This window comes from Microcebus murinus, unplaced genomic scaffold, assembly GCF_040939455.1.
Source record: "Microcebus murinus isolate Inina unplaced genomic scaffold, M.murinus_Inina_mat1.0 scaf032_hap2_Mmur4.0, whole genome shotgun sequence".
NCBI classification, from domain to species: Eukaryota; Metazoa; Chordata; class Mammalia; order Primates; family Cheirogaleidae; genus Microcebus; species Microcebus murinus.
Window position 1 is genome coordinate 1 of NW_027438978.1, and position 135,802 is coordinate 135,802.

Genomic DNA, 135,802 nt, shown 5'->3' on the forward strand with positions numbered 1-135,802 from the left:
GAGTCTGAGAGGGGAGGGAGTTCCAGAAGAAGGCCAGGATGTCATTTTGAGGGAGTATGTGACCAGAACTCCTCCCGTTGCTTTTGGGGTTCTATGGGCTACACGTAGGAATCTTTGGTGGTGGCACCTGATGTTCGGGGATCCGGAGTCACACCCAGACCTGCTCCACAGGCCTCCTTTTACTTTTCTCTTCGGATTCATTTTTTTTTTTTTTTTTGAGACAGAGTCTCGGTTTGTTGCCCAGGCTAGAGTGAGTGCCGTGGCGTCAGCCTAGCTCACAGCAACTTCAAACTCCTGGGCTCGAGTGATCCTTCTGCCTCAGCCTCCCGGGTAGCTGGGACTGCAGGCATGCGCCACCATGCCCCGCTAATTTTTTATATATATATCAGTTGGCCAATTAATTTCTTTCTATTTATAGTAGAGACGGGGTCTCGCTCTTGCTCAGGCTGGTTTTGAACTCCTGACCTTGAGCAATCCGCCCGCCTCGGCCTCCCAAGAGCTAGGATTACAGGCGTGAGCCACAGCGCCCGGCCGGATTCATTATTTTTAAAAAGTGTCTCTTATCTCTATTATTGCATTTTCTTTTCTCTCTCTTTTCAAGCAGATGATGGGAGTCCAAGTGTTAAGGTGACATGTGTTGCCCGTGCCCCCCTCCCCCCCCCCGTGTTCTTATTCATTTACCTCTCATGTTGTTCCAGCATATTGTGGGGGCACCAATGTTAAGGTCGGGTGCGTTGCCCTCTCCCAGCCTCCCCCCTCGGGTCAGAGCTTCAAGTGCGCCCATCCCCCAGTCGGTGCGTACCCACCCCATTCCTAATGGATGTGTATGCCCATCCCCTCCCCCCACCCGCCCGACACCCACCCGAAGAAGGTGATTCCTCTGTGTCCACTTAGGTGTCCATCGGTTCGTACCCATTTGCTGGTGAGCGCGAGCACGTGGTGCTCGTGTGTCCATTCTTGGGATACTTGGCTTACTGGAACGGGTTCCAGCTCTGGCCAGGAGAACCACGAGAGGTGCCCCCTCACCGCTGCTCCTCATAGCCGAATAGCACTCCGTGGTGTCCACGGGCCACATTTTACTTACCCACTCGTGGGTCGATGGGCACTCGGGTGGCTTCCAGGTCTTTGCGATTGTGACTTGTGCCCTGACACTAACCCTAACCCTTACCCAGCCCGTCTCCTCCACGGCCCCTGCCTGACTGACTCCTTCCCGCCCGGCCTGTCACCTGTCACCGTCCTCTGCCCCTGCCTGACACGCTCCTCCCCGCCCGGGCCGTCACCGTCCTCGGCCCCTGCCTGACGGGGCTCCTCCGTCGCCTGGGCCTTCCAAGGGCTTGGTGTGGACGCTGGTTCCAGGACGCCCTCCCAGGAACCCGGTAGCAGGGCGGCCGCAGCGTCTCGCGCAACCCAACCATCCGCCGGCTGGCCGCCGTCGCTAAGTGGCCTGCGGGGGACGTGCTCCCGCTGTGCCGTGGGGGCCCAGCCTGGTGTCTTCTCTGAGGCCCCGCGGCTGCCGCTCCCCGCAAGGGGATAGCCGCGGAGGTGGGGACCGCCTCCTCATGGGGACGTACACCCAGCTCTCCACGTCGGATTCCGGGGCTCTCTGTCCTGCCAGAAGGCCCAGCTGGCCTGCGGGTCCTTAGAGTGGCAAAAACATCCGAAAACTGAGATTGAGGGTCCGGTGGGTGTCTGCACTTTTGTGCTGGGCTCCCCAGGGAGGCCCGGGGGCTGGCTGGACAACGCGGTCTGCTGGGCTGGGGGGGGGGTTTGGAGGAGCAACTGATGCCCTTTGCACTTTGGGTAGCAAGTGTCTGAGGTGTCTCTGGGCCCTGTGCCATGTGGGGGCGGGGGCGGGGGCGGGGTGGGAGGAGGAGGAGGAGGAGGAGGAGGAGGAGGAGGAGGAGGTGGGAAGGGCCGTGGCCTGCAGTCGTGTTCCCCGGGGTGGCACAGCATGTGGCTTCTTCCACAGGCTGCTTGTCCTGGGCTCCCTGCACCTGGGCCTTTGGAGGACTGGCCCTGTGCTTGCCAACACTTCCTGCAGGGACCCAGAGCTGGGAGGTTGCATCTCTCAGCCCTGGGTCGGGCAGAGCCCCAGCGGGCCAGGCCCACAACCTCTCTCAGCAGGGGTCCCCCAGAAGGCTCCTTTGGGACCAGGATTCTCTTGCGGGTGACTCTTTAAGGTCTGGCCCCTGGATGGAGGGGCACCAGGAGTAGAGGAGCAGGAAGGGGAAGGGGGTGGCCATGCGAGGGGACACTTTCAGGCCAAGTCCCAGCTTCAGTCTGATCCTCCTGGGAACGCCGGGGTGGACATCACACCTCCTGGTTGCCCCGCTCTGAGACCAGGAGCCGGGCTTCGCATTCCCACAGCAGCCAGTCGTGGGCTGAGGACACCTGGGGCGTTGGGAACTCCCTGGCTTCTCCTTGGTTTAACATCTGGAGCTGCTTGTGAATTGTGCCGCCACACACACCCGAGTGCAGGTGTCTTCTGCACAGACTGCGGGCCTCGCTCTTCTGAATGCCGCTAGCTCGCGACCCACCCACGGGTGAACCTGGTCAGGGTACTTTCTCTCAGGGGCAGACTCTGATCCGGGCGGGCTACCGGTGTCTCTGTTTGCTCCTTTCTTTCTTCCACTTCGGGAAAGGCTTCCTTACTGGGTGTGGAAATCTCCTATGCCTTTCCTCGCCTATTCTGTCAGCTCTAAAATTCTCTTTCGGTTGCCACCCTCACAGATGGATTAGGAAACTCTTTGCGGTGCACTCATTAGTGAAATGACCTCAATGACGCTGGAATCCAATATCTAATCGCCGATTTTTGGCGAGTCCACACGCCAGGGTGGTTGGGGTCCAATGCAGCCCCGGCCAGGCCCAGGCCCCTTGGACTGGGCCACAGGAGGACACAGAGGAGGGTCCCGGCCCCCACGGTAGGTAGAGGTGCGGGCAGTTCTCCAAGGGCTTGGGTGTTTTCCAGAGGGAGGAGATGGAGGGGACTGATTTCTTCAGCGCCCCACAAACCACGCCACCCCACCCCACCCATGGGACACATCCCGAGAGAGAGAGACGCCCCATACACTGGCTCCCCTCCCCCGTGCGCTGTGCCCCAGCCCTGGCCCGGGGGAATAGGCGGCCGCCAGGCCACAGGGTGGGGGGCGCAGCTGAAAGGGGTTGTGGGGGAGGGCCGCCCCTGGCTGGGGTCAAAGGGCGAGCGCCCCGCCCCTCCCGCCCGTGCGCAGTCAGCGGCCCCGGCGCGCTGGGGGTGGGGGGCGGGGAGGTGAAGGAGGCCAGGCAAGGAGAGGAGGGGGGCTTGAAGGTCTCCACCTTGGCGGGTCCAGCCGTGGAGGCGCATCTTGTGTGAGTGTGAGTGAGTGAGTGAGTGCGTGTGAGTGTGTGTGTATACAGAGACAGCCCCCAACCCCGGCCCGCCGCTCCCTGCCCGCCCCGCCTGTCACCCCCGTCCCTCGGAGCCCGCGGGACCCGGCCGGCGAACTCAACAGGCCCGACCCGGCGCGGGGCCTGGGGCGGGAGGAGGCGGCGGGGAAGCGCAGAGAGGCTCGGCTTCTTGAGCGGGGCAGGGGCGCCCTCCGCCGTCCACGGCCACACCACCCCGAACGCGCCCGATCCCGTCTGGTCTCGGAAGCTAAGCAGGGTCGGGCCTGGTTAGAACTTGGATGGGAGACCGCCCGGGAATACCGGGTGCCGTAGGCTTCTTCTTTTTTTTTTTGCCTCTGGTTCTGTCGCGTTTCTGGGAGTGCGGGGGCGGCCCGGGGTGGGGGGACCCCCACCCTCGGCGCCCGCCGCGGTGCCTGGCGCCCCAGCCCGCACCGTGGGGCCTCCTCTTGTCCCGAGCCGTGACACCGCCGCCACGCGGCAGCATGCCTGGCTTCTGGACAGTCAGGTCTCAGACCAAAGGTCTGCTCTGTGGGAGCCGACACGCTGGAGGAAACCTTGAGAGTCTGAGAGGGGAGGGAGTTCCAGAAGAAGGCCAGGATGTCATTTTGAGGGAGTATGTGACCAGAACTCCTCCCGTTGCTTTTGGGGTTCTATGGGCTACACGTAGGAATCTTTGGTGGTGGCACCTGATGTTCGGGGATCCGGAGTCACACCCAGACCTGCTCCACAGGCCTCCTTTTACTTTTCTCTTCGGATTCATTTTTTTTTTTTTTTTTGAGACAGAGTCTCGGTTTGTTGCCCAGGCTAGAGTGAGTGCCGTGGCGTCAGCCTAGCTCACAGCAACTTCAAACTCCTGGGCTCGAGTGATCCTTCTGCCTCAGCCTCCCGGGTAGCTGGGACTGCAGGCATGCGCCACCATGCCCCGCTAATTTTTTATATATATATCAGTTGGCCAATTAATTTCTTTCTATTTATAGTAGAGACGGGGTCTCGCTCTTGCTCAGGCTGGTTTTGAACTCCTGACCTTGAGCAATCCGCCCGCCTCGGCCTCCCAAGAGCTAGGATTACAGGCGTGAGCCACAGCGCCCGGCCGGATTCATTATTTTTAAAAAGTGTCTCTTATCTCTATTATTGCATTTTCTTTTCTCTCTCTTTTCAAGCAGATGATGGGAGTCCAAGTGTTAAGGTGACATGTGTTGCCCGTGCCCCCCTCCCCCCCCCCGTGTTCTTATTCATTTACCTCTCATGTTGTTCCAGCATATTGTGGGGGCACCAATGTTAAGGTCGGGTGCGTTGCCCTCTCCCAGCCTCCCCCCTCGGGTCAGAGCTTCAAGTGCGCCCATCCCCCAGTCGGTGCGTACCCACCCCATTCCTAATGGATGTGTATGCCCATCCCCTCCCCCCACCCGCCCGACACCCACCCGAAGAAGGTGATTCCTCTGTGTCCACTTAGGTGTCCATCGGTTCGTACCCATTTGCTGGTGAGCGCGAGCACGTGGTGCTCGTGTGTCCATTCTTGGGATACTTGGCTTACTGGAACGGGTTCCAGCTCTGGCCAGGAGAACCACGAGAGGTGCCCCCTCACCGCTGCTCCTCATAGCCGAATAGCACTCCGTGGTGTCCACGGGCCACATTTTACTTACCCACTCGTGGGTCGATGGGCACTCGGGTGGCTTCCAGGTCTTTGCGATTGTGACTTGTGCCCTGACACTAACCCTAACCCTTACCCAGCCCGTCTCCTCCACGGCCCCTGCCTGACTGACTCCTTCCCGCCCGGCCTGTCACCTGTCACCGTCCTCTGCCCCTGCCTGACACGCTCCTCCCCGCCCGGGCCGTCACCGTCCTCGGCCCCTGCCTGACGGGGCTCCTCCGTCGCCTGGGCCTTCCAAGGGCTTGGTGTGGACGCTGGTTCCAGGACGCCCTCCCAGGAACCCGGTAGCAGGGCGGCCGCAGCGTCTCGCGCAACCCAACCATCCGCCGGCTGGCCGCCGTCGCTAAGTGGCCTGCGGGGGACGTGCTCCCGCTGTGCCGTGGGGGCCCAGCCTGGTGTCTTCTCTGAGGCCCCGCGGCTGCCGCTCCCCGCAAGGGGATAGCCGCGGAGGTGGGGACCGCCTCCTCATGGGGACGTACACCCAGCTCTCCACGTCGGATTCCGGGGCTCTCTGTCCTGCCAGAAGGCCCAGCTGGCCTGCGGGTCCTTAGAGTGGCAAAAACATCCGAAAACTGAGATTGAGGGTCCGGTGGGTGTCTGCACTTTTGTGCTGGGCTCCCCAGGGAGGCCCGGGGGCTGGCTGGACAACGCGGTCTGCTGGGCTGGGGGGGGGTTTGGAGGAGCAACTGATGCCCTTTGCACTTTGGGTAGCAAGTGTCTGAGGTGTCTCTGGGCCCTGTGCCATGTGGGGGCGGGGGCGGGGGCGGGGTGGGAGGAGGAGGAGGAGGAGGAGGAGGTGGGAAGGGCCGTGGCCTGCAGTCGTGTTCCCCGGGGTGGCACAGCATGTGGCTTCTTCCACAGGCTGCTTGGCCTGGGCTCCCTGCACCTGGGCCTTTGGAGGACTGGCCCTGTGCTTGCCAACACTTCCTGCAGGGACCCAGAGCTGGGAGGTTGCATCTCTCAGCCCTGGGTCGGGCAGAGCCCCAGCGGGCCAGGCCCACAACCTCTCTCAGCAGGGGTCCCCCAGAAGGCTCCTTTGGGACCAGGATTCTCTTGCGGGTGACTCTTTAAGGTCTGGCCCCTGGATGGAGGGGCACCAGGAGTAGAGGAGCAGGAAGGGGAAGGGGGTGGCCATGCGAGGGGACACTTTCAGGCCAAGTCCCAGCTTCAGTCTGATCCTCCTGGGAACGCCGGGGTGGACATCACACCTCCTGGTTGCCCCGCTCTGAGACCAGGAGCCGGGCTTCGCATTCCCACAGCAGCCAGTCGTGGGCTGAGGACACCTGGGGCGTTGGGAACTCCCTGGCTTCTCCTTGGTTTAACATCTGGAGCTGCTTGTGAATTGTGCCGCCACACACACCCGAGTGCAGGTGTCTTCTGCACAGACTGCGGGCCTCGCTCTTCTGAATGCCGCTAGCTCGCGACCCACCCACGGGTGAACCTGGTCAGGGTACTTTCTCTCAGGGGCAGACTCTGATCCGGGCGGGCTACCGGTGTCTCTGTTTGCTCCTTTCTTTCTTCCACTTCGGGAAAGGCTTCCTTACTGGGTGTGGAAATCTCCTATGCCTTTCCTCGCCTATTCTGTCAGCTCTAAAATTCTCTTTCGGTTGCCACCCTCACAGATGGATTAGGAAACTCTTTGCGGTGCACTCATTAGTGAAATGACCTCAATGACGCTGGAATCCAATATCTAATCGCCGATTTTTGGCGAGTCCACACGCCAGGGTGGTTGGGGTCCAATGCAGCCCCGGCCAGGCCCAGGCCCCTTGGACTGGGCCACAGGAGGACACAGAGGAGGGTCCCGGCCCCCACGGTAGGTAGAGGTGCGGGCAGTTCTCCAAGGGCTTGGGTGTTTTCCAGAGGGAGGAGATGGAGGGGACTGATTTCTTCAGCGCCCCACAAACCACGCCACCCCACCCCACCCATGGGACACATCCCGAGAGAGAGAGACGCCCCATACACTGGCTCCCCTCCCCCGTGCGCTGTGCCCCAGCCCTGGCCCGGGGGAATAGGCGGCCGCCAGGCCACAGGGTGGGGGGCGCAGCTGAAAGGGGTTGTGGGGGAGGGCCGCCCCTGGCTGGGGTCAAAGGGCGAGCGCCCCGCCCCTCCCGCCCGTGCGCAGTCAGCGGCCCCGGCGCGCTGGGGGTGGGGGGCGGGGAGGTGAAGGAGGCCAGGCAAGGAGAGGAGGGGGGCTTGAAGGTCTCCACCTTGGCGGGTCCAGCCGTGGAGGCGCATCTTGTGTGAGTGTGAGTGAGTGAGTGAGTGCGTGTGAGTGTGTGTGTATACAGAGACAGCCCCCAACCCCGGCCCGCCGCTCCCTGCCCGCCCCGCCTGTCACCTTCGTCCCTCGGAGCCCGCGGGACCCGGCCGGCGAACTCAACAGGCCCGACCCGGCGCGGGGCCTGGGGCGGGAGGAGGCGGCGGGGAAGCGCAGAGAGGCTCGGCTTCTTGAGCGGGGCAGGGGCGCCCTCCGCCGTCCACGGCCACACCACCCCGAACGCGCCCGATCCCGTCTGGTCTCGGAAGCTAAGCAGGCTCGGGCCTGGTTAGAACTTGGATGGGAGACCGCCCGGGAATACCGGGTGCCGTAGGCTTCTTCTTTTTTTTTTTGCCTCTGGTTCTGTCGCGTTTCTGGGAGTGCGGGGGCGGCCCGGGGTGGGGGGGACCCCCACCCTCGGCGCCCGCCGCGGTGCCTGGCGCCCCAGCCCGCACCGTGGGGCCTCCTCTTGTCCCGAGCCGTGACACCGCCGCCACGCGGCAGCATGCCTGGCTTCTGGACAGTCAGGTCTCAGACCAAAGGTCTGCTCTGTGGGAGCCGACACGCTGGAGGAAACCTTGAGAGTCTGAGAGGGGAGGGAGTTCCAGAAGAAGGCCAGGATGTCATTTTGAGGGAGTATGTGACCAGAACTCCTCCCGTTGCTTTTGGGGTTCTATGGGCTACACGTAGGAATCTTTGGTGGTGGCACCTGATGTTCGGGGATCCGGAGTCACACCCAGACCTGCTCCACAGGCCTCCTTTTACTTTTCTCTTCGGATTCATTTTTTTTTTTTTTTTTGAGACAGAGTCTCGGTTTGTTGCCCAGGCTAGAGTGAGTGCCGTGGCGTCAGCCTAGCTCACAGCAACTTCAAACTCCTGGGCTCGAGTGATCCTTCTGCCTCAGCCTCCCGGGTAGCTGGGACTGCAGGCATGCGCCACCATGCCCCGCTAATTTTTTATATATATATCAGTTGGCCAATTAATTTCTTTCTATTTATAGTAGAGACGGGGTCTCGCTCTTGCTCAGGCTGGTTTTGAACTCCTGACCTTGAGCAATCCGCCCGCCTCGGCCTCCCAAGAGCTAGGATTACAGGCGTGAGCCACAGCGCCCGGCCGGATTCATTATTTTTAAAAAGTGTCTCTTATCTCTATTATTGCATTTTCTTTTCTCTCTCTTTTCAAGCAGATGATGGGAGTCCAAGTGTTAAGGTGACATGTGTTGCCCGTGCCCCCCTCCCCCCCCCGTGTTCTTATTCATTTACCTCTCATGTTGTTCCAGCATATTGTGGGGGCACCAATGTTAAGGTCGGGTGCGTTGCCCTCTCCCAGCCTCCCCCCTCGGGTCAGAGCTTCAAGTGCGCCCATCCCCCAGTCGGTGCGTACCCACCCCATTCCTAATGGATGTGTATGCCCATCCCCTCCCCCCACCCGCCCGACACCCACCCGAAGAAGGTGATTCCTCTGTGTCCACTTAGGTGTCCATCGGTTCGTACCCATTTGCTGGTGAGCGCGAGCACGTGGTGCTCGTGTGTCCATTCTTGGGATACTTGGCTTACTGGAACGGGTTCCAGCTCTGGCCAGGAGAACCACGAGAGGTGCCCCCTCACCGCTGCTCCTCATAGCCGAATAGCACTCCGTGGTGTCCACGGGCCACATTTTACTTACCCACTCGTGGGTCGATGGGCACTCGGGTGGCTTCCAGGTCTTTGCGATTGTGACTTGTGCCCTGACACTAACCCTAACCCTTACCCAGCCCGTCTCCTCCACGGCCCCTGCCTGACTGACTCCTTCCCGCCCGGCCTGTCACCTGTCACCGTCCTCTGCCCCTGCCTGACACGCTCCTCCCCGCCCGGGCCGTCACCGTCCTCGGCCCCTGCCTGACGGGGCTCCTCCGTCGCCTGGGCCTTCCAAGGGCTTGGTGTGGACGCTGGTTCCAGGACGCCCTCCCAGGAACCCGGTAGCAGGGCGGCCGCAGCGTCTCGCGCAACCCAACCATCCGCCGGCTGGCCGCCGTCGCTAAGTGGCCTGCGGGGGACGTGCTCCCGCTGTGCCGTGGGGGCCCAGCCTGGTGTCTTCTCTGAGGCCCCGCGGCTGCCGCTCCCCGCAAGGGGATAGCCGCGGAGGTGGGGACCGCCTCCTCATGGGGACGTACACCCAGCTCTCCACGTCGGATTCCGGGGCTCTCTGTCCTGCCAGAAGGCCCAGCTGGCCTGCGGGTCCTTAGAGTGGCAAAAACATCCGAAAACTGAGATTGAGGGTCCGGTGGGTGTCTGCACTTTTGTGCTGGGCTCCCCAGGGAGGCCCGGGGGCTGGCTGGACAACGCGGTCTGCTGGGCTGGGGGGGGGTTTGGAGGAGCAACTGATGCCCTTTGCACTTTGGGTAGCAAGTGTCTGAGGTGTCTCTGGGCCCTGTGCCATGTGGGGGCGGGGGCGGGGGCGGGGTGGGAGGAGGAGGAGGAGGAGGAGGAGGTGGGAAGGGCCGTGGCCTGCAGTCGTGTTCCCCGGGGTGGCACAGCATGTGGCTTCTTCCACAGGCTGCTTGGCCTGGGCTCCCTGCACCTGGGCCTTTGGAGGACTGGCCCTGTGCTTGCCAACACTTCCTGCAGGGACCCAGAGCTGGGAGGTTGCATCTCTCAGCCCTGGGTCGGGCAGAGCCCCAGCGGGCCAGGCCCACAACCTCTCTCAGCAGGGGTCCCCCAGAAGGCTCCTTTGGGACCAGGATTCTCTTGCGGGTGACTCTTTAAGGTCTGGCCCCTGGATGGAGGGGCACCAGGAGTAGAGGAGCAGGAAGGGGAAGGGGGTGGCCATGCGAGGGGACACTTTCAGGCCAAGTCCCAGCTTCAGTCTGATCCTCCTGGGAACGCCGGGGTGGACATCACACCTCCTGGTTGCCCCGCTCTGAGACCAGGAGCCGGGCTTCGCATTCCCACAGCAGCCAGTCGTGGGCTGAGGACACCTGGGGCGTTGGGAACTCCCTGGCTTCTCCTTGGTTTAACATCTGGAGCTGCTTGTGAATTGTGCCGCCACACACACCCGAGTGCAGGTGTCTTCTGCACAGACTGCGGGCCTCGCTCTTCTGAATGCCGCTAGCTCGCGACCCACCCACGGGTGAACCTGGTCAGGGTACTTTCTCTCAGGGGCAGACTCTGATCCGGGCGGGCTACCGGTGTCTCTGTTTGCTCCTTTCTTTCTTCCACTTCGGGAAAGGCTTCCTTACTGGGTGTGGAAATCTCCTATGCCTTTCCTCGCCTATTCTGTCAGCTCTAAAATTCTCTTTCGGTTGCCACCCTCACAGATGGATTAGGAAACTCTTTGCGGTGCACTCATTAGTGAAATGACCTCAATGACGCTGGAATCCAATATCTAATCGCCGATTTTTGGCGAGTCCACACGCCAGGGTGGTTGGGGTCCAATGCAGCCCCGGCCAGGCCCAGGCCCCTTGGACTGGGCCACAGGAGGACACAGAGGAGGGTCCCGGCCCCCACGGTAGGTAGAGGTGCGGGCAGTTCTCCAAGGGCTTGGGTGTTTTCCAGAGGGAGGAGATGGAGGGGACTGATTTCTTCAGCGCCCCACAAACCACGCCACCCCACCCCACCCATGGGACACATCCCGAGAGAGAGAGACGCCCCATACACTGGCTCCCCTCCCCCGTGCGCTGTGCCCCAGCCCTGGCCCGGGGGAATAGGCGGCCGCCAGGCCACAGGGTGGGGGGCGCAGCTGAAAGGGGTTGTGGGGGAGGGCCGCCCCTGGCTGGGGTCAAAGGGCGAGCGCCCCGCCCCTCCCGCCCGTGCGCAGTCAGCGGCCCCGGCGCGCTGGGGGTGGGGGGCGGGGAGGTGAAGGAGGCCAGGCAAGGAGAGGAGGGGGGCTTGAAGGTCTCCACCTTGGCGGGTCCAGCCGTGGAGGCGCATCTTGTGTGAGTGTGAGTGAGTGAGTGAGTGCGTGTGAGTGTGTGTGTATACAGAGACAGCCCCCAACCCCGGCCCGCCGCTCCCTGCCCGCCCCGCCTGTCACCTTCGTCCCTCGGAGCCCGCGGGACCCGGCCGGCGAACTCAACAGGCCCGACCCGGCGCGGGGCCTGGGGCGGGAGGAGGCGGCGGGGAAGCGCAGAGAGGCTCGGCTTCTTGAGCGGGGCAGGGGCGCCCTCCGCCGTCCACGGCCACACCACCCCGAACGCGCCCGATCCCGTCTGGTCTCGGAAGCTAAGCAGGCTCGGGCCTGGTTAGAACTTGGATGGGAGACCGCCCGGGAATACCGGGTGCCGTAGGCTTCTTCTTTTTTTTTTTGCCTCTGGTTCTGTCGCGTTTCTGGGAGTGCGGGGGCGGCCCGGGGTGGGGGGGACCCCCACCCTCGGCGCCCGCCGCGGTGCCTGGCGCCCCAGCCCGCACCGTGGGGCCTCCTCTTGTCCCGAGCCGTGACACCGCCGCCACGCGGCAGCATGCCTGGCTTCTGGACAGTCAGGTCTCAGACCAAAGGTCTGCTCTGTGGGAGCCGACACGCTGGAGGAAACCTTGAGAGTCTGAGAGGGGAGGGAGTTCCAGAAGAAGGCCAGGATGTCATTTTGAGGGAGTATGTGACCAGAACTCCTCCCGTTGCTTTTGGGGTTCTATGGGCTACACGTAGGAATCTTTGGTGGTGGCACCTGATGTTCGGGGATCCGGAGTCACACCCAGACCTGCTCCACAGGCCTCCTTTTACTTTTCTCTTCGGATTCATTTTTTTTTTTTTTTTTGAGACAGAGTCTCGGTTTGTTGCCCAGGCTAGAGTGAGTGCCGTGGCGTCAGCCTAGCTCACAGCAACTTCAAACTCCTGGGCTCGAGTGATCCTTCTGCCTCAGCCTCCCGGGTAGCTGGGACTGCAGGCATGCGCCACCATGCCCCGCTAATTTTTTATATATATATCAGTTGGCCAATTAATTTCTTTCTATTTATAGTAGAGACGGGGTCTCGCTCTTGCTCAGGCTGGTTTTGAACTCCTGACCTTGAGCAATCCGCCCGCCTCGGCCTCCCAAGAGCTAGGATTACAGGCGTGAGCCACAGCGCCCGGCCGGATTCATTATTTTTAAAAAGTGTCTCTTATCTCTATTATTGCATTTTCTTTTCTCTCTCTTTTCAAGCAGATGATGGGAGTCCAAGTGTTAAGGTGACATGTGTTGCCCGTGCCCCCCTCCCCCCCCCGTGTTCTTATTCATTTACCTCTCATGTTGTTCCAGCATATTGTGGGGGCACCAATGTTAAGGTCGGGTGCGTTGCCCTCTCCCAGCCTCCCCCCTCGGGTCAGAGCTTCAAGTGCGCCCATCCCCCAGTCGGTGCGTACCCACCCCATTCCTAATGGATGTGTATGCCCATCCCCTCCCCCCACCCGCCCGACACCCACCCGAAGAAGGTGATTCCTCTGTGTCCACTTAGGTGTCCATCGGTTCGTACCCATTTGCTGGTGAGCGCGAGCACGTGGTGCTCGTGTGTCCATTCTTGGGATACTTGGCTTACTGGAACGGGTTCCAGCTCTGGCCAGGAGAACCACGAGAGGTGCCCCCTCACCGCTGCTCCTCATAGCCGAATAGCACTCCGTGGTGTCCACGGGCCACATTTTACTTACCCACTCGTGGGTCGATGGGCACTCGGGTGGCTTCCAGGTCTTTGCGATTGTGACTTGTGCCCTGACACTAACCCTAACCCTTACCCAGCCCGTCTCCTCCACGGCCCCTGCCTGACTGACTCCTTCCCGCCCGGCCTGTCACCTGTCACCGTCCTCTGCCCCTGCCTGACACGCTCCTCCCCGCCCGGGCCGTCACCGTCCTCGGCCCCTGCCTGACGGGGCTCCTCCGTCGCCTGGGCCTTCCAAGGGCTTGGTGTGGACGCTGGTTCCAGGACGCCCTCCCAGGAACCCGGTAGCAGGGCGGCCGCAGCGTCTCGCGCAACCCAACCATCCGCCGGCTGGCCGCCGTCGCTAAGTGGCCTGCGGGGGACGTGCTCCCGCTGTGCCGTGGGGGCCCAGCCTGGTGTCTTCTCTGAGGCCCCGCGGCTGCCGCTCCCCGCAAGGGGATAGCCGCGGAGGTGGGGACCGCCTCCTCATGGGGACGTACACCCAGCTCTCCACGTCGGATTCCGGGGCTCTCTGTCCTGCCAGAAGGCCCAGCTGGCCTGCGGGTCCTTAGAGTGGCAAAAACATCCGAAAACTGAGATTGAGGGTCCGGTGGGTGTCTGCACTTTTGTGCTGGGCTCCCCAGGGAGGCCCGGGGGCTGGCTGGACAACGCGGTCTGCTGGGCTGGGGGGGGGTTTGGAGGAGCAACTGATGCCCTTTGCACTTTGGGTAGCAAGTGTCTGAGGTGTCTCTGGGCCCTGTGCCATGTGGGGGCGGGGGCGGGGGCGGGGTGGGAGGAGGAGGAGGAGGAGGAGGAGGTGGGAAGGGCCGTGGCCTGCAGTCGTGTTCCCCGGGGTGGCACAGCATGTGGCTTCTTCCACAGGCTGCTTGGCCTGGGCTCCCTGCACCTGGGCCTTTGGAGGACTGGCCCTGTGCTTGCCAACACTTCCTGCAGGGACCCAGAGCTGGGAGGTTGCATCTCTCAGCCCTGGGTCGGGCAGAGCCCCAGCGGGCCAGGCCCACAACCTCTCTCAGCAGGGGTCCCCCAGAAGGCTCCTTTGGGACCAGGATTCTCTTGCGGGTGACTCTTTAAGGTCTGGCCCCTGGATGGAGGGGCACCAGGAGTAGAGGAGCAGGAAGGGGAAGGGGGTGGCCATGCGAGGGGACACTTTCAGGCCAAGTCCCAGCTTCAGTCTGATCCTCCTGGGAACGCCGGGGTGGACATCACACCTCCTGGTTGCCCCGCTCTGAGACCAGGAGCCGGGCTTCGCATTCCCACAGCAGCCAGTCGTGGGCTGAGGACACCTGGGGCGTTGGGAACTCCCTGGCTTCTCCTTGGTTTAACATCTGGAGCTGCTTGTGAATTGTGCCGCCACACACACCCGAGTGCAGGTGTCTTCTGCACAGACTGCGGGCCTCGCTCTTCTGAATGCCGCTAGCTCGCGACCCACCCACGGGTGAACCTGGTCAGGGTACTTTCTCTCAGGGGCAGACTCTGATCCGGGCGGGCTACCGGTGTCTCTGTTTGCTCCTTTCTTTCTTCCACTTCGGGAAAGGCTTCCTTACTGGGTGTGGAAATCTCCTATGCCTTTCCTCGCCTATTCTGTCAGCTCTAAAATTCTCTTTCGGTTGCCACCCTCACAGATGGATTAGGAAACTCTTTGCGGTGCACTCATTAGTGAAATGACCTCAATGACGCTGGAATCCAATATCTAATCACCGATTTTTGGCGAGTCCACACGCCAGGGTGGTTGGGGTCCAATGCAGCCCCGGCCAGGCCCAGGCCCCTTGGACTGGGCCACAGGAGGACACAGAGGAGGGTCCCGGCCCCCACGGTAGGTAGAGGTGCGGGCAGTTCTCCAAGGGCTTGGGTGTTTTCCAGAGGGAGGAGATGGAGGGGACTGATTTCTTCAGCGCCCCACAAACCACGCCACCCCACCCCACCCATGGGACACATCCCGAGAGAGAGAGACGCCCCATACACTGGCTCCCCTCCCCCGTGCGCTGTGCCCCAGCCCTGGCCCGGGGGAATAGGCGGCCGCCAGGCCACAGGGTGGGGGGCGCAGCTGAAAGGGGTTGTGGGGGAGGGCCGCCCCTGGCTGGGGTCAAAGGGCGAGCGCCCCGCCCCTCCCGCCCGTGCGCAGTCAGCGGCCCCGGCGCGCTGGGGGTGGGGGGCGGGGAGGTGAAGGAGGCCAGGCAAGGAGAGGAGGGGGGCTTGAAGGTCTCCACCTTGGCGGGTCCAGCCGTGGAGGCGCATCTTGTGTGAGTGTGAGTGAGTGAGTGAGTGCGTGTGAGTGTGTGTGTATACAGAGACAGCCCCCAACCCCGGCCCGCCGCTCCCTGCCCGCCCCGCCTGTCACCTTCGTCCCTCGGAGCCCGCGGGACCCGGCCGGCGAACTCAACAGGCCCGACCCGGCGCGGGGCCTGGGGCGGGAGGAGGCGGCGGGGAAGCGCAGAGAGGCTCGGCTTCTTGAGCGGGGCAGGGGCGCCCTCCGCCGTCCACGGCCACACCACCCCGAACGCGCCCGATCCCGTCTGGTCTCGGAAGCTAAGCAGGCTCGGGCCTGGTTAGAACTTGGATGGGAGACCGCCCGGGAATACCGGGTGCCGTAGGCTTCTTCTTTTTTTTTTTGCCTCTGGTTCTGTCGCGTTTCTGGGAGTGCGGGGGCGGCCCGGGGTGGGGGGGACCCCCACCCTCGGCGCCCGCCGCGGTGCCTGGCGCCCCAGCCCGCACCGTGGGGCCTCCTCTTGTCCCGAGCCGTGACACCGCCGCCACGCGGCAGCATGCCTGGCTTCTGGACAGTCAGGTCTCAGACCAAAGGTCTGCTCTGTGGGAGCCGACACGCTGGAGGAAACCTTGAGAGTCTGAGAGGGGAGGGAGTTCCAGAAGAAGGCCAGGATGTCATTTTGAGGGAGTATGTGACCAGAACTCCTCCCGTTGCTTTTGGGGTTCTATGGGCTACACGTAGGAATCTTTGGTGGTGGCACCTGATGTTCGGGGATCCGGAGTCACACCCAGACCTGCTCCACAGGCCTCCTTTTACTTTTCTCTTCGGATTCATTTTTTTTTTTTTTTTTGAGACAGAGTCTCGGTTTGTTGCCCAGGCTAGAGTGAGTGCCGTGGCGTCAGCCTAGCTCACAGCAACTTCAAACTCCTGGGCTCGAGTGATCCTTCTGCCTCAGCCTCCCGGGTAGCTGGGACTGCAGGCATGCGCCACCATGCCCCGCTAATTTTTTATATATATATCAGTTGGCCAATTAATTTCTTTCTATTTATAGTAGAGACGGGGTCTCGCTCTTGCTCAGGCTGGTTTTGAACTCCTGACCTTGAGCAATCCGCCCGCCTCGGCCTCCCAAGAGCTAGGATTACAGGCGTGAGCCACAGCGCCCGGCCGGATTCATTATTTTTAAAAAGTGTCTCTTATCTCTATTATTGCATTTTCTTTTCTCTCTCTTTTCAAGCAGATGATGGGAGTCCAAGTGTTAAGGTGACATGTGTTGCCCGTGCCCCCCTCCCCCCCCCCGTGTTCTTATTCATTTACCTCTCATGTTGTTCCAGCATATTGTGGGGGCACCAATGTTAAGGTCGGGTGCGTTGCCCTCTCCCAGCCTCCCCCCTCGGGTCAGAGCTTCAAGTGCGCCCATCCCCCAGTCGGTGCGTACCCACCCCATTCCTAATGGATGTGTATGCCCATCCCCTCCCCCCACCCGCCCGACACCCACCCGAAGAAGGTGATTCCTCTGTGTCCACTTAGGTGTCCATCGGTTCGTACCCATTTGCTGGTGAGCGCGAGCACGTGGTGCTCGTGTGTCCATTCTTGGGATACTTGGCTTACTGGAACGGGTTCCAGCTCTGGCCAGGAGAACCACGAGAGGTGCCCCCTCACCGCTGCTCCTCATAGCCGAATAGCACTCCGTGGTGTCCACGGGCCACATTTTACTTACCCACTCGTGGGTCGATGGGCACTCGGGTGGCTTCCAGGTCTTTGCGATTGTGACTTGTGCCCTGACACTAACCCTAACCCTTACCCAGCCCGTCTCCTCCACGGCCCCTGCCTGACTGACTCCTTCCCGCCCGGCCTGTCACCTGTCACCGTCCTCTGCCCCTGCCTGACACGCTCCTCCCCGCCCGGGCCGTCACCGTCCTCGGCCCCTGCCTGACGGGGCTCCTCCGTCGCCTGGGCCTTCCAAGGGCTTGGTGTGGACGCTGGTTCCAGGACGCCCTCCCAGGAACCCGGTAGCAGGGCGGCCGCAGCGTCTCGCGCAACCCAACCGTCCGCCGGCTGGCCGCCGTCGCTAAGTGGCCTGCGGGGGACGTGCTCCCGCTGTGCCGTGGGGGCCCAGCCTGGTGTCTTCTCTGAGGCCCCGCGGCTGCCGCTCCCCGCAAGGGGATAGCCGCGGAGGTGGGGACCGCCTCCTCATGGGGACGTACACCCAGCTCTCCACGTCGGATTCCGGGGCTCTCTGTCCTGCCAGAAGGCCCAGCTGGCCTGCGGGTCCTTAGAGTGGCAAAAACATCCGAAAACTGAGATTGAGGGTCCGGTGGGTGTCTGCACTTTTGTGCTGGGCTCCCCAGGGAGGCCCGGGGGCTGGCTGGACAACGCGGTCTGCTGGGCTGGGGGGGGGGTTTGGAGGAGCAACTGATGCCCTTTGCACTTTGGGTAGCAAGTGTCTGAGGTGTCTCTGGGCCCTGTGCCATGTGGGGGCGGGGGCGGGGGCGGGGTGGGAGGAGGAGGAGGAGGAGGAGGAGGAGGAGGAGGAGGAGGAGGAGGAGGAGGAGGTGGGAAGGGCCGTGGCCTGCAGTCGTGTTCCCCGGGGTGGCACAGCATGTGGCTTCTTCCACAGGCTGCTTGGCCTGGGCTCCCTGCACCTGGGCCTTTGGAGGACTGGCCCTGTGCTTGCCAACACTTCCTGCAGGGACCCAGAGCTGGGAGGTTGCATCTCTCAGCCCTGGGTCGGGCAGAGCCCCAGCGGGCCAGGCCCACAACCTCTCTCAGCAGGGGTCCCCCAGAAGGCTCCTTTGGGACCAGGATTCTCTTGCGGGTGACTCTTTAAGGTCTGGCCCCTGGATGGAGGGGCACCAGGAGTAGAGGAGCAGGAAGGGGAAGGGGGTGGCCATGCGAGGGGACACTTTCAGGCCAAGTCCCAGCTTCAGTCTGATCCTCCTGGGAACGCCGGGGTGGACATCACACCTCCTGGTTGCCCCGCTCTGAGACCAGGAGCCGGGCTTCGCATTCCCACAGCAGCCAGTCGTGGGCTGAGGACACCTGGGGCGTTGGGAACTCCCTGGCTTCTCCTTGGTTTAACATCTGGAGCTGCTTGTGAATTGTGCCGCCACACACACCCGAGTGCAGGTGTCTTCTGCACAGACTGCGGGCCTCGCTCTTCTGAATGCCGCTAGCTCGCGACCCACCCACGGGTGAACCTGGTCAGGGTACTTTCTCTCAGGGGCAGACTCTGATCCGGGCGGGCTACCGGTGTCTCTGTTTGCTCCTTTCTTTCTTCCACTTCGGGAAAGGCTTCCTTACTGGGTGTGGAAATCTCCTATGCCTTTCCTCGCCTATTCTGTCAGCTCTAAAATTCTCTTTCAGTTGCCACCCTCACAGATGGATTAGGAAACTCTTTGCGGTGCACTCATTAGTGAAATGACCTCAATGACGCTGGAATCCAATATCTAATCGCCGATTTTTGGCGAGTCCACACGCCAGGGTGGTTGGGGTCCAATGCAGCCCCGGCCAGGCCCAGGCCCCTTGGACTGGGCCACAGGAGGACACAGAGGAGGGTCCCGGCCCCCACGGTAGGTAGAGGTGCGGGCAGTTCTCCAAGGGCTTGGGTGTTTTCCAGAGGGAGGAGATGGAGGGGACTGATTTCTTCAGCGCCCCACAAACCACGCCACCCCACCCCACCCATGGGACACATCCCGAGAGAGAGAGACGCCCCATACACTGGCTCCCCTCCCCCGTGCGCTGTGCCCCAGCCCTGGCCCGGGGGAATAGGCGGCCGCCAGGCCACAGGGTGGGGGGCGCAGCTGAAAGGGGTTGTGGGGGAGGGCCGCCCCTGGCTGGGGTCAAAGGGCGAGTGGCCCGCCCCTCCCGCCCGTGCGCAGTCAGCAGCCCCGGCACGCTGGGGGTGGGGGGCGGGGAGGTGAAGGAGGCCAGGCAAGGAGAGGAGGGGGGCTTGAAGGTCTCCACCTTGGCGGGTCCAGCCGTGGAGGCGCATCTTGTGTGAGTGTGAGTGTGAGTGAGTGAGTGAGTGTGAGTGTGAGTGTGTGTGTATACAGAGACAGCCCCCAACCCCGGCCCGCCGCTCCCTGCCCGCCCCGCCTGTCACCCCCGTCCCTCGGAGCCCGCGGGACCCGGCCGGCGAACTCAACAGGCCCGACCCGGCGCGGGGCCTGGGGCGGGAGGAGGCGGCGGGGAAGCGCGGAGAGGCTCGGCTTCTTGAGCGGGGCAGGGGCGCCCTCCGCCGTCCACGGCCACGCCGTCCACGGCCACACCACCCCGAACGCGCCCGATCCCGTCTGGTCTCGGAAGCTAAGCAGGGTCGGGCCTGGTTAGAACTTGGATGGGAGACCGCCCGGGAATACCGGGTGCCGTAGGCTTCTTCTTTTTTTTTTTGCCTCTGGTTCTGTCACGTTTCTGGGAGTGCGGGGGCGGCCCGGGGTGGGGGGGACCCCCACCCTCGGCGCCCGCCGCGGTGCCTGGCGCCCCAGCCCGCACCGTGGGGCCTCCTCTTGTCCCGAGCCGTGACACCGCCGCCACGCGGCAGCATGCCTGGCTTCTGGACAGTCAGGTCTCAGACCAAAGGTCTGCTCTGTGGGAGCCGACACGCTGGAGGAAACCTTGAGAGTCTGAGAGGGGAGGGAGTTCCAGAAGAAGGCCAGGATGTCATTTTGAGGGAGTATGTGACCAGAACTCCTCCCGTTGCTTTTGGGGTTCTATGGGCTACACGTAGGAATCTTTGGTGGTGGCACCTGATGTTCGGGGATCCGGAGTCACACCCAGACCTGCTCCACAGGCCTCCTTTTACTTTTCTCTTCGGATTCATTTTTTTTTTTTTTTTTGAGACAGAGTCTCGGTTTGTTGCCCAGGCTAGAGTGAGTGCCGTGGCGTCAGCCTAGCTCACAGCAACTTCAAACTCCTGGGCTCGAGTGATCCTTCTGCCTCAGCCTCCCGGGTAGCTGGGACTGCAGGCATGCGCCACCATGCCCCGCTAATTTTTTATATATATATCAGTTGGCCAATTAATTTCTTTCTATTTATAGTAGAGACGGGGTCTCGCTCTTGCTCAGGCTGGTTTTGAACTCCTGACCTTGAGCAATCCGCCCGCCTCGGCCTCCCAAGAGCTAGGATTACAGGCGTGAGCCACAGCGCCCGGCCGGATTCATTATTTTTAAAAAGTGTCTCTTATCTCTATTATTGCATTTTCTTTTCTCTCTCTTTTCAAGCAGATGATGGGAGTCCAAGTGTTAAGGTGACATGTGTTGCCCGTGCCCCCCTCCCCCCCCCCGTGTTCTTATTCATTTACCTCTCATGTTGTTCCAGCATATTGTGGGGGCACCAATGTTAAGGTCGGGTGCGTTGCCCTCTCCCAGCCTCCCCCCTCGGGTCAGAGCTTCAAGTGCGCCCATCCCCCAGTCGGTGCGTACCCACCCCATTCCTAATGGATGTGTATGCCCATCCCCTCCCCCCACCCGCCCGACACCCACCCGAAGAAGGTGATTCCTCTGTGTCCACTTAGGTGTCCATTGGTTCGTACCCATTTGCTGGTGAGCGCGAGCACGTGGTGCTCGTGTGTCCATTCTTGGGATACTTGGCTTACTGGAACGGGTTCCAGCTCTGGCCAGGAGAACCACGAGAGGTGCCCCCTCACCGCTGCTCCTCATAGCCGAATAGCACTCCGTGGTGTCCACGGGCCACATTTTACTTACCCACTCGTGGGTCGATGGGCACTCGGGTGGCTTCCAGGTCTTTGCGATTGTGACTTGTGCCCTGACACTAACCCTAACCCTTACCCAGCCCGTCTCCTCCACGGCCCCTGCCTGACTGACTCCTTCCCGCCCGGCCTGTCACCTGTCACCGTCCTCTGCCCCTGCCTGACACGCTCCTCCCCGCCCGGGCCGTCACCGTCCTCGGCCCCTGCCTGACGGGGCTCCTCCGTCGCCTGGGCCTTCCAAGGGCTTGGTGTGGACGCTGGTTCCAGGACGCCCTCCCAGGAACCCGGTAGCAGGGCGGCCGCAGCGTCTCGCGCAACCCAACCGTCCGCCGGCTGGCCGCCGTCGCTAAGTGGCCTGCGGGGGACGTGCTCCCGCTGTGCCGTGGGGGCCCAGCCTGGTGTCTTCTCTGAGGCCCCGCGGCTGCCGCTCCCCGCAAGGGGATAGCCGCGGAGGTGGGGACCGCCTCCTCATGGGGACGTACACCCAGCTCTCCACGTCGGATTCCGGGGCTCTCTGTCCTGCCAGAAGGCCCAGCTGGCCTGCGGGTCCTTAGAGTGGCAAAAACATCCGAAAACTGAGATTGAGGGTCCGGTGGGTGTCTGCACTTTTGTGCTGGGCTCCCCAGGGAGGCCCGGGGGCTGGCTGGACAACGCGGTCTGCTGGGCTGGGGGGGGGGGGTTTGGAGGAGCAACTGATGCCCTTTGCACTTTGGGTAGCAAGTGTCTGAGGTGTCTCTGGGCCCTGTGCCATGTGGGGGCGGGGGCGGGGGCGGGGTGGGAGGAGGAGGAGGAGGAGGAGGAGGAGGAGGAGGAGGTGGGAAGGGCCGTGGCCTGCAGTCGTGTTCCCCGGGGTGGCACAGCATGTGGCTTCTTCCACAGGCTGCTTGTCCTGGGCTCCCTGCACCTGGGCCTTTGGAGGACTGGCCCTGTGCTTGCCAACACTTCCTGCAGGGACCCAGAGCTGGGAGGTTGCATCTCTCAGCCCTGGGTCGGGCAGAGCCCCAGCGGGCCAGGCCCACAACCTCTCTCAGCAGGGGTCCCCCAGAAGGCTCCTTTGGGACCAGGATTCTCTTGCGGGTGACTCTTTAAGGTCTGGCCCCTGGATGGAGGGGCACCAGGAGTAGAGGAGCAGGAAGGGGAAGGGGGTGGCCATGCGAGGGGACACTTTCAGGCCAAGTCCCAGCTTCAGTCTGATCCTCCTGGGAACGCCGGGGTGGACATCACACCTCCTGGTTGCCCCGCTCTGAGACCAGGAGCCGGGCTTCGCATTCCCACAGCAGCCAGTCGTGGGCTGAGGACACCTGGGGCGTTGGGAACTCCCTGGCTTCTCCTTGGTTTAACATCTGGAGCTGCTTGTGAATTGTGCCGCCACACACACCCGAGTGCAGGTGTCTTCTGCACAGACTGCGGGCCTCGCTCTTCTGAATGCCGCTAGCTCGCGACCCACCCACGGGTGAACCTGGTCAGGGTACTTTCTCTCAGGGGCAGACTCTGATCCGGGCGGGCTACCGGTGTCTCTGTTTGCTCCTTTCTTTCTTCCACTTCGGGAAAGGCTTCCTTACTGGGTGTGGAAATCTCCTATGCCTTTCCTCGCCTATTCTGTCAGCTCTAAAATTCTCTTTCGGTTGCCACCCTCACAGATGGATTAGGAAACTCTTTGCGGTGCACTCATTAGTGAAATGACCTCAATGACGCTGGAATCCAATATCTAATCGCCGATTTTTGGCGAGTCCACACGCCAGGGTGGTTGGGGTCCAATGCAGCCCCGGCCAGGCCCAGGCCCCTTGGACTGGGCCACAGGAGGACACAGAGGAGGGTCCCGGCCCCCACGGTAGGTAGAGGTGCGGGCAGTTCTCCAAGGGCTTGGGTGTTTTCCAGAGGGAGGAGATGGAGGGGACTGATTTCTTCAGCGCCCCACAAACCACGCCACCCCACCCCACCCATGGGACACATCCCGAGAGAGAGAGACGCCCCATACACTGGCTCCCCTCCCCCGTGCGCTGTGCCCCAGCCCTGGCCCGGGGGAATAGGCGGCCGCCAGGCCACAGGGTGGGGGGCGCAGCTGAAAGGGGTTGTGGGGGAGGGCCGCCCCTGGCTGGGGTCAAAGGGCGAGCGCCCCGCCCCTCCCGCCCGTGCGCAGTCAGCGGCCCCGGCGCGCTGGGGGTGGGGGGCGGGGAGGTGAAGGAGGCCAGGCAAGGAGAGGAGGGGGGCTTGAAGGTCTCCACCTTGGCGGGTCCAGCCGTGGAGGCGCATCTTGTGTGAGTGTGAGTGAGTGAGTGAGTGCGTGTGAGTGTGTGTGTATACAGAGACAGCCCCCAACCCCGGCCCGCCGCTCCCTGCCCGCCCCGCCTGTCACCCCCGTCCCTTGGAGCCCGCGGGACCCGGCCGGCGAACTCAACAGGCCCGACCCGGCGCGGGGCCTGGGGCGGGAGGAGGCGGCGGGGAAGCGCAGAGAGGCTCGGCTTCTTGAGCGGGGCAGGGGCGCCCTCCGCCGTCCACGGCCACACCACCCCGAACGCGCCCGATCCCGTCTGGTCTCGGAAGCTAAGCAGGGTCGGGCCTGGTTAGAACTTGGATGGGAGACCGCCCGGGAATACCGGGTGCCGTAGGCTTCTTCTTTTTTTTTTTGCCTCTGGTTCTGTCGCGTTTCTGGGAGTGCGGGGGCGGCCCGGGGTGGGGGGACCCCCACCCTCGGCGCCCGCCGCGGTGCCTGGCGCCCCAGCCCGCACCGTGGGGCCTCCTCTTGTCCCGAGCCGTGACACCGCCGCCACGCGGCAGCATGCCTGGCTTCTGGACAGTCAGGTCTCAGACCAAAGGTCTGCTCTGTGGGAGCCGACACGCTGGAGGAAACCTTGAGAGTCTGAGAGGGGAGGGAGTTCCAGAAGAAGGCCAGGATGTCATTTTGAGGGAGTATGTGACCAGAACTCCTCCCGTTGCTTTTGGGGTTCTATGGGCTACACGTAGGAATCTTTGGTGGTGGCACCTGATGTTCGGGGATCCGGAGTCACACCCAGACCTGCTCCACAGGCCTCCTTTTACTTTTCTCTTCGGATTCATTTTTTTTTTTTTTTTTGAGACAGAGTCTCGGTTTGTTGCCCAGGCTAGAGTGAGTGCCGTGGCGTCAGCCTAGCTCACAGCAACTTCAAACTCCTGGGCTCGAGTGATCCTTCTGCCTCAGCCTCCCGGGTAGCTGGGACTGCAGGCATGCGCCACCATGCCCCGCTAATTTTTTATATATATATCAGTTGGCCAATTAATTTCTTTCTATTTATAGTAGAGACGGGGTCTCGCTCTTGCTCAGGCTGGTTTTGAACTCCTGACCTTGAGCAATCCGCCCGCCTCGGCCTCCCAAGAGCTAGGATTACAGGCGTGAGCCACAGCGCCCGGCCGGATTCATTATTTTTAAAAAGTGTCTCTTATCTCTATTATTGCATTTTCTTTTCTCTCTCTTTTCAAGCAGATGATGGGAGTCCAAGTGTTAAGGTGACATGTGTTGCCCGTGCCCCCCTCCCCCCCCCGTGTTCTTATTCATTTACCTCTCATGTTGTTCCAGCATATTGTGGGGGCACCAATGTTAAGGTCGGGTGCGTTGCCCTCTCCCAGCCTCCCCCCTCGGGTCAGAGCTTCAAGTGCGCCCATCCCCCAGTCGGTGCGTACCCACCCCATTCCTAATGGATGTGTATGCCCATCCCCTCCCCCCACCCGCCCGACACCCACCCGAAGAAGGTGATTCCTCTGTGTCCACTTAGGTGTCCATCGGTTCGTACCCATTTGCTGGTGAGCGCGAGCACGTGGTGCTCGTGTGTCCATTCTTGGGATACTTGGCTTACTGGAACGGGTTCCAGCTCTGGCCAGGAGAACCACGAGAGGTGCCCCCTCACCGCTGCTCCTCATAGCCGAATAGCACTCCGTGGTGTCCACGGGCCACATTTTACTTACCCACTCGTGGGTCGATGGGCACTCGGGTGGCTTCCAGGTCTTTGCGATTGTGACTTGTGCCCTGACACTAACCCTAACCCTTACCCAGCCCGTCTCCTCCACGGCCCCTGCCTGACTGACTCCTTCCCGCCCGGCCTGTCACCTGTCACCGTCCTCTGCCCCTGCCTGACACGCTCCTCCCCGCCCGGGCCGTCACCGTCCTCGGCCCCTGCCTGACGGGGCTCCTCCGTCGCCTGGGCCTTCCAAGGGCTTGGTGTGGACGCTGGTTCCAGGACGCCCTCCCAGGAACCCGGTAGCAGGGCGGCCGCAGCGTCTCGCGCAACCCAACCGTCCGCCGGCTGGCCGCCGTCGCTAAGTGGCCTGCGGGGGACGTGCTCCCGCTGTGCCGTGGGGGCCCAGCCTGGTGTCTTCTCTGAGGCCCCGCGGCTGCCGCTCCCCGCAAGGGGATAGCCGCGGAGGTGGGGACCGCCTCCTCATGGGGACGTACACCCAGCTCTCCACGTCGGATTCCGGGGCTCTCTGTCCTGCCAGAAGGCCCAGCTGGCCTGCGGGTCCTTAGAGTGGCAAAAACATCCGAAAACTGAGATTGAGGGTCCGGTGGGTGTCTGCACTTTTGTGCTGGGCTCCCCAGGGAGGCCCGGGGGCTGGCTGGACAACGCGGTCTGCTGGGCTGGGGGGGGGGTTTGGAGGAGCAACTGATGCCCTTTGCACTTTGGGTAGCAAGTGTCTGAGGTGTCTCTGGGCCCTGTGCCATGTGGGGGCGGGGGCGGGGGCGGGGTGGGAGGAGGAGGAGGAGGAGGAGGAGGAGGAGGAGGAGGAGGTGGGAAGGGCCGTGGCCTGCAGTCGTGTTCCCCGGGGTGGCACAGCATGTGGCTTCTTCCACAGGCTGCTTGGCCTGGGCTCCCTGCACCTGGGCCTTTGGAGGACTGGCCCTGTGCTTGCCAACACTTCCTGCAGGGACCCAGAGCTGGGAGGTTGCATCTCTCAGCCCTGGGTCGGGCAGAGCCCCAGCGGGCCAGGCCCACAACCTCTCTCAGCAGGGGTCCCCCAGAAGGCTCCTTTGGGACCAGGATTCTCTTGCGGGTGACTCTTTAAGGTCTGGCCCCTGGATGGAGGGGCACCAGGAGTAGAGGAGCAGGAAGGGGAAGGGGGTGGCCATGCGAGGGGACACTTTCAGGCCAAGTCCCAGCTTCAGTCTGATCCTCCTGGGAACGCCGGGGTGGACATCACACCTCCTGGTTGCCCCGCTCTGAGACCAGGAGCCGGGCTTCGCATTCCCACAGCAGCCAGTCGTGGGCTGAGGACACCTGGGGCGTTGGGAACTCCCTGGCTTCTCCTTGGTTTAACATCTGGAGCTGCTTGTGAATTGTGCCGCCACACACACCCGAGTGCAGGTGTCTTCCGCACAGACTGCGGGCCTCGCTCTTCTGAATGCCGCTAGCTCGCGACCCACCCACGGGTGAACCTGGTCAGGGTACTTTCTCTCAGGGGCAGACTCTGATCCGGGCGGGCTACCGGTGTCTCTGTTTGCTCCTTTCTTTCTTCCACTTCGGGAAAGGCTTCCTTACTGGGTGTGGAAATCTCCTATGCCTTTCCTCGCCTATTCTGTCAGCTCTAAAATTCTCTTTCGGTTGCCACCCTCACAGATGGATTAGGAAACTCTTTGCGGTGCACTCATTAGTGAAATGACCTCAATGACGCTGGAATCCAATATCTAATCGCCGATTTTTGGCGAGTCCACACGCCAGGGTGGTTGGGGTCCAATGCAGCCCCGGCCAGGCCCAGGCCCCTTGGACTGGGCCACAGGAGGACACAGAGGAGGGTCCCGGCCCCCACGGTAGGTAGAGGTGCGGGCAGTTCTCCAAGGGCTTGGGTGTTTTCCAGAGGGAGGAGATGGAGGGGACTGATTTCTTCAGCGCCCCACAAACCACGCCACCCCACCCCACCCATGGGACACATCCCGAGAGAGAGAGACGCCCCATACACTGGCTCCCCTCCCCCGTGCGCTGTGCCCCAGCCCTGGCCCGGGGGAATAGGCGGCCGCCAGGCCACAGGGTGGGGGGCGCAGCTGAAAGGGGTTGTGGGGGAGGGCCGCCCCTGGCTGGGGTCAAAGGGCGAGCGCCCCGCCCCTCCCGCCCGTGCGCAGTCAGCGGCCCCGGCGCGCTGGGGGTGGGGGGCGGGGAGGTGAAGGAGGCCAGGCGAGGAGAGGAGGGGGGCTTGAAGGTCTCCACCTTGGCGGGTCCAGCCGTGGAGGCGCATCTTGTGTGAGTGTGAGTGTGAGTGAGTGAGTGAGTGTGAGTGTGAGTGTGTGTGTATACAGAGACAGCCCCCAACCCCGGCCCGCCGCTCCCTGCCCGCCCCGCCTGTCACCCCCGTCCCTCGGAGCCCGCGGGACCCGGCCGGCGAACTCAACAGGCCCGACCCGGCGCGGGGCCTGGGGCGGGAGGAGGCGGCGGGGAAGCGCGGAGAGGCTCGGCTTCTTGAGCGGGGCAGGGGCGCCCTCCGCCGTCCACGGCCACACCACCCCGAACGCGCCCGATCCCGTCTGGTCTCGGAAGCTAAGCAGGGTCGGGCCTGGTTAGAACTTGGATGGGAGACCGCCCGGGAATACCGGGTGCCGTAGGCTTCTTCTTTTTTTTTTTGCCTCTGGTTCTGTCGCGTTTCTGGGAGTGCGGGGGCGGCCCGGGGTGGGGGTGACCCCCACCCTCGGCGCCCGCCGCGGTGCCTGGCGCCCCAGCCCGCACCGTGGGGCCTCCTCTTGTCCCGAGCCGTGACACCGCCGCCACGCGGCAGCATGCCTGGCTTCTGGACAGTCAGGTCTCAGACCAAAGGTCTGCTCTGTGGGAGCCGACACGCTGGAGGAAACCTTGAGAGTCTGAGAGGGGAGGGAGTTCCAGAAGAAGGCCAGGATGTCATTTTGAGGGAGTATGTGACCAGAACTCCTCCCGTTGCTTTTGGGGTTCTATGGGCTACACGTAGGAATCTTTGGTGGTGGCACCTGATGTTCGGGGATCCGGAGTCACACCCAGACCTGCTCCACAGGCCTCCTTTTACTTTTCTCTTCGGATTCATTTTTTTTTTTTTTTTTGAGACAGAGTCTCGGTTTGTTGCCCAGGCTAGAGTGAGTGCCGTGGCGTCAGCCTAGCTCACAGCAACTTCAAACTCCTGGGCTCGAGTGATCCTTCTGCCTCAGCCTCCCGGGTAGCTGGGACTGCAGGCATGCGCCACCATGCCCCGCTAATTTTTTATATATATATCAGTTGGCCAATTAATTTCTTTCTATTTATAGTAGAGACGGGGTCTCGCTCTTGCTCAGGCTGGTTTTGAACTCCTGACCTTGAGCAATCCGCCCGCCTCGGCCTCCCAAGAGCTAGGATTACAGGCGTGAGCCACAGCGCCCGGCCGGATTCATTATTTTTAAAAAGTGTCTCTTATCTCTATTATTGCATTTTCTTTTCTCTCTCTTTTCAAGCAGATGATGGGAGTCCAAGTGTTAAGGTGACATGTGTTGCCCGTGCCCCCCTCCCCCCCCCCGTGTTCTTATTCATTTACCTCTCATGTTGTTCCAGCATATTGTGGGGGCACCAATGTTAAGGTCGGGTGCGTTGCCCTCTCCCAGCCTCCCCCCTCGGGTCAGAGCTTCAAGTGCGCCCATCCCCCAGTCGGTGCGTACCCACCCCATTCCTAATGGATGTGTATGCCCATCCCCTCCCCCCACCCGCCCGACACCCACCCGAAGAAGGTGATTCCTCTGTGTCCACTTAGGTGTCCATCGGTTCGTACCCATTTGCTGGTGAGCGCGAGCACGTGGTGCTCGTGTGTCCATTCTTGGGATACTTGGCTTACTGGAACGGGTTCCAGCTCTGGCCAGGAGAACCACGAGAGGTGCCCCCTCACCGCTGCTCCTCATAGCCGAATAGCACTCCGTGGTGTCCACGGGCCACATTTTACTTACCCACTCGTGGGTCGATGGGCACTCGGGTGGCTTCCAGGTCTTTGCGATTGTGACTTGTGCCCTGACACTAACCCTAACCCTTACCCAGCCCGTCTCCTCCACGGCCCCTGCCTGACTGACTCCTTCCCGCCCGGCCTGTCACCTGTCACCGTCCTCTGCCCCTGCCTGACACGCTCCTCCCCGCCCGGGCCGTCACCGTCCTCGGCCCCTGCCTGACGGGGCTCCTCCGTCGCCTGGGCCTTCCAAGGGCTTGGTGTGGACGCTGGTTCCAGGACGCCCTCCCAGGAACCCGGTAGCAGGGCGGCCGCAGCGTCTCGCGCAACCCAACCATCCGCCGGCTGGCCGCCGTCGCTAAGTGGCCTGCGGGGGACGTGCTCCCGCTGTGCCGTGGGGGCCCAGCCTGGTGTCTTCTCTGAGGCCCCGCGGCTGCCGCTCCCCGCAAGGGGATAGCCGCGGAGGTGGGGACCGCCTCCTCATGGGGACGTACACCCAGCTCTCCACGTCGGATTCCGGGGCTCTCTGTCCTGCCAGAAGGCCCAGCTGGCCTGCGGGTCCTTAGAGTGGCAAAAACATCCGAAAACTGAGATTGAGGGTCCGGTGGGTGTCTGCACTTTTGTGCTGGGCTCCCCAGGGAGGCCCGGGGGCTGGCTGGACAACGCGGTCTGCTGGGCTGGGGGGGGGTTTGGAGGAGCAACTGATGCCCTTTGCACTTTGGGTAGCAAGTGTCTGAGGTGTCTCTGGGCCCTGTGCCATGTGGGGGCGGGGGCGGGGGCGGGGTGGGAGGAGGAGGAGGAGGAGGAGGAGGTGGGAAGGGCCGTGGCCTGCAGTCGTGTTCCCCGGGGTGGCACAGCATGTGGCTTCTTCCACAGGCTGCTTGGCCTGGGCTCCCTGCACCTGGGCCTTTGGAGGACTGGCCCTGTGCTTGCCAACACTTCCTGCAGGGACCCAGAGCTGGGAGGTTGCATCTCTCAGCCCTGGGTCGGGCAGAGCCCCAGCGGGCCAGGCCCACAACCTCTCTCAGCAGGGGTCCCCCAGAAGGCTCCTTTGGGACCAGGATTCTCTTGCGGGTGACTCTTTAAGGTCTGGCCCCTGGATGGAGGGGCACCAGGAGTAGAGGAGCAGGAAGGGGAAGGGGGTGGCCATGCGAGGGGACACTTTCAGGCCAAGTCCCAGCTTCAGTCTGATCCTCCTGGGAACGCCGGGGTGGACATCACACCTCCTGGTTGCCCCGCTCTGAGACCAGGAGCCGGGCTTCGCATTCCCACAGCAGCCAGTCGTGGGCTGAGGACACCTGGGGCGTTGGGAACTCCCTGGCTTCTCCTTGGTTTAACATCTGGAGCTGCTTGTGAATTGTGCCGCCACACACACCCGAGTGCAGGTGTCTTCTGCACAGACTGCGGGCCTCGCTCTTCTGAATGCCGCTAGCTCGCGACCCACCCACGGGTGAACCTGGTCAGGGTACTTTCTCTCAGGGGCAGACTCTGATCCGGGCGGGCTACCGGTGTCTCTGTTTGCTCCTTTCTTTCTTCCACTTCGGGAAAGGCTTCCTTACTGGGTGTGGAAATCTCCTATGCCTTTCCTCGCCTATTCTGTCAGCTCTAAAATTCTCTTTCGGTTGCCACCCTCACAGATGGATTAGGAAACTCTTTGCGGTGCACTCATTAGTGAAATGACCTCAATGACGCTGGAATCCAATATCTAATCGCCGATTTTTGGCGAGTCCACACGCCAGGGTGGTTGGGGTCCAATGCAGCCCCGGCCAGGCCCAGGCCCCTTGGACTGGGCCACAGGAGGACACAGAGGAGGGTCCCGGCCCCCACGGTAGGTAGAGGTGCGGGCAGTTCTCCAAGGGCTTGGGTGTTTTCCAGAGGGAGGAGATGGAGGGGACTGATTTCTTCAGCGCCCCACAAACCACGCCACCCCACCCCACCCATGGGACACATCCCGAGAGAGAGAGACGCCCCATACACTGGCTCCCCTCCCCCGTGCGCTGTGCCCCAGCCCTGGCCCGGGGGAATAGGCGGCCGCCAGGCCACAGGGTGGGGGGCGCAGCTGAAAGGGGTTGTGGGGGAGGGCCGCCCCTGGCTGGGGTCAAAGGGCGAGCGCCCCGCCCCTCCCGCCCGTGCGCAGTCAGCGGCCCCGGCGCGCTGGGGGTGGGGGGCGGGGAGGTGAAGGAGGCCAGGCAAGGAGAGGAGGGGGGCTTGAAGGTCTCCACCTTGGCGGGTCCAGCCGTGGAGGCGCATCTTGTGTGAGTGTGAGTGAGTGAGTGAGTGCGTGTGAGTGTGTGTGTATACAGAGACAGCCCCCAACCCCGGCCCGCCGCTCCCTGCCCGCCCCGCCTGTCACCCCCGTCCCTCGGAGCCCGCGGGACCCGGCCGGCGAACTCAACAGGCCCGACCCGGCGCGGGGCCTGGGGCGGGAGGAGGCGGCGGGGAAGCGCAGAGAGGCTCGGCTTCTTGAGCGGGGCAGGGGCGCCCTCCGCCGTCCACGGCCACACCACCCCGAACGCGCCCGATCCCGTCTGGTCTCGGAAGCTAAGCAGGGTCGGGCCTGGTTAGAACTTGGATGGGAGACCGCCCGGGAATACCGGGTGCCGTAGGCTTCTTCTTTTTTTTTTTGCCTCTGGTTCTGTCGCGTTTCTGGGAGTGCGGGGGCGGCCCGGGGTGGGGGGGACCCCCACCCTCGGCGCCCGCCGCGGTGCCTGGCGCCCCAGCCCGCACCGTGGGGCCTCCTCTTGTCCCGAGCCGTGACACCGCCGCCACGCGGCAGCATGCCTGGCTTCTGGACAGTCAGGTCTCAGACCAAAGGTCTGCTCTGTGGGAGCCGACACGCTGGAGGAAACCTTGAGAGTCTGAGAGGGGAGGGAGTTCCAGAAGAAGGCCAGGATGTCATTTTGAGGGAGTATGTGACCAGAACTCCTCCCGTTGCTTTTGGGGTTCTATGGGCTACACGTAGGAATCTTTGGTGGTGGCACCTGATGTTCGGGGATCCGGAGTCACACCCAGACCTGCTCCACAGGCCTCCTTTTACTTTTCTCTTCGGATTCATTTTTTTTTTTTTTTTTGAGACAGAGTCTCGGTTTGTTGCCCAGGCTAGAGTGAGTGCCGTGGCGTCAGCCTAGCTCACAGCAACTTCAAACTCCTGGGCTCGAGTGATCCTTCTGCCTCAGCCTCCCGGGTAGCTGGGACTGCAGGCATGCGCCACCATGCCCCGCTAATTTTTTATATATATATCAGTTGGCCAATTAATTTCTTTCTATTTATAGTAGAGACGGGGTCTCGCTCTTGCTCAGGCTGGTTTTGAACTCCTGACCTTGAGCAATCCGCCCGCCTCGGCCTCCCAAGAGCTAGGATTACAGGCGTGAGCCACAGCGCCCGGCCGGATTCATTATTTTTAAAAAGTGTCTCTTATCTCTATTATTGCATTTTCTTTTCTCTCTCTTTTCAAGCAGATGATGGGAGTCCAAGTGTTAAGGTGACATGTGTTGCCCGTGCCCCCCTCCCCCCCCCCGTGTTCTTATTCATTTACCTCTCATGTTGTTCCAGCATATTGTGGGGGCACCAATGTTAAGGTCGGGTGCGTTGCCCTCTCCCAGCCTCCCCCCTCGGGTCAGAGCTTCAAGTGCGCCCATCCCCCAGTCGGTGCGTACCCACCCCATTCCTAATGGATGTGTATGCCCATCCCCTCCCCCCACCCGCCCGACACCCACCCGAAGAAGGTGATTCCTCTGTGTCCACTTAGGTGTCCATCGGTTCGTACCCATTTGCTGGTGAGCGCGAGCACGTGGTGCTCGTGTGTCCATTCTTGGGATACTTGGCTTACTGGAACGGGTTCCAGCTCTGGCCAGGAGAACCACGAGAGGTGCCCCCTCACCGCTGCTCCTCATAGCCGAATAGCACTCCGTGGTGTCCACGGGCCACATTTTACTTACCCACTCGTGGGTCGATGGGCACTCGGGTGGCTTCCAGGTCTTTGCGATTGTGACTTGTGCCCTGACACTAACCCTAACCCTTACCCAGCCCGTCTCCTCCACGGCCCCTGCCTGACTGACTCCTTCCCGCCCGGCCTGTCACCTGTCACCGTCCTCTGCCCCTGCCTGACACGCTCCTCCCCGCCCGGGCCGTCACCGTCCTCGGCCCCTGCCTGACGGGGCTCCTCCGTCGCCTGGGCCTTCCAAGGGCTTGGTGTGGACGCTGGTTCCAGGACGCCCTCCCAGGAACCCGGTAGCAGGGCGGCCGCAGCGTCTCGCGCAACCCAACCATCCGCCGGCTGGCCGCCGTCGCTAAGTGGCCTGCGGGGGACGTGCTCCCGCTGTGCCGTGGGGGCCCAGCCTGGTGTCTTCTCTGAGGCCCCGCGGCTGCCGCTCCCCGCAAGGGGATAGCCGCGGAGGTGGGGACCGCCTCCTCATGGGGACGTACACCCAGCTCTCCACGTCGGATTCCGGGGCTCTCTGTCCTGCCAGAAGGCCCAGCTGGCCTGCGGGTCCTTAGAGTGGCAAAAACATCCGAAAACTGAGATTGAGGGTCCGGTGGGTGTCTGCACTTTTGTGCTGGGCTCCCCAGGGAGGCCCGGGGGCTGGCTGGACAACGCGGTCTGCTGGGCTGGGGGGGGGGTTTGGAGGAGCAACTGATGCCCTTTGCACTTTGGGTAGCAAGTGTCTGAGGTGTCTCTGGGCCCTGTGCCATGTGGGGGCGGGGGCGGGGGCGGGGTGGGAGGAGGAGGAGGAGGAGGAGGAGGAGGAGGAGGAGGTGGGAAGGGCCGTGGCCTGCAGTCGTGTTCCCCGGGGTGGCACAGCATGTGGCTTCTTCCACAGGCTGCTTGTCCTGGGCTCCCTGCACCTGGGCCTTTGGAGGACTGGCCCTGTGCTTGCCAACACTTCCTGCAGGGACCCAGAGCTGGGAGGTTGCATCTCTCAGCCCTGGGTCGGGCAGAGCCCCAGCGGGCCAGGCCCACAACCTCTCTCAGCAGGGGTCCCCCAGAAGGCTCCTTTGGGACCAGGATTCTCTTGCGGGTGACTCTTTAAGGTCTGGCCCCTGGATGGAGGGGCACCAGGAGTAGAGGAGCAGGAAGGGGAAGGGGGTGGCCATGCGAGGGGACACTTTCAGGCCAAGTCCCAGCTTCAGTCTGATCCTCCTGGGAACGCCGGGGTGGACATCACACCTCCTGGTTGCCCCGCTCTGAGACCAGGAGCCGGGCTTCGCATTCCCACAGCAGCCAGTCGTGGGCTGAGGACACCTGGGGCGTTGGGAACTCCCTGGCTTCTCCTTGGTTTAACATCTGGAGCTGCTTGTGAATTGTGCCGCCACACACACCCGAGTGCAGGTGTCTTCTGCACAGACTGCGGGCCTCGCTCTTCTGAATGCCGCTAGCTCGCGACCCACCCACGGGTGAACCTGGTCAGGGTACTTTCTCTCAGGGGCAGACTCTGATCCGGGCGGGCTACCGGTGTCTCTGTTTGCTCCTTTCTTTCTTCCACTTCGGGAAAGGCTTCCTTACTGGGTGTGGAAATCTCCTATGCCTTTCCTCGCCTATTCTGTCAGCTCTAAAATTCTCTTTCGGTTGCCACCCTCACAGATGGATTAGGAAACTCTTTGCGGTGCACTCATTAGTGAAATGACCTCAATGACGCTGGAATCCAATATCTAATCGCCGATTTTTGGCGAGTCCACACGCCAGGGTGGTTGGGGTCCAATGCAGCCCCGGCCAGGCCCAGGCCCCTTGGACTGGGCCACAGGAGGACACAGAGGAGGGTCCCGGCCCCCACGGTAGGTAGAGGTGCGGGCAGTTCTCCAAGGGCTTGGGTGTTTTCCAGAGGGAGGAGATGGAGGGGACTGATTTCTTCAGCGCCCCACAAACCACGCCACCCCACCCCACCCATGGGACACATCCCGAGAGAGAGAGACGCCCCATACACTGGCTCCCCTCCCCCGTGCGCTGTGCCCCAGCCCTGGCCCGGGGGAATAGGCGGCCGCCAGGCCACAGGGTGGGGGGCGCAGCTGAAAGGGGTTGTGGGGGAGGGCCGCCCCTGGCTGGGGTCAAAGGGCGAGCGCCCCGCCCCTCCCGCCCGTGCGCAGTCAGCGGCCCCGGCGCGCTGGGGGTGGGGGGCGGGGAGGTGAAGGAGGCCAGGCAAGGAGAGGAGGGGGGCTTGAAGGTCTCCACCTTGGCGGGTCCAGCCGTGGAGGCGCATCTTGTGTGAGTGTGAGTGAGTGAGTGAGTGCGTGTGAGTGTGTGTGTATACAGAGACAGCCCCCAACCCCGGCCCGCCGCTCCCTGCCCGCCCCGCCTGTCACCCCCGTCCCTTGGAGCCCGCGGGACCCGGCCGGCGAACTCAACAGGCCCGACCCGGCGCGGGGCCTGGGGCGGGAGGAGGCGGCGGGGAAGCGCAGAGAGGCTCGGCTTCTTGAGCGGGGCAGGGGCGCCCTCCGCCGTCCACGGCCACACCACCCCGAACGCGCCCGATCCCGTCTGGTCTCGGAAGCTAAGCAGGGTCGGGCCTGGTTAGAACTTGGATGGGAGACCGCCCGGGAATACCGGGTGCCGTAGGCTTCTTCTTTTTTTTTTTGCCTCTGGTTCTGTCGCGTTTCTGGGAGTGCGGGGGCGGCCCGGGGTGGGGGGACCCCCACCCTCGGCGCCCGCCGCGGTGCCTGGCGCCCCAGCCCGCACCGTGGGGCCTCCTCTTGTCCCGAGCCGTGACACCGCCGCCACGCGGCAGCATGCCTGGCTTCTGGACAGTCAGGTCTCAGACCAAAGGTCTGCTCTGTGGGAGCCGACACGCTGGAGGAAACCTTGAGAGTCTGAGAGGGGAGGGAGTTCCAGAAGAAGGCCAGGATGTCATTTTGAGGGAGTATGTGACCAGAACTCCTCCCGTTGCTTTTGGGGTTCTATGGGCTACACGTAGGAATCTTTGGTGGTGGCACCTGATGTTCGGGGATCCGGAGTCACACCCAGACCTGCTCCACAGGCCTCCTTTTACTTTTCTCTTCGGATTCATTTTTTTTTTTTTTTTTGAGACAGAGTCTCGGTTTGTTGCCCAGGCTAGAGTGAGTGCCGTGGCGTCAGCCTAGCTCACAGCAACTTCAAACTCCTGGGCTCGAGTGATCCTTCTGCCTCAGCCTCCCGGGTAGCTGGGACTGCAGGCATGCGCCACCATGCCCCGCTAATTTTTTATATATATATCAGTTGGCCAATTAATTTCTTTCTATTTATAGTAGAGACGGGGTCTCGCTCTTGCTCAGGCTGGTTTTGAACTCCTGACCTTGAGCAATCCGCCCGCCTCGGCCTCCCAAGAGCTAGGATTACAGGCGTGAGCCACAGCGCCCGGCCGGATTCATTATTTTTAAAAAGTGTCTCTTATCTCTATTATTGCATTTTCTTTTCTCTCTCTTTTCAAGCAGATGATGGGAGTCCAAGTGTTAAGGTGACATGTGTTGCCCGTGCCCCCCTCCCCCCCCCCGTGTTCTTATTCATTTACCTCTCATGTTGTTCCAGCATATTGTGGGGGCACCAATGTTAAGGTCGGGTGCGTTGCCCTCTCCCAGCCTCCCCCCTCGGGTCAGAGCTTCAAGTGCGCCCATCCCCCAGTCGGTGCGTACCCACCCCATTCCTAATGGATGTGTATGCCCATCCCCTCCCCCCACCCGCCCGACACCCACCCGAAGAAGGTGATTCCTCTGTGTCCACTTAGGTGTCCATCGGTTCGTACCCATTTGCTGGTGAGCGCGAGCACGTGGTGCTCGTGTGTCCATTCTTGGGATACTTGGCTTACTGGAACGGGTTCCAGCTCTGGCCAGGAGAACCACGAGAGGTGCCCCCTCACCGCTGCTCCTCATAGCCGAATAGCACTCCGTGGTGTCCACGGGCCACATTTTACTTACCCACTCGTGGGTCGATGGGCACTCGGGTGGCTTCCAGGTCTTTGCGATTGTGACTTGTGCCCTGACACTAACCCTAACCCTTACCCAGCCCGTCTCCTCCACGGCCCCTGCCTGACTGACTCCTTCCCGCCCGGCCTGTCACCTGTCACCGTCCTCTGCCCCTGCCTGACACGCTCCTCCCCGCCCGGGCCGTCACCGTCCTCGGCCCCTGCCTGACGGGGCTCCTCCGTCGCCTGGGCCTTCCAAGGGCTTGGTGTGGACGCTGGTTCCAGGACGCCCTCCCAGGAACCCGGTAGCAGGGCGGCCGCAGCGTCTCGCGCAACCCAACCATCCGCCGGCTGGCCGCCGTCGCTAAGTGGCCTGCGGGGGACGTGCTCCCGCTGTGCCGTGGGGGCCCAGCCTGGTGTCTTCTCTGAGGCCCCGCGGCTGCCGCTCCCCGCAAGGGGATAGCCGCGGAGGTGGGGACCGCCTCCTCATGGGGACGTACACCCAGCTCTCCACGTCGGATTCCGGGGCTCTCTGTCCTGCCAGAAGGCCCAGCTGGCCTGCGGGTCCTTAGAGTGGCAAAAACATCCGAAAACTGAGATTGAGGGTCCGGTGGGTGTCTGCACTTTTGTGCTGGGCTCCCCAGGGAGGCCCGGGGGCTGGCTGGACAACGCGGTCTGCTGGGCTGGGGGGGGGTTTGGAGGAGCAACTGATGCCCTTTGCACTTTGGGTAGCAAGTGTCTGAGGTGTCTCTGGGCCCTGTGCCATGTGGGGGCGGGGGCGGGGGCGGGGTGGGAGGAGGAGGAGGAGGAGGAGGAGGTGGGAAGGGCCGTGGCCTGCAGTCGTGTTCCCCGGGGTGGCACAGCATGTGGCTTCTTCCACAGGCTGCTTGGCCTGGGCTCCCTGCACCTGGGCCTTTGGAGGACTGGCCCTGTGCTTGCCAACACTTCCTGCAGGGACCCAGAGCTGGGAGGTTGCATCTCTCAGCCCTGGGTCGGGCAGAGCCCCAGCGGGCCAGGCCCACAACCTCTCTCAGCAGGGGTCCCCCAGAAGGCTCCTTTGGGACCAGGATTCTCTTGCGGGTGACTCTTTAAGGTCTGGCCCCTGGATGGAGGGGCACCAGGAGTAGAGGAGCAGGAAGGGGAAGGGGGTGGCCATGCGAGGGGACACTTTCAGGCCAAGTCCCAGCTTCAGTCTGATCCTCCTGGGAACGCCGGGGTGGACATCACACCTCCTGGTTGCCCCGCTCTGAGACCAGGAGCCGGGCTTCGCATTCCCACAGCAGCCAGTCGTGGGCTGAGGACACCTGGGGCGTTGGGAACTCCCTGGCTTCTCCTTGGTTTAACATCTGGAGCTGCTTGTGAATTGTGCCGCCACACACACCCGAGTGCAGGTGTCTTCTGCACAGACTGCGGGCCTCGCTCTTCTGAATGCCGCTAGCTCGCGACCCACCCACGGGTGAACCTGGTCAGGGTACTTTCTCTCAGGGGCAGACTCTGATCCGGGCGGGCTACCGGTGTCTCTGTTTGCTCCTTTCTTTCTTCCACTTCGGGAAAGGCTTCCTTACTGGGTGTGGAAATCTCCTATGCCTTTCCTCGCCTATTCTGTCAGCTCTAAAATTCTCTTTCGGTTGCCACCCTCACAGATGGATTAGGAAACTCTTTGCGGTGCACTCATTAGTGAAATGACCTCAATGACGCTGGAATCCAATATCTAATCGCCGATTTTTGGCGAGTCCACACGCCAGGGTGGTTGGGGTCCAATGCAGCCCCGGCCAGGCCCAGGCCCCTTGGACTGGGCCACAGGAGGACACAGAGGAGGGTCCCGGCCCCCACGGTAGGTAGAGGTGCGGGCAGTTCTCCAAGGGCTTGGGTGTTTTCCAGAGGGAGGAGATGGAGGGGACTGATTTCTTCAGCGCCCCACAAACCACGCCACCCCACCCCACCCATGGGACACATCCCGAGAGAGAGAGACGCCCCATACACTGGCTCCCCTCCCCCGTGCGCTGTGCCCCAGCCCTGGCCCGGGGGAATAGGCGGCCGCCAGGCCACAGGGTGGGGGGCGCAGCTGAAAGGGGTTGTGGGGGAGGGCCGCCCCTGGCTGGGGTCAAAGGGCGAGCGCCCCGCCCCTCCCGCCCGTGCGCAGTCAGCGGCCCCGGCGCGCTGGGGGTGGGGGGCGGGGAGGTGAAGGAGGCCAGGCAAGGAGAGGAGGGGGGCTTGAAGGTCTCCACCTTGGCGGGTCCAGCCGTGGAGGCGCATCTTGTGTGAGTGTGAGTGAGTGAGTGAGTGCGTGTGAGTGTGTGTGTATACAGAGACAGCCCCCAACCCCGGCCCGCCGCTCCCTGCCCGCCCCGCCTGTCACCCCCGTCCCTCGGAGCCCGCGGGACCCGGCCGGCGAACTCAACAGGCCCGACCCGGCGCGGGGCCTGGGGCGGGAGGAGGCGGCGGGGAAGCGCAGAGAGGCTCGGCTTCTTGAGCGGGGCAGGGGCGCCCTCCGCCGTCCACGGCCACACCACCCCGAACGCGCCCGATCCCGTCTGGTCTCGGAAGCTAAGCAGGGTCGGGCCTGGTTAGAACTTGGATGGGAGACCGCCCGGGAATACCGGGTGCCGTAGGCTTCTTCTTTTTTTTTTTGCCTCTGGTTCTGTCGCGTTTCTGGGAGTGCGGGGGCGGCCCGGGGTGGGGGGACCCCCACCCTCGGCGCCCGCCGCGGTGCCTGGCGCCCCAGCCCGCACCGTGGGGCCTCCTCTTGTCCCGAGCCGTGACACCGCCGCCACGCGGCAGCATGCCTGGCTTCTGGACAGTCAGGTCTCAGACCAAAGGTCTGCTCTGTGGGAGCCGACACGCTGGAGGAAACCTTGAGAGTCTGAGAGGGGAGGGAGTTCCAGAAGAAGGCCAGGATGTCATTTTGAGGGAGTATGTGACCAGAACTCCTCCCGTTGCTTTTGGGGTTCTATGGGCTACACGTAGGAATCTTTGGTGGTGGCACCTGATGTTCGGGGATCCGGAGTCACACCCAGACCTGCTCCACAGGCCTCCTTTTACTTTTCTCTTCGGATTCATTTTTTTTTTTTTTTTTGAGACAGAGTCTCGGTTTGTTGCCCAGGCTAGAGTGAGTGCCGTGGCGTCAGCCTAGCTCACAGCAACTTCAAACTCCTGGGCTCGAGTGATCCTTCTGCCTCAGCCTCCCGGGTAGCTGGGACTGCAGGCATGCGCCACCATGCCCCGCTAATTTTTTATATATATATCAGTTGGCCAATTAATTTCTTTCTATTTATAGTAGAGACGGGGTCTCGCTCTTGCTCAGGCTGGTTTTGAACTCCTGACCTTGAGCAATCCGCCCGCCTCGGCCTCCCAAGAGCTAGGATTACAGGCGTGAGCCACAGCGCCCGGCCGGATTCATTATTTTTAAAAAGTGTCTCTTATCTCTATTATTGCATTTTCTTTTCTCTCTCTTTTCAAGCAGATGATGGGAGTCCAAGTGTTAAGGTGACATGTGTTGCCCGTGCCCCCCTCCCCCCCCCCCGTGTTCTTATTCATTTACCTCTCATGTTGTTCCAGCATATTGTGGGGGCACCAATGTTAAGGTCGGGTGCGTTGCCCTCTCCCAGCCTCCCCCCTCGGGTCAGAGCTTCAAGTGCGCCCATCCCCCAGTCGGTGCGTACCCACCCCATTCCTAATGGATGTGTATGCCCATCCCCTCCCCCCACCCGCCCGACACCCACCCGAAGAAGGTGATTCCTCTGTGTCCACTTAGGTGTCCATCGGTTCGTACCCATTTGCTGGTGAGCGCGAGCACGTGGTGCTCGTGTGTCCATTCTTGGGATACTTGGCTTACTGGAACGGGTTCCAGCTCTGGCCAGGAGAACCACGAGAGGTGCCCCCTCACCGCTGCTCCTCATAGCCGAATAGCACTCCGTGGTGTCCACGGGCCACATTTTACTTACCCACTCGTGGGTCGATGGGCACTCGGGTGGCTTCCAGGTCTTTGCGATTGTGACTTGTGCCCTGACACTAACCCTAACCCTTACCCAGCCCGTCTCCTCCACGGCCCCTGCCTGACTGACTCCTTCCCGCCCGGCCTGTCACCTGTCACCGTCCTCTGCCCCTGCCTGACACGCTCCTCCCCGCCCGGGCCGTCACCGTCCTCGGCCCCTGCCTGACGGGGCTCCTCCGTCGCCTGGGCCTTCCAAGGGCTTGGTGTGGACGCTGGTTCCAGGACGCCCTCCCAGGAACCCGGTAGCAGGGCGGCCGCAGCGTCTCGCGCAACCCAACCGTCCGCCGGCTGGCCGCCGTCGCTAAGTGGCCTGCGGGGGACGTGCTCCCGCTGTGCCGTGGGGGCCCAGCCTGGTGTCTTCTCTGAGGCCCCGCGGCTGCCGCTCCCCGCAAGGGGATAGCCGCGGAGGTGGGGACCGCCTCCTCATGGGGACGTACACCCAGCTCTCCACGTCGGATTCCGGGGCTCTCTGTCCTGCCAGAAGGCCCAGCTGGCCTGCGGGTCCTTAGAGTGGCAAAAACATCCGAAAACTGAGATTGAGGGTCCGGTGGGTGTCTGCACTTTTGTGCTGGGCTCCCCAGGGAGGCCCGGGGGCTGGCTGGACAACGCGGTCTGCTGGGCTGGGGGGGGGGTTTGGAGGAGCAACTGATGCCCTTTGCACTTTGGGTAGCAAGTGTCTGAGGTGTCTCTGGGCCCTGTGCCATGTGGGGGCGGGGGCGGGGGCGGGGTGGGAGGAGGAGGAGGAGGAGGAGGAGGAGGAGGAGGAGGAGGAGGAGGAGGTGGGAAGGGCCCTGGCCTGCAGTCGTGTTCCCCGGGGTGGCACAGCATGTGGCTTCTTCCACAGGCTGCTTGGGCTGGGCTCCCTGCACCTGGGCCTTTGGAGGACTGGCCCTGTGCTTGCCAACACTTCCTGCAGGGACCCAGAGCTGGGAGGTTGCATCTCTCAGCCCTGGGTCGGGCAGAGCCCCAGCGGGCCAGGCCCACAACCTCTCTCAGCAGGGGTCCCCCAGAAGGCTCCTTTGGGACCAGGATTCTCTTGCGGGTGACTCTTTAAGGTCTGGCCCCTGGATGGAGGGGCACCAGGAGTAGAGGAGCAGGAAGGGGAAGGGGGTGGCCATGCGAGGGGACACTTTCAGGCCAAGTCCCAGCTTCAGTCTGATCCTCCTGGGAACGCCGGGGTGGACATCACACCTCCTGGTTGCCCCGCTCTGAGACCAGGAGCCGGGCTTCGCATTCCCACAGCAGCCAGTCGTGGGCTGAGGACACCTGGGGCGTTGGGAACTCCCTGGCTTCTCCTTGGTTTAACATCTGGAGCTGCTTGTGAATTGTGCCGCCACACACACCCGAGTGCAGGTGTCTTCTGCACAGACTGCGGGCCTCGCTCTTCTGAATGCCGCTAGCTCGCGACCCACCCACGGGTGAACCTGGTCAGGGTACTTTCTCTCAGGGGCAGACTCTGATCCGGGCGGGCTACCGGTGTCTCTGTTTGCTCCTTTCTTTCTTCCACTTCGGGAAAGGCTTCCTTACTGGGTGTGGAAATCTCCTATGCCTTTCCTCGCCTATTCTGTCAGCTCTAAAATTCTCTTTCAGTTGCCACCCTCACAGATGGATTAGGAAACTCTTTGCGGTGCACTCATTAGTGAAATGACCTCAATGACGCTGGAATCCAATATCTAATCGCCGATTTTTGGCGAGTCCACACGCCAGGGTGGTTGGGGTCCAATGCAGCCCCGGCCAGGCCCAGGCCCCTTGGACTGGGCCACAGGAGGACACAGAGGAGGGTCCCGGCCCCCACGGTAGGTAGAGGTGCGGGCAGTTCTCCAAGGGCTTGGGTGTTTTCCAGAGGGAGGAGATGGAGGGGACTGATTTCTTCAGCGCCCCACAAACCACGCCACCCCACCCCACCCATGGGACACATCCCGAGAGAGAGAGACGCCCCATACACTGGCTCCCCTCCCCCGTGCGCTGTGCCCCAGCCCTGGCCCGGGGGAATAGGCGGCCGCCAGGCCACAGGGTGGGGGGCGCAGCTGAAAGGGGTTGTGGGGGAGGGCCGCCCCTGGCTGGGGTCAAAGGGCGAGTGGCCCGCCCCTCCCGCCCGTGCGCAGTCAGCAGCCCCGGCACGCTGGGGGTGGGGGGCGGGGAGGTGAAGGAGGCCAGGCAAGGAGAGGAGGGGGGCTTGAAGGTCTCCACCTTGGCGGGTCCAGCCGTGGAGGCGCATCTTGTGTGAGTGTGAGTGTGAGTGAGTGAGTGAGTGTGAGTGTGAGTGTGTGTGTATACAGAGACAGCCCCCAACCCCGGCCCGCCGCTCCCTGCCCGCCCCGCCTGTCACCCCCGTCCCTCGGAGCCCGCGGGACCCGGCCGGCGAACTCAACAGGCCCGACCCGGCGCGGGGCCTGGGGCGGGAGGAGGCGGCGGGGAAGCGCGGAGAGGCTCGGCTTCTTGAGCGGGGCAGGGGCGCCCTCCGCCGTCCACGGCCACGCCGTCCACGGCCACACCACCCCGAACGCGCCCGATCCCGTCTGGTCTCGGAAGCTAAGCAGGGTCGGGCCTGGTTAGAACTTGGATGGGAGACCGCCCGGGAATACCGGGTGCCGTAGGCTTCTTCTTTTTTTTTTTGCCTCTGGTTCTGTCGCGTTTCTGGGAGTGCGGGGGCGGCCCGGGGTGGGGGGACCCCCACCCTCGGCGCCCGCCGCGGTGCCTGGCGCCCCAGCCCGCACCGTGGGGCCTCCTCTTGTCCCGAGCCGTGACACCGCCGCCACGCGGCAGCATGCCTGGCTTCTGGACAGTCAGGTCTCAGACCAAAGGTCTGCTCTGTGGGAGCCGACACGCTGGAGGAAACCTTGAGAGTCTGAGAGGGGAGGGAGTTCCAGAAGAAGGCCAGGATGTCATTTTGAGGGAGTATGTGACCAGAACTCCTCCCGTTGCTTTTGGGGTTCTATGGGCTACACGTAGGAATCTTTGGTGGTGGCACCTGATGTTCGGGGATCCGGAGTCACACCCAGACCTGCTCCACAGGCCTCCTTTTACTTTTCTCTTCGGATTCATTTTTTTTTTTTTTTTTGAGACAGAGTCTCGGTTTGTTGCCCAGGCTAGAGTGAGTGCCGTGGCGTCAGCCTAGCTCACAGCAACTTCAAACTCCTGGGCTCGAGTGATCCTTCTGCCTCAGCCTCCCGGGTAGCTGGGACTGCAGGCATGCGCCACCATGCCCCGCTAATTTTTTATATATATATCAGTTGGCCAATTAATTTCTTTCTATTTATAGTAGAGACGGGGTCTCGCTCTTGCTCAGGCTGGTTTTGAACTCCTGACCTTGAGCAATCCGCCCGCCTCGGCCTCCCAAGAGCTAGGATTACAGGCGTGAGCCACAGCGCCCGGCCGGATTCATTATTTTTAAAAAGTGTCTCTTATCTCTATTATTGCATTTTCTTTTCTCTCTCTTTTCAAGCAGATGATGGGAGTCCAAGTGTTAAGGTGACATGTGTTGCCCGTGCCCCCCTCCCCCCCCCCGTGTTCTTATTCATTTACCTCTCATGTTGTTCCAGCATATTGTGGGGGCACCAATGTTAAGGTCGGGTGCGTTGCCCTCTCCCAGCCTCCCCCCTCGGGTCAGAGCTTCAAGTGCGCCCATCCCCCAGTCGGTGCGTACCCACCCCATTCCTAATGGATGTGTATGCCCATCCCCTCCCCCCACCCGCCCGACACCCACCCGAAGAAGGTGATTCCTCTGTGTCCACTTAGGTGTCCATCGGTTCGTACCCATTTGCTGGTGAGCGCGAGCACGTGGTGCTCGTGTGTCCATTCTTGGGATACTTGGCTTACTGGAACGGGTTCCAGCTCTGGCCAGGAGAACCACGAGAGGTGCCCCCTCACCGCTGCTCCTCATAGCCGAATAGCACTCCGTGGTGTCCACGGGCCACATTTTACTTACCCACTCGTGGGTCGATGGGCACTCGGGTGGCTTCCAGGTCTTTGCGATTGTGACTTGTGCCCTGACACTAACCCTAACCCTTACCCAGCCCGTCTCCTCCACGGCCCCTGCCTGACTGACTCCTTCCCGCCCGGCCTGTCACCTGTCACCGTCCTCTGCCCCTGCCTGACACGCTCCTCCCCGCCCGGGCCGTCACCGTCCTCGGCCCCTGCCTGACGGGGCTCCTCCGTCGCCTGGGCCTTCCAAGGGCTTGGTGTGGACGCTGGTTCCAGGACGCCCTCCCAGGAACCCGGTAGCAGGGCGGCCGCAGCGTCTCGCGCAACCCAACCATCCGCCGGCTGGCCGCCGTCGCTAAGTGGCCTGCGGGGGACGTGCTCCCGCTGTGCCGTGGGGGCCCAGCCTGGTGTCTTCTCTGAGGCCCCGCGGCTGCCGCTCCCCGCAAGGGGATAGCCGCGGAGGTGGGGACCGCCTCCTCATGGGGACGTACACCCAGCTCTCCACGTCGGATTCCGGGGCTCTCTGTCCTGCCAGAAGGCCCAGCTGGCCTGCGGGTCCTTAGAGTGGCAAAAACATCCGAAAACTGAGATTGAGGGTCCGGTGGGTGTCTGCACTTTTGTGCTGGGCTCCCCAGGGAGGCCCGGGGGCTGGCTGGACAACGCGGTCTGCTGGGCTGGGGGGGGGTTTGGAGGAGCAACTGATGCCCTTTGCACTTTGGGTAGCAAGTGTCTGAGGTGTCTCTGGGCCCTGTGCCATGTGGGGGCGGGGGCGGGGGCGGGGTGGGAGGAGGAGGAGGAGGAGGAGGAGGTGGGAAGGGCCGTGGCCTGCAGTCGTGTTCCCCGGGGTGGCACAGCATGTGGCTTCTTCCACAGGCTGCTTGGCCTGGGCTCCCTGCACCTGGGCCTTTGGAGGACTGGCCCTGTGCTTGCCAACACTTCCTGCAGGGACCCAGAGCTGGGAGGTTGCATCTCTCAGCCCTGGGTCGGGCAGAGCCCCAGCGGGCCAGGCCCACAACCTCTCTCAGCAGGGGTCCCCCAGAAGGCTCCTTTGGGACCAGGATTCTCTTGCGGGTGACTCTTTAAGGTCTGGCCCCTGGATGGAGGGGCACCAGGAGTAGAGGAGCAGGAAGGGGAAGGGGGTGGCCATGCGAGGGGACACTTTCAGGCCAAGTCCCAGCTTCAGTCTGATCCTCCTGGGAACGCCGGGGTGGACATCACACCTCCTGGTTGCCCCGCTCTGAGACCAGGAGCCGGGCTTCGCATTCCCACAGCAGCCAGTCGTGGGCTGAGGACACCTGGGGCGTTGGGAACTCCCTGGCTTCTCCTTGGTTTAACATCTGGAGCTGCTTGTGAATTGTGCCGCCACACACACCCGAGTGCAGGTGTCTTCTGCACAGACTGCGGGCCTCGCTCTTCTGAATGCCGCTAGCTCGCGACCCACCCACGGGTGAACCTGGTCAGGGTACTTTCTCTCAGGGGCAGACTCTGATCCGGGCGGGCTACCGGTGTCTCTGTTTGCTCCTTTCTTTCTTCCACTTCGGGAAAGGCTTCCTTACTGGGTGTGGAAATCTCCTATGCCTTTCCTCGCCTATTCTGTCAGCTCTAAAATTCTCTTTCGGTTGCCACCCTCACAGATGGATTAGGAAACTCTTTGCGGTGCACTCATTAGTGAAATGACCTCAATGACGCTGGAATCCAATATCTAATCGCCGATTTTTGGCGAGTCCACACGCCAGGGTGGTTGGGGTCCAATGCAGCCCCGGCCAGGCCCAGGCCCCTTGGACTGGGCCACAGGAGGACACAGAGGAGGGTCCCGGCCCCCACGGTAGGTAGAGGTGCGGGCAGTTCTCCAAGGGCTTGGGTGTTTTCCAGAGGGAGGAGATGGAGGGGACTGATTTCTTCAGCGCCCCACAAACCACGCCACCCCACCCCACCCATGGGACACATCCCGAGAGAGAGAGACGCCCCATACACTGGCTCCCCTCCCCCGTGCGCTGTGCCCCAGCCCTGGCCCGGGGGAATAGGCGGCCGCCAGGCCACAGGGTGGGGGGCGCAGCTGAAAGGGGTTGTGGGGGAGGGCCGCCCCTGGCTGGGGTCAAAGGGCGAGCGCCCCGCCCCTCCCGCCCGTGCGCAGTCAGCGGCCCCGGCGCGCTGGGGGTGGGGGGCGGGGAGGTGAAGGAGGCCAGGCAAGGAGAGGAGGGGGGCTTGAAGGTCTCCACCTTGGCGGGTCCAGCCGTGGAGGCGCATCTTGTGTGAGTGTGAGTGAGTGAGTGAGTGCGTGTGAGTGTGTGTGTATACAGAGACAGCCCCCAACCCCGGCCCGCCGCTCCCTGCCCGCCCCGCCTGTCACCCCCGTCCCTCGGAGCCCGCGGGACCCGGCCGGCGAACTCAACAGGCCCGACCCGGCGCGGGGCCTGGGGCGGGAGGAGGCGGCGGGGAAGCGCAGAGAGGCTCGGCTTCTTGAGCGGGGCAGGGGCGCCCTCCGCCGTCCACGGCCACACCACCCCGAACGCGCCCGATCCCGTCTGGTCTCGGAAGCTAAGCAGGGTCGGGCCTGGTTAGAACTTGGATGGGAGACCGCCCGGGAATACCGGGTGCCGTAGGCTTCTTCTTTTTTTTTTTGCCTCTGGTTCTGTCGCGTTTCTGGGAGTGCGGGGGCGGCCCGGGGTGGGGGGACCCCCACCCTCGGCGCCCGCCGCGGTGCCTGGCGCCCCAGCCCGCACCGTGGGGCCTCCTCTTGTCCCGAGCCGTGACACCGCCGCCACGCGGCAGCATGCCTGGCTTCTGGACAGTCAGGTCTCAGACCAAAGGTCTGCTCTGTGGGAGCCGACACGCTGGAGGAAACCTTGAGAGTCTGAGAGGGGAGGGAGTTCCAGAAGAAGGCCAGGATGTCATTTTGAGGGAGTATGTGACCAGAACTCCTCCCGTTGCTTTTGGGGTTCTATGGGCTACACGTAGGAATCTTTGGTGGTGGCACCTGATGTTCGGGGATCCGGAGTCACACCCAGACCTGCTCCACAGGCCTCCTTTTACTTTTCTCTTCGGATTCATTTTTTTTTTTTTTTTTGAGACAGAGTCTCGGTTTGTTGCCCAGGCTAGAGTGAGTGCCGTGGCGTCAGCCTAGCTCACAGCAACTTCAAACTCCTGGGCTCGAGTGATCCTTCTGCCTCAGCCTCCCGGGTAGCTGGGACTGCAGGCATGCGCCACCATGCCCCGCTAATTTTTTATATATATATCAGTTGGCCAATTAATTTCTTTCTATTTATAGTAGAGACGGGGTCTCGCTCTTGCTCAGGCTGGTTTTGAACTCCTGACCTTGAGCAATCCGCCCGCCTCGGCCTCCCAAGAGCTAGGATTACAGGCGTGAGCCACAGCGCCCGGCCGGATTCATTATTTTTAAAAAGTGTCTCTTATCTCTATTATTGCATTTTCTTTTCTCTCTCTTTTCAAGCAGATGATGGGAGTCCAAGTGTTAAGGTGACATGTGTTGCCCGTGCCCCCCTCCCCCCCCCCCGTGTTCTTATTCATTTACCTCTCATGTTGTTCCAGCATATTGTGGGGGCACCAATGTTAAGGTCGGGTGCGTTGCCCTCTCCCAGCCTCCCCCCTCGGGTCAGAGCTTCAAGTGCGCCCATCCCCCAGTCGGTGCGTACCCACCCCATTCCTAATGGATGTGTATGCCCATCCCCTCCCCCCACCCGCCCGACACCCACCCGAAGAAGGTGATTCCTCTGTGTCCACTTAGGTGTCCATCGGTTCGTACCCATTTGCTGGTGAGCGCGAGCACGTGGTGCTCGTGTGTCCATTCTTGGGATACTTGGCTTACTGGAACGGGTTCCAGCTCTGGCCAGGAGAACCACGAGAGGTGCCCCCTCACCGCTGCTCCTCATAGCCGAATAGCACTCCGTGGTGTCCACGGGCCACATTTTACTTACCCACTCGTGGGTCGATGGGCACTCGGGTGGCTTCCAGGTCTTTGCGATTGTGACTTGTGCCCTGACACTAACCCTAACCCTTACCCAGCCCGTCTCCTCCACGGCCCCTGCCTGACTGACTCCTTCCCGCCCGGCCTGTCACCTGTCACCGTCCTCTGCCCCTGCCTGACACGCTCCTCCCCGCCCGGGCCGTCACCGTCCTCGGCCCCTGCCTGACGGGGCTCCTCCGTCGCCTGGGCCTTCCAAGGGCTTGGTGTGGACGCTGGTTCCAGGACGCCCTCCCAGGAACCCGGTAGCAGGGCGGCCGCAGCGTCTCGCGCAACCCAACCGTCCGCCGGCTGGCCGCCGTCGCTAAGTGGCCTGCGGGGGACGTGCTCCCGCTGTGCCGTGGGGGCCCAGCCTGGTGTCTTCTCTGAGGCCCCGCGGCTGCCGCTCCCCGCAAGGGGATAGCCGCGGAGGTGGGGACCGCCTCCTCATGGGGACGTACACCCAGCTCTCCACGTCGGATTCCGGGGCTCTCTGTCCTGCCAGAAGGCCCAGCTGGCCTGCGGGTCCTTAGAGTGGCAAAAACATCCGAAAACTGAGATTGAGGGTCCGGTGGGTGTCTGCACTTTTGTGCTGGGCTCCCCAGGGAGGCCCGGGGGCTGGCTGGACAACGCGGTCTGCTGGGCTGGGGGGGGGGTTTGGAGGAGCAACTGATGCCCTTTGCACTTTGGGTAGCAAGTGTCTGAGGTGTCTCTGGGCCCTGTGCCATGTGGGGGCGGGGGCGGGGGCGGGGTGGGAGGAGGAGGAGGAGGAGGAGGAGGAGGAGGAGGAGGAGGAGGAGGAGGTGGGAAGGGCCCTGGCCTGCAGTCGTGTTCCCCGGGGTGGCACAGCATGTGGCTTCTTCCACAGGCTGCTTGGGCTGGGCTCCCTGCACCTGGGCCTTTGGAGGACTGGCCCTGTGCTTGCCAACACTTCCTGCAGGGACCCAGAGCTGGGAGGTTGCATCTCTCAGCCCTGGGTCGGGCAGAGCCCCAGCGGGCCAGGCCCACAACCTCTCTCAGCAGGGGTCCCCCAGAAGGCTCCTTTGGGACCAGGATTCTCTTGCGGGTGACTCTTTAAGGTCTGGCCCCTGGATGGAGGGGCACCAGGAGTAGAGGAGCAGGAAGGGGAAGGGGGTGGCCATGCGAGGGGACACTTTCAGGCCAAGTCCCAGCTTCAGTCTGATCCTCCTGGGAACGCCGGGGTGGACATCACACCTCCTGGTTGCCCCGCTCTGAGACCAGGAGCCGGGCTTCGCATTCCCACAGCAGCCAGTCGTGGGCTGAGGACACCTGGGGCGTTGGGAACTCCCTGGCTTCTCCTTGGTTTAACATCTGGAGCTGCTTGTGAATTGTGCCGCCACACACACCCGAGTGCAGGTGTCTTCTGCACAGACTGCGGGCCTCGCTCTTCTGAATGCCGCTAGCTCGCGACCCACCCACGGGTGAACCTGGTCAGGGTACTTTCTCTCAGGGGCAGACTCTGATCCGGGCGGGCTACCGGTGTCTCTGTTTGCTCCTTTCTTTCTTCCACTTCGGGAAAGGCTTCCTTACTGGGTGTGGAAATCTCCTATGCCTTTCCTCGCCTATTCTGTCAGCTCTAAAATTCTCTTTCAGTTGCCACCCTCACAGATGGATTAGGAAACTCTTTGCGGTGCACTCATTAGTGAAATGACCTCAATGACGCTGGAATCCAATATCTAATCGCCGATTTTTGGCGAGTCCACACGCCAGGGTGGTTGGGGTCCAATGCAGCCCCGGCCAGGCCCAGGCCCCTTGGACTGGGCCACAGGAGGACACAGAGGAGGGTCCCGGCCCCCACGGTAGGTAGAGGTGCGGGCAGTTCTCCAAGGGCTTGGGTGTTTTCCAGAGGGAGGAGATGGAGGGGACTGATTTCTTCAGCGCCCCACAAACCACGCCACCCCACCCCACCCATGGGACACATCCCGAGAGAGAGAGACGCCCCATACACTGGCTCCCCTCCCCCGTGCGCTGTGCCCCAGCCCTGGCCCGGGGGAATAGGCGGCCGCCAGGCCACAGGGTGGGGGGCGCAGCTGAAAGGGGTTGTGGGGGAGGGCCGCCCCTGGCTGGGGTCAAAGGGCGAGTGGCCCGCCCCTCCCGCCCGTGCGCAGTCAGCAGCCCCGGCACGCTGGGGGTGGGGGGCGGGGAGGTGAAGGAGGCCAGGCAAGGAGAGGAGGGGGGCTTGAAGGTCTCCACCTTGGCGGGTCCAGCCGTGGAGGCGCATCTTGTGTGAGTGTGAGTGTGAGTGAGTGAGTGAGTGTGAGTGTGAGTGTGTGTGTATACAGAGACAGCCCCCAACCCCGGCCCGCCGCTCCCTGCCCGCCCCGCCTGTCACCCCCGTCCCTCGGAGCCCGCGGGACCCGGCCGGCGAACTCAACAGGCCCGACCCGGCGCGGGGCCTGGGGCGGGAGGAGGCGGCGGGGAAGCGCGGAGAGGCTCGGCTTCTTGAGCGGGGCAGGGGCGCCCTCCGCCGTCCACGGCCACGCCGTCCACGGCCACACCACCCCGAACGCGCCCGATCCCGTCTGGTCTCGGAAGCTAAGCAGGGTCGGGCCTGGTTAGAACTTGGATGGGAGACCGCCCGGGAATACCGGGTGCCGTAGGCTTCTTCTTTTTTTTTTTGCCTCTGGTTCTGTCACGTTTCTGGGAGTGCGGGGGCGGCCCGGGGTGGGGGGGACCCCCACCCTCGGCGCCCGCCGCGGTGCCTGGCGCCCCAGCCCGCACCGTGGGGCCTCCTCTTGTCCCGAGCCGTGACACCGCCGCCACGCGGCAGCATGCCTGGCTTCTGGACAGTCAGGTCTCAGACCAAAGGTCTGCTCTGTGGGAGCCGACACGCTGGAGGAAACCTTGAGAGTCTGAGAGGGGAGGGAGTTCCAGAAGAAGGCCAGGATGTCATTTTGAGGGAGTATGTGACCAGAACTCCTCCCGTTGCTTTTGGGGTTCTATGGGCTACACGTAGGAATCTTTGGTGGTGGCACCTGATGTTCGGGGATCCGGAGTCACACCCAGACCTGCTCCACAGGCCTCCTTTTACTTTTCTCTTCGGATTCATTTTTTTTTTTTTTTTTGAGACAGAGTCTCGGTTTGTTGCCCAGGCTAGAGTGAGTGCCGTGGCGTCAGCCTAGCTCACAGCAACTTCAAACTCCTGGGCTCGAGTGATCCTTCTGCCTCAGCCTCCCGGGTAGCTGGGACTGCAGGCATGCGCCACCATGCCCCGCTAATTTTTTATATATATATCAGTTGGCCAATTAATTTCTTTCTATTTATAGTAGAGACGGGGTCTCGCTCTTGCTCAGGCTGGTTTTGAACTCCTGACCTTGAGCAATCCGCCCGCCTCGGCCTCCCAAGAGCTAGGATTACAGGCGTGAGCCACAGCGCCCGGCCGGATTCATTATTTTTAAAAAGTGTCTCTTATCTCTATTATTGCATTTTCTTTTCTCTCTCTTTTCAAGCAGATGATGGGAGTCCAAGTGTTAAGGTGACATGTGTTGCCCGTGCCCCCCTCCCCCCCCCCGTGTTCTTATTCATTTACCTCTCATGTTGTTCCAGCATATTGTGGGGGCACCAATGTTAAGGTCGGGTGCGTTGCCCTCTCCCAGCCTCCCCCCTCGGGTCAGAGCTTCAAGTGCGCCCATCCCCCAGTCGGTGCGTACCCACCCCATTCCTAATGGATGTGTATGCCCATCCCCTCCCCCCACCCGCCCGACACCCACCCGAAGAAGGTGATTCCTCTGTGTCCACTTAGGTGTCCATCGGTTCGTACCCATTTGCTGGTGAGCGCGAGCACGTGGTGCTCGTGTGTCCATTCTTGGGATACTTGGCTTACTGGAACGGGTTCCAGCTCTGGCCAGGAGAACCACGAGAGGTGCCCCCTCACCGCTGCTCCTCATAGCCGAATAGCACTCCGTGGTGTCCACGGGCCACATTTTACTTACCCACTCGTGGGTCGATGGGCACTCGGGTGGCTTCCAGGTCTTTGCGATTGTGACTTGTGCCCTGACACTAACCCTAACCCTTACCCAGCCCGTCTCCTCCACGGCCCCTGCCTGACTGACTCCTTCCCGCCCGGCCTGTCACCTGTCACCGTCCTCTGCCCCTGCCTGACACGCTCCTCCCCGCCCGGGCCGTCACCGTCCTCGGCCCCTGCCTGACGGGGCTCCTCCGTCGCCTGGGCCTTCCAAGGGCTTGGTGTGGACGCTGGTTCCAGGACGCCCTCCCAGGAACCCGGTAGCAGGGCGGCCGCAGCGTCTCGCGCAACCCAACCATCCGCCGGCTGGCCGCCGTCGCTAAGTGGCCTGCGGGGGACGTGCTCCCGCTGTGCCGTGGGGGCCCAGCCTGGTGTCTTCTCTGAGGCCCCGCGGCTGCCGCTCCCCGCAAGGGGATAGCCGCGGAGGTGGGGACCGCCTCCTCATGGGGACGTACACCCAGCTCTCCACGTCGGATTCCGGGGCTCTCTGTCCTGCCAGAAGGCCCAGCTGGCCTGCGGGTCCTTAGAGTGGCAAAAACATCCGAAAACTGAGATTGAGGGTCCGGTGGGTGTCTGCACTTTTGTGCTGGGCTCCCCAGGGAGGCCCGGGGGCTGGCTGGACAACGCGGTCTGCTGGGCTGGGGGGGGGGTTTGGAGGAGCAACTGATGCCCTTTGCACTTTGGGTAGCAAGTGTCTGAGGTGTCTCTGGGCCCTGTGCCATGTGGGGGCGGGGGCGGGGGCGGGGTGGGAGGAGGAGGAGGAGGAGGAGGAGGAGGAGGAGGAGGAGGTGGGAAGGGCCGTGGCCTGCAGTCGTGTTCCCCGGGGTGGCACAGCATGTGGCTTCTTCCACAGGCTGCTTGTCCTGGGCTCCCTGCACCTGGGCCTTTGGAGGACTGGCCCTGTGCTTGCCAACACTTCCTGCAGGGACCCAGAGCTGGGAGGTTGCATCTCTCAGCCCTGGGTCGGGCAGAGCCCCAGCGGGCCAGGCCCACAACCTCTCTCAGCAGGGGTCCCCCAGAAGGCTCCTTTGGGACCAGGATTCTCTTGCGGGTGACTCTTTAAGGTCTGGCCCCTGGATGGAGGGGCACCAGGAGTAGAGGAGCAGGAAGGGGAAGGGGGTGGCCATGCGAGGGGACACTTTCAGGCCAAGTCCCAGCTTCAGTCTGATCCTCCTGGGAACGCCGGGGTGGACATCACACCTCCTGGTTGCCCCGCTCTGAGACCAGGAGCCGGGCTTCGCATTCCCACAGCAGCCAGTCGTGGGCTGAGGACACCTGGGGCGTTGGGAACTCCCTGGCTTCTCCTTGGTTTAACATCTGGAGCTGCTTGTGAATTGTGCCGCCACACACACCCGAGTGCAGGTGTCTTCTGCACAGACTGCGGGCCTCGCTCTTCTGAATGCCGCTAGCTCGCGACCCACCCACGGGTGAACCTGGTCAGGGTACTTTCTCTCAGGGGCAGACTCTGATCCGGGCGGGCTACCGGTGTCTCTGTTTGCTCCTTTCTTTCTTCCACTTCGGGAAAGGCTTCCTTACTGGGTGTGGAAATCTCCTATGCCTTTCCTCGCCTATTCTGTCAGCTCTAAAATTCTCTTTCGGTTGCCACCCTCACAGATGGATTAGGAAACTCTTTGCGGTGCACTCATTAGTGAAATGACCTCAATGACGCTGGAATCCAATATCTAATCGCCGATTTTTGGCGAGTCCACACGCCAGGGTGGTTGGGGTCCAATGCAGCCCCGGCCAGGCCCAGGCCCCTTGGACTGGGCCACAGGAGGACACAGAGGAGGGTCCCGGCCCCCACGGTAGGTAGAGGTGCGGGCAGTTCTCCAAGGGCTTGGGTGTTTTCCAGAGGGAGGAGATGGAGGGGACTGATTTCTTCAGCGCCCCACAAACCACGCCACCCCACCCCACCCATGGGACACATCCCGAGAGAGAGAGAGACGCCCCATACACTGGCTCCCCTCCCCCGTGCGCTGTGCCCCAGCCCTGGCCCGGGGGAATAGGCGGCCGCCAGGCCACAGGGTGGGGGGCGCAGCTGAAAGGGGTTGTGGGGGAGGGCCGCCCCTGGCTGGGGTCAAAGGGCGAGTGGCCCGCCCCTCCCGCCCGTGCGCAGTCAGCGGCCCCGGCACGCTGGGGGTGGGGGGCGGGGAGGTGAAGGAGGCCAGGCAAGGAGAGGAGGGGGGCTTGAAGGTCTCCACCTTGGCGGGTCCAGCCGTGGAGGCGCATCTTGTGTGAGTGTGAGTGTGAGTGAGTGAGTGAGTGTGAGTGTGAGTGTGTGTGTATACAGAGACAGCCCCCAACCCCGGCCCGCCGCTCCCTGCCCGCCCCGCCTGTCACCCCCGTCCCTCGGAGCCCGCGGGACCCGGCCGGCGAACTCAACAGGCCCGACCCGGCGCGGGGCCTGGGGCGGGAGGAGGCGGCGGGGAAGCGCGGAGAGGCTCGGCTTCTTGAGCGGGGCAGGGGCGCCCTCCGCCGTCCACGGCCACGCCGTCCACGGCCACACCACCCCGAACGCGCCCGATCCCGTCTGGTCTCGGAAGCTAAGCAGGGTCGGGCCTGGTTAGAACTTGGATGGGAGACCGCCCGGGAATACCGGGTGCCGTAGGCTTCTTCTTTTTTTTTTTGCCTCTGGTTCTGTCACGTTTCTGGGAGTGCGGGGGCGGCCCGGGGTGGGGGGGACCCCCACCCTCGGCGCCCGCCGCGGTGCCTGGCGCCCCAGCCCGCACCGTGGGGCCTCCTCTTGTCCCGAGCCGTGACACCGCCGCCACGCGGCAGCATGCCTGGCTTCTGGACAGTCAGGTCTCAGACCAAAGGTCTGCTCTGTGGGAGCCGACACGCTGGAGGAAACCTTGAGAGTCTGAGAGGGGAGGGAGTTCCAGAAGAAGGCCAGGATGTCATTTTGAGGGAGTATGTGACCAGAACTCCTCCCGTTGCTTTTGGGGTTCTATGGGCTACACGTAGGAATCTTTGGTGGTGGCACCTGATGTTCGGGGATCCGGAGTCACACCCAGACCTGCTCCACAGGCCTCCTTTTACTTTTCTCTTCGGATTCATTTTTTTTTTTTTTTTTGAGACAGAGTCTCGGTTTGTTGCCCAGGCTAGAGTGAGTGCCGTGGCGTCAGCCTAGCTCACAGCAACTTCAAACTCCTGGGCTCGAGTGATCCTTCTGCCTCAGCCTCCCGGGTAGCTGGGACTGCAGGCATGCGCCACCATGCCCCGCTAATTTTTTATATATATATCAGTTGGCCAATTAATTTCTTTCTATTTATAGTAGAGACGGGGTCTCGCTCTTGCTCAGGCTGGTTTTGAACTCCTGACCTTGAGCAATCCGCCCGCCTCGGCCTCCCAAGAGCTAGGATTACAGGCGTGAGCCACAGCGCCCGGCCGGATTCATTATTTTTAAAAAGTGTCTCTTATCTCTATTATTGCATTTTCTTTTCTCTCTCTTTTCAAGCAGATGATGGGAGTCCAAGTGTTAAGGTGACATGTGTTGCCCGTGCCCCCCTCCCCCCCCCCGTGTTCTTATTCATTTACCTCTCATGTTGTTCCAGCATATTGTGGGGGCACCAATGTTAAGGTCGGGTGCGTTGCCCTCTCCCAGCCTCCCCCCTCGGGTCAGAGCTTCAAGTGCGCCCATCCCCCAGTCGGTGCGTACCCACCCCATTCCTAATGGATGTGTATGCCCATCCCCTCCCCCCACCCGCCCGACACCCACCCGAAGAAGGTGATTCCTCTGTGTCCACTTAGGTGTCCATCGGTTCGTACCCATTTGCTGGTGAGCGCGAGCACGTGGTGCTCGTGTGTCCATTCTTGGGATACTTGGCTTACTGGAACGGGTTCCAGCTCTGGCCAGGAGAACCACGAGAGGTGCCCCCTCACCGCTGCTCCTCATAGCCGAATAGCACTCCGTGGTGTCCACGGGCCACATTTTACTTACCCACTCGTGGGTCGATGGGCACTCGGGTGGCTTCCAGGTCTTTGCGATTGTGACTTGTGCCCTGACACTAACCCTAACCCTTACCCAGCCCGTCTCCTCCACGGCCCCTGCCTGACTGACTCCTTCCCGCCCGGCCTGTCACCTGTCACCGTCCTCTGCCCCTGCCTGACACGCTCCTCCCCGCCCGGGCCGTCACCGTCCTCGGCCCCTGCCTGACGGGGCTCCTCCGTCGCCTGGGCCTTCCAAGGGCTTGGTGTGGACGCTGGTTCCAGGACGCCCTCCCAGGAACCCGGTAGCAGGGCGGCCGCAGCGTCTCGCGCAACCCAACCATCCGCCGGCTGGCCGCCGTCGCTAAGTGGCCTGCGGGGGACGTGCTCCCGCTGTGCCGTGGGGGCCCAGCCTGGTGTCTTCTCTGAGGCCCCGCGGCTGCCGCTCCCCGCAAGGGGATAGCCGCGGAGGTGGGGACCGCCTCCTCATGGGGACGTACACCCAGCTCTCCACGTCGGATTCCGGGGCTCTCTGTCCTGCCAGAAGGCCCAGCTGGCCTGCGGGTCCTTAGAGTGGCAAAAACATCCGAAAACTGAGATTGAGGGTCCGGTGGGTGTCTGCACTTTTGTGCTGGGCTCCCCAGGGAGGCCCGGGGGCTGGCTGGACAACGCGGTCTGCTGGGCTGGGGGGGGGGTTTGGAGGAGCAACTGATGCCCTTTGCACTTTGGGTAGCAAGTGTCTGAGGTGTCTCTGGGCCCTGTGCCATGTGGGGGCGGGGGCGGGGGCGGGGTGGGAGGAGGAGGAGGAGGAGGAGGAGGAGGAGGAGGAGGAGGTGGGAAGGGCCGTGGCCTGCAGTCGTGTTCCCCGGGGTGGCACAGCATGTGGCTTCTTCCACAGGCTGCTTGTCCTGGGCTCCCTGCACCTGGGCCTTTGGAGGACTGGCCCTGTGCTTGCCAACACTTCCTGCAGGGACCCAGAGCTGGGAGGTTGCATCTCTCAGCCCTGGGTCGGGCAGAGCCCCAGCGGGCCAGGCCCACAACCTCTCTCAGCAGGGGTCCCCCAGAAGGCTCCTTTGGGACCAGGATTCTCTTGCGGGTGACTCTTTAAGGTCTGGCCCCTGGATGGAGGGGCACCAGGAGTAGAGGAGCAGGAAGGGGAAGGGGGTGGCCATGCGAGGGGACACTTTCAGGCCAAGTCCCAGCTTCAGTCTGATCCTCCTGGGAACGCCGGGGTGGACATCACACCTCCTGGTTGCCCCGCTCTGAGACCAGGAGCCGGGCTTCGCATTCCCACAGCAGCCAGTCGTGGGCTGAGGACACCTGGGGCGTTGGGAACTCCCTGGCTTCTCCTTGGTTTAACATCTGGAGCTGCTTGTGAATTGTGCCGCCACACACACCCGAGTGCAGGTGTCTTCTGCACAGACTGCGGGCCTCGCTCTTCTGAATGCCGCTAGCTCGCGACCCACCCACGGGTGAACCTGGTCAGGGTACTTTCTCTCAGGGGCAGACTCTGATCCGGGCGGGCTACCGGTGTCTCTGTTTGCTCCTTTCTTTCTTCCACTTCGGGAAAGGCTTCCTTACTGGGTGTGGAAATCTCCTATGCCTTTCCTCGCCTATTCTGTCAGCTCTAAAATTCTCTTTCGGTTGCCACCCTCACAGATGGATTAGGAAACTCTTTGCGGTGCACTCATTAGTGAAATGACCTCAATGACGCTGGAATCCAATATCTAATCGCCGATTTTTGGCGAGTCCACACGCCAGGGTGGTTGGGGTCCAATGCAGCCCCGGCCAGGCCCAGGCCCCTTGGACTGGGCCACAGGAGGACACAGAGGAGGGTCCCGGCCCCCACGGTAGGTAGAGGTGCGGGCAGTTCTCCAAGGGCTTGGGTGTTTTCCAGAGGGAGGAGATGGAGGGGACTGATTTCTTCAGCGCCCCACAAACCACGCCACCCCACCCCACCCATGGGACACATCCCGAGAGAGAGAGACGCCCCATACACTGGCTCCCCTCCCCCGTGCGCTGTGCCCCAGCCCTGGCCCGGGGGAATAGGCGGCCGCCAGGCCACAGGGTGGGGGGCGCAGCTGAAAGGGGTTGTGGGGGAGGGCCGCCCCTGGCTGGGGTCAAAGGGCGAGCGCCCCGCCCCTCCCGCCCGTGCGCAGTCAGCGGCCCCGGCGCGCTGGGGGTGGGGGGCGGGGAGGTGAAGGAGGCCAGGCAAGGAGAGGAGGGGGGCTTGAAGGTCTCCACCTTGGCGGGTCCAGCCGTGGAGGCGCATCTTGTGTGAGTGTGAGTGAGTGAGTGAGTGCGTGTGAGTGTGTGTGTATACAGAGACAGCCCCCAACCCCGGCCCGCCGCTCCCTGCCCGCCCCGCCTGTCACCCCCGTCCCTCGGAGCCCGCGGGACCCGGCCGGCGAACTCAACAGGCCCGACCCGGCGCGGGGCCTGGGGCGGGAGGAGGCGGCGGGGAAGCGCAGAGAGGCTCGGCTTCTTGAGCGGGGCAGGGGCGCCCTCCGCCGTCCACGGCCACACCACCCCGAACGCGCCCGATCCCGTCTGGTCTCGGAAGCTAAGCAGGGTCGGGCCTGGTTAGAACTTGGATGGGAGACCGCCCGGGAATACCGGGTGCCGTAGGCTTCTTCTTTTTTTTTTTGCCTCTGGTTCTGTCGCGTTTCTGGGAGTGCGGGGGCGGCCCGGGGTGGGGGGACCCCCACCCTCGGCGCCCGCCGCGGTGCCTGGCGCCCCAGCCCGCACCGTGGGGCCTCCTCTTGTCCCGAGCCGTGACACCGCCGCCACGCGGCAGCATGCCTGGCTTCTGGACAGTCAGGTCTCAGACCAAAGGTCTGCTCTGTGGGAGCCGACACGCTGGAGGAAACCTTGAGAGTCTGAGAGGGGAGGGAGTTCCAGAAGAAGGCCAGGATGTCATTTTGAGGGAGTATGTGACCAGAACTCCTCCCGTTGCTTTTGGGGTTCTATGGGCTACACGTAGGAATCTTTGGTGGTGGCACCTGATGTTCGGGGATCCGGAGTCACACCCAGACCTGCTCCACAGGCCTCCTTTTACTTTTCTCTTCGGATTCATTTTTTTTTTTTTTTTTGAGACAGAGTCTCGGTTTGTTGCCCAGGCTAGAGTGAGTGCCGTGGCGTCAGCCTAGCTCACAGCAACTTCAAACTCCTGGGCTCGAGTGATCCTTCTGCCTCAGCCTCCCGGGTAGCTGGGACTGCAGGCATGCGCCACCATGCCCCGCTAATTTTTTATATATATATCAGTTGGCCAATTAATTTCTTTCTATTTATAGTAGAGACGGGGTCTCGCTCTTGCTCAGGCTGGTTTTGAACTCCTGACCTTGAGCAATCCGCCCGCCTCGGCCTCCCAAGAGCTAGGATTACAGGCGTGAGCCACAGCGCCCGGCCGGATTCATTATTTTTAAAAAGTGTCTCTTATCTCTATTATTGCATTTTCTTTTCTCTCTCTTTTCAAGCAGATGATGGGAGTCCAAGTGTTAAGGTGACATGTGTTGCCCGTGCCCCCCTCCCCCCCCCCGTGTTCTTATTCATTTACCTCTCATGTTGTTCCAGCATATTGTGGGGGCACCAATGTTAAGGTCGGGTGCGTTGCCCTCTCCCAGCCTCCCCCCTCGGGTCAGAGCTTCAAGTGCGCCCATCCCCCAGTCGGTGCGTACCCACCCCATTCCTAATGGATGTGTATGCCCATCCCCTCCCCCCACCCGCCCGACACCCACCCGAAGAAGGTGATTCCTCTGTGTCCACTTAGGTGTCCATCGGTTCGTACCCATTTGCTGGTGAGCGCGAGCACGTGGTGCTCGTGTGTCCATTCTTGGGATACTTGGCTTACTGGAACGGGTTCCAGCTCTGGCCAGGAGAACCACGAGAGGTGCCCCCTCACCGCTGCTCCTCATAGCCGAATAGCACTCCGTGGTGTCCACGGGCCACATTTTACTTACCCACTCGTGGGTCGATGGGCACTCGGGTGGCTTCCAGGTCTTTGCGATTGTGACTTGTGCCCTGACACTAACCCTAACCCTTACCCAGCCCGTCTCCTCCACGGCCCCTGCCTGACTGACTCCTTCCCGCCCGGCCTGTCACCTGTCACCGTCCTCTGCCCCTGCCTGACACGCTCCTCCCCGCCCGGGCCGTCACCGTCCTCGGCCCCTGCCTGACGGGGCTCCTCCGTCGCCTGGGCCTTCCAAGGGCTTGGTGTGGACGCTGGTTCCAGGACGCCCTCCCAGGAACCCGGTAGCAGGGCGGCCGCAGCGTCTCGCGCAACCCAACCGTCCGCCGGCTGGCCGCCGTCGCTAAGTGGCCTGCGGGGGACGTGCTCCCGCTGTGCCGTGGGGGCCCAGCCTGGTGTCTTCTCTGAGGCCCCGCGGCTGCCGCTCCCCGCAAGGGGATAGCCGCGGAGGTGGGGACCGCCTCCTCATGGGGACGTACACCCAGCTCTCCACGTCGGATTCCGGGGCTCTCTGTCCTGCCAGAAGGCCCAGCTGGCCTGCGGGTCCTTAGAGTGGCAAAAACATCCGAAAACTGAGATTGAGGGTCCGGTGGGTGTCTGCACTTTTGTGCTGGGCTCCCCAGGGAGGCCCGGGGGCTGGCTGGACAACGCGGTCTGCTGGGCTGGGGGGGGGTTTGGAGGAGCAACTGATGCCCTTTGCACTTTGGGTAGCAAGTGTCTGAGGTGTCTCTGGGCCCTGTGCCATGTGGGGGCGGGGGCGGGGGCGGGGTGGGAGGAGGAGGAGGAGGAGGAGGAGGTGGGAAGGGCCGTGGCCTGCAGTCGTGTTCCCCGGGGTGGCACAGCATGTGGCTTCTTCCACAGGCTGCTTGGCCTGGGCTCCCTGCACCTGGGCCTTTGGAGGACTGGCCCTGTGCTTGCCAACACTTCCTGCAGGGACCCAGAGCTGGGAGGTTGCATCTCTCAGCCCTGGGTCGGGCAGAGCCCCAGCGGGCCAGGCCCACAACCTCTCTCAGCAGGGGTCCCCCAGAAGGCTCCTTTGGGACCAGGATTCTCTTGCGGGTGACTCTTTAAGGTCTGGCCCCTGGATGGAGGGGCACCAGGAGTAGAGGAGCAGGAAGGGGAAGGGGGTGGCCATGCGAGGGGACACTTTCAGGCCAAGTCCCAGCTTCAGTCTGATCCTCCTGGGAACGCCGGGGTGGACATCACACCTCCTGGTTGCCCCGCTCTGAGACCAGGAGCCGGGCTTCGCATTCCCACAGCAGCCAGTCGTGGGCTGAGGACACCTGGGGCGTTGGGAACTCCCTGGCTTCTCCTTGGTTTAACATCTGGAGCTGCTTGTGAATTGTGCCGCCACACACACCCGAGTGCAGGTGTCTTCTGCACAGACTGCGGGCCTCGCTCTTCTGAATGCCGCTAGCTCGCGACCCACCCACGGGTGAACCTGGTCAGGGTACTTTCTCTCAGGGGCAGACTCTGATCCGGGCGGGCTACCGGTGTCTCTGTTTGCTCCTTTCTTTCTTCCACTTCGGGAAAGGCTTCCTTACTGGGTGTGGAAATCTCCTATGCCTTTCCTCGCCTATTCTGTCAGCTCTAAAATTCTCTTTCGGTTGCCACCCTCACAGATGGATTAGGAAACTCTTTGCGGTGCACTCATTAGTGAAATGACCTCAATGACGCTGGAATCCAATATCTAATCGCCGATTTTTGGCGAGTCCACACGCCAGGGTGGTTGGGGTCCAATGCAGCCCCGGCCAGGCCCAGGCCCCTTGGACTGGGCCACAGGAGGACACAGAGGAGGGTCCCGGCCCCCACGGTAGGTAGAGGTGCGGGCAGTTCTCCAAGGGCTTGGGTGTTTTCCAGAGGGAGGAGATGGAGGGGACTGATTTCTTCAGCGCCCCACAAACCACGCCACCCCACCCCACCCATGGGACACATCCCGAGAGAGAGAGACGCCCCATACACTGGCTCCCCTCCCCCGTGCGCTGTGCCCCAGCCCTGGCCCGGGGGAATAGGCGGCCGCCAGGCCACAGGGTGGGGGGCGCAGCTGAAAGGGGTTGTGGGGGAGGGCCGCCCCTGGCTGGGGTCAAAGGGCGAGCGCCCCGCCCCTCCCGCCCGTGCGCAGTCAGCGGCCCCGGCGCGCTGGGGGTGGGGGGCGGGGAGGTGAAGGAGGCCAGGCAAGGAGAGGAGGGGGGCTTGAAGGTCTCCACCTTGGCGGGTCCAGCCGTGGAGGCGCATCTTGTGTGAGTGTGAGTGAGTGAGTGAGTGCGTGTGAGTGTGTGTGTATACAGAGACAGCCCCCAACCCCGGCCCGCCGCTCCCTGCCCGCCCCGCCTGTCACCTTCGTCCCTCGGAGCCCGCGGGACCCGGCCGGCGAACTCAACAGGCCCGACCCGGCGCGGGGCCTGGGGCGGGAGGAGGCGGCGGGGAAGCGCAGAGAGGCTCGGCTTCTTGAGCGGGGCAGGGGCGCCCTCCGCCGTCCACGGCCACACCACCCCGAACGCGCCCGATCCCGTCTGGTCTCGGAAGCTAAGCAGGCTCGGGCCTGGTTAGAACTTGGATGGGAGACCGCCCGGGAATACCGGGTGCCGTAGGCTTCTTCTTTTTTTTTTTGCCTCTGGTTCTGTCGCGTTTCTGGGAGTGCGGGGGCGGCCCGGGGTGGGGGGGACCCCCACCCTCGGCGCCCGCCGCGGTGCCTGGCGCCCCAGCCCGCACCGTGGGGCCTCCTCTTGTCCCGAGCCGTGACACCGCCGCCACGCGGCAGCATGCCTGGCTTCTGGACAGTCAGGTCTCAGACCAAAGGTCTGCTCTGTGGGAGCCGACACGCTGGAGGAAACCTTGAGAGTCTGAGAGGGGAGGGAGTTCCAGAAGAAGGCCAGGATGTCATTTTGAGGGAGTATGTGACCAGAACTCCTCCCGTTGCTTTTGGGGTTCTATGGGCTACACGTAGGAATCTTTGGTGGTGGCACCTGATGTTCGGGGATCCGGAGTCACACCCAGACCTGCTCCACAGGCCTCCTTTTACTTTTCTCTTCGGATTCATTTTTTTTTTTTTTTTTGAGACAGAGTCTCGGTTTGTTGCCCAGGCTAGAGTGAGTGCCGTGGCGTCAGCCTAGCTCACAGCAACTTCAAACTCCTGGGCTCGAGTGATCCTTCTGCCTCAGCCTCCCGGGTAGCTGGGACTGCAGGCATGCGCCACCATGCCCCGCTAATTTTTTATATATATATCAGTTGGCCAATTAATTTCTTTCTATTTATAGTAGAGACGGGGTCTCGCTCTTGCTCAGGCTGGTTTTGAACTCCTGACCTTGAGCAATCCGCCCGCCTCGGCCTCCCAAGAGCTAGGATTACAGGCGTGAGCCACAGCGCCCGGCCGGATTCATTATTTTTAAAAAGTGTCTCTTATCTCTATTATTGCATTTTCTTTTCTCTCTCTTTTCAAGCAGATGATGGGAGTCCAAGTGTTAAGGTGACATGTGTTGCCCGTGCCCCCCTCCCCCCCCCGTGTTCTTATTCATTTACCTCTCATGTTGTTCCAGCATATTGTGGGGGCACCAATGTTAAGGTCGGGTGCGTTGCCCTCTCCCAGCCTCCCCCCTCGGGTCAGAGCTTCAAGTGCGCCCATCCCCCAGTCGGTGCGTACCCACCCCATTCCTAATGGATGTGTATGCCCATCCCCTCCCCCCACCCGCCCGACACCCACCCGAAGAAGGTGATTCCTCTGTGTCCACTTAGGTGTCCATCGGTTCGTACCCATTTGCTGGTGAGCGCGAGCACGTGGTGCTCGTGTGTCCATTCTTGGGATACTTGGCTTACTGGAACGGGTTCCAGCTCTGGCCAGGAGAACCACGAGAGGTGCCCCCTCACCGCTGCTCCTCATAGCCGAATAGCACTCCGTGGTGTCCACGGGCCACATTTTACTTACCCACTCGTGGGTCGATGGGCACTCGGGTGGCTTCCAGGTCTTTGCGATTGTGACTTGTGCCCTGACACTAACCCTAACCCTTACCCAGCCCGTCTCCTCCACGGCCCCTGCCTGACTGACTCCTTCCCGCCCGGCCTGTCACCTGTCACCGTCCTCTGCCCCTGCCTGACACGCTCCTCCCCGCCCGGGCCGTCACCGTCCTCGGCCCCTGCCTGACGGGGCTCCTCCGTCGCCTGGGCCTTCCAAGGGCTTGGTGTGGACGCTGGTTCCAGGACGCCCTCCCAGGAACCCGGTAGCAGGGCGGCCGCAGCGTCTCGCGCAACCCAACCATCCGCCGGCTGGCCGCCGTCGCTAAGTGGCCTGCGGGGGACGTGCTCCCGCTGTGCCGTGGGGGCCCAGCCTGGTGTCTTCTCTGAGGCCCCGCGGCTGCCGCTCCCCGCAAGGGGATAGCCGCGGAGGTGGGGACCGCCTCCTCATGGGGACGTACACCCAGCTCTCCACGTCGGATTCCGGGGCTCTCTGTCCTGCCAGAAGGCCCAGCTGGCCTGCGGGTCCTTAGAGTGGCAAAAACATCCGAAAACTGAGATTGAGGGTCCGGTGGGTGTCTGCACTTTTGTGCTGGGCTCCCCAGGGAGGCCCGGGGGCTGGCTGGACAACGCGGTCTGCTGGGCTGGGGGGGGGTTTGGAGGAGCAACTGATGCCCTTTGCACTTTGGGTAGCAAGTGTCTGAGGTGTCTCTGGGCCCTGTGCCATGTGGGGGCGGGGGCGGGGGCGGGGTGGGAGGAGGAGGAGGAGGAGGAGGAGGTGGGAAGGGCCGTGGCCTGCAGTCGTGTTCCCCGGGGTGGCACAGCATGTGGCTTCTTCCACAGGCTGCTTGGCCTGGGCTCCCTGCACCTGGGCCTTTGGAGGACTGGCCCTGTGCTTGCCAACACTTCCTGCAGGGACCCAGAGCTGGGAGGTTGCATCTCTCAGCCCTGGGTCGGGCAGAGCCCCAGCGGGCCAGGCCCACAACCTCTCTCAGCAGGGGTCCCCCAGAAGGCTCCTTTGGGACCAGGATTCTCTTGCGGGTGACTCTTTAAGGTCTGGCCCCTGGATGGAGGGGCACCAGGAGTAGAGGAGCAGGAAGGGGAAGGGGGTGGCCATGCGAGGGGACACTTTCAGGCCAAGTCCCAGCTTCAGTCTGATCCTCCTGGGAACGCCGGGGTGGACATCACACCTCCTGGTTGCCCCGCTCTGAGACCAGGAGCCGGGCTTCGCATTCCCACAGCAGCCAGTCGTGGGCTGAGGACACCTGGGGCGTTGGGAACTCCCTGGCTTCTCCTTGGTTTAACATCTGGAGCTGCTTGTGAATTGTGCCGCCACACACACCCGAGTGCAGGTGTCTTCTGCACAGACTGCGGGCCTCGCTCTTCTGAATGCCGCTAGCTCGCGACCCACCCACGGGTGAACCTGGTCAGGGTACTTTCTCTCAGGGGCAGACTCTGATCCGGGCGGGCTACCGGTGTCTCTGTTTGCTCCTTTCTTTCTTCCACTTCGGGAAAGGCTTCCTTACTGGGTGTGGAAATCTCCTATGCCTTTCCTCGCCTATTCTGTCAGCTCTAAAATTCTCTTTCGGTTGCCACCCTCACAGATGGATTAGGAAACTCTTTGCGGTGCACTCATTAGTGAAATGACCTCAATGACGCTGGAATCCAATATCTAATCGCCGATTTTTGGCGAGTCCACACGCCAGGGTGGTTGGGGTCCAATGCAGCCCCGGCCAGGCCCAGGCCCCTTGGACTGGGCCACAGGAGGACACAGAGGAGGGTCCCGGCCCCCACGGTAGGTAGAGGTGCGGGCAGTTCTCCAAGGGCTTGGGTGTTTTCCAGAGGGAGGAGATGGAGGGGACTGATTTCTTCAGCGCCCCACAAACCACGCCACCCCACCCCACCCATGGGACACATCCCGAGAGAGAGAGACGCCCCATACACTGGCTCCCCTCCCCCGTGCGCTGTGCCCCAGCCCTGGCCCGGGGGAATAGGCGGCCGCCAGGCCACAGGGTGGGGGGCGCAGCTGAAAGGGGTTGTGGGGGAGGGCCGCCCCTGGCTGGGGTCAAAGGGCGAGCGCCCCGCCCCTCCCGCCCGTGCGCAGTCAGCGGCCCCGGCGCGCTGGGGGTGGGGGGCGGGGAGGTGAAGGAGGCCAGGCAAGGAGAGGAGGGGGGCTTGAAGGTCTCCACCTTGGCGGGTCCAGCCGTGGAGGCGCATCTTGTGTGAGTGTGAGTGAGTGAGTGAGTGCGTGTGAGTGTGTGTGTATACAGAGACAGCCCCCAACCCCGGCCCGCCGCTCCCTGCCCGCCCCGCCTGTCACCTTCGTCCCTCGGAGCCCGCGGGACCCGGCCGGCGAACTCAACAGGCCCGACCCGGCGCGGGGCCTGGGGCGGGAGGAGGCGGCGGGGAAGCGCAGAGAGGCTCGGCTTCTTGAGCGGGGCAGGGGCGCCCTCCGCCGTCCACGGCCACACCACCCCGAACGCGCCCGATCCCGTCTGGTCTCGGAAGCTAAGCAGGCTCGGGCCTGGTTAGAACTTGGATGGGAGACCGCCCGGGAATACCGGGTGCCGTAGGCTTCTTCTTTTTTTTTTTGCCTCTGGTTCTGTCGCGTTTCTGGGAGTGCGGGGGCGGCCCGGGGTGGGGGGGACCCCCACCCTCGGCGCCCGCCGCGGTGCCTGGCGCCCCAGCCCGCACCGTGGGGCCTCCTCTTGTCCCGAGCCGTGACACCGCCGCCACGCGGCAGCATGCCTGGCTTCTGGACAGTCAGGTCTCAGACCAAAGGTCTGCTCTGTGGGAGCCGACACGCTGGAGGAAACCTTGAGAGTCTGAGAGGGGAGGGAGTTCCAGAAGAAGGCCAGGATGTCATTTTGAGGGAGTATGTGACCAGAACTCCTCCCGTTGCTTTTGGGGTTCTATGGGCTACACGTAGGAATCTTTGGTGGTGGCACCTGATGTTCGGGGATCCGGAGTCACACCCAGACCTGCTCCACAGGCCTCCTTTTACTTTTCTCTTCGGATTCATTTTTTTTTTTTTTTTTGAGACAGAGTCTCGGTTTGTTGCCCAGGCTAGAGTGAGTGCCGTGGCGTCAGCCTAGCTCACAGCAACTTCAAACTCCTGGGCTCGAGTGATCCTTCTGCCTCAGCCTCCCGGGTAGCTGGGACTGCAGGCATGCGCCACCATGCCCCGCTAATTTTTTATATATATATCAGTTGGCCAATTAATTTCTTTCTATTTATAGTAGAGACGGGGTCTCGCTCTTGCTCAGGCTGGTTTTGAACTCCTGACCTTGAGCAATCCGCCCGCCTCGGCCTCCCAAGAGCTAGGATTACAGGCGTGAGCCACAGCGCCCGGCCGGATTCATTATTTTTAAAAAGTGTCTCTTATCTCTATTATTGCATTTTCTTTTCTCTCTCTTTTCAAGCAGATGATGGGAGTCCAAGTGTTAAGGTGACATGTGTTGCCCGTGCCCCCCTCCCCCCCCCCCGTGTTCTTATTCATTTACCTCTCATGTTGTTCCAGCATATTGTGGGGGCACCAATGTTAAGGTCGGGTGCGTTGCCCTCTCCCAGCCTCCCCCCTCGGGTCAGAGCTTCAAGTGCGCCCATCCCCCAGTCGGTGCGTACCCACCCCATTCCTAATGGATGTGTATGCCCATCCCCTCCCCCCACCCGCCCGACACCCACCCGAAGAAGGTGATTCCTCTGTGTCCACTTAGGTGTCCATCGGTTCGTACCCATTTGCTGGTGAGCGCGAGCACGTGGTGCTCGTGTGTCCATTCTTGGGATACTTGGCTTACTGGAACGGGTTCCAGCTCTGGCCAGGAGAACCACGAGAGGTGCCCCCTCACCGCTGCTCCTCATAGCCGAATAGCACTCCGTGGTGTCCACGGGCCACATTTTACTTACCCACTCGTGGGTCGATGGGCACTCGGGTGGCTTCCAGGTCTTTGCGATTGTGACTTGTGCCCTGACACTAACCCTAACCCTTACCCAGCCCGTCTCCTCCACGGCCCCTGCCTGACTGACTCCTTCCCGCCCGGCCTGTCACCTGTCACCGTCCTCTGCCCCTGCCTGACACGCTCCTCCCCGCCCGGGCCGTCACCGTCCTCGGCCCCTGCCTGACGGGGCTCCTCCGTCGCCTGGGCCTTCCAAGGGCTTGGTGTGGACGCTGGTTCCAGGACGCCCTCCCAGGAACCCGGTAGCAGGGCGGCCGCAGCGTCTCGCGCAACCCAACCGTCCGCCGGCTGGCCGCCGTCGCTAAGTGGCCTGCGGGGGACGTGCTCCCGCTGTGCCGTGGGGGCCCAGCCTGGTGTCTTCTCTGAGGCCCCGCGGCTGCCGCTCCCCGCAAGGGGATAGCCGCGGAGGTGGGGACCGCCTCCTCATGGGGACGTACACCCAGCTCTCCACGTCGGATTCCGGGGCTCTCTGTCCTGCCAGAAGGCCCAGCTGGCCTGCGGGTCCTTAGAGTGGCAAAAACATCCGAAAACTGAGATTGAGGGTCCGGTGGGTGTCTGCACTTTTGTGCTGGGCTCCCCAGGGAGGCCCGGGGGCTGGCTGGACAACGCGGTCTGCTGGGCTGGGGGGGGGGTTTGGAGGAGCAACTGATGCCCTTTGCACTTTGGGTAGCAAGTGTCTGAGGTGTCTCTGGGCCCTGTGCCATGTGGGGGCGGGGGCGGGGGCGGGGTGGGAGGAGGAGGAGGAGGAGGAGGAGGAGGAGGAGGAGGTGGGAAGGGCCGTGGCCTGCAGTCGTGTTCCCCGGGGTGGCACAGCATGTGGCTTCTTCCACAGGCTGCTTGTCCTGGGCTCCCTGCACCTGGGCCTTTGGAGGACTGGCCCTGTGCTTGCCAACACTTCCTGCAGGGACCCAGAGCTGGGAGGTTGCATCTCTCAGCCCTGGGTCGGGCAGAGCCCCAGCGGGCCAGGCCCACAACCTCTCTCAGCAGGGGTCCCCCAGAAGGCTCCTTTGGGACCAGGATTCTCTTGCGGGTGACTCTTTAAGGTCTGGCCCCTGGATGGAGGGGCACCAGGAGTAGAGGAGCAGGAAGGGGAAGGGGGTGGCCATGCGAGGGGACACTTTCAGGCCAAGTCCCAGCTTCAGTCTGATCCTCCTGGGAACGCCGGGGTGGACATCACACCTCCTGGTTGCCCCGCTCTGAGACCAGGAGCCGGGCTTCGCATTCCCACAGCAGCCAGTCGTGGGCTGAGGACACCTGGGGCGTTGGGAACTCCCTGGCTTCTCCTTGGTTTAACATCTGGAGCTGCTTGTGAATTGTGCCGCCACACACACCCGAGTGCAGGTGTCTTCTGCACAGACTGCGGGCCTCGCTCTTCTGAATGCCGCTAGCTCGCGACCCACCCACGGGTGAACCTGGTCAGGGTACTTTCTCTCAGGGGCAGACTCTGATCCGGGCGGGCTACCGGTGTCTCTGTTTGCTCCTTTCTTTCTTCCACTTCGGGAAAGGCTTCCTTACTGGGTGTGGAAATCTCCTATGCCTTTCCTCGCCTATTCTGTCAGCTCTAAAATTCTCTTTCGGTTGCCACCCTCACAGATGGATTAGGAAACTCTTTGCGGTGCACTCATTAGTGAAATGACCTCAATGACGCTGGAATCCAATATCTAATCGCCGATTTTTGGCGAGTCCACACGCCAGGGTGGTTGGGGTCCAATGCAGCCCCGGCCAGGCCCAGGCCCCTTGGACTGGGCCACAGGAGGACACAGAGGAGGGTCCCGGCCCCCACGGTAGGTAGAGGTGCGGGCAGTTCTCCAAGGGCTTGGGTGTTTTCCAGAGGGAGGAGATGGAGGGGACTGATTTCTTCAGCGCCCCACAAACCACGCCACCCCACCCCACCCATGGGACACATCCCGAGAGAGAGAGACGCCCCATACACTGGCTCCCCTCCCCCGTGCGCTGTGCCCCAGCCCTGGCCCGGGGGAATAGGCGGCCGCCAGGCCACAGGGTGGGGGGCGCAGCTGAAAGGGGTTGTGGGGGAGGGCCGCCCCTGGCTGGGGTCAAAGGGCGAGCGCCCCGCCCCTCCCGCCCGTGCGCAGTCAGCGGCCCCGGCGCGCTGGGGGTGGGGGGCGGGGAGGTGAAGGAGGCCAGGCAAGGAGAGGAGGGGGGCTTGAAGGTCTCCACCTTGGCGGGTCCAGCCGTGGAGGCGCATCTTGTGTGAGTGTGAGTGAGTGAGTGAGTGCGTGTGAGTGTGTGTGTATACAGAGACAGCCCCCAACCCCGGCCCGCCGCTCCCTGCCCGCCCCGCCTGTCACCTTCGTCCCTCGGAGCCCGCGGGACCCGGCCGGCGAACTCAACAGGCCCGACCCGGCGCGGGGCCTGGGGCGGGAGGAGGCGGCGGGGAAGCGCGGAGAGGCTCGGCTTCTTGAGCGGGGCAGGGGCGCCCTCCGCCGTCCACGGCCACACCACCCCGAACGCGCCCGATCCCGTCTGGTCTCGGAAGCTAAGCAGGGTCGGGCCTGGTTAGAACTTGGATGGGAGACCGCCCGGGAATACCGGGTGCCGTAGGCTTCTTCTTTTTTTTTTTGCCTCTGGTTCTGTCGCGTTTCTGGGAGTGCGGGGGCGGCCCGGGGTGGGGGGACCCCCACCCTCGGCGCCCGCCGCGGTGCCTGGCGCCCCAGCCCGCACCGTGGGGCCTCCTCTTGTCCCGAGCCGTGACACCGCCGCCACGCGGCAGCATGCCTGGCTTCTGGACAGTCAGGTCTCAGACCAAAGGTCTGCTCTGTGGGAGCCGACACGCTGGAGGAAACCTTGAGAGTCTGAGAGGGGAGGGAGTTCCAGAAGAAGGCCAGGATGTCATTTTGAGGGAGTATGTGACCAGAACTCCTCCCGTTGCTTTTGGGGTTCTATGGGCTACACGTAGGAATCTTTGGTGGTGGCACCTGATGTTCGGGGATCCGGAGTCACACCCAGACCTGCTCCACAGGCCTCCTTTTACTTTTCTCTTCGGATTCATTTTTTTTTTTTTTTTTGAGACAGAGTCTCGGTTTGTTGCCCAGGCTAGAGTGAGTGCCGTGGCGTCAGCCTAGCTCACAGCAACTTCAAACTCCTGGGCTCGAGTGATCCTTCTGCCTCAGCCTCCCGGGTAGCTGGGACTGCAGGCATGCGCCACCATGCCCCGCTAATTTTTTATATATATATCAGTTGGCCAATTAATTTCTTTCTATTTATAGTAGAGACGGGGTCTCGCTCTTGCTCAGGCTGGTTTTGAACTCCTGACCTTGAGCAATCCGCCCGCCTCGGCCTCCCAAGAGCTAGGATTACAGGCGTGAGCCACAGCGCCCGGCCGGATTCATTATTTTTAAAAAGTGTCTCTTATCTCTATTATTGCATTTTCTTTTCTCTCTCTTTTCAAGCAGATGATGGGAGTCCAAGTGTTAAGGTGACATGTGTTGCCCGTGCCCCCCTCCCCCCCCGTGTTCTTATTCATTTACCTCTCATGTTGTTCCAGCATATTGTGGGGGCACCAATGTTAAGGTCGGGTGCGTTGCCCTCTCCCAGCCTCCCCCCTCGGGTCAGAGCTTCAAGTGCGCCCATCCCCCAGTCGGTGCGTACCCACCCCATTCCTAATGGATGTGTATGCCCATCCCCTCCCCCCACCCGCCCGACACCCACCCGAAGAAGGTGATTCCTCTGTGTCCACTTAGGTGTCCATCGGTTCGTACCCATTTGCTGGTGAGCGCGAGCACGTGGTGCTCGTGTGTCCATTCTTGGGATACTTGGCTTACTGGAACGGGTTCCAGCTCTGGCCAGGAGAACCACGAGAGGTGCCCCCTCACCGCTGCTCCTCATAGCCGAATAGCACTCCGTGGTGTCCACGGGCCACATTTTACTTACCCACTCGTGGGTCGATGGGCACTCGGGTGGCTTCCAGGTCTTTGCGATTGTGACTTGTGCCCTGACACTAACCCTAACCCTTACCCAGCCCGTCTCCTCCACGGCCCCTGCCTGACTGACTCCTTCCCGCCCGGCCTGTCACCTGTCACCGTCCTCTGCCCCTGCCTGACACGCTCCTCCCCGCCCGGGCCGTCACCGTCCTCGGCCCCTGCCTGACGGGGCTCCTCCGTCGCCTGGGCCTTCCAAGGGCTTGGTGTGGACGCTGGTTCCAGGACGCCCTCCCAGGAACCCGGTAGCAGGGCGGCCGCAGCGTCTCGCGCAACCCAACCGTCCGCCGGCTGGCCGCCGTCGCTAAGTGGCCTGCGGGGGACGTGCTCCCGCTGTGCCGTGGGGGCCCAGCCTGGTGTCTTCTCTGAGGCCCCGCGGCTGCCGCTCCCCGCAAGGGGATAGCCGCGGAGGTGGGGACCGCCTCCTCATGGGGACGTACACCCAGCTCTCCACGTCGGATTCCGGGGCTCTCTGTCCTGCCAGAAGGCCCAGCTGGCCTGCGGGTCCTTAGAGTGGCAAAAACATCCGAAAACTGAGATTGAGGGTCCGGTGGGTGTCTGCACTTTTGTGCTGGGCTCCCCAGGGAGGCCCGGGGGCTGGCTGGACAACGCGGTCTGCTGGGCTGGGGGGGGGGTTTGGAGGAGCAACTGATGCCCTTTGCACTTTGGGTAGCAAGTGTCTGAGGTGTCTCTGGGCCCTGTGCCATGTGGGGGCGGGGGCGGGGGCGGGGTGGGAGGAGGAGGAGGAGGAGGAGGAGGAGGAGGAGGAGGAGGAGGAGGAGGTGGGAAGGGCCGTGGCCTGCAGTCGTGTTCCCCGGGGTGGCACAGCATGTGGCTTCTTCCACAGGCTGCTTGGCCTGGGCTCCCTGCACCTGGGCCTTTGGAGGACTGGCCCTGTGCTTGCCAACACTTCCTGCAGGGACCCAGAGCTGGGAGGTTGCATCTCTCAGCCCTGGGTCGGGCAGAGCCCCAGCGGGCCAGGCCCACAACCTCTCTCAGCAGGGGTCCCCCAGAAGGCTCCTTTGGGACCAGGATTCTCTTGCGGGTGACTCTTTAAGGTCTGGCCCCTGGATGGAGGGGCACCAGGAGTAGAGGAGCAGGAAGGGGAAGGGGGTGGCCATGCGAGGGGACACTTTCAGGCCAAGTCCCAGCTTCAGTCTGATCCTCCTGGGAACGCCGGGGTGGACATCACACCTCCTGGTTGCCCCGCTCTGAGACCAGGAGCCGGGCTTCGCATTCCCACAGCAGCCAGTCGTGGGCTGAGGACACCTGGGGCGTTGGGAACTCCCTGGCTTCTCCTTGGTTTAACATCTGGAGCTGCTTGTGAATTGTGCCGCCACACACACCCGAGTGCAGGTGTCTTCTGCACAGACTGCGGGCCTCGCTCTTCTGAATGCCGCTAGCTCGCGACCCACCCACGGGTGAACCTGGTCAGGGTACTTTCTCTCAGGGGCAGACTCTGATCCGGGCGGGCTACCGGTGTCTCTGTTTGCTCCTTTCTTTCTTCCACTTCGGGAAAGGCTTCCTTACTGGGTGTGGAAATCTCCTATGCCTTTCCTCGCCTATTCTGTCAGCTCTAAAATTCTCTTTCGGTTGCCACCCTCACAGATGGATTAGGAAACTCTTTGCGGTGCACTCATTAGTGAAATGACCTCAATGACGCTGGAATCCAATATCTAATCGCCGATTTTTGGCGAGTCCACACGCCAGGGTGGTTGGGGTCCAATGCAGCCCCGGCCAGGCCCAGGCCCCTTGGACTGGGCCACAGGAGGACACAGAGGAGGGTCCCGGCCCCCACGGTAGGTAGAGGTGCGGGCAGTTCTCCAAGGGCTTGGGTGTTTTCCAGAGGGAGGAGATGGAGGGGACTGATTTCTTCAGCGCCCCACAAACCACGCCACCCCACCCCACCCATGGGACACATCCCGAGAGAGAGAGACGCCCCATACACTGGCTCCCCTCCCCCGTGCGCTGTGCCCCAGCCCTGGCCCGGGGGAATAGGCGGCCGCCAGGCCACAGGGTGGGGGGCGCAGCTGAAAGGGGTTGTGGGGGAGGGCCGCCCCTGGCTGGGGTCAAAGGGCGAGCGCCCCGCCCCTCCCGCCCGTGCGCAGTCAGCGGCCCCGGCGCGCTGGGGGTGGGGGGCGGGGAGGTGAAGGAGGCCAGGCAAGGAGAGGAGGGGGGCTTGAAGGTCTCCACCTTGGCGGGTCCAGCCGTGGAGGCGCATCTTGTGTGAGTGTGAGTGTGAGTGAGTGAGTGAGTGTGAGTGTGAGTGTGTGTGTATACAGAGACAGCCCCCAACCCCGGCCCGCCGCTCCCTGCCCGCCCCGCCTGTCACCCCCGTCCCTCGGAGCCCGCGGGACCCGGCCGGCGAACTCAACAGGCCCGACCCGGCGCGGGGCCTGGGGCGGGGGGAGGAGGCGGCGGGGAAGCGCGGAGAGGCTCGGCTTCTTGAGCGGGGCAGGGGCGCCCTCCGCCGTCCACGGCCACACCACCCCGAACGCGCCCGATCCCGTCTGGTCTCGGAAGCTAAGCAGGCTCGGGCCTGGTTAGAACTTGGATGGGAGACCGCCCGGGAATACCGGGTGCCGTAGGCTTCTTCTTTTTTTTTTTGCCTCTGGTTCTGTCGCGTTTCTGGGAGTGCGGGGGCGGCCCGGGGTGGGGGGACCCCCACCCTCGGCGCCCGCCGCGGTGCCTGGCGCCCCAGCCCGCACCGTGGGGCCTCCTCTTGTCCCGAGCCGTGACACCGCCGCCACGCGGCAGCATGCCTGGCTTCTGGACTGTCAGGTCTCAGACCAAAGGTCTGCTCTGTGGGAGCCGACACGCTGGAGGAAACCTTGAGAGTCTGAGAGGGGAGGGAGTTCCAGAAGAAGGCCAGGATGTCATTTTGAGGGAGTATGTGACCAGAACTCCTCCCGTTGCTTTTGGGGTTCTATGGGCTACACGTAGGAATCTTTGGTGGTGGCACCTGATGTTCGGGGATCCGGAGTCACACCCAGACCTGCTCCACAGGCCTCCTTTTACTTTTCTCTTCGGATTCATTTTTTTTTTTTTTTTTGAGACAGAGTCTCGGTTTGTTGCCCAGGCTAGAGTGAGTGCCGTGGCGTCAGCCTAGCTCACAGCAACTTCAAACTCCTGGGCTCGAGTGATCCTTCTGCCTCAGCCTCCCGGGTAGCTGGGACTGCAGGCATGCGCCACCATGCCCCGCTAATTTTTTATATATATATCAGTTGGCCAATTAATTTCTTTCTATTTATAGTAGAGACGGGGTCTCGCTCTTGCTCAGGCTGGTTTTGAACTCCTGACCTTGAGCAATCCGCCCGCCTCGGCCTCCCAAGAGCTAGGATTACAGGCGTGAGCCACAGCGCCCGGCCGGATTCATTATTTTTAAAAAGTGTCTCTTATCTCTATTATTGCATTTTCTTTTCTCTCTCTTTTCAAGCAGATGATGGGAGTCCAAGTGTTAAGGTGACATGTGTTGCCCGTGCCCCCCTCCCCCCCCCCGTGTTCTTATTCATTTACCTCTCATGTTGTTCCAGCATATTGTGGGGGCACCAATGTTAAGGTCGGGTGCGTTGCCCTCTCCCAGCCTCCCCCCTCGGGTCAGAGCTTCAAGTGCGCCCATCCCCCAGTCGGTGCGTACCCACCCCATTCCTAATGGATGTGTATGCCCATCCCCTCCCCCCACCCGCCCGACACCCACCCGAAGAAGGTGATTCCTCTGTGTCCACTTAGGTGTCCATCGGTTCGTACCCATTTGCTGGTGAGCGCGAGCACGTGGTGCTCGTGTGTCCATTCTTGGGATACTTGGCTTACTGGAACGGGTTCCAGCTCTGGCCAGGAGAACCACGAGAGGTGCCCCCTCACCGCTGCTCCTCATAGCCGAATAGCACTCCGTGGTGTCCACGGGCCACATTTTACTTACCCACTCGTGGGTCGATGGGCACTCGGGTGGCTTCCAGGTCTTTGCGATTGTGACTTGTGCCCTGACACTAACCCTAACCCTTACCCAGCCCGTCTCCTCCACGGCCCCTGCCTGACTGACTCCTTCCCGCCCGGCCTGTCACCTGTCACCGTCCTCTGCCCCTGCCTGACACGCTCCTCCCCGCCCGGGCCGTCACCGTCCTCGGCCCCTGCCTGACGGGGCTCCTCCGTCGCCTGGGCCTTCCAAGGGCTTGGTGTGGACGCTGCTTCCAGGACGCCCTCCCAGGAACCCGGTAGCAGGGCGGCCGCAGCGTCTCGCGCAACCCAACCGTCCGCCGGCTGGCCGCCGTCGCTAAGTGGCCTGCGGGGGACGTGCTCCCGCTGTGCCGTGGGGGCCCAGCCTGGTGTCTTCTCTGAGGCCCCGCGGCTGCCGCTCCCCGCAAGGGGATAGCCGCGGAGGTGGGGACCGCCTCCTCATGGGGACGTACACCCAGCTCTCCACGTCGGATTCCGGGGCTCTCTGTCCTGCCAGAAGGCCCAGCTGGCCTGCGGGTCCTTAGAGTGGCAAAAACATCCGAAAACTGAGATTGAGGGTCCGGTGGGTGTCTGCACTTTTGTGCTGGGCTCCCCAGGGAGGCCCGGGGGCTGGCTGGACAACGCGGTCTGCTGGGCTGGGGGGGGGGGTTTGGAGGAGCAACTGATGCCCTTTGCACTTTGGGTAGCAAGTGTCTGAGGTGTCTCTGGGCCCTGTGCCATGTGGGGGCGGGGGCGGGGGCGGGGTGGGAGGAGGAGGAGGAGGAGGAGGAGGAGGAGGAGGAGGAGGAGGAGGAGGTGGGAAGGGCCGTGGCCTGCAGTCGTGTTCCCCGGGGTGGCACAGCATGTGGCTTCTTCCACAGGCTGCTTGGCCTGGGCTCCCTGCACCTGGGCCTTTGGAGGACTGGCCCTGTGCTTGCCAACACTTCCTGCAGGGACCCAGAGCTGGGAGGTTGCATCTCTCAGCCCTGGGTCGGGCAGAGCCCCAGCGGGCCAGGCCCACAACCTCTCTCAGCAGGGGTCCCCCAGAAGGCTCCTTTGGGACCAGGATTCTCTTGCGGGTGACTCTTTAAGGTCTGGCCCCTGGATGGAGGGGCACCAGGAGTAGAGGAGCAGGAAGGGGAAGGGGGTGGCCATGCGAGGGGACACTTTCAGGCCAAGTCCCAGCTTCAGTCTGATCCTCCTGGGAACGCCGGGGTGGACATCACACCTCCTGGTTGCCCCGCTCTGAGACCAGGAGCCGGGCTTCGCATTCCCACAGCAGCCAGTCGTGGGCTGAGGACACCTGGGGCGTTGGGAACTCCCTGGCTTCTCCTTGGTTTAACATCTGGAGCTGCTTGTGAATTGTGCCGCCACACACACCCGAGTGCAGGTGTCTTCTGCACAGACTGCGGGCCTCGCTCTTCTGAATGCCGCTAGCTCGCGACCCACCCACGGGTGAACCTGGTCAGGGTACTTTCTCTCAGGGGCAGACTCTGATCCGGGCGGGCTACCGGTGTCTCTGTTTGCTCCTTTCTTTCTTCCACTTCGGGAAAGGCTTCCTTACTGGGTGTGGAAATCTCCTATGCCTTTCCTCGCCTATTCTGTCAGCTCTAAAATTCTCTTTCGGTTGCCACCCTCACAGATGGATTAGGAAACTCTTTGCGGTGCACTCATTAGTGAAATGACCTCAATGACGCTGGAATCCAATATCTAATCGCCGATTTTTGGCGAGTCCACACGCCAGGGTGGTTGGGGTCCAATGCAGCCCCGGCCAGGCCCAGGCCCCTTGGACTGGGCCACAGGAGGACACAGAGGAGGGTCCCGGCCCCCACGGTAGGTAGAGGTGCGGGCAGTTCTCCAAGGGCTTGGGTGTTTTCCAGAGGGAGGAGATGGAGGGGACTGATTTCTTCAGCGCCCCACAAACCACGCCACCCCACCCCACCCATGGGACACATCCCGAGAGAGAGAGACGCCCCATACACTGGCTCCCCTCCCCCGTGCGCTGTGCCCCAGCCCTGGCCCGGGGGAATAGGCGGCCGCCAGGCCACAGGGTGGGGGGCGCAGCTGAAAGGGGTTGTGGGGGAGGGCCGCCCCTGGCTGGGGTCAAAGGGCGAGCGCCCCGCCCCTCCCGCCCGTGCGCAGTCAGCGGCCCCGGCGCGCTGGGGGTGGGGGGCGGGGAGGTGAAGGAGGCCAGGCAAGGAGAGGAGGGGGGCTTGAAGGTCTCCACCTTGGCGGGTCCAGCCGTGGAGGCGCATCTTGTGTGAGTGTGAGTGTGAGTGAGTGAGTGAGTGTGAGTGTGAGTGTGTGTGTATACAGAGACAGCCCCCAACCCCGGCCCGCCGCTCCCTGCCCGCCCCGCCTGTCACCCTCGTCCCTCGGAGCCCGCGGGACCCGGCCGGCGAACTCAACAGGCCCGACCCGGCGCGGGGCCTGGGGCGGGAGGAGGCGGCGGGGAAGCGCGGAGAGGCTCGGCTTCTTGAGCGGGGCAGGGGCGCCCTCCGCCGTCCACGGCCACACCACCCCGAACGCGCCCGATCCCGTCTGGTCTCGGAAGCTAAGCAGGCTCGGGCCTGGTTAGAACTTGGATGGGAGACCGCCCGGGAATACCGGGTGCCGTAGGCTTCTTCTTTTTTTTTTTGCCTCTGGTTCTGTCGCGTTTCTGGGAGTGCGGGGGCGGCCCGGGGTGGGGGGACCCCCACCCTCGGCGCCCGCCGCGGTGCCTGGCGCCCCAGCCCGCACCGTGGGGCCTCCTCTTGTCCCGAGCCGTGACACCGCCGCCACGCGGCAGCATGCCTGGCTTCTGGACTGTCAGGTCTCAGACCAAAGGTCTGCTCTGTGGGAGCCGACACGCTGGAGGAAACCTTGAGAGTCTGAGAGGGGAGGGAGTTCCAGAAGAAGGCCAGGATGTCATTTTGAGGGAGTATGTGACCAGAACTCCTCCCGTTGCTTTTGGGGTTCTATGGGCTACACGTAGGAATCTTTGGTGGTGGCACCTGATGTTCGGGGATCCGGAGTCACACCCAGACCTGCTCCACAGGCCTCCTTTTACTTTTCTCTTCGGATTCATTTTTTTTTTTTTTTTTGAGACAGAGTCTCGGTTTGTTGCCCAGGCTAGAGTGAGTGCCGTGGCGTCAGCCTAGCTCACAGCAACTTCAAACTCCTGGGCTCGAGTGATCCTTCTGCCTCAGCCTCCCGGGTAGCTGGGACTGCAGGCATGCGCCACCATGTCCCGCTAATTTTTTATATATATATCAGTTGGCCAATTAATTTCTTTCTATTTATAGTAGAGACGGGGTCTCGCTCTTGCTCAGGCTGGTTTTGAACTCCTGACCTTGAGCAATCCGCCCGCCTCGGCCTCCCAAGAGCTAGGATTACAGGCGTGAGCCACAGCGCCCGGCCGGATTCATTATTTTTAAAAAGTGTCTCTTATCTCTATTATTGCATTTTCTTTTCTCTCTCTTTTCAAGCAGATGATGGGAGTCCAAGTGTTAAGGTGACATGTGTTGCCCGTGCCCCCCTCCCCCCCCCCGTGTTCTTATTCATTTACCTCTCATGTTGTTCCAGCATATTGTGGGGGCACCAATGTTAAGGTCGGGTGCGTTGCCCTCTCCCAGCCTCCCCCCTCGGGTCAGAGCTTCAAGTGCGCCCATCCCCCAGTCGGTGCGTACCCACCCCATTCCTAATGGATGTGTATGCCCATCCCCTCCCCCCACCCGCCCGACACCCACCCGAAGAAGGTGATTCCTCTGTGTCCACTTAGGTGTCCATCGGTTCGTACCCATTTGCTGGTGAGCGCGAGCACGTGGTGCTCGTGTGTCCATTCTTGGGATACTTGGCTTACTGGAACGGGTTCCAGCTCTGGCCAGGAGAACCACGAGAGGTGCCCCCTCACCGCTGCTCCTCATAGCCGAATAGCACTCCGTGGTGTCCACGGGCCACATTTTACTTACCCACTCGTGGGTCGATGGGCACTCGGGTGGCTTCCAGGTCTTTGCGATTGTGACTTGTGCCCTGACACTAACCCTAACCCTTACCCAGCCCGTCTCCTCCACGGCCCCTGCCTGACTGACTCCTTCCCGCCCGGCCTGTCACCTGTCACCGTCCTCTGCCCCTGCCTGACACGCTCCTCCCCGCCCGGGCCGTCACCGTCCTCGGCCCCTGCCTGACGGGGCTCCTCCGTCGCCTGGGCCTTCCAAGGGCTTGGTGTGGACGCTGCTTCCAGGACGCCCTCCCAGGAACCCGGTAGCAGGGCGGCCGCAGCGTCTCGCGCAACCCAACCGTCCGCCGGCTGGCCGCCGTCGCTAAGTGGCCTGCGGGGGACGTGCTCCCGCTGTGCCGTGGGGGCCCAGCCTGGTGTCTTCTCTGAGGCCCCGCGGCTGCCGCTCCCCGCAAGGGGATAGCCGCGGAGGTGGGGACCGCCTCCTCATGGGGACGTACACCCAGCTCTCCACGTCGGATTCCGGGGCTCTCTGTCCTGCCAGAAGGCCCAGCTGGCCTGCGGGTCCTTAGAGTGGCAAAAACATCCGAAAACTGAGATTGAGGGTCCGGTGGGTGTCTGCACTTTTGTGCTGGGCTCCCCAGGGAGGCCCGGGGGCTGGCTGGACAACGCGGTCTGCTGGGCTGGGGGGGGGTTTGGAGGAGCAACTGATGCCCTTTGCACTTTGGGTAGCAAGTGTCTGAGGTGTCTCTGGGCCCTGTGCCATGTGGGGGCGGGGGCGGGGGCGGGGTGGGAGGAGGAGGAGGAGGAGGAGGAGGAGGAGGAGGAGGAGGAGGTGGGAAGGGCCGTGGCCTGCAGTCGTGTTCCCCGGGGTGGCACAGCATGTGGCTTCTTCCACAGGCTGCTTGGCCTGGGCTCCCTGCACCTGGGCCTTTGGAGGACTGGCCCTGTGCTTGCCAACACTTCCTGCAGGGACCCAGAGCTGGGAGGTTGCATCTCTCAGCCCTGGGTCGGGCAGAGCCCCAGCGGGCCAGGCCCACAACCTCTCTCAGCAGGGGTCCCCCAGAAGGCTCCTTTGGGACCAGGATTCTCTTGCGGGTGACTCTTTAAGGTCTGGCCCCTGGATGGAGGGGCACCAGGAGTAGAGGAGCAGGAAGGGGAAGGGGGTGGCCATGCGAGGGGACACTTTCAGGCCAAGTCCCAGCTTCAGTCTGATCCTCCTGGGAACGCCGGGGTGGACATCACACCTCCTGGTTGCCCCGCTCTGAGACCAGGAGCCGGGCTTCGCATTCCCACAGCAGCCAGTCGTGGGCTGAGGACACCTGGGGCGTTGGGAACTCCCTGGCTTCTCCTTGGTTTAACATCTGGAGCTGCTTGTGAATTGTGCCGCCACACACACCCGAGTGCAGGTGTCTTCTGCACAGACTGCGGGCCTCGCTCTTCTGAATGCCGCTAGCTCGCGACCCACCCACGGGTGAACCTGGTCAGGGTACTTTCTCTCAGGGGCAGACTCTGATCCGGGCGGGCTACCGGTGTCTCTGTTTGCTCCTTTCTTTCTTCCACTTCGGGAAAGGCTTCCTTACTGGGTGTGGAAATCTCCTATGCCTTTCCTCGCCTATTCTGTCAGCTCTAAAATTCTCTTTCGGTTGCCACCCTCACAGATGGATTAGGAAACTCTTTGCGGTGCACTCATTAGTGAAATGACCTCAATGACGCTGGAATCCAATATCTAATCGCCGATTTTTGGCGAGTCCACACGCCAGGGTGGTTGGGGTCCAATGCAGCCCCGGCCAGGCCCAGGCCCCTTGGACTGGGCCACAGGAGGACACAGAGGAGGGTCCCGGCCCCCACGGTAGGTAGAGGTGCGGGCAGTTCTCCAAGGGCTTGGGTGTTTTCCAGAGGGAGGAGATGGAGGGGACTGATTTCTTCAGCGCCCCACAAACCACGCCACCCCACCCCACCCATGGGACACATCCCGAGAGAGAGAGACGCCCCATACACTGGCTCCCCTCCCCCGTGCGCTGTGCCCCAGCCCTGGCCCGGGGGAATAGGCGGCCGCCAGGCCACAGGGTGGGGGGCGCAGCTGAAAGGGGTTGTGGGGGAGGGCCGCCCCTGGCTGGGGTCAAAGGGCGAGCGCCCCGCCCCTCCCGCCCGTGCGCAGTCAGCGGCCCCGGCGCGCTGGGGGTGGGGGGCGGGGAGGTGAAGGAGGCCAGGCAAGGAGAGGAGGGGGGCTTGAAGGTCTCCACCTTGGCGGGTCCAGCCGTGGAGGCGCATCTTGTGTGAGTGTGAGTGAGTGAGTGAGTGCGTGTGAGTGTGTGTGTATACAGAGACAGCCCCCAACCCCGGCCCGCCGCTCCCTGCCCGCCCCGCCTGTCACCTTCGTCCCTCGGAGCCCGCGGGACCCGGCCGGCGAACTCAACAGGCCCGACCCGGCGCGGGGCCTGGGGCGGGAGGAGGCGGCGGGGAAGCGCGGAGAGGCTCGGCTTCTTGAGCGGGGCAGGGGCGCCCTCCGCCGTCCACGGCCACACCACCCCGAACGCGCCCGATCCCGTCTGGTCTCGGAAGCTAAGCAGGGTCGGGCCTGGTTAGAACTTGGATGGGAGACCGCCCGGGAATACCGGGTGCCGTAGGCTTCTTCTTTTTTTTTTTGCCTCTGGTTCTGTCGCGTTTCTGGGAGTGCGGGGGCGGCCCGGGGTGGGGGGACCCCCACCCTCGGCGCCCGCCGCGGTGCCTGGCGCCCCAGCCCGCACCGTGGGGCCTCCTCTTGTCCCGAGCCGTGACACCGCCGCCACGCGGCAGCATGCCTGGCTTCTGGACAGTCAGGTCTCAGACCAAAGGTCTGCTCTGTGGGAGCCGACACGCTGGAGGAAACCTTGAGAGTCTGAGAGGGGAGGGAGTTCCAGAAGAAGGCCAGGATGTCATTTTGAGGGAGTATGTGACCAGAACTCCTCCCGTTGCTTTTGGGGTTCTATGGGCTACACGTAGGAATCTTTGGTGGTGGCACCTGATGTTCGGGGATCCGGAGTCACACCCAGACCTGCTCCACAGGCCTCCTTTTACTTTTCTCTTCGGATTCATTTTTTTTTTTTTTTTTGAGACAGAGTCTCGGTTTGTTGCCCAGGCTAGAGTGAGTGCCGTGGCGTCAGCCTAGCTCACAGCAACTTCAAACTCCTGGGCTCGAGTGATCCTTCTGCCTCAGCCTCCCGGGTAGCTGGGACTGCAGGCATGCGCCACCATGCCCCGCTAATTTTTTATATATATATCAGTTGGCCAATTAATTTCTTTCTATTTATAGTAGAGACGGGGTCTCGCTCTTGCTCAGGCTGGTTTTGAACTCCTGACCTTGAGCAATCCGCCCGCCTCGGCCTCCCAAGAGCTAGGATTACAGGCGTGAGCCACAGCGCCCGGCCGGATTCATTATTTTTAAAAAGTGTCTCTTATCTCTATTATTGCATTTTCTTTTCTCTCTCTTTTCAAGCAGATGATGGGAGTCCAAGTGTTAAGGTGACATGTGTTGCCCGTGCCCCCCTCCCCCCCCCCGTGTTCTTATTCATTTACCTCTCATGTTGTTCCAGCATATTGTGGGGGCACCAATGTTAAGGTCGGGTGCGTTGCCCTCTCCCAGCCTCCCCCCTCGGGTCAGAGCTTCAAGTGCGCCCATCCCCCAGTCGGTGCGTACCCACCCCATTCCTAATGGATGTGTATGCCCATCCCCTCCCCCCACCCGCCCGACACCCACCCGAAGAAGGTGATTCCTCTGTGTCCACTTAGGTGTCCATCGGTTCGTACCCATTTGCTGGTGAGCGCGAGCACGTGGTGCTCGTGTGTCCATTCTTGGGATACTTGGCTTACTGGAACGGGTTCCAGCTCTGGCCAGGAGAACCACGAGAGGTGCCCCCTCACCGCTGCTCCTCATAGCCGAATAGCACTCCGTGGTGTCCACGGGCCACATTTTACTTACCCACTCGTGGGTCGATGGGCACTCGGGTGGCTTCCAGGTCTTTGCGATTGTGACTTGTGCCCTGACACTAACCCTAACCCTTACCCAGCCCGTCTCCTCCACGGCCCCTGCCTGACTGACTCCTTCCCGCCCGGCCTGTCACCTGTCACCGTCCTCTGCCCCTGCCTGACACGCTCCTCCCCGCCCGGGCCGTCACCGTCCTCGGCCCCTGCCTGACGGGGCTCCTCCGTCGCCTGGGCCTTCCAAGGGCTTGGTGTGGACGCTGCTTCCAGGACGCCCTCCCAGGAACCCGGTAGCAGGGCGGCCGCAGCGTCTCGCGCAACCCAACCGTCCGCCGGCTGGCCGCCGTCGCTAAGTGGCCTGCGGGGGACGTGCTCCCGCTGTGCCGTGGGGGCCCAGCCTGGTGTCTTCTCTGAGGCCCCGCGGCTGCCGCTCCCCGCAAGGGGATAGCCGCGGAGGTGGGGACCGCCTCCTCATGGGGACGTACACCCAGCTCTCCACGTCGGATTCCGGGGCTCTCTGTCCTGCCAGAAGGCCCAGCTGGCCTGCGGGTCCTTAGAGTGGCAAAAACATCCGAAAACTGAGATTGAGGGTCCGGTGGGTGTCTGCACTTTTGTGCTGGGCTCCCCAGGGAGGCCCGGGGGCTGGCTGGACAACGCGGTCTGCTGGGCTGGGGGGGGGGTTTGGAGGAGCAACTGATGCCCTTTGCACTTTGGGTAGCAAGTGTCTGAGGTGTCTCTGGGCCCTGTGCCATGTGGGGGCGGGGGCGGGGGCGGGGTGGGAGGAGGAGGAGGAGGAGGAGGAGGAGGAGGAGGAGGAGGAGGAGGAGGAGGTGGGAAGGGCCGTGGCCTGCAGTCGTGTTCCCCGGGGTGGCACAGCATGTGGCTTCTTCCACAGGCTGCTTGGCCTGGGCTCCCTGCACCTGGGCCTTTGGAGGACTGGCCCTGTGCTTGCCAACACTTCCTGCAGGGACCCAGAGCTGGGAGGTTGCATCTCTCAGCCCTGGGTCGGGCAGAGCCCCAGCGGGCCAGGCCCACAACCTCTCTCAGCAGGGGTCCCCCAGAAGGCTCCTTTGGGACCAGGATTCTCTTGCGGGTGACTCTTTAAGGTCTGGCCCCTGGATGGAGGGGCACCAGGAGTAGAGGAGCAGGAAGGGGAAGGGGGTGGCCATGCGAGGGGACACTTTCAGGCCAAGTCCCAGCTTCAGTCTGATCCTCCTGGGAACGCCGGGGTGGACATCACACCTCCTGGTTGCCCCGCTCTGAGACCAGGAGCCGGGCTTCGCATTCCCACAGCAGCCAGTCGTGGGCTGAGGACACCTGGGGCGTTGGGAACTCCCTGGCTTCTCCTTGGTTTAACATCTGGAGCTGCTTGTGAATTGTGCCGCCACACACACCCGAGTGCAGGTGTCTTCTGCACAGACTGCGGGCCTCGCTCTTCTGAATGCCGCTAGCTCGCGACCCACCCACGGGTGAACCTGGTCAGGGTACTTTCTCTCAGGGGCAGACTCTGATCCGGGCGGGCTACCGGTGTCTCTGTTTGCTCCTTTCTTTCTTCCACTTCGGGAAAGGCTTCCTTACTGGGTGTGGAAATCTCCTATGCCTTTCCTCGCCTATTCTGTCAGCTCTAAAATTCTCTTTCGGTTGCCACCCTCACAGATGGATTAGGAAACTCTTTGCGGTGCACTCATTAGTGAAATGACCTCAATGACGCTGGAATCCAATATCTAATCGCCGATTTTTGGCGAGTCCACACGCCAGGGTGGTTGGGGTCCAATGCAGCCCCGGCCAGGCCCAGGCCCCTTGGACTGGGCCACAGGAGGACACAGAGGAGGGTCCCGGCCCCCACGGTAGGTAGAGGTGCGGGCAGTTCTCCAAGGGCTTGGGTGTTTTCCAGAGGGAGGAGATGGAGGGGACTGATTTCTTCAGCGCCCCACAAACCACGCCACCCCACCCCACCCATGGGACACATCCCGAGAGAGAGAGACGCCCCATACACTGGCTCCCCTCCCCCGTGCGCTGTGCCCCAGCCCTGGCCCGGGGGAATAGGCGGCCGCCAGGCCACAGGGTGGGGGGCGCAGCTGAAAGGGGTTGTGGGGGAGGGCCGCCCCTGGCTGGGGTCAAAGGGCGAGCGCCCCGCCCCTCCCGCCCGTGCGCAGTCAGCGGCCCCGGCGCGCTGGGGGTGGGGGGCGGGGAGGTGAAGGAGGCCAGGCAAGGAGAGGAGGGGGGCTTGAAGGTCTCCACCTTGGCGGGTCCAGCCGTGGAGGCGCATCTTGTGTGAGTGTGAGTGAGTGAGTGAGTGCGTGTGAGTGTGTGTGTATACAGAGACAGCCCCCAACCCCGGCCCGCCGCTCCCTGCCCGCCCCGCCTGTCACCTTCGTCCCTCGGAGCCCGCGGGACCCGGCCGGCGAACTCAACAGGCCCGACCCGGCGCGGGGCCTGGGGCGGGAGGAGGCGGCGGGGAAGCGCGGAGAGGCTCGGCTTCTTGAGCGGGGCAGGGGCGCCCTCCGCCGTCCACGGCCACACCACCCCGAACGCGCCCGATCCCGTCTGGTCTCGGAAGCTAAGCAGGGTCGGGCCTGGTTAGAACTTGGATGGGAGACCGCCCGGGAATACCGGGTGCCGTAGGCTTCTTCTTTTTTTTTTTGCCTCTGGTTCTGTCGCGTTTCTGGGAGTGCGGGGGCGGCCCGGGGTGGGGGGACCCCCACCCTCGGCGCCCGCCGCGGTGCCTGGCGCCCCAGCCCGCACCGTGGGGCCTCCTCTTGTCCCGAGCCGTGACACCGCCGCCACGCGGCAGCATGCCTGGCTTCTGGACAGTCAGGTCTCAGACCAAAGGTCTGCTCTGTGGGAGCCGACACGCTGGAGGAAACCTTGAGAGTCTGAGAGGGGAGGGAGTTCCAGAAGAAGGCCAGGATGTCATTTTGAGGGAGTATGTGACCAGAACTCCTCCCGTTGCTTTTGGGGTTCTATGGGCTACACGTAGGAATCTTTGGTGGTGGCACCTGATGTTCGGGGATCCGGAGTCACACCCAGACCTGCTCCACAGGCCTCCTTTTACTTTTCTCTTCGGATTCATTTTTTTTTTTTTTTTTGAGACAGAGTCTCGGTTTGTTGCCCAGGCTAGAGTGAGTGCCGTGGCGTCAGCCTAGCTCACAGCAACTTCAAACTCCTGGGCTCGAGTGATCCTTCTGCCTCAGCCTCCCGGGTAGCTGGGACTGCAGGCATGCGCCACCATGCCCCGCTAATTTTTTATATATATATCAGTTGGCCAATTAATTTCTTTCTATTTATAGTAGAGACGGGGTCTCGCTCTTGCTCAGGCTGGTTTTGAACTCCTGACCTTGAGCAATCCGCCCGCCTCGGCCTCCCAAGAGCTAGGATTACAGGCGTGAGCCACAGCGCCCGGCCGGATTCATTATTTTTAAAAAGTGTCTCTTATCTCTATTATTGCATTTTCTTTTCTCTCTCTTTTCAAGCAGATGATGGGAGTCCAAGTGTTAAGGTGACATGTGTTGCCCGTGCCCCCCTCCCCCCCCCCGTGTTCTTATTCATTTACCTCTCATGTTGTTCCAGCATATTGTGGGGGCACCAATGTTAAGGTCGGGTGCGTTGCCCTCTCCCAGCCTCCCCCCTCGGGTCAGAGCTTCAAGTGCGCCCATCCCCCAGTCGGTGCGTACCCACCCCATTCCTAATGGATGTGTATGCCCATCCCCTCCCCCCACCCGCCCGACACCCACCCGAAGAAGGTGATTCCTCTGTGTCCACTTAGGTGTCCATCGGTTCGTACCCATTTGCTGGTGAGCGCGAGCACGTGGTGCTCGTGTGTCCATTCTTGGGATACTTGGCTTACTGGAACGGGTTCCAGCTCTGGCCAGGAGAACCACGAGAGGTGCCCCCTCACCGCTGCTCCTCATAGCCGAATAGCACTCCGTGGTGTCCACGGGCCACATTTTACTTACCCACTCGTGGGTCGATGGGCACTCGGGTGGCTTCCAGGTCTTTGCGATTGTGACTTGTGCCCTGACACTAACCCTAACCCTTACCCAGCCCGTCTCCTCCACGGCCCCTGCCTGACTGACTCCTTCCCGCCCGGCCTGTCACCTGTCACCGTCCTCTGCCCCTGCCTGACACGCTCCTCCCCGCCCGGGCCGTCACCGTCCTCGGCCCCTGCCTGACGGGGCTCCTCCGTCGCCTGGGCCTTCCAAGGGCTTGGTGTGGACGCTGCTTCCAGGACGCCCTCCCAGGAACCCGGTAGCAGGGCGGCCGCAGCGTCTCGCGCAACCCAACCGTCCGCCGGCTGGCCGCCGTCGCTAAGTGGCCTGCGGGGGACGTGCTCCCGCTGTGCCGTGGGGGCCCAGCCTGGTGTCTTCTCTGAGGCCCCGCGGCTGCCGCTCCCCGCAAGGGGATAGCCGCGGAGGTGGGGACCGCCTCCTCATGGGGACGTACACCCAGCTCTCCACGTCGGATTCCGGGGCTCTCTGTCCTGCCAGAAGGCCCAGCTGGCCTGCGGGTCCTTAGAGTGGCAAAAACATCCGAAAACTGAGATTGAGGGTCCGGTGGGTGTCTGCACTTTTGTGCTGGGCTCCCCAGGGAGGCCCGGGGGCTGGCTGGACAACGCGGTCTGCTGGGCTGGGGGGGGGGTTTGGAGGAGCAACTGATGCCCTTTGCACTTTGGGTAGCAAGTGTCTGAGGTGTCTCTGGGCCCTGTGCCATGTGGGGGCGGGGGCGGGGGCGGGGTGGGAGGAGGAGGAGGAGGAGGAGGAGGAGGAGGAGGAGGAGGAGGAGGAGGAGGAGGTGGGAAGGGCCGTGGCCTGCAGTCGTGTTCCCCGGGGTGGCACAGCATGTGGCTTCTTCCACAGGCTGCTTGGCCTGGGCTCCCTGCACCTGGGCCTTTGGAGGACTGGCCCTGTGCTTGCCAACACTTCCTGCAGGGACCCAGAGCTGGGAGGTTGCATCTCTCAGCCCTGGGTCGGGCAGAGCCCCAGCGGGCCAGGCCCACAACCTCTCTCAGCAGGGGTCCCCCAGAAGGCTCCTTTGGGACCAGGATTCTCTTGCGGGTGACTCTTTAAGGTCTGGCCCCTGGATGGAGGGGCACCAGGAGTAGAGGAGCAGGAAGGGGAAGGGGGTGGCCATGCGAGGGGACACTTTCAGGCCAAGTCCCAGCTTCAGTCTGATCCTCCTGGGAACGCCGGGGTGGACATCACACCTCCTGGTTGCCCCGCTCTGAGACCAGGAGCCGGGCTTCGCATTCCCACAGCAGCCAGTCGTGGGCTGAGGACACCTGGGGCGTTGGGAACTCCCTGGCTTCTCCTTGGTTTAACATCTGGAGCTGCTTGTGAATTGTGCCGCCACACACACCCGAGTGCAGGTGTCTTCTGCACAGACTGCGGGCCTCGCTCTTCTGAATGCCGCTAGCTCGCGACCCACCCACGGGTGAACCTGGTCAGGGTACTTTCTCTCAGGGGCAGACTCTGATCCGGGCGGGCTACCGGTGTCTCTGTTTGCTCCTTTCTTTCTTCCACTTCGGGAAAGGCTTCCTTACTGGGTGTGGAAATCTCCTATGCCTTTCCTCGCCTATTCTGTCAGCTCTAAAATTCTCTTTCGGTTGCCACCCTCACAGATGGATTAGGAAACTCTTTGCGGTGCACTCATTAGTGAAATGACCTCAATGACGCTGGAATCCAATATCTAATCGCCGATTTTTGGCGAGTCCACACGCCAGGGTGGTTGGGGTCCAATGCAGCCCCGGCCAGGCCCAGGCCCCTTGGACTGGGCCACAGGAGGACACAGAGGAGGGTCCCGGCCCCCACGGTAGGTAGAGGTGCGGGCAGTTCTCCAAGGGCTTGGGTGTTTTCCAGAGGGAGGAGATGGAGGGGACTGATTTCTTCAGCGCCCCACAAACCACGCCACCCCACCCCACCCATGGGACACATCCCGAGAGAGAGAGACGCCCCATACACTGGCTCCCCTCCCCCGTGCGCTGTGCCCCAGCCCTGGCCCGGGGGAATAGGCGGCCGCCAGGCCACAGGGTGGGGGGCGCAGCTGAAAGGGGTTGTGGGGGAGGGCCGCCCCTGGCTGGGGTCAAAGGGCGAGCGCCCCGCCCCTCCCGCCCGTGCGCAGTCAGCGGCCCCGGCGCGCTGGGGGTGGGGGGCGGGGAGGTGAAGGAGGCCAGGCAAGGAGAGGAGGGGGGCTTGAAGGTCTCCACCTTGGCGGGTCCAGCCGTGGAGGCGCATCTTGTGTGAGTGTGAGTGAGTGAGTGAGTGCGTGTGAGTGTGTGTGTATACAGAGACAGCCCCCAACCCCGGCCCGCCGCTCCCTGCCCGCCCCGCCTGTCACCTTCGTCCCTCGGAGCCCGCGGGACCCGGCCGGCGAACTCAACAGGCCCGACCCGGCGCGGGGCCTGGGGCGGGAGGAGGCGGCGGGGAAGCGCGGAGAGGCTCGGCTTCTTGAGCGGGGCAGGGGCGCCCTCCGCCGTCCACGGCCACACCACCCCGAACGCGCCCGATCCCGTCTGGTCTCGGAAGCTAAGCAGGGTCGGGCCTGGTTAGAACTTGGATGGGAGACCGCCCGGGAATACCGGGTGCCGTAGGCTTCTTCTTTTTTTTTTTGCCTCTGGTTCTGTCGCGTTTCTGGGAGTGCGGGGGCGGCCCGGGGTGGGGGGACCCCCACCCTCGGCGCCCGCCGCGGTGCCTGGCGCCCCAGCCCGCACCGTGGGGCCTCCTCTTGTCCCGAGCCGTGACACCGCCGCCACGCGGCAGCATGCCTGGCTTCTGGACAGTCAGGTCTCAGACCAAAGGTCTGCTCTGTGGGAGCCGACACGCTGGAGGAAACCTTGAGAGTCTGAGAGGGGAGGGAGTTCCAGAAGAAGGCCAGGATGTCATTTTGAGGGAGTATGTGACCAGAACTCCTCCCGTTGCTTTTGGGGTTCTATGGGCTACACGTAGGAATCTTTGGTGGTGGCACCTGATGTTCGGGGATCCGGAGTCACACCCAGACCTGCTCCACAGGCCTCCTTTTACTTTTCTCTTCGGATTCATTTTTTTTTTTTTTTTTGAGACAGAGTCTCGGTTTGTTGCCCAGGCTAGAGTGAGTGCCGTGGCGTCAGCCTAGCTCACAGCAACTTCAAACTCCTGGGCTCGAGTGATCCTTCTGCCTCAGCCTCCCGGGTAGCTGGGACTGCAGGCATGCGCCACCATGCCCCGCTAATTTTTTATATATATATCAGTTGGCCAATTAATTTCTTTCTATTTATAGTAGAGACGGGGTCTCGCTCTTGCTCAGGCTGGTTTTGAACTCCTGACCTTGAGCAATCCGCCCGCCTCGGCCTCCCAAGAGCTAGGATTACAGGCGTGAGCCACAGCGCCCGGCCGGATTCATTATTTTTAAAAAGTGTCTCTTATCTCTATTATTGCATTTTCTTTTCTCTCTCTTTTCAAGCAGATGATGGGAGTCCAAGTGTTAAGGTGACATGTGTTGCCCGTGCCCCCCTCCCCCCCCGTGTTCTTATTCATTTACCTCTCATGTTGTTCCAGCATATTGTGGGGGCACCAATGTTAAGGTCGGGTGCGTTGCCCTCTCCCAGCCTCCCCCCTCGGGTCAGAGCTTCAAGTGCGCCCATCCCCCAGTCGGTGCGTACCCACCCCATTCCTAATGGATGTGTATGCCCATCCCCTCCCCCCACCCGCCCGACACCCACCCGAAGAAGGTGATTCCTCTGTGTCCACTTAGGTGTCCATCGGTTCGTACCCATTTGCTGGTGAGCGCGAGCACGTGGTGCTCGTGTGTCCATTCTTGGGATACTTGGCTTACTGGAACGGGTTCCAGCTCTGGCCAGGAGAACCACGAGAGGTGCCCCCTCACCGCTGCTCCTCATAGCCGAATAGCACTCCGTGGTGTCCACGGGCCACATTTTACTTACCCACTCGTGGGTCGATGGGCACTCGGGTGGCTTCCAGGTCTTTGCGATTGTGACTTGTGCCCTGACACTAACCCTAACCCTTACCCAGCCCGTCTCCTCCACGGCCCCTGCCTGACTGACTCCTTCCCGCCCGGCCTGTCACCTGTCACCGTCCTCTGCCCCTGCCTGACACGCTCCTCCCCGCCCGGGCCGTCACCGTCCTCGGCCCCTGCCTGACGGGGCTCCTCCGTCGCCTGGGCCTTCCAAGGGCTTGGTGTGGACGCTGCTTCCAGGACGCCCTCCCAGGAACCCGGTAGCAGGGCGGCCGCAGCGTCTCGCGCAACCCAACCGTCCGCCGGCTGGCCGCCGTCGCTAAGTGGCCTGCGGGGGACGTGCTCCCGCTGTGCCGTGGGGGCCCAGCCTGGTGTCTTCTCTGAGGCCCCGCGGCTGCCGCTCCCCGCAAGGGGATAGCCGCGGAGGTGGGGACCGCCTCCTCATGGGGACGTACACCCAGCTCTCCACGTCGGATTCCGGGGCTCTCTGTCCTGCCAGAAGGCCCAGCTGGCCTGCGGGTCCTTAGAGTGGCAAAAACATCCGAAAACTGAGATTGAGGGTCCGGTGGGTGTCTGCACTTTTGTGCTGGGCTCCCCAGGGAGGCCCGGGGGCTGGCTGGACAACGCGGTCTGCTGGGCTGGGGGGGGGTTTGGAGGAGCAACTGATGCCCTTTGCACTTTGGGTAGCAAGTGTCTGAGGTGTCTCTGGGCCCTGTGCCATGTGGGGGCGGGGGCGGGGGCGGGGTGGGAGGAGGAGGAGGAGGAGGAGGAGGAGGAGGAGGAGGAGGAGGAGGAGGTGGGAAGGGCCGTGGCCTGCAGTCGTGTTCCCCGGGGTGGCACAGCATGTGGCTTCTTCCACAGGCTGCTTGGCCTGGGCTCCCTGCACCTGGGCCTTTGGAGGACTGGCCCTGTGCTTGCCAACACTTCCTGCAGGGACCCAGAGCTGGGAGGTTGCATCTCTCAGCCCTGGGTCGGGCAGAGCCCCAGCGGGCCAGGCCCACAACCTCTCTCAGCAGGGGTCCCCCAGAAGGCTCCTTTGGGACCAGGATTCTCTTGCGGGTGACTCTTTAAGGTCTGGCCCCTGGATGGAGGGGCACCAGGAGTAGAGGAGCAGGAAGGGGAAGGGGGTGGCCATGCGAGGGGACACTTTCAGGCCAAGTCCCAGCTTCAGTCTGATCCTCCTGGGAACGCCGGGGTGGACATCACACCTCCTGGTTGCCCCGCTCTGAGACCAGGAGCCGGGCTTCGCATTCCCACAGCAGCCAGTCGTGGGCTGAGGACACCTGGGGCGTTGGGAACTCCCTGGCTTCTCCTTGGTTTAACATCTGGAGCTGCTTGTGAATTGTGCCGCCACACACACCCGAGTGCAGGTGTCTTCTGCACAGACTGCGGGCCTCGCTCTTCTGAATGCCGCTAGCTCGCGACCCACCCACGGGTGAACCTGGTCAGGGTACTTTCTCTCAGGGGCAGACTCTGATCCGGGCGGGCTACCGGTGTCTCTGTTTGCTCCTTTCTTTCTTCCACTTCGGGAAAGGCTTCCTTACTGGGTGTGGAAATCTCCTATGCCTTTCCTCGCCTATTCTGTCAGCTCTAAAATTCTCTTTCGGTTGCCACCCTCACAGATGGATTAGGAAACTCTTTGCGGTGCACTCATTAGTGAAATGACCTCAATGACGCTGGAATCCAATATCTAATCGCCGATTTTTGGCGAGTCCACACGCCAGGGTGGTTGGGGTCCAATGCAGCCCCGGCCAGGCCCAGGCCCCTTGGACTGGGCCACAGGAGGACACAGAGGAGGGTCCCGGCCCCCACGGTAGGTAGAGGTGCGGGCAGTTCTCCAAGGGCTTGGGTGTTTTCCAGAGGGAGGAGATGGAGGGGACTGATTTCTTCAGCGCCCCACAAACCACGCCACCCCACCCCACCCATGGGACACATCCCGAGAGAGAGAGACGCCCCATACACTGGCTCCCCTCCCCCGTGCGCTGTGCCCCAGCCCTGGCCCGGGGGAATAGGCGGCCGCCAGGCCACAGGGTGGGGGGCGCAGCTGAAAGGGGTTGTGGGGGAGGGCCGCCCCTGGCTGGGGTCAAAGGGCGAGCGCCCCGCCCCTCCCGCCCGTGCGCAGTCAGCGGCCCCGGCGCGCTGGGGGTGGGGGGCGGGGAGGTGAAGGAGGCCAGGCAAGGAGAGGAGGGGGGCTTGAAGGTCTCCACCTTGGCGGGTCCAGCCGTGGAGGCGCATCTTGTGTGAGTGTGAGTGAGTGAGTGAGTGCGTGTGAGTGTGTGTGTATACAGAGACAGCCCCCAACCCCGGCCCGCCGCTCCCTGCCCGCCCCGCCTGTCACCTTCGTCCCTCGGAGCCCGCGGGACCCGGCCGGCGAACTCAACAGGCCCGACCCGGCGCGGGGCCTGGGGCGGGAGGAGGCGGCGGGGAAGCGCGGAGAGGCTCGGCTTCTTGAGCGGGGCAGGGGCGCCCTCCGCCGTCCACGGCCACACCACCCCGAACGCGCCCGATCCCGTCTGGTCTCGGAAGCTAAGCAGGGTCGGGCCTGGTTAGAACTTGGATGGGAGACCGCCCGGGAATACCGGGTGCCGTAGGCTTCTTCTTTTTTTTTTTGCCTCTGGTTCTGTCGCGTTTCTGGGAGTGCGGGGGCGGCCCGGGGTGGGGGGACCCCCACCCTCGGCGCCCGCCGCGGTGCCTGGCGCCCCAGCCCGCACCGTGGGGCCTCCTCTTGTCCCGAGCCGTGACACCGCCGCCACGCGGCAGCATGCCTGGCTTCTGGACAGTCAGGTCTCAGACCAAAGGTCTGCTCTGTGGGAGCCGACACGCTGGAGGAAACCTTGAGAGTCTGAGAGGGGAGGGAGTTCCAGAAGAAGGCCAGGATGTCATTTTGAGGGAGTATGTGACCAGAACTCCTCCCGTTGCTTTTGGGGTTCTATGGGCTACACGTAGGAATCTTTGGTGGTGGCACCTGATGTTCGGGGATCCGGAGTCACACCCAGACCTGCTCCACAGGCCTCCTTTTACTTTTCTCTTCGGATTCATTTTTTTTTTTTTTTTTGAGACAGAGTCTCGGTTTGTTGCCCAGGCTAGAGTGAGTGCCGTGGCGTCAGCCTAGCTCACAGCAACTTCAAACTCCTGGGCTCGAGTGATCCTTCTGCCTCAGCCTCCCGGGTAGCTGGGACTGCAGGCATGCGCCACCATGCCCCGCTAATTTTTTATATATATATCAGTTGGCCAATTAATTTCTTTCTATTTATAGTAGAGACGGGGTCTCGCTCTTGCTCAGGCTGGTTTTGAACTCCTGACCTTGAGCAATCCGCCCGCCTCGGCCTCCCAAGAGCTAGGATTACAGGCGTGAGCCACAGCGCCCGGCCGGATTCATTATTTTTAAAAAGTGTCTCTTATCTCTATTATTGCATTTTCTTTTCTCTCTCTTTTCAAGCAGATGATGGGAGTCCAAGTGTTAAGGTGACATGTGTTGCCCGTGCCCCCCTCCCCCCCCCGTGTTCTTATTCATTTACCTCTCATGTTGTTCCAGCATATTGTGGGGGCACCAATGTTAAGGTCGGGTGCGTTGCCCTCTCCCAGCCTCCCCCCTCGGGTCAGAGCTTCAAGTGCGCCCATCCCCCAGTCGGTGCGTACCCACCCCATTCCTAATGGATGTGTATGCCCATCCCCTCCCCCCACCCGCCCGACACCCACCCGAAGAAGGTGATTCCTCTGTGTCCACTTAGGTGTCCATCGGTTCGTACCCATTTTCTGGTGAGCGCGAGCACGTGGTGCTCGTGTGTCCATTCTTGGGATACTTGGCTTACTGGAACGGGTTCCAGCTCTGGCCAGGAGAACCACGAGAGGTGCCCCCTCACCGCTGCTCCTCATAGCCGAATAGCACTCCGTGGTGTCCACGGGCCACATTTTACTTACCCACTCGTGGGTCGATGGGCACTCGGGTGGCTTCCAGGTCTTTGCGATTGTGACTTGTGCCCTGACACTAACCCTAACCCTTACCCAGCCCGTCTCCTCCACGGCCCCTGCCTGACTGACTCCTTCCCGCCCGGCCTGTCACCTGTCACCGTCCTCTGCCCCTGCCTGACACGCTCCTCCCCGCCCGGGCCGTCACCGTCCTCGGCCCCTGCCTGACGGGGCTCCTCCGTCGCCTGGGCCTTCCAAGGGCTTGGTGTGGACGCTGCTTCCAGGACGCCCTCCCAGGAACCCGGTAGCAGGGCGGCCGCAGCGTCTCGCGCAACCCAACCGTCCGCCGGCTGGCCGCCGTCGCTAAGTGGCCTGCGGGGGACGTGCTCCCGCTGTGCCGTGGGGGCCCAGCCTGGTGTCTTCTCTGAGGCCCCGCGGTTGCCGCTCCCCGCAAGGGGATAGCCGCGGAGGTGGGGACCGCCTCCTCATGGGGACGTACACCCAGCTCTCCACGTCGGATTCCGGGGCTCTCTGTCCTGCCAGAAGGCCCAGCTGGCCTGCGGGTCCTTAGAGTGGCAAAAACATCCGAAAACTGAGATTGAGGGTCCGGTGGGTGTCTGCACTTTTGTGCTGGGCTCCCCAGGGAGGCCCGGGGGCTGGCTGGACAACGCGGTCTGCTGGGCTGGGGGGGGGGTTTGGAGGAGCAACTGATGCCCTTTGCACTTTGGGTAGCAAGTGTCTGAGGTGTCTCTGGGCCCTGTGCCATGTGGGGGCGGGGGCGGGGGCGGGGTGGGAGGAGGAGGAGGAGGAGGAGGAGGAGGAGGAGGAGGAGGAGGAGGAGGTGGGAAGGGCCGTGGCCTGCAGTCGTGTTCCCCGGGGTGGCACAGCATGTGGCTTCTTCCACAGGCTGCTTGGCCTGGGCTCCCTGCACCTGGGCCTTTGGAGGACTGGCCCTGTGCTTGCCAACACTTCCTGCAGGGACCCAGAGCTGGGAGGTTGCATCTCTCAGCCCTGGGTCGGGCAGAGCCCCAGCGGGCCAGGCCCACAACCTCTCTCAGCAGGGGTCCCCCAGAAGGCTCCTTTGGGACCAGGATTCTCTTGCGGGTGACTCTTTAAGGTCTGGCCCCTGGATGGAGGGGCACCAGGAGTAGAGGAGCAGGAAGGGGAAGGGGGTGGCCATGCGAGGGGACACTTTCAGGCCAAGTCCCAGCTTCAGTCTGATCCTCCTGGGAACGCCGGGGTGGACATCACACCTCCTGGTTGCCCCGCTCTGAGACCAGGAGCCGGGCTTCGCATTCCCACAGCAGCCAGTCGTGGGCTGAGGACACCTGGGGCGTTGGGAACTCCCTGGCTTCTCCTTGGTTTAACATCTGGAGCTGCTTGTGAATTGTGCCGCCACACACACCCGAGTGCAGGTGTCTTCTGCACAGACTGCGGGCCTCGCTCTTCTGAATGCCGCTAGCTCGCGACCCACCCACGGGTGAACCTGGTCAGGGTACTTTCTCTCAGGGGCAGACTCTGATCCGGGCGGGCTACCGGTGTCTCTGTTTGCTCCTTTCTTTCTTCCACTTCGGGAAAGGCTTCCTTACTGGGTGTGGAAATCTCCTATGCCTTTCCTCGCCTATTCTGTCAGCTCTAAAATTCTCTTTCGGTTGCCACCCTCACAGATGGATTAGGAAACTCTTTGCGGTGCACTCATTAGTGAAATGACCTCAATGACGCTGGAATCCAATATCTAATCGCCGATTTTTGGCGAGTCCACACGCCAGGGTGGTTGGGGTCCAATGCAGCCCCGGCCAGGCCCAGGCCCCTTGGACTGGGCCACAGGAGGACACAGAGGAGGGTCCCGGCCCCCACGGTAGGTAGAGGTGCGGGCAGTTCTCCAAGGGCTTGGGTGTTTTCCAGAGGGAGGAGATGGAGGGGACTGATTTCTTCAGCGCCCCACAAACCACGCCACCCCACCCCACCCATGGGACACATCCCGAGAGAGAGAGACGCCCCATACACTGGCTCCCCTCCCCCGTGCGCTGTGCCCCAGCCCTGGCCCGGGGGAATAGGCGGCCGCCAGGCCACAGGGTGGGGGGCGCAGCTGAAAGGGGTTGTGGGGGAGGGCCGCCCCTGGCTGGGGTCAAAGGGCGAGCGCCCCGCCCCTCCCGCCCGTGCGCAGTCAGCGGCCCCGGCGCGCTGGGGGTGGGGGGCGGGGAGGTGAAGGAGGCCAGGCAAGGAGAGGAGGGGGGCTTGAAGGTCTCCACCTTGGCGGGTCCAGCCGTGGAGGCGCATCTTGTGTGAGTGTGAGTGAGTGAGTGAGTGCGTGTGAGTGTGTGTGTATACAGAGACAGCCCCCAACCCCGGCCCGCCGCTCCCTGCCCGCCCCGCCTGTCACCTTCGTCCCTCGGAGCCCGCGGGACCCGGCCGGCGAACTCAACAGGCCCGACCCGGCGCGGGGCCTGGGGCGGGAGGAGGCGGCGGGGAAGCGCGGAGAGGCTCGGCTTCTTGAGCGGGGCAGGGGCGCCCTCCGCCGTCCACGGCCACACCACCCCGAACGCGCCCGATCCCGTCTGGTCTCGGAAGCTAAGCAGGGTCGGGCCTGGTTAGAACTTGGATGGGAGACCGCCCGGGAATACCGGGTGCCGTAGGCTTCTTCTTTTTTTTTTTGCCTCTGGTTCTGTCGCGTTTCTGGGAGTGCGGGGGCGGCCCGGGGTGGGGGGACCCCCACCCTCGGCGCCCGCCGCGGTGCCTGGCGCCCCAGCCCGCACCGTGGGGCCTCCTCTTGTCCCGAGCCGTGACACCGCCGCCACGCGGCAGCATGCCTGGCTTCTGGACAGTCAGGTCTCAGACCAAAGGTCTGCTCTGTGGGAGCCGACACGCTGGAGGAAACCTTGAGAGTCTGAGAGGGGAGGGAGTTCCAGAAGAAGGCCAGGATGTCATTTTGAGGGAGTATGTGACCAGAACTCCTCCCGTTGCTTTTGGGGTTCTATGGGCTACACGTAGGAATCTTTGGTGGTGGCACCTGATGTTCGGGGATCCGGAGTCACACCCAGACCTGCTCCACAGGCCTCCTTTTACTTTTCTCTTCGGATTCATTTTTTTTTTTTTTTTTGAGACAGAGTCTCGGTTTGTTGCCCAGGCTAGAGTGAGTGCCGTGGCGTCAGCCTAGCTCACAGCAACTTCAAACTCCTGGGCTCGAGTGATCCTTCTGCCTCAGCCTCCCGGGTAGCTGGGACTGCAGGCATGCGCCACCATGCCCCGCTAATTTTTTATATATATATCAGTTGGCCAATTAATTTCTTTCTATTTATAGTAGAGACGGGGTCTCGCTCTTGCTCAGGCTGGTTTTGAACTCCTGACCTTGAGCAATCCGCCCGCCTCGGCCTCCCAAGAGCTAGGATTACAGGCGTGAGCCACAGCGCCCGGCCGGATTCATTATTTTTAAAAAGTGTCTCTTATCTCTATTATTGCATTTTCTTTTCTCTCTCTTTTCAAGCAGATGATGGGAGTCCAAGTGTTAAGGTGACATGTGTTGCCCGTGCCCCCCTCCCCCCCCCCGTGTTCTTATTCATTTACCTCTCATGTTGTTCCAGCATATTGTGGGGGCACCAATGTTAAGGTCGGGTGCGTTGCCCTCTCCCAGCCTCCCCCCTCGGGTCAGAGCTTCAAGTGCGCCCATCCCCCAGTCGGTGCGTACCCACCCCATTCCTAATGGATGTGTATGCCCATCCCCTCCCCCCACCCGCCCGACACCCACCCGAAGAAGGTGATTCCTCTGTGTCCACTTAGGTGTCCATCGGTTCGTACCCATTTGCTGGTGAGCGCGAGCACGTGGTGCTCGTGTGTCCATTCTTGGGATACTTGGCTTACTGGAACGGGTTCCAGCTCTGGCCAGGAGAACCACGAGAGGTGCCCCCTCACCGCTGCTCCTCATAGCCGAATAGCACTCCGTGGTGTCCACGGGCCACATTTTACTTACCCACTCGTGGGTCGATGGGCACTCGGGTGGCTTCCAGGTCTTTGCGATTGTGACTTGTGCCCTGACACTAACCCTAACCCTTACCCAGCCCGTCTCCTCCACGGCCCCTGCCTGACTGACTCCTTCCCGCCCGGCCTGTCACCTGTCACCGTCCTCTGCCCCTGCCTGACACGCTCCTCCCCGCCCGGGCCGTCACCGTCCTCGGCCCCTGCCTGACGGGGCTCCTCCGTCGCCTGGGCCTTCCAAGGGCTTGGTGTGGACGCTGCTTCCAGGACGCCCTCCCAGGAACCCGGTAGCAGGGCGGCCGCAGCGTCTCGCGCAACCCAACCGTCCGCCGGCTGGCCGCCGTCGCTAAGTGGCCTGCGGGGGACGTGCTCCCGCTGTGCCGTGGGGGCCCAGCCTGGTGTCTTCTCTGAGGCCCCGCGGCTGCCGCTCCCCGCAAGGGGATAGCCGCGGAGGTGGGGACCGCCTCCTCATGGGGACGTACACCCAGCTCTCCACGTCGGATTCCGGGGCTCTCTGTCCTGCCAGAAGGCCCAGCTGGCCTGCGGGTCCTTAGAGTGGCAAAAACATCCGAAAACTGAGATTGAGGGTCCGGTGGGTGTCTGCACTTTTGTGCTGGGCTCCCCAGGGAGGCCCGGGGGCTGGCTGGACAACGCGGTCTGCTGGGCTGGGGGGGGGGTTTGGAGGAGCAACTGATGCCCTTTGCACTTTGGGTAGCAAGTGTCTGAGGTGTCTCTGGGCCCTGTGCCATGTGGGGGCGGGGGCGGGGGCGGGGTGGGAGGAGGAGGAGGAGGAGGAGGAGGAGGAGGAGGAGGAGGAGGAGGAGGTGGGAAGGGCCGTGGCCTGCAGTCGTGTTCCCCGGGGTGGCACAGCATGTGGCTTCTTCCACAGGCTGCTTGGCCTGGGCTCCCTGCACCTGGGCCTTTGGAGGACTGGCCCTGTGCTTGCCAACACTTCCTGCAGGGACCCAGAGCTGGGAGGTTGCATCTCTCAGCCCTGGGTCGGGCAGAGCCCCAGCGGGCCAGGCCCACAACCTCTCTCAGCAGGGGTCCCCCAGAAGGCTCCTTTGGGACCAGGATTCTCTTGCGGGTGACTCTTTAAGGTCTGGCCCCTGGATGGAGGGGCACCAGGAGTAGAGGAGCAGGAAGGGGAAGGGGGTGGCCATGCGAGGGGACACTTTCAGGCCAAGTCCCAGCTTCAGTCTGATCCTCCTGGGAACGCCGGGGTGGACATCACACCTCCTGGTTGCCCCGCTCTGAGACCAGGAGCCGGGCTTCGCATTCCCACAGCAGCCAGTCGTGGGCTGAGGACACCTGGGGCGTTGGGAACTCCCTGGCTTCTCCTTGGTTTAACATCTGGAGCTGCTTGTGAATTGTGCCGCCACACACACCCGAGTGCAGGTGTCTTCTGCACAGACTGCGGGCCTCGCTCTTCTGAATGCCGCTAGCTCGCGACCCACCCACGGGTGAACCTGGTCAGGGTACTTTCTCTCAGGGGCAGACTCTGATCCGGGCGGGCTACCGGTGTCTCTGTTTGCTCCTTTCTTTCTTCCACTTCGGGAAAGGCTTCCTTACTGGGTGTGGAAATCTCCTATGCCTTCCCTCGCCTATTCTGTCAGCTTTAAAATTCTCTTTCAGTTGCCACCCTCACAGATGGATTAGGAAACTCTTTGCGGTGCACTCATTAGTGAAATGACCTCAATGACGCTGGAATCCAATATCTAATCGCCGATTTTTGGCGAGTCCACACGCCAGGGTGGTTGGGGTCCAATGCAGCCCCGGCCAGGCCCAGGCCCCTTGGACTGGGCCACAGGAGGACACAGAGGAGGGTCCCGGCCCCCACGGTAGGTAGAGGTGCGGGCAGTTCTCCAAGGGCTTGGGTGTTTTCCAGAGGGAGGAGATGGAGGGGACTGATTTCTTCAGCGCCCCACAAACCACGCCACCCCACCCCACCCATGGGACACATCCCGAGAGAGAGAGACGCCCCATACACTGGCTCCCCTCCCCCGTGCGCTGTGCCCCAGCCCTGGCCCGGGGGAATAGGCGGCCGCCAGGCCACAGGGTGGGGGGCGCAGCTGAAAGGGGTTGTGGGGGAGGGCCGCCCCTGGCTGGGGTCAAAGGGCGAGCGCCCCGCCCCTCCCGCCCGTGCGCAGTCAGCGGCCCCGGCGCGCTGGGGGTGGGGGGCGGGGAGGTGAAGGAGGCCAGGCAAGGAGAGGAGGGGGGCTTGAAGGTCTCCACCTTGGCGGGTCCAGCCGTGGAGGCGCATCTTGTGTGAGTGTGAGTGAGTGAGTGAGTGCGTGTGAGTGTGTGTGTATACAGAGACAGCCCCCAACCCCGGCCCGCCGCTCCCTGCCCGCCCCGCCTGTCACCTTCGTCCCTCGGAGCCCGCGGGACCCGGCCGGCGAACTCAACAGGCCCGACCCGGCGCGGGGCCTGGGGCGGGAGGAGGCGGCGGGGAAGCGCGGAGAGGCTCGGCTTCTTGAGCGGGGCAGGGGCGCCCTCCGCCGTCCACGGCCACACCACCCCGAACGCGCCCGATCCCGTCTGGTCTCGGAAGCTAAGCAGGCTCGGGCCTGGTTAGAACTTGGATGGGAGACCGCCCGGGAATACCGGGTGCCGTAGGCTTCTTCTTTTTTTTTTGCCTCTGGTTCTGTCGCGTTTCTGGGAGTGCGGGGGCGGCCCGGGGTGGGGGGACCCCCACCCTCGGCGCCCGCCGCGGTGCCTGGCGCCCCAGCCCGCACCGTGGGGCCTCCTCTTGTCCCGAGCCGTGACACCGCCGCCATGCGGCAGCATGCCTGGCTTCTGGACAGTCAGGTCTCAGACCAAAGGTCTGCTCTGTGGGAGCCGACAGGCTGGAGGAAACCTTGAGAGTCTGAGAGGGGAGGGAGTTCCAGAAGAAGGCCAGGATGTCATTTTGAGGGAGTATGTGACCAGAACTCCTCCCGTTGCTTTTGGGGTTCTATGGGCTACACGTAGGAATCTTTGGTGGTGGCACCTGATGTTCGGGGATCCGGAGTCACACCCAGACCTGCTCCACAGGCCTCCTTTTACTTTTCTCTTCGGATTCATTTTTTTTTTTTTTTTTGAGACAGAGTCTCGGTTTGTTGCCCAGGCTAGAGTGAGTGCCGTGGCGTCAGCCTAGCTCACAGCAACTTCAAACTCCTGGGCTCCAGTGATCCTTCTGCCTCAGCCTCCCGGGTAGCTGGGACTGCAGGCATGCGCCACCATGCCCCGCTAATTTTTTATATATATATCAGTTGGCCAATTAATTTCTTTCTATTTATAGTAGAGACGGGGTCTCGCTCTTGCTCAGGCTGGTTTTGAACTCCTGACCTTGAGCAATCCGCCCGCCTCGGCCTCCCAAGAGCTAGGATTACAGGCGTGAGCCACAGCGCCCGGCCGGATTCATTATTTTTAAAAAGTGTCTCTTATCTCTATTATTGCATTTTCTTTTCTCTCTCTTTTCAAGCAGATGATGGGAGTCCAAGTGTTAAGGTGACATGTGTTGCCCGTGCCCCCCTCCCCCCCCGTGTTCTTATTCATTTACCTCTCATGTTGTTCCAGCATATTGTGGGGGCACCAATGTTAAGGTCGGGTGCGTTGCCCTCTCCCAGCCTCCCCCCTCGGGTCAGAGCTTCAAGTGCGCCCATCCCCCAGTCGGTGCGTACCCACCCCATTCCTAATGGATGTGTATGCCCATCCCCTCCCCCCACCCGCCCGACACCCACCCGAAGAAGGTGATTCCTCTGTGTCCACTTAGGTGTCCATCGGTTCGTACCCATTTGCTGGTGAGCGCGAGCACGTGGTGCTCGTGTGTCCATTCTTGGGATACTTGGCTTACTGGAACGGGTTCCAGCTCTGGCCAGGAGAACCACGAGAGGTGCCCCCTCACCGCTGCTCCTCATAGCCGAATAGCACTCCGTGGTGTCCACGGGCCACATTTTACTTACCCACTCGTGGGTCGATGGGCACTCGGGTGGCTTCCAGGTCTTTGCGATTGTGACTTGTGCCCTGACACGAACCCTAACCCTTACCCAGCCCGTCTCCTCCACGGCCCCTGCCTGACTGACTCCTTCCCGCCCGGCCTGTCACCTGTCACCGTCCTCTGCCCCTGCCTGACACGCTCCTCCCCGCCCGGGCCGTCACCGTCCTCGGCCCCTGCCTGACGGGGCTCCTCCGTCGCCTGGGCCTTCCAAGGGCTTGGTGTGGACGCTGGTTCCAGGACGCCCTCCCAGGAACCCGGTAGCAGGGCGGCCGCAGCGTCTCGCGCAACCCAACCGTCCGCCGGCTGGCCGCCGTCGCTAAGTGGCCTGCGGGGGACGTGCTCCCGCTGTGCCGTGGGGGCCCAGCCTGGTGTCTTCTCTGAGGCCCCGCGGCTGCCGCTCCCCGCAAGGGGATAGCCGCGGAGGTGGGGACCGCCTCCTCATGGGGACGTACACCCAGCTCTCCACGTCGGATTCCGGGGCTCTCTGTCCTGCCAGAAGGCCCAGCTGGCCTGCGGGTCCTTAGAGTGGCAAAAACATCCGAAAACTGAGATTGAGGGTCCGGTGGGTGTCTGCACTTTTGTGCTGGGCTCCCCAGGGAGGCCCGGGGGCTGGCTGGACAACGCGGTCTGCTGGGCTGGGGGGGGGGTTTGGAGGAGCAACTGATGCCCTTTGCACTTTGGGTAGCAAGTGTCTGAGGTGTCTCTGGGCCCTGTGCCATGTGGGGGCGGGGGCGGGGGCGGGGTGGGAGGAGGAGGAGGAGGAGGAGGAGGAGGAGGAGGAGGAGGAGGTGGGAAGGGCCGTGGCCTGCAGTCGTGTTCCCCGGGGTGGCACAGCATGTGGCTTCTTCCACAGGCTGCTTGGCCTGGGCTCCCTGCACCTGGGCCTTTGGAGGACTGGCCCTGTGCTTGCCAACACTTCCTGCAGGGACCCAGAGCTGGGAGGTTGCATCTCTCAGCCCTGGGTCGGGCAGAGCCCCAGCGGGCCAGGCCCACAACCTCTCTCAGCAGGGGTCCCCCAGAAGGCTCCTTTGGGACCAGGATTCTCTTGCGGGTGACTCTTTAAGGTCTGGCCCCTGGATGGAGGGGCACCAGGAGTAGAGGAGCAGGAAGGGGAAGGGGGTGGCCATGCGAGGGGACACTTTCAGGCCAAGTCCCAGCTTCAGTCTGATCCTCCTGGGAACGCCGGGGTGGACATCACACCTCCTGGTTGCCCCGCTCTGAGACCAGGAGCCGGGCTTCGCATTCCCACAGCAGCCAGTCGTGGGCTGAGGACACCTGGGGCGTTGGGAACTCCCTGGCTTCTCCTTGGTTTAACATCTGGAGCTGCTTGTGAATTGTGCCGCCACACACACCCGAGTGCAGGTGTCTTCTGCACAGACTGCGGGCCTCGCTCTTCTGAATGCCGCTAGCTCGCGACCCACCCACGGGTGAACCTGGTCAGGGTACTTTCTCTCAGGGGCAGACTCTGATCCGGGCGGGCTACCGGTGTCTCTGTTTGCTCCTTTCTTTCTTCCACTTCGGGAAAGGCTTCCTTACTGGGTGTGGAAATCTCCTATGCCTTTCCTCGCCTATTCTGTCAGCTCTAAAATTCTCTTTCGGTTGCCACCCTCACAGATGGATTAGGAAACTCTTTGCGGTGCACTCATTAGTGAAATGACCTCAATGACGCTGGAATCCAATATCTAATCGCCGATTTTTGGCGAGTCCACACGCCAGGGTGGTTGGGGTCCAATGCAGCCCCGGCCAGGCCCAGGCCCCTTGGACTGGGCCACAGGAGGACACAGAGGAGGGTCCCGGCCCCCACGGTAGGTAGAGGTGCGGGCAGTTCTCCAAGGGCTTGGGTGTTTTCCAGAGGGAGGAGATGGAGGGGACTGATTTCTTCAGCGCCCCACAAACCACGCCACCCCACCCCACCCATGGGACACATCCCGAGAGAGAGAGACGCCCCATACACTGGCTCCCCTCCCCCGTGCGCTGTGCCCCAGCCCTGGCCCGGGGGAATAGGCGGCCGCCAGGCCACAGGGTGGGGGGCGCAGCTGAAAGGGGTTGTGGGGGAGGGCCGCCCCTGGCTGGGGTCAAAGGGCGAGCGCCCCGCCCCTCCCGCCCGTGCGCAGTCAGCGGCCCCGGCGCGCTGGGGGTGGGGGGCGGGGAGGTGAAGGAGGCCAGGCAAGGAGAGGAGGGGGGCTTGAAGGTCTCCACCTTGGCGGGTCCAGCCGTGGAGGCGCATCTTGTGTGAGTGTGAGTGTGAGTGAGTGAGTGAGTGTGAGTGTGAGTGTGTGTGTATACAGAGACAGCCCCCAACCCCGGCCCGCCGCTCCCTGCCCGCCCCGCCTGTCACCCTCGTCCCTCGGAGCCCGCGGGACCCGGCCGGCGAACTCAACAGGCCCGACCCGGCGCGGGGCCTGGGGCGGGAGGAGGCGGCGGGGAAGCGCGGAGAGGCTCGGCTTCTTGAGCGGGGCAGGGGCGCCCTCCGCCGTCCACGGCCACACCACCCCGAACGCGCCCGATCCCGTCTGGTCTCGGAAGCTAAGCAGGCTCGGGCCTGGTTAGAACTTGGATGGGAGACCGCCCGGGAATACCGGGTGCCGTAGGCTTCTTCTTTTTTTTTTTGCCTCTGGTTCTGTCGCGTTTCTGGGAGTGCGGGGGCGGCCCGGGGTGGGGGGGACCCCCACCCTCGGCGCCCGCCGCGGTGCCTGGCGCCCCAGCCCGCACCGTGGGGCCTCCTCTTGTCCCGAGCCGTGACACCGCCGCCACGCGGCAGCATGCCTGGCTTCTGGACTGTCAGGTCTCAGACCAAAGGTCTGCTCTGTGGGAGCCGACACGCTGGAGGAAACCTTGAGAGTCTGAGAGGGGAGGGAGTTCCAGAAGAAGGCCAGGATGTCATTTTGAGGGAGTATGTGACCAGAACTCCTCCCGTTGCTTTTGGGGTTCTATGGGCTACACGTAGGAATCTTTGGTGGTGGCACCTGATGTTCGGGGATCCGGAGTCACACCCAGACCTGCTCCACAGGCCTCCTTTTACTTTTCTCTTCGGATTCATTTTTTTTTTTTTTTTTGAGACAGAGTCTCGGTTTGTTGCCCAGGCTAGAGTGAGTGCCGTGGCGTCAGCCTAGCTCACAGCAACTTCAAACTCCTGGGCTCGAGTGATCCTTCTGCCTCAGCCTCCCGGGTAGCTGGGACTGCAGGCATGCGCCACCATGCCCCGCTAATTTTTTATATATATATCAGTTGGCCAATTAATTTCTTTCTATTTATAGTAGAGACGGGGTCTCGCTCTTGCTCAGGCTGGTTTTGAACTCCTGACCTTGAGCAATCCGCCCGCCTCGGCCTCCCAAGAGCTAGGATTACAGGCGTGAGCCACAGCGCCCGGCCGGATTCATTATTTTTAAAAAGTGTCTCTTATCTCTATTATTGCATTTTCTTTTCTCTCTCTTTTCAAGCAGATGATGGGAGTCCAAGTGTTAAGGTGACATGTGTTGCCCGTGCCCCCCTCCCCCCCCCGTGTTCTTATTCATTTACCTCTCATGTTGTTCCAGCATATTGTGGGGGCACCAATGTTAAGGTCGGGTGCGTTGCCCTCTCCCAGCCTCCCCCCTCGGGTCAGAGCTTCAAGTGCGCCCATCCCCCAGTCGGTGCGTACCCACCCCATTCCTAATGGATGTGTATGCCCATCCCCTCCCCCCACCCGCCCGACACCCACCCGAAGAAGGTGATTCCTCTGTGTCCACTTAGGTGTCCATCGGTTCGTACCCATTTGCTGGTGAGCGCGAGCACGTGGTGCTCGTGTGTCCATTCTTGGGATACTTGGCTTACTGGAACGGGTTCCAGCTCTGGCCAGGAGAACCACGAGAGGTGCCCCCTCACCGCTGCTCCTCATAGCCGAATAGCACTCCGTGGTGTCCACGGGCCACATTTTACTTACCCACTCGTGGGTCGATGGGCACTCGGGTGGCTTCCAGGTCTTTGCGATTGTGACTTGTGCCCTGACACTAACCCTAACCCTTACCCAGCCCGTCTCCTCCACGGCCCCTGCCTGACTGACTCCTTCCCGCCCGGCCTGTCACCTGTCACCGTCCTCTGCCCCTGCCTGACACGCTCCTCCCCGCCCGGGCCGTCACCGTCCTCGGCCCCTGCCTGACGGGGCTCCTCCGTCGCCTGGGCCTTCCAAGGGCTTGGTGTGGACGCTGGTTCCAGGACGCCCTCCCAGGAACCCGGTAGCAGGGCGGCCGCAGCGTCTCGCGCAACCCAACCGTCCGCCGGCTGGCCGCCGTCGCTAAGTGGCCTGCGGGGGACGTGCTCCCGCTGTGCCGTGGGGGCCCAGCCTGGTGTCTTCTCTGAGGCCCCGCGGCTGCCGCTCCCCGCAAGGGGATAGCCGCGGAGGTGGGGACCGCCTCCTCATGGGGACGTACACCCAGCTCTCCACGTCGGATTCCGGGGCTCTCTGTCCTGCCAGAAGGCCCAGCTGGCCTGCGGGTCCTTAGAGTGGCAAAAACATCCGAAAACTGAGATTGAGGGTCCGGTGGGTGTCTGCACTTTTGTGCTGGGCTCCCCAGGGAGGCCCGGGGGCTGGCTGGACAACGCGGTCTGCTGGGCTGGGGGGGGGGTTTGGAGGAGCAACTGATGCCCTTTGCACTTTGGGTAGCAAGTGTCTGAGGTGTCTCTGGGCCCTGTGCCATGTGGGGGCGGGGGCGGGGGCGGGGTGGGAGGAGGAGGAGGAGGAGGAGGAGGAGGAGGAGGAGGTGGGAAGGGCCGTGGCCTGCAGTCGTGTTCCCCGGGGTGGCACAGCATGTGGCTTCTTCCACAGGCTGCTTGGCCTGGGCTCCCTGCACCTGGGCCTTTGGAGGACTGGCCCTGTGCTTGCCAACACTTCCTGCAGGGACCCAGAGCTGGGAGGTTGCATCTCTCAGCCCTGGGTCGGGCAGAGCCCCAGCGGGCCAGGCCCACAACCTCTCTCAGCAGGGGTCCCCCAGAAGGCTCCTTTGGGACCAGGATTCTCTTGCGGGTGACTCTTTAAGGTCTGGCCCCTGGATGGAGGGGCACCAGGAGTAGAGGAGCAGGAAGGGGAAGGGGGTGGCCATGCGAGGGGACACTTTCAGGCCAAGTCCCAGCTTCAGTCTGATCCTCCTGGGAACGCCGGGGTGGACATCACACCTCCTGGTTGCCCCGCTCTGAGACCAGGAGCCGGGCTTCGCATTCCCACAGCAGCCAGTCGTGGGCTGAGGACACCTGGGGCGTTGGGAACTCCCTGGCTTCTCCTTGGTTTAACATCTGGAGCTGCTTGTGAATTGTGCCGCCACACACACCCGAGTGCAGGTGTCTTCTGCACAGACTGCGGGCCTCGCTCTTCTGAATGCCGCTAGCTCGCGACCCACCCACGGGTGAACCTGGTCAGGGTACTTTCTCTCAGGGGCAGACTCTGATCCGGGCGGGCTACCGGTGTCTCTGTTTGCTCCTTTCTTTCTTCCACTTCGGGAAAGGCTTCCTTACTGGGTGTGGAAATCTCCTATGCCTTTCCTCGCCTATTCTGTCAGCTCTAAAATTCTCTTTCGGTTGCCACCCTCACAGATGGATTAGGAAACTCTTTGCGGTGCACTCATTAGTGAAATGACCTCAATGACGCTGGAATCCAATATCTAATCGCCGATTTTTGGCGAGTCCACACGCCAGGGTGGTTGGGGTCCAATGCAGCCCCGGCCAGGCCCAGGCCCCTTGGACTGGGCCACAGGAGGACACAGAGGAGGGTCCCGGCCCCCACGGTAGGTAGAGGTGCGGGCAGTTCTCCAAGGGCTTGGGTGTTTTCCAGAGGGAGGAGATGGAGGGGACTGATTTCTTCAGCGCCCCACAAACCACGCCACCCCACCCCACCCATGGGACACATCCCGAGAGAGAGAGACGCCCCATACACTGGCTCCCCTCCCCCGTGCGCTGTGCCCCAGCCCTGGCCCGGGGGAATAGGCGGCCGCCAGGCCACAGGGTGGGGGGCGCAGCTGAAAGGGGTTGTGGGGGAGGGCCGCCCCTGGCTGGGGTCAAAGGGCGAGCGCCCCGCCCCTCCCGCCCGTGCGCAGTCAGCGGCCCCGGCGCGCTGGGGGTGGGGGGCGGGGAGGTGAAGGAGGCCAGGCAAGGAGAGGAGGGGGGCTTGAAGGTCTCCACCTTGGCGGGTCCAGCCGTGGAGGCGCATCTTGTGTGAGTGTGAGTGTGAGTGAGTGAGTGAGTGTGAGTGTGAGTGTGTGTGTATACAGAGACAGCCCCCAACCCCGGCCCGCCGCTCCCTGCCCGCCCCGCCTGTCACCCTCGTCCCTCGGAGCCCGCGGGACCCGGCCGGCGAACTCAACAGGCCCGACCCGGCGCGGGGCCTGGGGCGGGAGGAGGCGGCGGGGAAGCGCGGAGAGGCTCGGCTTCTTGAGCGGGGCAGGGGCGCCCTCCGCCGTCCACGGCCACACCACCCCGAACGCGCCCGATCCCGTCTGGTCTCGGAAGCTAAGCAGGCTCGGGCCTGGTTAGAACTTGGATGGGAGACCGCCCGGGAATACCGGGTGCCGTAGGCTTCTTCTTTTTTTTTTTGCCTCTGGTTCTGTCGCGTTTCTGGGAGTGCGGGGGCGGCCCGGGGTGGGGGGGACCCCCACCCTCGGCGCCCGCCGCGGTGCCTGGCGCCCCAGCCCGCACCGTGGGGCCTCCTCTTGTCCCGAGCCGTGACACCGCCGCCACGCGGCAGCATGCCTGGCTTCTGGACAGTCAGGTCTCAGACCAAAGGTCTGCTCTGTGGGAGCCGACACGCTGGAGGAAACCTTGAGAGTCTGAGAGGGGAGGGAGTTCCAGAAGAAGGCCAGGATGTCATTTTGAGGGAGTATGTGACCAGAACTCCTCCCGTTGCTTTTGGGGTTCTATGGGCTACACGTAGGAATCTTTGGTGGTGGCACCTGATGTTCGGGGATCCGGAGTCACACCCAGACCTGCTCCACAGGCCTCCTTTTACTTTTCTCTTCGGATTCATTTTTTTTTTTTTTTTTGAGACAGAGTCTCGGTTTGTTGCCCAGGCTAGAGTGAGTGCCGTGGCGTCAGCCTAGCTCACAGCAACTTCAAACTCCTGGGCTCGAGTGATCCTTCTGCCTCAGCCTCCCGGGTAGCTGGGACTGCAGGCATGCGCCACCATGCCCCGCTAATTTTTTATATATATATCAGTTGGCCAATTAATTTCTTTCTATTTATAGTAGAGACGGGGTCTCGCTCTTGCTCAGGCTGGTTTTGAACTCCTGACCTTGAGCAATCCGCCCGCCTCGGCCTCCCAAGAGCTAGGATTACAGGCGTGAGCCACAGCGCCCGGCCGGATTCATTATTTTTAAAAAGTGTCTCTTATCTCTATTATTGCATTTTCTTTTCTCTCTCTTTTCAAGCAGATGATGGGAGTCCAAGTGTTAAGGTGACATGTGTTGCCCGTGCCCCCCTCCCCCCCCCCGTGTTCTTATTCATTTACCTCTCATGTTGTTCCAGCATATTGTGGGGGCACCAATGTTAAGGTCGGGTGCGTTGCCCTCTCCCAGCCTCCCCCCTCGGGTCAGAGCTTCAAGTGCGCCCATCCCCCAGTCGGTGCGTACCCACCCCATTCCTAATGGATGTGTATGCCCATCCCCTCCCCCCACCCGCCCGACACCCACCCGAAGAAGGTGATTCCTCTGTGTCCACTTAGGTGTCCATCGGTTCGTACCCATTTGCTGGTGAGCGCGAGCACGTGGTGCTCGTGTGTCCATTCTTGGGATACTTGGCTTACTGGAACGGGTTCCAGCTCTGGCCAGGAGAACCACGAGAGGTGCCCCCTCACCGCTGCTCCTCATAGCCGAATAGCACTCCGTGGTGTCCACGGGCCACATTTTACTTACCCACTCGTGGGTCGATGGGCACTCGGGTGGCTTCCAGGTCTTTGCGATTGTGACTTGTGCCCTGACACGAACCCTAACCCTTACCCAGCCCGTCTCCTCCACGGCCCCTGCCTGACTGACTCCTTCCCGCCCGGCCTGTCACCTGTCACCGTCCTCTGCCCCTGCCTGACACGCTCCTCCCCGCCCGGGCCGTCACCGTCCTCGGCCCCTGCCTGACGGGGCTCCTCCGTCGCCTGGGCCTTCCAAGGGCTTGGTGTGGACGCTGCTTCCAGGACGCCCTCCCAGGAACCCGGTAGCAGGGCGGCCGCAGCGTCTCGCGCAACCCAACCGTCCGCCGGCTGGCCGCCGTCGCTAAGTGGCCTGCGGGGGACGTGCTCCCGCTGTGCCGTGGGGGCCCAGCCTGGTGTCTTCTCTGAGGCCCCGCGGCTGCCGCTCCCCGCAAGGGGATAGCCGCGGAGGTGGGGACCGCCTCCTCATGGGGACGTACACCCAGCTCTCCACGTCGGATTCCGGGGCTCTCTGTCCTGCCAGAAGGCCCAGCTGGCCTGCGGGTCCTTAGAGTGGCAAAAACATCCGAAAACTGAGATTGAGGGTCCGGTGGGTGTCTGCACTTTTGTGCTGGGCTCCCCAGGGAGGCCCGGGGGCTGGCTGGACAACGCGGTCTGCTGGGCTGGGGGGGGGGTTTGGAGGAGCAACTGATGCCCTTTGCACTTTGGGTAGCAAGTGTCTGAGGTGTCTCTGGGCCCTGTGCCATGTGGGGGCGGGGGCGGGGGCGGGGTGGGAGGAGGAGGAGGAGGAGGAGGAGGAGGAGGAGGAGGAGGAGGAGGAGGAGGAGGAGGAGGTGGGAAGGGCCGTGGCCTGCAGTCGTGTTCCCCGGGGTGGCACAGCATGTGGCTTCTTCCACAGGCTGCTTGGCCTGGGCTCCCTGCACCTGGGCCTTTGGAGGACTGGCCCTGTGCTTGCCAACACTTCCTGCAGGGACCCAGAGCTGGGAGGTTGCATCTCTCAGCCCTGGGTCGGGCAGAGCCCCAGCGGGCCAGGCCCACAACCTCTCTCAGCAGGGGTCCCCCAGAAGGCTCCTTTGGGACCAGGATTCTCTTGCGGGTGACTCTTTAAGGTCTGGCCCCTGGATGGAGGGGCACCAGGAGTAGAGGAGCAGGAAGGGGAAGGGGGTGGCCATGCGAGGGGACACTTTCAGGCCAAGTCCCAGCTTCAGTCTGATCCTCCTGGGAACGCCGGGGTGGACATCACACCTCCTGGTTGCCCCGCTCTGAGACCAGGAGCCGGGCTTCGCATTCCCACAGCAGCCAGTCGTGGGCTGAGGACACCTGGGGCGTTGGGAACTCCCTGGCTTCTCCTTGGTTTAACATCTGGAGCTGCTTGTGAATTGTGCCGCCACACACACCCGAGTGCAGGTGTCTTCTGCACAGACTGCGGGCCTCGCTCTTCTGAATGCCGCTAGCTCGCGACCCACCCACGGGTGAACCTGGTCAGGGTACTTTCTCTCAGGGGCAGACTCTGATCCGGGCGGGCTACCGGTGTCTCTGTTTGCTCCTTTCTTTCTTCCACTTCGGGAAAGGCTTCCTTACTGGGTGTGGAAATCTCCTATGCCTTTCCTCGCCTATTCTGTCAGCTCTAAAATTCTCTTTCGGTTGCCACCCTCACAGATGGATTAGGAAACTCTTTGCGGTGCACTCATTAGTGAAATGACCTCAATGACGCTGGAATCCAATATCTAATCGCCGATTTTTGGCGAGTCCACACGCCAGGGTGGTTGGGGTCCAATGCAGCCCCGGCCAGGCCCAGGCCCCTTGGACTGGGCCACAGGAGGACACAGAGGAGGGTCCCGGCCCCCACGGTAGGTAGAGGTGCGGGCAGTTCTCCAAGGGCTTGGGTGTTTTCCAGAGGGAGGAGATGGAGGGGACTGATTTCTTCAGCGCCCCACAAACCACGCCACCCCACCCCACCCATGGGACACATCCCGAGAGAGAGAGACGCCCCATACACTGGCTCCCCTCCCCCGTGCGCTGTGCCCCAGCCCTGGCCCGGGGGAATAGGCGGCCGCCAGGCCACAGGGTGGGGGGCGCAGCTGAAAGGGGTTGTGGGGGAGGGCCGCCCCTGGCTGGGGTCAAAGGGCGAGCGCCCCGCCCCTCCCGCCCGTGCGCAGTCAGCGGCCCCGGCGCGCTGGGGGTGGGGGGCGGGGAGGTGAAGGAGGCCAGGCAAGGAGAGGAGGGGGGCTTGAAGGTCTCCACCTTGGCGGGTCCAGCCGTGGAGGCGCATCTTGTGTGAGTGTGAGTGTGAGTGAGTGAGTGAGTGTGAGTGTGAGTGTGTGTGTATACAGAGACAGCCCCCAACCCCGGCCCGCCGCTCCCTGCCCGCCCCGCCTGTCACCCTCGTCCCTCGGAGCCCGCGGGACCCGGCCGGCGAACTCAACAGGCCCGACCCGGCGCGGGGCCTGGGGCGGGAGGAGGCGGCGGGGAAGCGCGGAGAGGCTCGGCTTCTTGAGCGGGGCAGGGGCGCCCTCCGCCGTCCACGGCCACACCACCCCGAACGCGCCCGATCCCGTCTGGTCTCGGAAGCTAAGCAGGCTCGGGCCTGGTTAGAACTTGGATGGGAGACCGCCCGGGAATACCGGGTGCCGTAGGCTTCTTCTCTTTTTTTTTGCCTCTGGTTCTGTCGCGTTTCTGGGAGTGCGGGGGCGGCCCGGGGTGGGGGGGACCCCCACCCTCGGCGCCCGCCGCGGTGCCTGGCGCCCCAGCCCGCACCGTGGGGCCTCCTCTTGTCCCGAGCCGTGACACCGCCGCCACGCGGCAGCATGCCTGGCTTCTGGACAGTCAGGTCTCAGACCAAAGGTCTGCTCTGTGGGAGCCGACACGCTGGAGGAAACCTTGAGAGTCTGAGAGGGGAGGGAGTTCCAGAAGAAGGCCAGGATGTCATTTTGAGGGAGTATGTGACCAGAACTCCTCCCGTTGCTTTTGGGGTTCTATGGGCTACACGTAGGAATCTTTGGTGGTGGCACCTGATGTTCGGGGATCCGGAGTCACACCCAGACCTGCTCCACAGGCCTCCTTTTACTTTTCTCTTCGGATTCATTTTTTTTTTTTTTTTGAGACAGAGTCTCCGTTTGTTGCCCAGGCTAGAGTGAGTGCCGTGGCGTCAGCCTAGCTCACAGCAACTTCAAACTCCTGGGCTCGAGTGATCCTTCTGCCTCAGCCTCCCGGGTAGCTGGGACTGCAGGCATGCGCCACCATGCCCCGCTAATTTTTTATATATATATCAGTTGGCCAATTAATTTCTTTCTATTTATAGTAGAGACGGGGTCTCGCTCTTGCTCAGGCTGGTTTTGAACTCCTGACCTTGAGCAATCCGCCCGCCTCGGCCTCCCAAGAGCTAGGATTACAGGCGTGAGCCACAGCGCCCGGCCGGATTCATTATTTTTAAAAAGTGTCTCTTATCTCTATTATTGCATTTTCTTTTCTCTCTCTTTTCAAGCAGATGATGGGAGTCCAAGTGTTAAGGTGACATGTGTTGCCCGTGCCCCCCTCCCCCCCCCCGTGTTCTTATTCATTTACCTCTCATGTTGTTCCAGCATATTGTGGGGGCACCAATGTTAAGGTCGGGTGCGTTGCCCTCTCCCAGCCTCCCCCCTCGGGTCAGAGCTTCAAGTGCGCCCATCCCCCAGTCGGTGCGTACCCACCCCATTCCTAATGGATGTGTATGCCCATCCCCTCCCCCCACCCGCCCGACACCCACCCGAAGAAGGTGATTCCTCTGTGTCCACTTAGGTGTCCATCGGTTCGTACCCATTTGCTGGTGAGCGCGAGCACGTGGTGCTCGTGTGTCCATTCTTGGGATACTTGGCTTACTGGAACGGGTTCCAGCTCTGGCCAGGAGAACCACGAGAGGTGCCCCCTCACCGCTGCTCCTCATAGCCGAATAGCACTCCGTGGTGTCCACGGGCCACATTTTACTTACCCACTCGTGGGTCGATGGGCACTCGGGTGGCTTCCAGGTCTTTGCGATTGTGACTTGTGCCCTGACACTAACCCTAACCCTTACCCAGCCCGTCTCCTCCACGGCCCCTGCCTGACTGACTCCTTCCCGCCCGGCCTGTCACCTGTCACCGTCCTCTGCCCCTGCCTGACACGCTCCTCCCCGCCCGGGCCGTCACCGTCCTCGGCCCCTGCCTGACGGGGCTCCTCCGTCGCCTGGGCCTTCCAAGGGCTTGGTGTGGACGCTGCTTCCAGGACGCCCTCCCAGGAACCCGGTAGCAGGGCGGCCGCAGCGTCTCGCGCAACCCAACCGTCCGCCGGCTGGCCGCCGTCGCTAAGTGGCCTGCGGGGGACGTGCTCCCGCTGTGCCGTGGGGGCCCAGCCTGGTGTCTTCTCTGAGGCCCCGCGGCTGCCGCTCCCCGCAAGGGGATAGCCGCGGAGGTGGGGACCGCCTCCTCATGGGGACGTACACCCAGCTCTCCACGTCGGATTCCGGGGCTCTCTGTCCTGCCAGAAGGCCCAGCTGGCCTGCGGGTCCTTAGAGTGGCAAAAACATCCGAAAACTGAGATTGAGGGTCCGGTGGGTGTCTGCACTTTTGTGCTGGGCTCCCCAGGGAGGCCCGGGGGCTGGCTGGACAACGCGGTCTGCTGGGCTGGGGGGGGGGTTTGGAGGAGCAACTGATGCCCTTTGCACTTTGGGTAGCAAGTGTCTGAGGTGTCTCTGGGCCCTGTGCCATGTGGGGGCGGGGGCGGGGGCGGGGTGGGAGGAGGAGGAGGAGGAGGAGGAGGAGGAGGAGGAGGAGGAGGAGGAGGAGGAGGAGGAGGTGGGAAGGGCCGTGGCCTGCAGTCGTGTTCCCCGGGGTGGCACAGCATGTGGCTTCTTCCACAGGCTGCTTGGCCTGGGCTCCCTGCACCTGGGCCTTTGGAGGACTGGCCCTGTGCTTGCCAACACTTCCTGCAGGGACCCAGAGCTGGGAGGTTGCATCTCTCAGCCCTGGGTCGGGCAGAGCCCCAGCGGGCCAGGCCCACAACCTCTCTCAGCAGGGGTCCCCCAGAAGGCTCCTTTGGGACCAGGATTCTCTTGCGGGTGACTCTTTAAGGTCTGGCCCCTGGATGGAGGGGCACCAGGAGTAGAGGAGCAGGAAGGGGAAGGGGGTGGCCATGCGAGGGGACACTTTCAGGCCAAGTCCCAGCTTCAGTCTGATCCTCCTGGGAACGCCGGGGTGGACATCACACCTCCTGGTTGCCCCGCTCTGAGACCAGGAGCCGGGCTTCGCATTCCCACAGCAGCCAGTCGTGGGCTGAGGACACCTGGGGCGTTGGGAACTCCCTGGCTTCTCCTTGGTTTAACATCTGGAGCTGCTTGTGAATTGTGCCGCCACACACACCCGAGTGCAGGTGTCTTCTGCACAGACTGCGGGCCTCGCTCTTCTGAATGCCGCTAGCTCGCGACCCACCCACGGGTGAACCTGGTCAGGGTACTTTCTCTCAGGGGCAGACTCTGATCCGGGCGGGCTACCGGTGTCTCTGTTTGCTCCTTTCTTTCTTCCACTTCGGGAAAGGCTTCCTTACTGGGTGTGGAAATCTCCTATGCCTTTCCTCGCCTATTCTGTCAGCTCTAAAATTCTCTTTCGGTTGCCACCCTCACAGATGGATTAGGAAACTCTTTGCGGTGCACTCATTAGTGAAATGACCTCAATGACGCTGGAATCCAATATCTAATCGCCGATTTTTGGCGAGTCCACACGCCAGGGTGGTTGGGGTCCAATGCAGCCCCGGCCAGGCCCAGGCCCCTTGGACTGGGCCACAGGAGGACACAGAGGAGGGTCCCGGCCCCCACGGTAGGTAGAGGTGCGGGCAGTTCTCCAAGGGCTTGGGTGTTTTCCAGAGGGAGGAGATGGAGGGGACTGATTTCTTCAGCGCCCCACAAACCACGCCACCCCACCCCACCCATGGGACACATCCCGAGAGAGAGAGACGCCCCATACACTGGCTCCCCTCCCCCGTGCGCTGTGCCCCAGCCCTGGCCCGGGGGAATAGGCGGCCGCCAGGCCACAGGGTGGGGGGCGCAGCTGAAAGGGGTTGTGGGGGAGGGCCGCCCCTGGCTGGGGTCAAAGGGCGAGCGCCCCGCCCCTCCCGCCCGTGCGCAGTCAGCGGCCCCGGCGCGCTGGGGGTGGGGGGCGGGGAGGTGAAGGAGGCCAGGCAAGGAGAGGAGGGGGGCTTGAAGGTCTCCACCTTGGCGGGTCCAGCCGTGGAGGCGCATCTTGTGTGAGTGTGAGTGTGAGTGAGTGAGTGAGTGTGAGTGTGAGTGTGTGTGTATACAGAGACAGCCCCCAACCCCGGCCCGCCGCTCCCTGCCCGCCCCGCCTGTCACCCTCGTCCCTCGGAGCCCGCGGGACCCGGCCGGCGAACTCAACAGGCCCGACCCGGCGCGGGGCCTGGGGCGGGAGGAGGCGGCGGGGAAGCGCGGAGAGGCTCGGCTTCTTGAGCGGGGCAGGGGCGCCCTCCGCCGTCCACGGCCACACCACCCCGAACGCGCCCGATCCCGTCTGGTCTCGGAAGCTAAGCAGGCTCGGGCCTGGTTAGAACTTGGATGGGAGACCGCCCGGGAATACCGGGTGCCGTAGGCTTCTTCTCTTTTTTTTTGCCTCTGGTTCTGTCGCGTTTCTGGGAGTGCGGGGGCGGCCCGGGGTGGGGGGGACCCCCACCCTCGGCGCCCGCCGCGGTGCCTGGCGCCCCAGCCCGCACCGTGGGGCCTCCTCTTGTCCCGAGCCGTGACACCGCCGCCACGCGGCAGCATGCCTGGCTTCTGGACAGTCAGGTCTCAGACCAAAGGTCTGCTCTGTGGGAGCCGACACGCTGGAGGAAACCTTGAGAGTCTGAGAGGGGAGGGAGTTCCAGAAGAAGGCCAGGATGTCATTTTGAGGGAGTATGTGACCAGAACTCCTCCCGTTGCTTTTGGGGTTCTATGGGCTACACGTAGGAATCTTTGGTGGTGGCACCTGATGTTCGGGGATCCGGAGTCACACCCAGACCTGCTCCACAGGCCTCCTTTTACTTTTCTCTTCGGATTCATTTTTTTTTTTTTTTTGAGACAGAGTCTCCGTTTGTTGCCCAGGCTAGAGTGAGTGCCGTGGCGTCAGCCTAGCTCACAGCAACTTCAAACTCCTGGGCTCGAGTGATCCTTCTGCCTCAGCCTCCCGGGTAGCTGGGACTGCAGGCATGCGCCACCATGCCCCGCTAATTTTTTATATATATATCAGTTGGCCAATTAATTTCTTTCTATTTATAGTAGAGACGGGGTCTCGCTCTTGCTCAGGCTGGTTTTGAACTCCTGACCTTGAGCAATCCGCCCGCCTCGGCCTCCCAAGAGCTAGGATTACAGGCGTGAGCCACAGCGCCCGGCCGGATTCATTATTTTTAAAAAGTGTCTCTTATCTCTATTATTGCATTTTCTTTTCTCTCTCTTTTCAAGCAGATGATGGGAGTCCAAGTGTTAAGGTGACATGTGTTGCCCGTGCCCCCCTCCCCCCCCCCGTGTTCTTATTCATTTACCTCTCATGTTGTTCCAGCATATTGTGGGGGCACCAATGTTAAGGTCGGGTGCGTTGCCCTCTCCCAGCCTCCCCCCTCGGGTCAGAGCTTCAAGTGCGCCCATCCCCCAGTCGGTGCGTACCCACCCCATTCCTAATGGATGTGTATGCCCATCCCCTCCCCCCACCCGCCCGACACCCACCCGAAGAAGGTGATTCCTCTGTGTCCACTTAGGTGTCCATCGGTTCGTACCCATTTGCTGGTGAGCGCGAGCACGTGGTGCTCGTGTGTCCATTCTTGGGATACTTGGCTTACTGGAACGGGTTCCAGCTCTGGCCAGGAGAACCACGAGAGGTGCCCCCTCACCGCTGCTCCTCATAGCCGAATAGCACTCCGTGGTGTCCACGGGCCACATTTTACTTACCCACTCGTGGGTCGATGGGCACTCGGGTGGCTTCCAGGTCTTTGCGATTGTGACTTGTGCCCTGACACTAACCCTAACCCTTACCCAGCCCGTCTCCTCCACGGCCCCTGCCTGACTGACTCCTTCCCGCCCGGCCTGTCACCTGTCACCGTCCTCTGCCCCTGCCTGACACGCTCCTCCCCGCCCGGGCCGTCACCGTCCTCGGCCCCTGCCTGACGGGGCTCCTCCGTCGCCTGGGCCTTCCAAGGACTTGGTGTGGACGCTGGTTCCAGGACGCCCTCCCAGGAACCCGGTAGCAGGGCGGCCGCAGCGTCTCGCGCAACCCAACCGTCCGCCGGCTGGCCGCCGTCGCTAAGTGGCCTGCGGGGGACGTGCTCCCGCTGTGCCGTGGGGGCCCAGCCTGGTGTCTTCTCTGAGGCCCCGCGGCTGCCGCTCCCCGCAAGGGGATAGCCGCGGAGGTGGGGACCGCCTCCTCATGGGGACGTACACCCAGCTCTCCACGTCGGATTCCGGGGCTCTCTGTCCTGCCAGAAGGCCCAGCTGGCCTGCGGGTCCTTAGAGTGGCAAAAACATCCGAAAACTGAGATTGAGGGTCCGGTGGGTGTCTGCACTTTTGTGCTGGGCTCCCCAGGGAGGCCCGGGGGCTGGCTGGACAACGCGGTCTGCTGGGCTGGGGGGGGGGTTTGGAGGAGCAACTGATGCCCTTTGCACTTTGGGTAGCAAGTGTCTGAGGTGTCTCTGGGCCCTGTGCCATGTGGGGGCGGGGGCGGGGGCGGGGTGGGAGGAGGAGGAGGAGGAGGAGGAGGAGGAGGAGGAGGAGGAGGAGGAGGAGGAGGAGGAGGTGGGAAGGGCCGTGGCCTGCAGTCGTGTTCCCCGGGGTGGCACAGCATGTGGCTTCTTCCACAGGCTGCTTGGCCTGGGCTCCCTGCACCTGGGCCTTTGGAGGACTGGCCCTGTGCTTGCCAACACTTCCTGCAGGGACCCAGAGCTGGGAGGTTGCATCTCTCAGCCCTGGGTCGGGCAGAGCCCCAGCGGGCCAGGCCCACAACCTCTCTCAGCAGGGGTCCCCCAGAAGGCTCCTTTGGGACCAGGATTCTCTTGCGGGTGACTCTTTAAGGTCTGGCCCCTGGATGGAGGGGCACCAGGAGTAGAGGAGCAGGAAGGGGAAGGGGGTGGCCATGCGAGGGGACACTTTCAGGCCAAGTCCCAGCTTCAGTCTGATCCTCCTGGGAACGCCGGGGTGGACATCACACCTCCTGGTTGCCCCGCTCTGAGACCAGGAGCCGGGCTTCGCATTCCCACAGCAGCCAGTCGTGGGCTGAGGACACCTGGGGCGTTGGGAACTCCCTGGCTTCTCCTTGGTTTAACATCTGGAGCTGCTTGTGAATTGTGCCGCCACACACACCCGAGTGCAGGTGTCTTCTGCACAGACTGCGGGCCTCGCTCTTCTGAATGCCGCTAGCTCGCGACCCACCCACGGGTGAACCTGGTCAGGGTACTTTCTCTCAGGGGCAGACTCTGATCCGGGCGGGCTACCGGTGTCTCTGTTTGCTCCTTTCTTTCTTCCACTTCGGGAAAGGCTTCCTTACTGGGTGTGGAAATCTCCTATGCCTTTCCTCGCCTATTCTGTCAGCTCTAAAATTCTCTTTCGGTTGCCACCCTCACAGATGGATTAGGAAACTCTTTGCGGTGCACTCATTAGTGAAATGACCTCAATGACGCTGGAATCCAATATCTAATCGCCGATTTTTGGCGAGTCCACACGCCAGGGTGGTTGGGGTCCAATGCAGCCCCGGCCAGGCCCAGGCCCCTTGGACTGGGCCACAGGAGGACACAGAGGAGGGTCCCGGCCCCCACGGTAGGTAGAGGTGCGGGCAGTTCTCCAAGGGCTTGGGTGTTTTCCAGAGGGAGGAGATGGAGGGGACTGATTTCTTCAGCGCCCCACAAACCACGCCACCCCACCCCACCCATGGGACACATCCCGAGAGAGAGAGACGCCCCATACACTGGCTCCCCTCCCCCGTGCGCTGTGCCCCAGCCCTGGCCCGGGGGAATAGGCGGCCGCCAGGCCACAGGGTGGGGGGCGCAGCTGAAAGGGGTTGTGGGGGAGGGCCGCCCCTGGCTGGGGTCAAAGGGCGAGCGCCCCGCCCCTCCCGCCCGTGCGCAGTCAGCGGCCCCGGCGCGCTGGGGGTGGGGGGCGGGGAGGTGAAGGAGGCCAGGCAAGGAGAGGAGGGGGGCTTGAAGGTCTCCACCTTGGCGGGTCCAGCCGTGGAGGCGCATCTTGTGTGAGTGTGAGTGTGAGTGAGTGAGTGAGTGTGAGTGTGAGTGTGTGTGTATACAGAGACAGCCCCCAACCCCGGCCCGCCGCTCCCTGCCCGCCCCGCCTGTCACCCTCGTCCCTCGGAGCCCGCGGGACCCGGCCGGCGAACTCAACAGGCCCGACCCGGCGCGGGGCCTGGGGCGGGAGGAGGCGGCGGGGAAGCGCGGAGAGGCTCGGCTTCTTGAGCGGGGCAGGGGCGCCCTCCGCCGTCCACGGCCACACCACCCCGAACGCGCCCGATCCCGTCTGGTCTCGGAAGCTAAGCAGGGTCGGGCCTGGTTAGAACTTGGATGGGAGACCGCCCGGGAATACCGGGTGCCGTAGGCTTCTTCTTTTTTTTTTTGCCTCTGGTTCTGTCGCGTTTCTGGGAGTGCGGGGGCGGCCCGGGGTGGGGGGGACCCCCACCCTCGGCGCCCGCCGCGGTGCCTGGCGCCCCAGCCCGCACCGTGGGGCCTCCTCTTGTCCCGAGCCGTGACACCGCCGCCACGCGGCAGCATGCCTGGCTTCTGGACAGTCAGGTCTCAGACCAAAGGTCTGCTCTGTGGGAGCCGACACGCTGGAGGAAACCTTGAGAGTCTGAGAGGGGAGGGAGTTCCAGAAGAAGGCCAGGATGTCATTTTGAGGGAGTATGTGACCAGAACTCCTCCCGTTGCTTTTGGGGTTCTATGGGCTACACGTAGGAATCTTTGGTGGTGGCACCTGATGTTCGGGGATCCGGAGTCACACCCAGACCTGCTCCACAGGCCTCCTTTTACTTTTCTCTTCGGATTCATTTTTTTTTTTTTTTTTGAGACAGAGTCTCGGTTTGTTGCCCAGGCTAGAGTGAGTGCCGTGGCGTCAGCCTAGCTCACAGCAACTTCAAACTCCTGGGCTCGAGTGATCCTTCTGCCTCAGCCTCCCGGGTAGCTGGGACTGCAGGCATGCGCCACCATGCCCCGCTAATTTTTTATATATATATCAGTTGGCCAATTAATTTCTTTCTATTTATAGTAGAGACGGGGTCTCGCTCTTGCTCAGGCTGGTTTTGAACTCCTGACCTTGAGCAATCCGCCCGCCTCGGCCTCCCAAGAGCTAGGATTACAGGCGTGAGCCACAGCGCCCGGCCGGATTCATTATTTTTAAAAAGTGTCTCTTATCTCTATTATTGCATTTTCTTTTCTCTCTCTTTTCAAGCAGATGATGGGAGTCCAAGTGTTAAGGTGACATGTGTTGCCCGTGCCCCCCTCCCCCCCCCGTGTTCTTATTCATTTACCTCTCATGTTGTTCCAGCATATTGTGGGGGCACCAATGTTAAGGTCGGGTGCGTTGCCCTCTCCCAGCCTCCCCCCTCGGGTCAGAGCTTCAAGTGCGCCCATCCCCCAGTCGGTGCGTACCCACCCCATTCCTAATGGATGTGTATGCCCATCCCCTCCCCCCACCCGCCCGACACCCACCCGAAGAAGGTGATTCCTCTGTGTCCACTTAGGTGTCCATCGGTTCGTACCCATTTGCTGGTGAGCGCGAGCACGTGGTGCTCGTGTGTCCATTCTTGGGATACTTGGCTTACTGGAACGGGTTCCAGCTCTGGCCAGGAGAACCACGAGAGGTGCCCCCTCACCGCTGCTCCTCATAGCCGAATAGCACTCCGTGGTGTCCACGGGCCACATTTTACTTACCCACTCGTGGGTCGATGGGCACTCGGGTGGCTTCCAGGTCTTTGCGATTGTGACTTGTGCCCTGACACTAACCCTAACCCTTACCCAGCCCGTCTCCTCCACGGCCCCTGCCTGACTGACTCCTTCCCGCCCGGCCTGTCACCTGTCACCGTCCTCTGCCCCTGCCTGACACGCTCCTCCCCGCCCGGGCCGTCACCGTCCTCGGCCCCTGCCTGACGGGGCTCCTCCGTCGCCTGGGCCTTCCAAGGGCTTGGTGTGGACGCTGGTTCCAGGACGCCCTCCCAGGAACCCGGTAGCAGGGCGGCCGCAGCGTCTCGCGCAACCCAACCGTCCGCCGGCTGGCCGCCGTCGCTAAGTGGCCTGCGGGGGACGTGCTCCCGCTGTGCCGTGGGGGCCCAGCCTGGTGTCTTCTCTGAGGCCCCGCGGCTGCCGCTCCCCGCAAGGGGATAGCCGCGGAGGTGGGGACCGCCTCCTCATGGGGACGTACACCCAGCTCTCCACGTCGGATTCCGGGGCTCTCTGTCCTGCCAGAAGGCCCAGCTGGCCTGCGGGTCCTTAGAGTGGCAAAAACATCCGAAAACTGAGATTGAGGGTCCGGTGGGTGTCTGCACTTTTGTGCTGGGCTCCCCAGGGAGGCCCGGGGGCTGGCTGGACAACGCGGTCTGCTGGGCTGGGGGGGGGGGTTTGGAGGAGCAACTGATGCCCTTTGCACTTTGGGTAGCAAGTGTCTGAGGTGTCTCTGGGCCCTGTGCCATGTGGGGGCGGGGGCGGGGGCGGGGTGGGAGGAGGAGGAGGAGGAGGAGGAGGAGGAGGAGGAGGAGGAGGAGGAGGTGGGAAGGGCCGTGGCCTGCAGTCGTGTTCCCCGGGGTGGCACAGCATGTGGCTTCTTCCACAGGCTGCTTGGCCTGGGCTCCCTGCACCTGGGCCTTTGGAGGACTGGCCCTGTGCTTGCCAACACTTCCTGCAGGGACCCAGAGCTGGGAGGTTGCATCTCTCAGCCCTGGGTCGGGCAGAGCCCCAGCGGGCCAGGCCCACAACCTCTCTCAGCAGGGGTCCCCCAGAAGGCTCCTTTGGGACCAGGATTCTCTTGCGGGTGACTCTTTAAGGTCTGGCCCCTGGATGGAGGGGCACCAGGAGTAGAGGAGCAGGAAGGGGAAGGGGGTGGCCATGCGAGGGGACACTTTCAGGCCAAGTCCCAGCTTCAGTCTGATCCTCCTGGGAACGCCGGGGTGGACATCACACCTCCTGGTTGCCCCGCTCTGAGACCAGGAGCCGGGCTTCGCATTCCCACAGCAGCCAGTCGTGGGCTGAGGACACCTGGGGCGTTGGGAACTCCCTGGCTTCTCCTTGGTTTAACATCTGGAGCTGCTTGTGAATTGTGCCGCCACACACACCCGAGTGCAGGTGTCTTCTGCACAGACTGCGGGCCTCGCTCTTCTGAATGCCGCTAGCTCGCGACCCACCCACGGGTGAACCTGGTCAGGGTACTTTCTCTCAGGGGCAGACTCTGATCCGGGCGGGCTACCGGTGTCTCTGTTTGCTCCTTTCTTTCTTCCACTTCGGGAAAGGCTTCCTTACTGGGTGTGGAAATCTCCTATGCCTTTCCTCGCCTATTCTGTCAGCTCTAAAATTCTCTTTCGGTTGCCACCCTCACAGATGGATTAGGAAACTCTTTGCGGTGCACTCATTAGTGAAATGACCTCAATGACGCTGGAATCCAATATCTAATCGCCGATTTTTGGCGAGTCCACACGCCAGGGTGGTTGGGGTCCAATGCAGCCCCGGCCAGGCCCAGGCCCCTTGGACTGGGCCACAGGAGGACACAGAGGAGGGTCCCGGCCCCCACGGTAGGTAGAGGTGCGGGCAGTTCTCCAAGGGCTTGGGTGTTTTCCAGAGGGAGGAGATGGAGGGGACTGATTTCTTCAGCGCCCCACAAACCACGCCACCCCACCCCACCCATGGGACACATCCCGAGAGAGAGAGACGCCCCATACACTGGCTCCCCTCCCCCGTGCGCTGTGCCCCAGCCCTGGCCCGGGGGAATAGGCGGCCGCCAGGCCACAGGGTGGGGGGCGCAGCTGAAAGGGGTTGTGGGGGAGGGCCGCCCCTGGCTGGGGTCAAAGGGCGAGCGCCCCGCCCCTCCCGCCCGTGCGCAGTCAGCGGCCCCGGCGCGCTGGGGGTGGGGGGCGGGGAGGTGAAGGAGGCCAGGCGAGGAGAGGAGGGGGGCTTGAAGGTCTCCACCTTGGCGGGTCCAGCCGTGGAGGCGCATCTTGTGTGAGTGTGAGTGTGAGTGAGTGAGTGAGTGTGAGTGTGAGTGTGTGTGTATACAGAGACAGCCCCCAACCCCGGCCCGCCGCTCCCTGCCCGCCCCGCCTGTCACCCCCGTCCCTCGGAGCCCGCGGGACCCGGCCGGCGAACTCAACAGGCCCGACCCGGCGCGGGGCCTGGGGCGGGAGGAGGCGGCGGGGAAGCGTGGAGAGGCTCGGCTTCTTGAGCGGGGCAGGGGCGCCCTCCGCCGTCCACGGCCACACCACCCCGAACGCGCCCGATCCCGTCTGGTCTCGGAAGCTAAGCAGGGTCGGGCCTGGTTAGAACTTGGATGGGAGACCGCCCGGGAATACCGGGTGCCGTAGGCTTCTTCTTTTTTTTTTTGCCTCTGGTTCTGTCGCGTTTCTGGGAGTGCGGGGGCGGCCCGGGGTGGGGGGGACCCCCACCCTCGGCGCCCGCCGCGGTGCCTGGCGCCCCAGCCCGCACCGTGGGGCCTCCTCTTGTCCCGAGCCGTGACACCGCCGCCACGCGGCAGCATGCCTGGCTTCTGGACAGTCAGGTCTCAGACCAAAGGTCTGCTCTGTGGGAGCCGACACGCTGGAGGAAACCTTGAGAGTCTGAGAGGGGAGGGAGTTCCAGAAGAAGGCCAGGATGTCATTTTGAGGGAGTATGTGACCAGAACTCCTCCCGTTGCTTTTGGGGTTCTATGGGCTACACGTAGGAATCTTTGGTGGTGGCACCTGATGTTCGGGGATCCGGAGTCACACCCAGACCTGCTCCACAGGCCTCCTTTTACTTTTCTCTTCGGATTCATTTTTTTTTTTTTTTTTGAGACAGAGTCTCGGTTTGTTGCCCAGGCTAGAGTGAGTGCCGTGGCGTCAGCCTAGCTCACAGCAACTTCAAACTCCTGGGCTCGAGTGATCCTTCTGCCTCAGCCTCCCGGGTAGCTGGGACTGCAGGCATGCGCCACCATGCCCCGCTAATTTTTTATATATATATCAGTTGGCCAATTAATTTCTTTCTATTTATAGTAGAGACGGGGTCTCGCTCTTGCTCAGGCTGGTTTTGAACTCCTGACCTTGAGCAATCCGCCCGCCTCGGCCTCCCAAGAGCTAGGATTACAGGCGTGAGCCACAGCGCCCGGCCGGATTCATTATTTTTAAAAAGTGTCTCTTATCTCTATTATTGCATTTTCTTTTCTCTCTCTTTTCAAGCAGATGATGGGAGTCCAAGTGTTAAGGTGACATGTGTTGCCCGTGCCCCCCTCCCCCCCCGTGTTCTTATTCATTTACCTCTCATGTTGTTCCAGCATATTGTGGGGGCACCAATGTTAAGGTCGGGTGCGTTGCCCTCTCCCAGCCTCCCCCCTCGGGTCAGAGCTTCAAGTGCGCCCATCCCCCAGTCGGTGCGTACCCACCCCATTCCTAATGGATGTGTATGCCCATCCCCTCCCCCCACCCGCCCGACACCCACCCGAAGAAGGTGATTCCTCTGTGTCCACTTAGGTGTCCATCGGTTCGTACCCATTTGCTGGTGAGCGCGAGCACGTGGTGCTCGTGTGTCCATTCTTGGGATACTTGGCTTACTGGAACGGGTTCCAGCTCTGGCCAGGAGAACCACGAGAGGTGCCCCCTCACCGCTGCTCCTCATAGCCGAATAGCACTCCGTGGTGTCCACGGGCCACATTTTACTTACCCACTCGTGGGTCGATGGGCACTCGGGTGGCTTCCAGGTCTTTGCGATTGTGACTTGTGCCCTGACACTAACCCTAACCCTTACCCAGCCCGTCTCCTCCACGGCCCCTGCCTGACTGACTCCTTCCCGCCCGGCCTGTCACCTGTCACCGTCCTCTGCCCCTGCCTGACACGCTCCTCCCCGCCCGGGCCGTCACCGTCCTCGGCCCCTGCCTGACGGGGCTCCTCCGTCGCCTGGGCCTTCCAAGGGCTTGGTGTGGACGCTGGTTCCAGGACGCCCTCCCAGGAACCCGGTAGCAGGGCGGCCGCAGCGTCTCGCGCAACCCAACCGTCCGCCGGCTGGCCGCCATCGCTAAGTGGCCTGCGGGGGACGTGCTCCCGCTGTGCCGTGGGGGCCCAGCCTGGTGTCTTCTCTGAGGCCCCGCGGCTGCCGCTCCCCGCAAGGGGATAGCCGCGGAGGTGGGGACCGCCTCCTCATGGGGACGTACACCCAGCTCTCCACGTCGGATTCCGGGGCTCTCTGTCCTGCCAGAAGGCCCAGCTGGCCTGCGGGTCCTTAGAGTGGCAAAAACATCCGAAAACTGAGATTGAGGGTCCGGTGGGTGTCTGCACTTTTGTGCTGGGCTCCCCAGGGAGGCCCGGGGGCTGGCTGGACAACGCGGTCTGCTGGGCTGGGGGGGGGGTTTGGAGGAGCAACTGATGCCCTTTGCACTTTGGGTAGCAAGTGTCTGAGGTGTCTCTGGGCCCTGTGCCATGTGGGGGCGGGGGCGGGGGCGGGGTGGGAGGAGGAGGAGGAGGAGGAGGAGGAGGAGGAGGAGGAGGAGGAGGTGGGAAGGGCCGTGGCCTGCAGTCGTGTTCCCCGGGGTGGCACAGCATGTGGCTTCTTCCACAGGCTGCTTGGCCTGGGCTCCCTGCACCTGGGCCTTTGGAGGACTGGCCCTGTGCTTGCCAACACTTCCTGCAGGGACCCAGAGCTGGGAGGTTGCATCTCTCAGCCCTGGGTCGGGCAGAGCCCCAGCGGGCCAGGCCCACAACCTCTCTCAGCAGGGGTCCCCCAGAAGGCTCCTTTGGGACCAGGATTCTCTTGCGGGTGACTCTTTAAGGTCTGGCCCCTGGATGGAGGGGCACCAGGAGTAGAGGAGCAGGAAGGGGAAGGGGGTGGCCATGCGAGGGGACACTTTCAGGCCAAGTCCCAGCTTCAGTCTGATCCTCCTGGGAACGCCGGGGTGGACATCACACCTCCTGGTTGCCCCGCTCTGAGACCAGGAGCCGGGCTTCGCATTCCCACAGCAGCCAGTCGTGGGCTGAGGACACCTGGGGCGTTGGGAACTCCCTGGCTTCTCCTTGGTTTAACATCTGGAGCTGCTTGTGAATTGTGCCGCCACACACACCCGAGTGCAGGTGTCTTCCGCACAGACTGCGGGCCTCGCTCTTCTGAATGCCGCTAGCTCGCGACCCACCCACGGGTGAACCTGGTCAGGGTACTTTCTCTCAGGGGCAGACTCTGATCCGGGCGGGCTACCGGTGTCTCTGTTTGCTCCTTTCTTTCTTCCACTTCGGGAAAGGCTTCCTTACTGGGTGTGGAAATCTCCTATGCCTTTCCTCGCCTATTCTGTCAGCTCTAAAATTCTCTTTCGGTTGCCACCCTCACAGATGGATTAGGAAACTCTTTGCGGTGCACTCATTAGTGAAATGACCTCAATGACGCTGGAATCCAATATCTAATCGCCGATTTTTGGCGAGTCCACACGCCAGGGTGGTTGGGGTCCAATGCAGCCCCGGCCAGGCCCAGGCCCCTTGGACTGGGCCACAGGAGGACACAGAGGAGGGTCCCGGCCCCCACGGTAGGTAGAGGTGCGGGCAGTTCTCCAAGGGCTTGGGTGTTTTCCAGAGGGAGGAGATGGAGGGGACTGATTTCTTCAGCGCCCCACAAACCACGCCACCCCACCCCACCCATGGGACACATCCCGAGAGAGAGAGACGCCCCATACACTGGCTCCCCTCCCCCGTGCGCTGTGCCCCAGCCCTGGCCCGGGGGAATAGGCGGCCGCCAGGCCACAGGGTGGGGGGCGCAGCTGAAAGGGGTTGTGGGGGAGGGCCGCCCCTGGCTGGGGTCAAAGGGCGAGCGCCCCGCCCCTCCCGCCCGTGCGCAGTCAGCGGCCCCGGCGCGCTGGGGGTGGGGGGCGGGGAGGTGAAGGAGGCCAGGCGAGGAGAGGAGGGGGGCTTGAAGGTCTCCACCTTGGCGGGTCCAGCCGTGGAGGCGCATCTTGTGTGAGTGTGAGTGAGTGAGTGAGTGCGTGTGAGTGTGTGTGTATACAGAGACAGCCCCCAACCCCGGCCCGCCGCTCCCTGCCCGCCCCGCCTGTCACCTTCGTCCCTCGGAGCCCGCGGGACCCGGCCGGCGAACTCAACAGGCCCGACCCGGCGCGGGGCCTGGGGCGGGAGGAGGCGGCGGGGAAGCGCAGAGAGGCTCGGCTTCTTGAGCGGGGCAGGGGCGCCCTCCGCCGTCCACGGCCACACCACCCCGAACGCGCCCGATCCCGTCTGGTCTCGGAAGCTAAGCAGGCTCGGGCCTGGTTAGAACTTGGATGGGAGACCGCCCGGGAATACCGGGTGCCGTAGGCTTCTTCTTTTTTTTTTTGCCTCTGGTTCTGTCGCGTTTCTGGGAGTGCGGGGGCGGCCCGGGGTGGGGGGGACCCCCACCCTCGGCGCCCGCCGCGGTGCCTGGCGCCCCAGCCCGCACCGTGGGGCCTCCTCTTGTCCCGAGCCGTGACACCGCCGCCACGCGGCAGCATGCCTGGCTTCTGGACAGTCAGGTCTCAGACCAAAGGTCTGCTCTGTGGGAGCCGACACGCTGGAGGAAACCTTGAGAGTCTGAGAGGGGAGGGAGTTCCAGAAGAAGGCCAGGATGTCATTTTGAGGGAGTATGTGACCAGAACTCCTCCCGTTGCTTTTGGGGTTCTATGGGCTACACGTAGGAATCTTTGGTGGTGGCACCTGATGTTCGGGGATCCGGAGTCACACCCAGACCTGCTCCACAGGCCTCCTTTTACTTTTCTCTTCGGATTCATTTTTTTTTTTTTTTTTGAGACAGAGTCTCGGTTTGTTGCCCAGGCTAGAGTGAGTGCCGTGGCGTCAGCCTAGCTCACAGCAACTTCAAACTCCTGGGCTCGAGTGATCCTTCTGCCTCAGCCTCCCGGGTAGCTGGGACTGCAGGCATGCGCCACCATGCCCCGCTAATTTTTTATATATATATCAGTTGGCCAATTAATTTCTTTCTATTTATAGTAGAGACGGGGTCTCGCTCTTGCTCAGGCTGGTTTTGAACTCCTGACCTTGAGCAATCCGCCCGCCTCGGCCTCCCAAGAGCTAGGATTACAGGCGTGAGCCACAGCGCCCGGCCGGATTCATTATTTTTAAAAAGTGTCTCTTATCTCTATTATTGCATTTTCTTTTCTCTCTCTTTTCAAGCAGATGATGGGAGTCCAAGTGTTAAGGTGACATGTGTTGCCCGTGCCCCCCTCCCCCCCCCCCGTGTTCTTATTCATTTACCTCTCATGTTGTTCCAGCATATTGTGGGGGCACCAATGTTAAGGTCGGGTGCGTTGCCCTCTCCCAGCCTCCCCCCTCGGGTCAGAGCTTCAAGTGCGCCCATCCCCCAGTCGGTGCGTACCCACCCCATTCCTAATGGATGTGTATGCCCATCCCCTCCCCCCACCCGCCCGACACCCACCCGAAGAAGGTGATTCCTCTGTGTCCACTTAGGTGTCCATCGGTTCGTACCCATTTGCTGGTGAGCGCGAGCACGTGGTGCTCGTGTGTCCATTCTTGGGATACTTGGCTTACTGGAACGGGTTCCAGCTCTGGCCAGGAGAACCACGAGAGGTGCCCCCTCACCGCTGCTCCTCATAGCCGAATAGCACTCCGTGGTGTCCACGGGCCACATTTTACTTACCCACTCGTGGGTCGATGGGCACTCGGGTGGCTTCCAGGTCTTTGCGATTGTGACTTGTGCCCTGACACTAACCCTAACCCTTACCCAGCCCGTCTCCTCCACGGCCCCTGCCTGACTGACTCCTTCCCGCCCGGCCTGTCACCTGTCACCGTCCTCTGCCCCTGCCTGACACGCTCCTCCCCGCCCGGGCCGTCACCGTCCTCGGCCCCTGCCTGACGGGGCTCCTCCGTCGCCTGGGCCTTCCAAGGGCTTGGTGTGGACGCTGGTTCCAGGACGCCCTCCCAGGAACCCGGTAGCAGGGCGGCCGCAGCGTCTCGCGCAACCCAACCGTCCGCCGGCTGGCCGCCGTCGCTAAGTGGCCTGCGGGGGACGTGCTCCCGCTGTGCCGTGGGGGCCCAGCCTGGTGTCTTCTCTGAGGCCCCGCGGCTGCCGCTCCCCGCAAGGGGATAGCCGCGGAGGTGGGGACCGCCTCCTCATGGGGACGTACACCCAGCTCTCCACGTCGGATTCCGGGGCTCTCTGTCCTGCCAGAAGGCCCAGCTGGCCTGCGGGTCCTTAGAGTGGCAAAAACATCCGAAAACTGAGATTGAGGGTCCGGTGGGTGTCTGCACTTTTGTGCTGGGCTCCCCAGGGAGGCCCGGGGGCTGGCTGGACAACGCGGTCTGCTGGGCTGGGGGGGGGGTTTGGAGGAGCAACTGATGCCCTTTGCACTTTGGGTAGCAAGTGTCTGAGGTGTCTCTGGGCCCTGTGCCATGTGGGGGCGGGGGCGGGGGCGGGGTGGGAGGAGGAGGAGGAGGAGGAGGAGGAGGAGGAGGAGGTGGGAAGGGCCGTGGCCTGCAGTCGTGTTCCCCGGGGTGGCACAGCATGTGGCTTCTTCCACAGGCTGCTTGGGCTGGGCTCCCTGCACCTGGGCCTTTGGAGGACTGGCCCTGTGCTTGCCAACACTTCCTGCAGGGACCCAGAGCTGGGAGGTTGCATCTCTCAGCCCTGGGTCGGGCAGAGCCCCAGCGGGCCAGGCCCACAACCTCTCTCAGCAGGGGTCCCCCAGAAGGCTCCTTTGGGACCAGGATTCTCTTGCGGGTGACTCTTTAAGGTCTGGCCCCTGGATGGAGGGGCACCAGGAGTAGAGGAGCAGGAAGGGGAAGGGGGTGGCCATGCGAGGGGACACTTTCAGGCCAAGTCCCAGCTTCAGTCTGATCCTCCTGGGAACGCCGGGGTGGACATCACACCTCCTGGTTGCCCCGCTCTGAGACCAGGAGCCGGGCTTCGCATTCCCACAGCAGCCAGTCGTGGGCTGAGGACACCTGGGGCGTTGGGAACTCCCTGGCTTCTCCTTGGTTTAACATCTGGAGCTGCTTGTGAATTGTGCCGCCACACACACCCGAGTGCAGGTGTCTTCTGCACAGACTGCGGGCCTCGCTCTTCTGAATGCCGCTAGCTCGCGACCCACCCACGGGTGAACCTGGTCAGGGTACTTTCTCTCAGGGGCAGACTCTGATCCGGGCGGGCTACCGGTGTCTCTGTTTGCTCCTTTCTTTCTTCCACTTCGGGAAAGGCTTCCTTACTGGGTGTGGAAATCTCCTATGCCTTTCCTCGCCTATTCTGTCAGCTCTAAAATTCTCTTTCGGTTGCCACCCTCACAGATGGATTAGGAAACTCTTTGCGGTGCACTCATTAGTGAAATGACCTCAATGACGCTGGAATCCAATATCTAATCGCCGATTTTTGGCGAGTCCACACGCCAGGGTGGTTGGGGTCCAATGCAGCCCCGGCCAGGCCCAGGCCCCTTGGACTGGGCCACAGGAGGACACAGAGGAGGGTCCCGGCCCCCACGGTAGGTAGAGGTGCGGGCAGTTCTCCAAGGGCTTGGGTGTTTTCCAGAGGGAGGAGATGGAGGGGACTGATTTCTTCAGCGCCCCACAAACCACGCCACCCCACCCCACCCATGGGACACATCCCGAGAGAGAGAGACGCCCCATACACTGGCTCCCCTCCCCCGTGCGCTGTGCCCCAGCCCTGGCCCGGGGGAATAGGCGGCCGCCAGGCCACAGGGTGGGGGGCGCAGCTGAAAGGGGTTGTGGGGGAGGGCCGCCCCTGGCTGGGGTCAAAGGGCGAGCGCCCCGCCCCTCCCGCCCGTGCGCAGTCAGCGGCCCCGGCGCGCTGGGGGTGGGGGGCGGGGAGGTGAAGGAGGCCAGGCAAGGAGAGGAGGGGGGCTTGAAGGTCTCCACCTTGGCGGGTCCAGCCGTGGAGGCGCATCTTGTGTGAGTGTGAGTGAGTGAGTGAGTGCGTGTGAGTGTGTGTGTATACAGAGACAGCCCCCAACCCCGGCCCGCCGCTCCCTGCCCGCCCCGCCTGTCACCCCCGTCCCTCGGAGCCCGCGGGACCCGGCCGGCGAACTCAACAGGCCCGACCCGGCGCGGGGCCTGGGGCGGGAGGAGGCGGCGGGGAAGCGCAGAGAGGCTCGGCTTCTTGAGCGGGGCAGGGGCGCCCTCCGCCGTCCACGGCCACACCACCCCGAACGCGCCCGATCCCGTCTGGTCTCGGAAGCTAAGCAGGGTCGGGCCTGGTTAGAACTTGGATGGGAGACCGCCCGGGAATACCGGGTGCCGTAGGCTTCTTCTTTTTTTTTTTGCCTCTGGTTCTGTCGCGTTTCTGGGAGTGCGGGGGCGGCCCGGGGTGGGGGGACCCCCACCCTCGGCGCCCGCCGCGGTGCCTGGCGCCCCAGCCCGCACCGTGGGGCCTCCTCTTGTCCCGAGCCGTGACACCGCCGCCACGCGGCAGCATGCCTGGCTTCTGGACAGTCAGGTCTCAGACCAAAGGTCTGCTCTGTGGGAGCCGACACGCTGGAGGAAACCTTGAGAGTCTGAGAGGGGAGGGAGTTCCAGAAGAAGGCCAGGATGTCATTTTGAGGGAGTATGTGACCAGAACTCCTCCCGTTGCTTTTGGGGTTCTATGGGCTACACGTAGGAATCTTTGGTGGTGGCACCTGATGTTCGGGGATCCGGAGTCACACCCAGACCTGCTCCACAGGCCTCCTTTTACTTTTCTCTTCGGATTCATTTTTTTTTTTTTTTTTGAGACAGAGTCTCGGTTTGTTGCCCAGGCTAGAGTGAGTGCCGTGGCGTCAGCCTAGCTCACAGCAACTTCAAACTCCTGGGCTCGAGTGATCCTTCTGCCTCAGCCTCCCGGGTAGCTGGGACTGCAGGCATGCGCCACCATGCCCCGCTAATTTTTTATATATATATCAGTTGGCCAATTAATTTCTTTCTATTTATAGTAGAGACGGGGTCTCGCTCTTGCTCAGGCTGGTTTTGAACTCCTGACCTTGAGCAATCCGCCCGCCTCGGCCTCCCAAGAGCTAGGATTACAGGCGTGAGCCACAGCGCCCGGCCGGATTCATTATTTTTAAAAAGTGTCTCTTATCTCTATTATTGCATTTTCTTTTCTCTCTCTTTTCAAGCAGATGATGGGAGTCCAAGTGTTAAGGTGACATGTGTTGCCCGTGCCCCCCTCCCCCCCCCCCGTGTTCTTATTCATTTACCTCTCATGTTGTTCCAGCATATTGTGGGGGCACCAATGTTAAGGTCGGGTGCGTTGCCCTCTCCCAGCCTCCCCCCTCGGGTCAGAGCTTCAAGTGCGCCCATCCCCCAGTCGGTGCGTACCCACCCCATTCCTAATGGATGTGTATGCCCATCCCCTCCCCCCACCCGCCCGACACCCACCCGAAGAAGGTGATTCCTCTGTGTCCACTTAGGTGTCCATCGGTTCGTACCCATTTGCTGGTGAGCGCGAGCACGTGGTGCTCGTGTGTCCATTCTTGGGATACTTGGCTTACTGGAACGGGTTCCAGCTCTGGCCAGGAGAACCACGAGAGGTGCCCCCTCACCGCTGCTCCTCATAGCCGAATAGCACTCCGTGGTGTCCACGGGCCACATTTTACTTACCCACTCGTGGGTCGATGGGCACTCGGGTGGCTTCCAGGTCTTTGCGATTGTGACTTGTGCCCTGACACTAACCCTAACCCTTACCCAGCCCGTCTCCTCCACGGCCCCTGCCTGACTGACTCCTTCCCGCCCGGCCTGTCACCTGTCACCGTCCTCTGCCCCTGCCTGACACGCTCCTCCCCGCCCGGGCCGTCACCGTCCTCGGCCCCTGCCTGACGGGGCTCCTCCGTCGCCTGGGCCTTCCAAGGGCTTGGTGTGGACGCTGGTTCCAGGACGCCCTCCCAGGAACCCGGTAGCAGGGCGGCCGCAGCGTCTCGCGCAACCCAACCGTCC

The 135,802-nt window shown here is 62.7% G+C and overlaps 34 pseudogenes; all 34 read left to right on the plus strand.

The window, feature by feature from the left end:
* Nucleotides 1-3,583: 3,583 nt before the first annotated feature.
* Nucleotides 3,584-3,702, plus strand: LOC142868470 (uncharacterized; annotated as a pseudogene).
* A 3,811-nt stretch (nt 3,703-7,513) lies between these two features.
* Nucleotides 7,514-7,632, plus strand: LOC142868514 (uncharacterized; annotated as a pseudogene).
* A 3,811-nt stretch (nt 7,633-11,443) lies between these two features.
* LOC142868515 (uncharacterized) lies at nt 11,444-11,562 on the plus strand (annotated as a pseudogene).
* A 3,811-nt stretch (nt 11,563-15,373) lies between these two features.
* LOC142868516 (uncharacterized) lies at nt 15,374-15,492 on the plus strand (annotated as a pseudogene).
* Nucleotides 15,493-19,358: 3,866 nt separating this feature from the next.
* On the plus strand, nt 19,359-19,477 carry LOC142868487 (uncharacterized; annotated as a pseudogene).
* A 3,827-nt stretch (nt 19,478-23,304) lies between these two features.
* On the plus strand, nt 23,305-23,423 carry LOC142868498 (uncharacterized; annotated as a pseudogene).
* Nucleotides 23,424-27,257: 3,834 nt separating this feature from the next.
* LOC142868509 (uncharacterized) lies at nt 27,258-27,376 on the plus strand (annotated as a pseudogene).
* A 3,812-nt stretch (nt 27,377-31,188) lies between these two features.
* LOC142868520 (uncharacterized) lies at nt 31,189-31,307 on the plus strand (annotated as a pseudogene).
* A 3,825-nt stretch (nt 31,308-35,132) lies between these two features.
* LOC142868476 (uncharacterized) lies at nt 35,133-35,251 on the plus strand (annotated as a pseudogene).
* A 3,811-nt stretch (nt 35,252-39,062) lies between these two features.
* LOC142868478 (uncharacterized) lies at nt 39,063-39,181 on the plus strand (annotated as a pseudogene).
* Nucleotides 39,182-43,041: 3,860 nt separating this feature from the next.
* LOC142868479 (uncharacterized) lies at nt 43,042-43,160 on the plus strand (annotated as a pseudogene).
* Nucleotides 43,161-46,971: 3,811 nt separating this feature from the next.
* On the plus strand, nt 46,972-47,090 carry LOC142868480 (uncharacterized; annotated as a pseudogene).
* A 3,860-nt stretch (nt 47,091-50,950) lies between these two features.
* Nucleotides 50,951-51,069, plus strand: LOC142868481 (uncharacterized; annotated as a pseudogene).
* Nucleotides 51,070-54,922: 3,853 nt separating this feature from the next.
* LOC142868482 (uncharacterized) lies at nt 54,923-55,041 on the plus strand (annotated as a pseudogene).
* Nucleotides 55,042-58,869: 3,828 nt separating this feature from the next.
* Nucleotides 58,870-58,988, plus strand: LOC142868483 (uncharacterized; annotated as a pseudogene).
* A 3,811-nt stretch (nt 58,989-62,799) lies between these two features.
* LOC142868517 (uncharacterized) lies at nt 62,800-62,918 on the plus strand (annotated as a pseudogene).
* Nucleotides 62,919-66,729: 3,811 nt separating this feature from the next.
* On the plus strand, nt 66,730-66,848 carry LOC142868518 (uncharacterized; annotated as a pseudogene).
* A 3,826-nt stretch (nt 66,849-70,674) lies between these two features.
* Nucleotides 70,675-70,793, plus strand: LOC142868484 (uncharacterized; annotated as a pseudogene).
* A 3,845-nt stretch (nt 70,794-74,638) lies between these two features.
* Nucleotides 74,639-74,757, plus strand: LOC142868519 (uncharacterized; annotated as a pseudogene).
* A 3,845-nt stretch (nt 74,758-78,602) lies between these two features.
* On the plus strand, nt 78,603-78,721 carry LOC142868521 (uncharacterized; annotated as a pseudogene).
* A 3,829-nt stretch (nt 78,722-82,550) lies between these two features.
* On the plus strand, nt 82,551-82,669 carry LOC142868485 (uncharacterized; annotated as a pseudogene).
* A 3,839-nt stretch (nt 82,670-86,508) lies between these two features.
* LOC142868486 (uncharacterized) lies at nt 86,509-86,627 on the plus strand (annotated as a pseudogene).
* Nucleotides 86,628-90,469: 3,842 nt separating this feature from the next.
* On the plus strand, nt 90,470-90,588 carry LOC142868488 (uncharacterized; annotated as a pseudogene).
* A 3,833-nt stretch (nt 90,589-94,421) lies between these two features.
* Nucleotides 94,422-94,540, plus strand: LOC142868489 (uncharacterized; annotated as a pseudogene).
* Nucleotides 94,541-98,375: 3,835 nt separating this feature from the next.
* LOC142868490 (uncharacterized) lies at nt 98,376-98,494 on the plus strand (annotated as a pseudogene).
* A 3,836-nt stretch (nt 98,495-102,330) lies between these two features.
* LOC142868522 (uncharacterized) lies at nt 102,331-102,449 on the plus strand (annotated as a pseudogene).
* A 3,835-nt stretch (nt 102,450-106,284) lies between these two features.
* On the plus strand, nt 106,285-106,403 carry LOC142868523 (uncharacterized; annotated as a pseudogene).
* A 3,832-nt stretch (nt 106,404-110,235) lies between these two features.
* On the plus strand, nt 110,236-110,354 carry LOC142868524 (uncharacterized; annotated as a pseudogene).
* A 3,857-nt stretch (nt 110,355-114,211) lies between these two features.
* Nucleotides 114,212-114,330, plus strand: LOC142868525 (uncharacterized; annotated as a pseudogene).
* Nucleotides 114,331-118,186: 3,856 nt separating this feature from the next.
* LOC142868471 (uncharacterized) lies at nt 118,187-118,305 on the plus strand (annotated as a pseudogene).
* Nucleotides 118,306-122,161: 3,856 nt separating this feature from the next.
* LOC142868491 (uncharacterized) lies at nt 122,162-122,280 on the plus strand (annotated as a pseudogene).
* Nucleotides 122,281-126,125: 3,845 nt separating this feature from the next.
* LOC142868492 (uncharacterized) lies at nt 126,126-126,244 on the plus strand (annotated as a pseudogene).
* Nucleotides 126,245-130,076: 3,832 nt separating this feature from the next.
* On the plus strand, nt 130,077-130,195 carry LOC142868472 (uncharacterized; annotated as a pseudogene).
* A 3,826-nt stretch (nt 130,196-134,021) lies between these two features.
* On the plus strand, nt 134,022-134,140 carry LOC142868493 (uncharacterized; annotated as a pseudogene).
* Nucleotides 134,141-135,802: the final 1,662 nt, after the last annotated feature.